The sequence below is a fragment of the Hydra vulgaris genome, chromosome 15 (assembly GCF_038396675.1).
Source record: "Hydra vulgaris chromosome 15, alternate assembly HydraT2T_AEP".
In the NCBI taxonomy this organism is placed as follows: Eukaryota; Metazoa; Cnidaria; class Hydrozoa; order Anthoathecata; family Hydridae; genus Hydra; species Hydra vulgaris.
The window spans coordinates 1,435,001-1,567,500 of NC_088934.1; the positions used below are offsets into that span (position 1 = coordinate 1,435,001).

The window sequence follows — 132,500 nt, forward strand, 5'->3', positions numbered from 1 at the left end:
CCATAGTCATTTTTCATATTGTTGAATTTCATTTGAAAGCTTCATATTTGAATTTCATTTGAAGTTTTCATATTTTTCATATTTACGAATAAAATATTTATCTATGATTATGCCACATTTATCTTGATCAGATCATTTTGGTCCAGACCTCAGTGATTCAAATGCGCAGTACCTGTGTTTTTATAACTTCTAATCATTGTGTCGTTGTTGTCTGATAGATTTATTTTTTTTAGTACTTTTAAAGTTGTTCAATGTACCTAAGTTATAGAAAGTTGTTATTTGCTTTCTTGTTTCAAGCAAAACACTTTCTAAACTTATTTCAAGTGGTTATATACTTCCTAGATGGCAAACATCTAAAATACAAGACTATTAATTGAAAATTTTTTCTTTTGCCAAGAATTCATTACATAATCAATAAGAATGATTTTCTTACTAAATGTCAAGCCTAACTTAATGAATCTACAGATGTTTAATTAGGGGAGCAACTAACAGATTTTTATTCAGTAATTGGGGGGGGGGGCAATTATTGGAAAACTATTCATTTGGGTATCGCCATATTTAATTGTCACCTTTTTTTTCTTGTGTTTTATTTAACTAACTTTATTATTTTTTAATTAATGATTTTTTTTTTAAGTTTAACTAATTGGCAATTTTTCTCATGAACAAAAACAAAACAACTAAAATGCCCTTCTTATAGTTTTTTTTTAATTGCTTACAAAAAATATTTATTTCATCAAATTTGTACTTGTCCAAACTTTATTGTACCACTGTAAGGTCATAGGTTTTAATAATACTTTTATCTCCTTAATAGATTTTAATAATAGTTTTATCTCCTTGTTCAATAACAATAATAGATATTGTGTCTGTGTATGAAAAAATCTCAAAAGCAATCAAAAAAAGAGAAAGAGAATGATAGTTCAAAGTAAAGGTTGAATCAGAGTTCAGTGCTTTGCCCTTTTCTGTTTATTATTGCTTTTGTAGTTTAGTGTTGTTTTACCAAGGGAGAATATCCTATACTAAGATTTCAGTGTTGAAATGGTAGAGTGGAAGTAAAAGAGAGAAAGATAAACATGAATTAGATAAAAGTTTTAAAAAAGTGAGCAAGACAAAAAAGGTTATTTTGGAATGTGGGATTTAGCATGCATGAAAAAGCTGCAGTTAAGGAAAGAAGATGCTTAAGATTGTATATTGGAGACACAACATTATGAGAAACTTCCAATCTATGCAAGCATACAGTGTCTAGATGTGATGTTTCTTTTATATATTTCTACTAAAAGCATAACAAATCTTATTTAAGTTAAGTTTTTAAGTGTTTAAAAAAATGCAAAAAAAAAATTTTGTATTTTTTTTTTTTTTTAATAAATACAAAAAATTGTCTGATTAAATATTTAGTTTTTAAATCCTTTAAAACTAAATATTTTGTGAGTTAGTGGTTATTTTTTTAGATGTAAACGAGTGCACAGATAGTCGAGCATGTCATGTTAAAGCTAACTGTTATAACTTATTAGGATCATATATTTGTAAGTGCAACCCAGGATGGGTTGGTAATGGACATACTTGCAAAGGTAATTGATTTAATTTAATTTGTTATATCTTTATAAATTATATTATTTATAATTTTATGTAAATTTCTTATTATGTAAAGTTCCTGGATGTTGTTATATGAGGTTTAAAATTTTTTTATAACAGTTGCATTCTGCATACCTCCATCACCTCTGGAAAATGGGCTCCATTCCAACATCAAGACTGAGTATGCTGTAGGGGAGTATTTATTTTTCAAATGTTCCCCAAATTATCTATTAATTGGTTCAGATTCTACTGTGTGTCAAGAAAATGGTCAATGGAAAAGTATATTTCCCATTTGTGTAGGTAAAATCAATGAATTTTCAATATAAATAAAAAAAATCAATAACAATGAGTTAAAATCAAAAAAATCTAGCAAAAATTAGTTGTAATGTTATATTTTTGTTACATATATTTTATTAATTAATAAATTGATTTACAAATTAAAGTAATTATTTTAAATAATTAAAATACTTAATTATCAAAAATTAATTTAACAAAACTTTTAATTTTCTTAAACTTCAACAAGATTAAGTCATCAATAGTATTTTTGTAGCTAAATTAAAAAACATGACTTGTAAAGAGTTTTTTTAAAACAAAAGAAACATGGCATGTATAAACTTTTTTTTAAATTAAAATAAGCATGACATGTATTGACTTTTTTACAAACTAACAGAATCTTCAGTGATGTATAATGAAATACTGATGTCATAATTGGGCTGCAAAGAGCTTTAATACCTATATTTACTGACTAAATAGACCAAACATAAAGGAGTGTTGCTGCATTGAAATAAGGTTTTGGGTTGGAGCAGCAATCATTTTTAAATAGCTAAATATTTTTTGGTTAATTTGTCTAAAATAACAAATTAGTGTACAGTGGTGACAAATTAATGGGCACTAATTTTAATGGACAGTGATGACAAGTTATCTCCTAATGATGGTACAGCTCTAAAACTCAGTTTAATATTTCTGAGGCTGGGTGGCTGGTAGTAAGGTTTCCCGAACTCTATGGTAGCTCTCAGAGTGGCTGATTCCATCAACAGCTGCAAAATATCAGAGTTTACCAGTGCCATGTTGCGCATGGATGGTGTCCCTGGTAATGCTTTTGGTTTGCATTGTCGAGGAACCCTATGTTATGATTAAGGGTTAATTAACAGGACTGAGAAAATTGCATAACATAGCTCATTGCTTAGGAGGAACTTAAATTATGCCAAAAGTAAATCAAAATATTAAAATAATAAACCATCCCCACCACCTAACTGTTCTAATACAACTTTTATTAATAATCGTGGTCTGCGAAGCAACCTTCCATCAATTGAATCTTACCTGTTGCAAAATTTACCAGACTTGCTTGCTCTTAGTGAGACTAATTTAAATTCTGCTATTCCTTCTTCTGATCTCAGCATTGATGGGTACTATCCTTTGATTCGCAAAGACTCCAATAGTCACATGCTTGGCTTAGGGGTATACATATGCATCAATTCACCTATTTGTCATGAAATAAGGTTCGAATCCTTTGACCATTCCTTTATGTGCTTCCGCTTAGCACCTCTTCACTCTATCACCTTTCTTTTTGTTCTTTATTGTTCTCCTTCTCAGTTCACTAAATCTCGTATCTTATCTCAGAAGTTAGGCTCTAGAGGCTTTTGGAAAATCTTTAACAGTATTATTAACAAAGGAAGGTCTAACATTCCATCTCTCATTCATGGGTCTGATCTTATTACCTCTCCCAAGGGTAAAGTTCTTTGCCAAACTATTTACAAAGAACTTTTCTTCTAATTGGACTCTTGAATCTTATGGCCATTCTCCTCCTTCCATTCCAATTAAACAGGTTAACCCATTGCTAGACATTCAAATCACTCCAGCTTCTGTTGCTAAAGTCATACCTCGATTAAACTCTTCTATGGCTTGTGGTCCAGACAACATTCCTGTCAAAGTCGTACAAAGTTGTTTTCCAGAACTCTCTTCAATTTTCTCCAAACTATTTAATAAGTACTTGGCTGTATCTTGTTTTCCTGCCTGCTGAAAAAATGGCATCTGTCACTCTGATTTTCAAAAACTCCGGTGAACATTCTGACCCCTCCAATTATTGTCCAATCAGTCTCCTTTCTGTTATAAGCAAAATCTTTGAATCTTTGATAAAAAAATTTCTCACATTACATCACACGAACCTTAAAGAACAAGGCCACTGCGCGGAGAAACAAGTTGAGCGCGGTACTACCAAGGATGTGGTGGGGATCAAACTCGGAACTTCTTGCTTATGAGGCAAGCCCTCTACCACTACACCACTACCGCATATAAGTCAAATATAGTTTTTACTTTTATTCCGCTTTTTTTTTCTCATTTATTTATTTTTTTATTTTTTTTGCAGACTTTGTTCTGCACAAATAATTTATGATAACAGTAACTAATATTAAAAAAATTGCATTTGAGTTTCAGCTAGACAAATTGGACAATGTTTTTTTTCAGTGTGCACTCAAGCAAAGCATGTTTTATATGACCATGAAAACGGTCATATAAAACATTGGCTCAAGCACATGCTTTAAAAGCTAAAAACTTTAAGCTAAAAGCTTTCTAATACATTTGTATTGGAATTTATTATTGCAGATGAAAATTCCTGTAACATTTTGGCTGGTGAAAGTTGACTTTTTTAAATTGTGCTTATTTTTTGCTATATATATATATATATATATATATATATATATATATATATATATATATATATATTTGTGTGTATATATATATATATATATATATATATATATATATATATATATATATATATATATTTGTGTATATATATATATATATATATATATATATATATATATTTATAATATATATATATAAAATACATAATATATATATATATAATATATATTTTATATATAATATATATATTATATATATATATATAATATATATATCATGTATATTAATATATATATAGAGTATATATATTTTATGTATATATATATATATATATTTATATTTATATATATAGTGTAAATTTTGTTATATTGATTAGAATATTTAACTTCCTTTTTTAAAGAAAAATCAACATGTGTTGATAAAAGTTATGCATGCAAAAGTTCTACATCATATCTTTCTCAAGTTTCAAACACAACATGTTCCTGTAAATATGTAGAAAAAGGTACTATTTTTATTTTTAGCTATTTTTTTCAAAAATACTTTAACTTTACATTACATTTAAATTTACTTTATATATTTTTTACAATTTACAACAATAAAGTTTTTTACTGTTGTAAATTGTATAATATATTTTTGAAAAATTATTTTTTAAATTATTTTTGACAGATGTCCAACTTTGATTGCAAAAATATTTTTAGGTCCATTTTTGATGGGCTCAAAAACGCTTATTTTTGATAAGGTTTGTTCAATTTTAAAGATAAAAATTTGAAACTTTTTTATATATAATAATCGATAAAAGAGCACAAAAATGCGCTGCAAATGATATAATGGAAGAATGGTGCTAGTTTGTTTAATGATTTATATTAAATTAACAGTCATTGATAAACACAGCATTAAAATCTAGTTTAATAGTACTGAAGCTGTCTGGTAGTAAGGTTTTCTTAACTCTGTGGTAGCTCTCAGATTGATTTATTAAAAGTTGTAAAGAATCAGAGTATCAACAGTGCAAAGTTGGGCATTGATGGTGTCATTGTTAGTTCTTTTGGTGGGCATTGTTGAAGCCACATAATAACTCATTTATCATGAAATTGGATTGATTAGTGGGAGTTAGATAATTGCAGCTTATTTTTAGGTATGCCAAGTATTTTCTATGTTTGAGTCAAGTTCTTTTTAATAATTTAGTTCAAATCTTTTAAATAAGATTAAATCTTTGTATCTTTTGATTGACAGGTGTTATCTTTTGGTTTGCTCCAATAGCTACATATAGCTACATATTTAACTCCAATAGCTACATATTTGAGCTTACTTATTCGTTCCTTTTTTTTCTTTATTGTACTTCATTTTCCTAAAAATGCTTTTGGAAGTTATCTATGATCCAATAAACTGAGTCTTTTCTATTTATTCATTTATTTTTATATGTAAATATTATTATAGCTACTTTATTGTTCATCTCATTCAATAGTTCTAGCACTGAATGGCTTGGCTCTAGCAACATAAATAATCTCACTTAATAACTTTGTTGCTTGTTTTCCATACAATTTAAATTTAATTTTGTGACTCAATATTCAGACTCACTTATCTTCACTCCTTCATTTGCTTTTTGTTTCAGATCTGCTCATTTCTCCTTGTTTTTTTAGGTGGCTCAGACCATGCTACTATTTTTAAGCATAATCATTCACCAGAACTTGTGTTATGCTTAATATGTGTCAAAATAGGTACGGTTTAACACTAAAGTTAACCAAGGTTACTAAATCTTGTATTTTATCTTACTAGTTCTAGAAGAAGAAGGTTCTACTCATTTGTAAAATTCTTTTACAGTTTGTTTTTACAGTTTATTTTTTACAACTTGTTTTTATACTTTAACAAAGACAACTCTATCACTCATTAATGGATCTGACCTTATTTCTTTTAAGGATAATTCAAAACTGTTTCAAAGAGTTATTTTTTGTAGTAAATTTCTTAAATCTAATACACACTTTTGCTGACATACCATAAAAACTGGTTAATCTGCTAAACATTCAAATCACCTTAAGTTTGGTTTCTAAACTTATTTATTGCTAAACTCTTCTACGGTTTGTGGTTCTGGCAACATTCCTATTACCAGCAGTTTGTGGTTTAATCACCATTTATCACTAACCATTATAGTCTTACAAAGAAAGTTTTGAAAAACTCCCCTCAATCCTTACCAACTCCCTTCAATACTTTTTAACTCCCTTCAACAGTTTTCAAACTATTTAACAAGTGCTTAACTAAGTTTTGTTACCCTGTCTGCTGGATAATGGTAACTATGTTAACGTAGGAATACATTATTGTATCAGTAATGTAGGAGCAATAATTAATTATAATTATTTAATTAAAATATAAAAAATAATTAATTAGTAATAATTAGTGACCTTTTGAAATTATATGAACTAAATAAAGAAATTGTTGGTATTGTATTTAATACTACAGCTTCAAGCACTTGTACATTAAAAGGGACCAGATTAAGACCTATATATCTTTCCTGCAGATATCATATAATTGTTTCTAATATATTTACTGGTTTGTGAACCAGGTTTATTCACTATTAAATAAGCTTCATAATGAAAGACTTTTTTTGTAAACATTAAAAGAAAAGAAAGTTCTTCATTCAAAAGAAAAATTTGTCAAGACAATATTGAACTACCTGAGTCTGCTTTTTCATTTCATCAAAAAGTGGTTAAAATCAGACAACCAACAACTGTTTTTTATTCAAGATTTATGTCTCAGTCAATCAATTTTTAAAAATGTAAATACCAAATAGTTTTGCAATCACTTAAGCTTCTGCTTAAACGGTGGCATGCTTGGATATTTTATACTGTTATGCAAAGTAATAGTATGAGTTAACAGATCTGTCCATTTTAATAAGCTATAAGTTTTTTACACACCGTATGAAATAATAAAGCACTAAAAAAATTTTGCAACTTTAAATAGGGACACATTTGCCTTGAGAACTTTTTCAGCTAAAACATGATTTAAAAAAATTTTCAAAATTTTTAAATAAAAAAAATTTTAATAGAGATTTTAGGAAAAGAATTGACATGTTAAAAAAAGTTTTTTTTCTGTAAACTTTTTTTTAATTAATTTGATTATAGTGCTAAGAAAGGTACATACTAAACAATAAAGTGCTTGAGAAAGGTACAGACTAAACAATATAGTGCTTGAAAAAGGTACAGATTAAACAATATCATACTTGAAAAAGGTACAGACTAAATAATATAGTGCTTAAGAAAGGTACAGACTAAATAATATAGTGTTTGAGAAAGGTATAGGTTACTTACTATAAGGATTAAGGTATTGTTTAGTTACTTGCAATAAAAAAATTTAGTATTTAGATTTAGTAATCATTTATTCATATGTAATAATAATAAGTTAAGTTGAATATATATAGTTTTCATGTTTTCATAAATAGTAACAATATTATAATATGTATCAAGGGTAGTACCAAGTTTAAAGATTTAATTTATTAGAATATATATTTAGATTTTTTGTTTTAGGTAATTCTACCTATCAGACAGATCCTCCTGAACGAGCTGAAACATCAAATGCTACTTTAGTTGCTGTGACAACAGGTTCAATCGCTCTTTTTACAATGATACTTATTGCAATTGCTTTTGTTCTTTTAAAATGGAGAAAGCGAGAAAGACGACTTCGAGATATAAGTTTGAAATCAAACACAAGGTTTGGTTATATTTGTTATGACATTTTTTTTCACAATGTCATAGGGCTTGATTTTTTTACATTTGAGTGGAAACAAATTTGAACTGTTTTGACTTTGATTTTAGATATTTAAGTTAAAATTTTGAACTTTAGACTTTTGTTGTTGTTGTTGTTGTTGTTGATGTTGTTTTTGGTATTTAACAGGGTTTATACATAAAAACCGACAAAAAAAACTCCGAAATTCCATTTAAAAAAAACAGTTTTTTTATGGAATTTTCAGTTGAATAGTTTTCGAATTTTCGTTGAAAATATACTTTTAAATAAAGGAAAAATACTTTATTTAATTTTCATGAAATCAGAAAAAATCAATATCAAAGTTAAAGTATAAAAAATGGATTACACATAACTTAGACGGAACAACAAAAGCTTTCAAAAGCAAAAGTTTTTAATTACGAACAATACTTATACTTATTTCACTTATTGAATTTTTTTCTAAAGAAATACGAGTTTAAAAACATAAAATGTCCACTGAACGGTGGCTATAGCCAGGGCCGGATTTACACCCTCGGGGGCCGAATCAATTTTCAGAGCCCTCACAAATAATTTGTGAATTTACTTTAAAAACAGTTGCATAGTTTAGAACTGTTCATTATTAGCTTTTTTATCTACAGTTCTCTAGTTAAGTGTTACGGCTTTTATATACGTTTATTTTAGAATTTATTTTGTGCGGAATTAATCTCCAAGCAAATTATAGTGCGGTGATGATTGTGCAAATAAACTTTACAAGACAATAATTGTCCGAAGGGGAGTTGTTGTCATAGCAATCATTACAATCATGAATGTAATATGTTTAAAAAAATCTAAAATCCCTAGCAAATTGAAACATTTTTTAAACCCATTTTCAACCCCCAAAATCGTAAGGCCTCTGGTTGCGTCCTTGTTGACCTTTAGGTAAATCCGGCCCTTATTGCAGCCTTTAATTTTAAAAAAAATTGATTAAATAATATTAAATTTAAAAAGTTTAAATTTAAAAAATTTATGCATATTAAATATTATTTTTAGTGTGTATGCAGACATAGAGGAATTTAGATTAAATTTAAAAATGAATAGGAAAAAGGAGTTTCGTCGTTCATCTTGTTTTTCAACAAATACAAATGCTGTAGTAAGTTGGGACAGCAAACCTAATTTACCTCCCAGAATATCGGTATGCAAATCTGTATCTGGCACAAAAAGTAATTCTCAATTTAGTTCTTCAATATCAAAGTTTCGACGGCATAGCGACTTTCCTTTGTCGGAATCTTTTTTATTACCGCCTAATCAGTTTTTATCTGCTATCTCGCAAGAAAAAATAAAAAGATCTTTCCCTTCAAAGCAGTATAATGGCTTTAGCCCAACCCAAGATGATGTGGCTTCTGGCCTCACGGAAGTAGATTATTATTTTGCTTTATCTCCCTTATCATGTTTTCAAATTATCATTAGTAAAGTTTATTGTTTGTTTAGAAACGAGCAACGAAAGCGTCAGCGTCTTTGTGTTCTCAAAAAGCGGCAGTACCTTTGTGCTCAAAAAACGCAACGGCATCTTTGTACTCTGAAAATAATACTCCACAGAATCATAAACAAAATGATGGATCTTTGAGCGAATATACAGAAAACCCTTATATTGATATGAATACTGATCAATTTTCAATTCGAAGCGAAAATGATGAATCAGAAAACTCTTTACTGACTGATCATTACGGTCAGATTCCTAAAAACACGCTAAGAATAAGTTTAAGGCACCGCAGTTTTACAGTGGGAAACACTGATAAAATTGCAGCTGATGTGAGTGAAAAAGATGTAAACAAACTGAACAAAAGTTCAAGCTATAATTCTCTCCAGTCTAATGCTTATTTAAACTCTGAGCAAGCAAATATTTGTTTTAACTCTTCTCAACAACCTATTATTGGTTCATTTCAACACGACGATTCCTGTGATGAAAAAAAAGGCGACCAAGTTCTTATCATAAACAACTGGGAAGACATAGCTGAAACTGATTTTTCTTTACAACTTAAGTTACCATCCGCTATGAAAAAAAATAATAAAGACTGGAGAATGACGATGGAGGAATTTTCTTCAAGGTTTTTTCGTTATAAAATTAGGTGCAAACTAAGCAGCGGGCGCAAGCGCAGTGAAACAAACCCATTATAATAGCGGGCGTAAGCGCAGTGAAACAAATTCATAATAAGCTTCATTGTATATATCATTTGTGTGCAGTGAAACGAACTATTATAAGCTTCATTATATAATTTCTGTAACAGTCAATTTTGTACATCTATTTTTATAACTGTTTCTACGATTAATTTTTATAAATTTTTATTTTCTAGTGATTTATTAATATAAAAAATGCAAAAAAAATTCGATCTTCCATAACTTTTGATCTTCGATTGTAACAAAATCTTTTATTCCCTTTTGTATGCGCATGATTTTTTCATCGTCGTAATTTTATTATGGTTTGATCATATTGTCATTGTTTTATTTGTCATGATTTTATTATGACATAATTTTGTTATGATCATGATTTTGTTATGACATGGTTTTATAATGACATGATTTTATTAGATTTTATGACTTTTTTCGAATATAATTTTGTTGTTACTTCCGCATGCAAGTTGACACTTTGTTCAACTTTTAAAACTACTGTTAATGTTAGTCAAAGCGCTCTTGGTTTATTTAATTTAATTAAGAGGGGTAGGAGAAATTTTTATTGCAGTTTAACAGACTAAGAGTAACCAAAGTCCTGGTAACAAGGTTGGTACCGTAGTTTTAGCCAGCACACTTATGCTCCTAAAAACTAGTGCGGGTTGTGATTGTACTGTCCTTAGTAAATTTATAACATTTTGTTTTACATTTGTTTTATTTCAATATTTTGTTTTTGTAAATTTACGTTACTATTTAAATTTTATAAAAAATAACTTATAAGTAAAAAGATTGCTTTAACATTATTTCGCGATATTTTATAAAGCCTCAATAACAAGCAAGTTGTAATTTTTTTTTAAACTTATATTAATGAGTCTCTAGTTACTGTTTTTATTCATTTATTCACGATAAATAAAGTGAAAGGAATCTTCTTTTATAGCAAAATAATTGACATCAAATACAGAATAATAATTTTTTTTTGGAATTATAATATCTAAACTTCTGTTTAGATATAATTCAATTTTACACTATTTGTTGTTGTAATACCTGTTAAATATTGTAATTCATAAAGAGGAATACCGTTAATTTTTTTTTGCTAGCATATTATAAATTAATCAAATCAAAATAATTTTTTAGCACTTTTTTTCTAATAGATGATTTTGAAAAATTTTTCTATGGGGTCCTATGTTTTTAATTAAAATCTCACAAAAGTATGGAAGTTTTCTTAATTTAAGTTTGAGACAACTTCGATCATTTTAACGGTTAAAAAGCATTAGGAAAAAATTTGTTGAACAAGCTTTTGCTGGTATGAATTAAATAGGATGTTTTTAAACCATGAAAAAAATCAATGTTTTTAAACCATATAAAGCAAAAACTTAAATTAAGAAAAACTTTTTGTTAAGTTAAATCTTGAATTTATATCTTCAGCTTAGTATCAGTGAAAAAAGTTACAAACATTTAATTTAAACAAGGCCGTTGCTGTTATCGGGGGTGGAGGGTGTATAGTTTCCCCACCAAAACCTTATTCAAAAATTAGTCGGTAAGTTCGGAATTTTTGTCGGTAAGTTGTTAATCGGCAAAAAAAAAAAAAAAAAACAGATACGTCGCTCACTCCTCCTCCCACTGTAAGGTCTTTTTAGGACGGCCATGTATATAGAAGTATAGAATTTTGATCCAATAGAATTAAAAAAGAAAAATAAGTTGATAATCTAACCAGTTGTAAGAACAAAAAGTTATTTTTTTTTAAAAAAAAAAACAGATTATAATAAGATCAAAAGGCCTTTATGTACTTTTAAAGGAACATTTTGATATTTTTTGACCATGAAAAATGTTTAAATCCAATAAACAAATTTCCAACTCCTCGTTAATCTTCAGTAAAACCTTCATGTTGTTTTTTTTACAGTAAAACCTTCATGTTGTTTATTTTTACAGTAAAACCTTCATGTTGTTTATTTTTACAGTAAAACCTTCATGTTTATTTTTACAGTAAAACCTTCATGTTGTTTATTTTTACAGTAAAACCTTCATGTTGTTTATTTTTACAGTAAAACCTTCATGTTGTTTTTTCAAACTCTTTTAATTATTAAATATTTTAATTATTATTTTAATTATTAAAGTGTAGTTTTAATCATATATCAGCAGCAATCAAGCATGAATCTTAACTAACCTCTAAGTTAAATTTCACAAGAGTAACAGGAAAATTCACCAAAAAAATTGAAACAACTTATACCTAATATCAACAATTATATTGACAAGTAAACTTAACAACAAGATTTATACTAAGATATTTATGTGTTTCACTGACTGTATATTGTTTAACCACTTTTGACTAAATATAAAAATTAATTCGATTTTATTTAATCATTTAAAAAGGTACTCGATGATAAAACTTCGTAGTCTTCTTCGAGTCTCCTTTACAACAACATGTTGATATTTGAAGAAACAATAGCTTTTATTTTTTTTAAAAAAACATTGTTAGTTTTTACGATAAGAAACATTTATTAATTGATCGTTATACTTTGTTTAGCATGTTAAATTACTCTTATGTTATGTTATATATTTTAAACGTTGCATTACATTATGTCATAGAGTTGTAACGAAATGAAGTGTTAATAAATTAAAGTAGTGAAAAAAAAATAGCAACCTCATTTTCAATAAATGTCTCAAATGGGACGACTGAATAAGCGCAAGTTTCATAAGTGCGAACTGGCATAAGTGCGAATTGTCATAAATGCGAACTGGTATAAGTGCAAAGCAATTACAAAAACTGGCACAAGTGCAAACTGGCATAAGTGCGCCGAACAAATTTACAAACATTGGCATAAGTGCAAACTGGCATAATTGAAAAGCAGTTACAGAAACTGGCGTAAGTGCGAACTGGCATGAGTGCAAATAATAAGTGTGCCAAACAAATTTACAAACATTGGCATAAGTGCGAAGCAGTTGCAAAATCTGGCATAAGTGCGAATCGGCATAAATGTGAACTGACATAAGTGCGCCATATAAATTTGTAAACACTGGCATAAGTGCGAACTGGCATAAGTGCGAATTGGCATAAGTGCGAACTGGCATAAGTGCGAATTGGCATAAGCGCGAAATACTAATTTGTATTTATGCCAGTTTGCACTTATGCCAATGTTTGCAAATTTGTTCGGCGCACTTATGCCAATTCGCACTTATGCCAGTTCGCACTTGTGCAAGTTTTTGCAAATGCTTCGTACTTATGTCAATTCGCATTTATGCCAACGTTTGCAAAATCTTTTGCCAATTCTCACATATGTCAGTTCGCACTAATGCCAGTTTTTTCAACGCTTCGCACTTATGCCAGTTCGCTCATAGACATCCCTAATGAATTTTAATTTATTATTAAGAGATATCGTCTTGCGCAATAGAATTTGAACTCTTATGCGCTGGACAATTTAATTTTTTTAACTGGTTAAGGCACTTCAAGAAGAAAAGCAATCTTGTCACGGGACACCGCGGAAGAGCAATTATTACGCTCATAAATTAGCTAAAATAATCCCAATTTTTAAGTGTAATAATCATTTGGACATTACAAACTATAGACCTATATCATTACTTTCTGTATTTTCAAAACTTTTCTAAACGCGTAATTTATAATAAAATCTTTGGATTTTTTAACTTAAAAAACTAATTTTGCTTAAAAAATTTCGGATTTCAGAAAAATATTTGACTGAGCAACTGGATTAAAGATAGAAAGCAATATGTGTGTATGCACAATCCGGAATATTAAATGTCGTATGCAGGGCAAACTAATAATCACTTAACATTGAGAGAATAATACTATGTACCATAAAAAAAATTCTTAAGTTTCCCGAACTTTTTATAAAACTATTTGAACAGTCAGTATAAAATTGTTAGAAATTTTTATTGATAAAAATTTATTCCGCCTTCCATAAAAAAAAATATATTCAGTCAAAGATTACAAAAATCATTGGCGTGATGTATCGATTTTGCTCATATGATAAGGGGTAGTACGTGCGTTCGGCTCGGAAAGGAAGAAGGGGTCTGCAAATGGCGTATATGAGATAGGGGGCAGTAGATCAATTATAAAAGTATGGAGACACTAAATTTAAAAAAATGTCACAAAATGCTGGGTTCGTAGATTAAAAGAGTAGGTACTTTTAGGGAGGTAGAGGGTACTCAAAAAAGCGTATGGTAAAATGCGAGCGTGGGGGTCGGCAAAAAAAAAGCGTATGTACTTTATGGACGACTCCTAATATGCAGATTCTTAAGTTGATTGTTTTGGCTTAAATTACTGTTACATCAACTATGCCAATATATCATGGACAAGTATGCCAAAAACAAAACTAGAAAAGTTTATAGACAACAAAAATACGCTTGCAGAATTTCTCTAAACATAAACGTAAACACGGAAAACCTTTTATTGAATGATATGAAAATTATGGATATGTTTGAAACAAGTATATATCAGCATCTAATTTTTTATGTATAGATTTTACAACAACAATTTTCATCAATTTTCTTTTCTAAAATATTTGAAGAAATTTTTACGGTTTTATAGAAAACTAACTAAGCAGCAAATTATAGAACGGTTTTATAGAAAAACTAACCAAGCAGCAAATCAAACTTAAATCAAAACCATGGATCACAAATGGCATACTTAGATCTTTTTTCCATTATAAACAGACTCTACAAAGAAAATATGAAAAATGAACTGTCTTCAAAATTTTATATAAACAGTATCAACAACCTTTTAAAACTCTTAAAATATTTTATTACATAACCTTTCTTAGTAAAATCCTAAAAAATATTCAGAATACTTAAAAATGAATAAAAGAAATTATTAAATTTAAACTTTCCAACTATAGTTCAGCTCTTAAACATAATTTGAAAGAAAGTATTATCACAGGTCCGATTGATTTTCGAGTATATTTAACAACTTTACTTTCCAAAACAAACTGCAAAACAAAACCACACCTTCAATATCCAAGTTTACTGACTCAAATTTCCAAATGCTAATTTATTTTTTATTGATCTTGTCACTAAGAATGAAATCTCTAATTTCATTAAAACCACTCTTAGAACTGGAAAAAGCTTTGGTTTTAATAGCCTTTCTACATTCCTTCTTAAAATTATTTCAGATATTATTTATAAGCCGCTTAGTACTATTATGAATAAGTCATTCCAAAATGGTTCATTCCCAGATGTTTTCAAAGTTGCTAAAGTTATACCAATATTTAAAAGGATAAATTTAAATTCCTTTACAAACATCAGTATGGGTTTCATTATAATCATTTCAAAACCCACTCACTTACTGAAATCACTGAGTCAATTAGAAAAATTATTGATGATAAAAACTTGGCATGTGGTTCTTTGTCGATCTAGTAAAAGCTTTCGATACAGTAGATAACACTATTCTACTCCAAAAATTAGAATATTATGGAATCAGAGTAACTCTTCTTAAACGGTTTTCTTCCTACCTTTACAACAGATCGCAGTTTATTGACTCAAAATCTACTTAAAATAATCTCCCTCAAGGACAAAAAAATGTCCTTCAAGGCTCGTGTTTGGACCTCTCCTTTTTTCTTCTTTATTTTAATGACCTTCATAACTCCATTATGTTTGCAATCACTTAGCATTTCGCTGATGATACTAACTTACTCATTATTGACAAATCTTTAATGCATTAACTGCGATCTTGCTAATCTAGTTCAGTGGCTTTGTTCACATAAGCTTTCTCTCAACTGTAGCAAAACTGAACTGGTTATATTCAAATCCAAAAAATCAAAAATCAATGAAAACTTAAATTATAGATTAAATGGGCAAAAAATTAATCCTGTAAACTTAATCAAATATCTTGTAATTAAAATTGACTCCAACCTTTCGTTTGTATTTCGTTTGAATATGAATCGGTGAATGTTAAAAGGGCGGAAGTCCAATAAAGGTTTGAAGATTATCTAGCAAACAGGTCACAATGTATTATTTATAAAAAAACTGAAAAAGAAAAACACATAACTTGTGGTGTGCCCCAAGGTTCAATCTTAGGACCATTATTATTTTTATTGTATATAAATGATTTGTACTTAGCATCAAATATTTTAAATGTTATATTGTTTGCAGACGACTGCAATCTTTTTTATTCCGACAAAAACATAAAAGTTCTCTTTAATATATTTAATGAAGAACTATTAAAAATAAACGAGTGGTTTACAAGTAATAGGCTTTCGTTAAATGTAGAAAAAACTAAATTTATCTTATTCTCCAAACCTAGTAAAGGTGATGATGTTCCTCTAAAATTACCTAATCTTATAATCAATAAAACATTTATTAAAAGGGAACCAATCGTTAATTTTTTAGGAGTAATACTAGATGAAAATTTGTCATGGAAACCACATATAAAATACATAGAAAATAAAATCTCAATAAATATTTCCATATTATATAAAACTAAACCATATCTTAACACTGCTTCCTTAAAAAAAATATACTTTTCATTTATTCATAGTTTTATCTCGTACTGTAATATTGTATGGGGTAGTACTAATTATAGTAAATTAAAAAAACTTTATAGTAAGCAAAAACACGCATGCAGGATTGTATTTGGTGCACACAGAACTTTTCATTGCGAACCTCTTTTAAGGAAGCTTGGTGCCCTAAGTATCTATAAACTTAATATACACCAGGTTCTACAATTCATGTTTAAAATAAAACGTGGGCTTTCTCCTATTGTGTTTCAGTCTTACTTTAGTGAAATCTCGCACAAGTATCCTACTAAATTTTCAATTAACAACTTCATTGTACCAAAAACTAATTTAAAACTAGGTTCTTACCAAATTCAATATCGTGGACCGTTTCTGTGGAAACATTTTTTAAAATTTATTACAAAAAAAAATAATATTCAAAACATCTCTTTGGAACAATTCAGGAAAGAATCTAAGAGTCTCTTATTGCAAAATGACCTTGATTTAAAATATCTCTTTTAAAATAAATAATATAAATTATCTAAAAAATAGTTATTGACACTACTTCTCTTTTGTTGCTGTTTTATTTATATTTAACTTTTGTTAATTTTTGATATATTGCATTATATTTCAACACTTATATTTATATTGTAACTAACGTGTAAAATGCTTATTATGTACTTTGCTACTTTTCTTTTTTTATATATAAGCTGACGATTTTTTTTCAATGTAAATGGGGCTCGATGATAAGACAGTTTATGTCTTCTGCTTGCTCCAGCTCTCTTATTTATTAACACGATTTATTTCATTGTAAATTTTAATATACGGCAAATATATATTAAAAAAAAAAAAAAAAGTAAACTTTCGGGAAACCAAAAAAACTGCATTTTTCCCCATAATAAATTTTTGTTAATGGTTAAACAACTTTTTTTTTGAAGAGGGTAATGTTTTTTACCTTCAAAAAAAAAATTATTAAAACCATTAAAAGAAATATACTACGGGAGAAAATGCAGTTTTTTTAGTTTCCCGAAAGTTTACATTATTGGACTTCCACCCTTTTAACATTTACCTATTTACATAAAGACTTAGCCGCGAAATTAGGTTAATCAAGTTGAATGTTGGCTAAAGTTCTCCATGATGACAATTTGAAAACACTCTTAACAACCATGCCATTTTTGGCTCTCATATACGATATCCTAGTCAAAAATGGGACATAAAAATGGGATAATCCCAACAGCAAGCTGCTGTCATTAATTACTATTATAATAATATCCATTTTAATCGATAAAATTTTTCATGGTTTCCGTTAGTTGCCAGATTTTGTGATATGTTTGTATAGAAACGTTTTTTTCGGTATGCTTTAACTAATGTATTGTTATCCCATAATGCAGGGTAAGTATTAAAATTTTTCCTGAGATGTTTACAGAAACTTTGTATGATCTATTTTTTTCAGTTTTTTTATTTAATATAACAGTTAAAGGGGTTATTCTTATTTCGGTTTCTAGTCTTTCTCTTTCTTTCTAATTTTTAAAAAGGTCTTCATTAATTTGATTGCTTGCCCCTCCAACAAAAATGTCAAATTTGTGAATTATTTTTTCGCCTGCAATTACTTTTTTTTCAGAAATTTTTGTTCTGAAAATGGGCTTTGACATTCTTTGTTTTTTTACTAATGGATGAAATTATGTTTTGTGATTAGATTTACTATTTCGACTGTGTTTTGTGATTAGATTTACTATTTCGACGTAAAACTGTTCTCTTTATTGTTTGTGTTTGATGTAGTTTGTTATCGAATTTGGTTTTTTCTTTAATATTTGTGGTCAATTTGCCGTCAATTTATGATTGAGTGAGTTTGAGCTGCCATTGCGGTTTGTATTAAGCGTGTAATAAAGACTTATCATGCGTTTTTTGAGTTAGGCTTTTTGTAGCAGCTGTGTTGATAATTCTATTTTACTGTAACCGTCGACTTTTAATTTCGATATTTGACACGACTTCAAGAGACTTATATCCAAATCTGAATGTTCGTTTTCTATCTTAAGTTTTTCACTAAGTTTATTTTGGAAAACTATTTTTTCATTCAATAGTATGCAGGGCCTTGTCTGGTCGTTTGGCCGGCTGCGTGCTAGTATGAATGGCCATCAGGTAATTTTTAATTATTTTCAGTTTTGAGAAACTTCGCTCTCCTGAAGCAATGGAAACTGGAATTGTTAGAAAAAGTTTTTGGAATTGTTAGAAAAACTCGTGGGAATGTTTGGAAAAGATGTCTTCAAGTTGTATTTATATAAAAAATTTAGGAGTTCTTCGGGCTGTTTTTTGTATTTTACAATTATTTTCAAAGAAACTGTTTCTTCATACAATTTCGCGCCATTGACATCACAGGATTTCACCATCTTTAAATTTATGATGAAGATCGAAACAACTTTTTTTTATTTCTTCATCTTCTATATCAATAAATTTGTAGAGAAATCCAAAACATTTTTCGAAATTTGACAAAATTTCAAAACGGGTGGTAAGAGATGAAATAGCTGTATCTAGTATAGACGATGTTTCGTCTGACTTTTTTTTTTCCCGTGAACTTTGGGAAGTCCCAAAGTTGACTTCCCAAAGTTCACGGGAAAAAAAAAGTCAGACGAAACATCGTCTATATCTAGAATTACATTATAAAAATTAATTTGAAAATTTTCTTTAAGAGTAAATTTATATGTCTTCTTCTCCTTCATATCTTCTTCTTATATCTTCTTCTCCTTCATATCTTAATATATCTTCTTCTCCTTCATAGCTAAATTGAATATCTTCTTCCTTCATAGCTAAATAGAATATCTTCTTCTCCTTCATAGCTAAATTGTTTTCGGCAACGTACACTAATTTCAGCAGGGAAATCCGGTTCTGTTTCAACTACTTTACAAATTTCATTAGAAATATTCAAATAATTTTCGAAACATCATTTCTAATGCTTTTAAAAAACTTCAAAACTTCCATAATTTATTGAGTGAATTAATTTTAGAAACGCTTAAGTTAAATGCACTTGGTAACTTTTCAAATTTATTTATGTTTTCGTTGTTTAATATGTGTTGTTATTCTTTTTATTTTTTGATCCTTCGACTTTGATTTTGTTATTTGAAGATTAATATTTAAAAATACTACTAATAATAAAAATTAATTCATCACTTTCTAATATTAAAAATTAAATTTTTCCGTGCTTTTAGAAAAATATGTTTAAGTAAATAGCGCTTCTTGTTATTTTTTAATAATAGATGTTTTATTTATTTCTTTACCAGTTTTACGTTTGTTTATCTTATATTGTTAAAGTGCTTATTTTTAAATAAAAATTTATATTTACGGATTTTATCAAGGGGCTCGGTGATAAGACATATTAGTCTTCTTCTCGCCCGTGTGGTTCTTTTAAGCGATTGATTTTTGTACGTGTTTTATATCGTCCGCCATTATATCACCAAATTTTTCTATCATTTTAATTGCTTTTAAAAAATTTTCATTATATTTTTCGTACAATTTGCTGGAAGAACCTTTAAAAGCTAAACACTGTCCTGCTAGAAATTGTACCACAGATATCATGCGTGTGACAATTTGACACCATCGTTTTTTTTCGGCATTATAATATCGTTGCATATTATTATCAATTTTAGTTGCTTTTTTAAAATTTGATTCCAATTCTTTTCAATGAGTGCAGTTTTCGATGTACATCGATGTTTTTTTGTGACGAAATAAGTTTTCAGATGTGTGTTGCCAATCATTGAACCCTTCATTAACTAATTTTATTTCTTATTTGCCAAAAAGTTTACAGCAGAAACGTTTAAATTTTTCACCATTTGGCATTTTTCCATGAAATAAACCTTTGAAAAAGATCTTCCCAATTTATTATATGTGGATAGTATATTTTAAATAGGACCTTTTTCGATTAAAATATCCACTATTTATTAGTCAGCGTTAAAGGCCAAAGGCCAGCAAGCTGAATCATTTTGTTCCAGACACACAGCAGAATATGCTTCATCAATTTTAGTAATATTGTTGATATTTGCCACTGCAATATTGTCACTAGCAATTGTATTTTCAGGAAAAAAAACACTACTTGGATTTGATATGATACTGCAAGCATTTCTCGAGATATCGTCGATATTTGTAACTGTATTATCTCCTATTTTATCGTTACTAATAACATTGTCATTTGTATTTTCTGCTAATAATTTATTTTCATTTTTATCAGAAGAAATTTCACAAATTTGTTTGGCTACTACAAGCACTTTTCGTCCCTGATGGTTTTGCTTTTTCCAAATATTTTGTTAGTGAACCAAAGATTTTTTTAGATTTTATTTTGTTTTTCTTTTAGCTTTCTTTTATACTTTGCTCCAGACTCTTTTCGTTTTTCTTTCATCATTCTAAGGATTTTGACTAAAATGTTTAAAAATAATAATACAGTACAATCTCTCTAATTCGAATCTCCTTAATTCAAAAACCTCCATAATTCGATTAAATGCAAAGTCACCGTGAAATGCGCTTTAGAAACTCTTACGTTTAACTTTCTATAATTCGAATCTCTATAAATTGAAAACCTCCAAAATTTGAATGGATTTTTTTGACTCGTCAGTAAGATTTTCTCTGTACATCGCATGTTTTTAACTTCTGACGTGTAAAAACAACATAAAACCGTCAAAATCTTTTTTCAAATATCGAATGTTGTGAGTTTTTGAAAAACGATTAGTGTAAATTATCTTCTACTGTTTAAATAAAAATCATGGCATCAAAGAGAGATTAAGAAAACAATTTAAAGCGGAAATAATTTTTTTTTTGATATTCCAACAAACGCTCTTTCAACCTGAAAAAAAAAAATTAAAATTAAAATTATGACGCTTTTTGTCGTAGAAATTTGACTAAACGGGTAAAGGTTGATTCGTATTACCTAATTAACAAAGTTTAATTGTTCAAACGAATGAGAGCTGATAATGTACCAATTAGTGGCTTGCTGGTAAAATAAAAAGCTTTAGAGTTATGCTTCAAAAACTTTTAAGCTTCGGAAGGATGGCTAGACAAATTTAAGAAAAAGCAAACTAATTTGGAGATAATTTGACAAAGGCTCATAAAGATATAAATCGTGTCTTTGACATAAATTTACTAGCTCATAAAAGACAATCTACAATTACTGACTTTTTTTTTCAAATTTAAAAGTTTAAAACACATAATGTATATTGCTTTTAGGCTTTAGAATTACTATTTGTTTGTTTGTTTGATTTCTATTCGTTACTTTGAAAAGAATATTTGAAAAAAGTCAACTTTCTATAATTCGAAAATTTCTCTAATTCAAACTTTTATTTTTGCCCATAAAATTCGAATTAGAGAGATTGTACTGTATAAATATATACAGTACAATCTCTCTAATTCGAATCTCCTTAATTCGAAAACCTCCATAATTCGATTAAATACTAAGTCGCCGCGAAATGCGTTTAAGAAAAATCAACTTTCTATAATTCGAAAATCTCTCTAATTCGAACTTTTATTTTTCCCCATAAAATTCGAATTAGAGAGATTCTACTGTATATATAAAGATATAAAAATTTTTTTTCAAAAACTAGCAATTAGTAAGTAATTCACTTATTTTATTAATTTTTTAGTTTATTTCTGATTAAATATTGAAAAATAAAATGTATATAATACTGAAAATACTGAAAAATAAAATGTATGTAAAAAATTGTTTTTACTAAAACATAAAGAATTTAATAAATATATTTGATTATTAGTACTTAATTTTTAATGATGCACACTACACACAAAATATACAGAAATGATCATGGGAAGAAAAATTAAAGAAATAGTATAGTATTAGCATTGAATTTACACATATAAATTCAATGGTATTAGTTTGTGTAAGACATCGACTGCAACTGGCTCCCATAGATAGGCGCCGGCGCCGCGCCGGCAGCATTCTTAGTGGCATGTGTGCAAAAATAAAATAAACAGTTTGATTAACGTAAAGAAAAAAATTAATATCAGCAAGAAATTGGTGATACTGACGTAACGCATAAAAAAACATTCCTGTATATGAAGAAAAGTACAACAAAATTTATAACAATATAAATTTTTATTTCGCAGTTTTATACTAAATTTTTACATTTTACGGCACTGAATGTGGAGTATATGTAATGTAATCTAATAGTTTTTGGCCGCCTTTTAATTCGGCCGCGTGCGTCCGTGCACACAATGAACGTTGGTCTGACACGGCCCTGATAGTATGAGTTCTTCTTTTACTTCTTTATTTTCTTTTTGAATTCCTTTGAAATATGTAACAACTTCATTACTGATTTAGTTAGAAATTTATCATTGGGCAGATGTTCCCTTTTTTTATTGAGATAATTACGTTAACAAATTCTTTGTGAAACTGTTTTTCACATGTGATTGAGAGTATGTTTTTTTATACTAATTTGAGCAGCCGTGGCGCAGTGGTTAGAGTTCTGGCTTAGAACCCAGAGTTCCGCGGTACGCCAGCTCTAGCCCAACAAGCGACATTGGTACGGAAGGAGGCGTGAACTTCTTGTTAAATGCTCTCCCGTGGTGCTCTGTGATAACACTTCTGGGAGCACTTAAAATAACTAGAAAAAGAAAACAAAAAAAAAACGTGGAGCAACGAGTTTATAAAATATTTTTTTTACTATTTTTATCTAAACTTACATTTATCAACAAATTTCAAATATCATGCTATAATCTCTTATTTTTCAAAAACTATAACCATATAAAGTTTTAACCCCCCTCAATTTGAGGGGGCTGGACATTGTTAGGTCATAAAAACTGAACACTAAGAGATTATTGCACAAAACTTGGAGTTTATTGATGAATACGAATTTAAATAAAAATAGTAAAGAAAATATTTTATAAACTTGTTGCTCCCGTTAAGGACTGGGTGGGCCCAAAAATTAAGGGTTTTTTGTTTTCAAGCTCCAATCACCCCAATTCTTTGCAAAACATTCTTTTTTGATATAAGCATAAATATACAAAAGTTTGGAGTTTGCGAAATGCCTGTAAGTGTCAAAATCCAGTGTACACCACTGTACATTCACATATTACCCGTTCATGCTTACATTTTTGAGTTTTTTTCAGAGAATCATTACAAAAAATATTTTTGAAGTTTCTAAACCGCCGTGGCGCACTGGTTAGAGCGCTTGCTTTAGATACAGGAAATCTGGGGTTCGAAATGAGCTCTGGGCATATTTTGCGTCATTGGTAATAAAGGAGGTGTAAACTTCCTAGTTAAATGCTCTCCCGCGATGCTCTGTGACAAGACCGTTGGGTCTTCTTGGGGCACCTAAAATAAATATTTAATAAATAAAAATCTTTAAACTCAGTTATAATTTATGAAATTGCAATAATATTTACGATTTACGACAGAATAATTCTTGATTCTGAATCGTGCTGAAAAAATCAGAAAAGCTCTTGAATAGAAATTCAACTGAAATTCAACTGAAATAAGCAACTTTACGCAAGTAATAAAATTTAAAATATTCTCTAAAACCTCGCACATCATGTATGGAAATTTGCGGTAAAAAATCCCGTACCTTTTTTGATGAAAAAATCCCGTACCTTTTTTGATGAAAAAATCCCGTACCTTTTTTGATGAAAAAATCCCGTACCTTTTTTGATGAAAAAATCCCGTACCTTTTTTGATGAAAAAATCCCGTACCTTTTTTGATGAAAAAATCCCGTACCTTTTTTGATGAAAAAATCCCGTACCTTTTTTGATGAAAAAATCCCGTACCTTTTTTGATGAAAAAATCCCGTACCTTTTTTGATGAAAAAATCCCGTACCTTTTTTGATGAAAAAATCCCGTACCTTTTTTGATGAAAAAATCCCGTACCTTTTTTGATGAAAAAATCCCGTACCTTTTTTGATGAAAAAATCCCGTACCTTTTTTGATGAAAAAATCCCGTACCTTTTTTGATGAAAAAATCCCGTACCTTTTTTGATGAAAAAATCCCGTACCTTTTTTGATGAAAAAATCCCGTACCTTTTTTGATGAAAAAATCCCGTACCTTTTTTGATGAAAAAATCCCGTACCTTTTTTGATGAAAAAATCCCGTACCTTTTTTTGATGAAAAAATCCCGTACCTTTTTTGATGAAAAATCCCGTACCTTTTTTGATGAAAAAATCCCGTACCTTTTTTTGATGAAAAAATCCCGTACCTTTTTTGATGAAAAAATCCCGTACCTTTTTTTGATGAAAAAATCCCGTACCTTTTTTTGATGAAAAAATCCCGTACCTTTTTTTGATGAAAAAATCCCGTACCTTTTTTGATGAAAAAATCCCGTACCTTTTTTGATGAAAAAATCCCGTACCTTTTTTGATGAAAAAATCCCGTACCTTTTTTGATGAAAAAATCCCGTACCTTTTTTGATGAAATCCCGAACCTTTTTTGATGAAAAGATGATGAAAAAATCCCGTACCTTTTTTGATGAAAAAATCCCGTACCTTTTTTGATGAAAAAATCCCGTACCTTTTTTGATGAAAAAATCCCGTACCTTTTTTTGATGAAAAAATCCCGTACCTTTTTTGATGAAAAATCCCGTACCTTTTTTGATGAAAAAATCCCGTACCTTTTTTGATGAAAAAATCCCGTACCTTTTTTTGATGAAAAAATCCCGTACCTTTTTTGATGAAAAAATCCCGTACCTTTTTTTGATGAAAAAATCCCGTACCTTTTTTTGATGAAAAAATCCCGTACCTTTTTTTGATGAAAAAATCCCGTACCTTTTTAGATGAAAAAAGAAGAGTTAAAATTAATAAAGAATCGAAACTTTAGAAAAATGGAATGGAACCATCACATGCAATCTACTGATGAACTTTGATTGATTTACCAAAAATATGTGATTATGCTAACTTTTATGTTTGGCTAGAAAGTTCTTTGATCTCAAAATAAAGAAACAAAAAGATAAATCTTATCCGTACTTAAAGGAAGCAATTAAAAGCTGAGAGGAAAACTTAATCTTTTTTGAAAATGACTACAAGTGGTACGTACGTGTGTGTGAGTATGTGTGGTACGTACGTGTGCGTGACTACAATGAATCATCAGAAAACTACAGGAATTCGGATTTCGTTAAAGAAATCGATGAAATAAGGATTTTAAAAAAAAAAGCAAATCGTACTGTTGGTATCGTAGGCGACGGAAAGTATGATGTTAAATTTTAGAAAACTAATTTTTTTTCAAAAGCACAAAAGTTTTGTAATGGCCATGAAAGAGCATTTAACTAGGTATTTCAAGCCTCTTTCCTTATCATTGTGCTTAATGGGCTAGAACCGGCTTTGAACCTTGAACATTTTGGTTCTTTTTTTTTTTGTTTTTTTTTTTTTTTGTTCATTTATCCATATTCTCTGGTAAAAGTGTCGTTGGTACATAATATATAAAGAACACGAAGAGGATCATAAGATCCTGTCACCGAGAACCGTTTAACAATACAAAAATTATAAACCAATTATTTCAAAAAAATATAAAATAAAAAGTAAATACCGTTTAAGATAACCTTCATACAAATAAAATAACCTCAATTATAAAACACCGTTTAACTAAACAATAAAAAAATAAAATCAAATAACACTTTTGATAACACTAGGGAACAAAAAAAAAATTTCGGTCTGCTACCTGAGAAAAAATCTGTCCGTCTGACTAATTCTGTCATGTTGATTGCAGTAGTGTAATCAGAATATTTGTATCACGCTAGGTTTTTGAGTTTTATCACTTTTATATTTTTGGTGATAAGGCGTGTTGTTGTTGATAGCTTTTATATCGCTTAATATTGTTGTACACTTGTTTTACTGCGTATTTTACTTTTAAATTTTGTGCCTTTTTTTATTTTAGACTGATCGTGTAGTATTCTCAAAACAATATGAAGAAAGTTAAAAGGGGTTGCTTGAACCATCAAGACTATTTCTGTTATATCTGTGGACATTTTACTCCCCGTGAAAAGCGGAAAAAACTTACAAGAAAAGTGAAAGTTGCCAATCATCACTACTTTGGCGTCAAATTATGTGATCAAGACATAACCTCGGCGCCACATATCTGCTGCAGTGTTGTTATGTGGGGCTCACTCAGTGGCTAAACGGCAAAAGAAATTCTAGCATAATTTAATTTTGTTCTTTTCATATGTATCGCTATTAAGTTTTCATCAAATATTGTTCTACTTTAAAGTTAGGTTTTGATGCTAATTTAATAGCTTTATTTCTGTCTGTTTTCTGTCTGTCAAAATTATTAGTTGCTTTAGCTCTAAGTTTTGTATTTTTTTAAATGTATTTACTTAACCATGGTGATTCTTCAAATTTTATTCCTCTATTAATTTTAGTAATCTTTAATCCTAATCTTTCATATAATTTTAGATTTTCATAATGAATAATATAATTTTTCTTATTATTAAATTAAGGACTAATTTTTCAACTTTATCAATATTTAATCTTTCAGGTGCGAGCGGATAATCATTATGTTCATCATGTAGATATTCAGGATAATCTAAATCGACTTCTAGTACACATGGGATTGATTTCCAGTTTTCTATTTCATTTTCATCCATCCATTTAAAACCATGTGTTGGAAGTGGTTTACTCATTGCCCATCCATATAAGTTATTAGCATCAAGATACTGTATATAAGTTGATGGTTTGCTTTGATCATACGCATCACCCATATACTTATTATTAGAAGTTCCAAATCTATTAGATATCATACTAATTCCACCTCTTAAATCTTTCTTTATCATTAGTAATATATCATAATTACTCAGCAATTCTAATTTTATTTCTGTCATCTTCAATGCAGCATCCCAAGCTAATCCTGGTGCTGTATAGAACCAAGCAGGATTTAATCATAATTTCTAATACAAACATCTCTAAAATTTTCAAATACATCAGGTAGTAAAAGCACATCTAAAACGTTGAATAAATCATGATAATCTCTAAATGGTAAGCAATTAAACTCTTTCCAAACAATTTGTGCATGAGAGTAATTATTATTAATCTTGAAAAGAATGATTCTTTTGGTGGTAATTGTGTCTCATTAAATCTATCAATAGAATTAACCCAATCATATGAGTATATACCTTTTTTTAGCAGTAAATCTAATTTTTTATCAGAATATAATTTTCCTATATTTTAGCACTGGTCTTTTGATAAATTCTTTGATAAAGTATCTATCAGACATAATTTATAGCTATATAAGAAATAAATTTTCGTGTAACTTCAACTTTTTTTACCCCCTTTATTAACAAATTCATCAAATTTAATTTCTTTAGAAAAGCTAATATACTTTTTTTCATTGTTTGGTATACAATTCAACTTTCCTCCTGATAATTTCTTTATAAATAAGTGAGAATTGTAACCAGATAAATTGTGAAACAGTACTGGGATGAATTTTGGAATTTTATAATTTAAATTACAATTTTGATGAGCAGCACCTCTATATTTTCCTGTAATATGGCAGTGGTCACGTACTTTATCATTTTCAAGATCTTTCCCACAAATGTGACATGATATTGCTGCATTAAAATCATGCTAGTTTTCATCAGCAAATATCTTCTTTTTGGAAATTTAATCTTGCTATAAATTTTCTTAATATCTTTTTCTTAGCTATCAACAAAAATTTGCGCAACATCATCAGTTTCATTAGTTGAAGTAAATGTGACTGGACTACTTTGAAAAATACTTTCGTCAAAACTTTTAATATAATAACAGAATGAACTTGGAATATGTTTTTGATATTGTTTAGTATAAGATTCATTCGGATTTGGTTCACAAGTGTCAGTTGGTTTGATAAAACTTTTAAAGTCAGCATATACTACAAAAGCAACTCTCATTGATTTATTTCCACTTGTAAATTGCATTGTCGATTTTGGTGGTGGAAGTTCAATTTGTACTGAATCATGTGTTTCACAATACGGTTTAAAATTAGATAATGATTCTTCAGAATTAAACTCAAGTAAACAATTCCTACAATAATACACTTTATGTTTTCTTTTAGATGTTTGTGAAAATAGCAGTCTGCTTAAACTTTTTATTAAATAATAGTGATTAGTTTCACTATTTGAGATAATATAATATATATTTAATAATAAATCTATTAGATGTTTACGTTCATTATTCTTTGACACACGCAAAATATGAACTTCTGAGTTTTCATAACCAAATACATTAACACATTATTCTCAAATTGTGTGATTTGATTTAATGACACTGGAAATTCTATTTTATCCCAGTTTATATTTTCTGCTTGATTTTTAAGCTCTTCATCTACTATTTCAGGATTGCATTGCAAAATTGCACTGTTGAATTTGGTGGTGGAAGTTCGATACGTACTGAATCATGTGTTTCACAATACGATTTATGATTAGATAATGATTCTTCAGAATTAAAACCTAACAAACAATTTCTACAATAGTGTTTTTTGCAATGTTTATTTGATGTTTGTGATGAAAGTAATCTGCTTAAATCTTTTATTAAACAGTAATGATTAGATCCTTCGGATCCAAAAGAATTCGTTTCTCCATTTGAGATTAATAGTAAATCTATTAAACGTTTGCGATAATTACTCTTTGATACATGCAAAATATGAACTTCTGAATTTTCATAACCATATACATTGACACTGATATCTGTATTGTTCTTCTCAAATTGTGTAATTTGATTTAAGGATACTGGAAATTCTATTTTTTCCCAGTTTATTTTTTCAGCTTGATCTTTAAGCTCTTTATCTACTCTTTCAGAATTTTTATCTTTAATGCTCTTGCAATACACTACTTAAAACATTGATTATCTTTATATTAATTATTGCTTTTTTATTGATTATTGCTTTTTTATCCATCTTTTCAACAGAAACAAACCTCCAACATAAAACCCCCTAACTGTTGAAAAGATGATAATGATTTCAAAATTTTATGCTCAGCACTTTCATATAATTCATTCAAATCTGTTGTTTCTAATACAACTTGATAATTCGTTCTAAATACACTCGTTGTGGTTATAGTTTCTACTGTTAGAATAGAAGTACGCTCCATTACACAAATGAGAGCTATATAAACCTTTGAATTTCTATTTTCATTTATTATTTTAATCGCACTTTTTTTAGCAGCATTTATGAATGATAAAGCATCATAACCTTCTATTCCTTTAGCTGTAAATTGCTTTGTCACATTTTTAATAGATGATTGATTTAATTTAAATTTTATTGCATTTATTTCTTTATTTATTTCTTTATTTATTTCTTCAACTTTATTTTCAGGTTCAAATTTATTTTGAGGTTCAACTTTATTTCTAACTTCCAATTTATTGTATAAATTTTTTAATGAGCTGACTTTTTGATTGACTTTATTCTTAATTGTATCAGGTACGTATGACGCAATCCAATCTGCAATAGAACTAAATTTACTTTTTTCAGCTGATTCTTTTTTTGGCTGTCAATGTGTTCACTGTATTTTTAATTATATTAGGCACATATGACATAAGCCAACCCGTTGTAGATTGCGATGGTCTTTGTTCAATCGGTGTGTTACTAACTGATGTAGATTGAGTTTGTGTATGCTCAACAGGCGTCTGTGCTAACGCGTCTAATAATTCACTTTTTCTCATTCTATAATAAAGTTTAATTTTTCGCTCTTGTGCGATTTGTTTTAGTTCTCTGACATTATTATTTTCCATTTTTATATGACAAGATATTTTTTTTAAATTTTCATTTTATTTAAATAATTTTTTTTTTTTTAATTATCTTGTCATTTTTTTTATTGTTATATCTTTACCATAATTTTTAGATATAACCAAACCCTCCTTATAAACATTATATATGTCTCCACCCTCTAATTCTATAAGAAGGTTCTATAACTCTCTCTATTTTAAACTCACCATTTTTTTCAATTTTAAAATACAACAGTATTTGAAAAAGTTAAATAATCGTTTGATGATTCTATAGTTATATCGCATTCTCTGACATTTTTGTTTTCCATTTTTTTATATAACAAGATTTTATTTATTAGATCTATAGATTCATTCAAATTTAAATTTATTTACTAAGCACATATAAATATTTTTTAAGCATATATTTTATTATAAACATTCTATAAGTCTCCACCCTCTAACTCTCTCAGAATTTTCAGATTTTAATATTTCAATCTTATTTAAATCCATTATCAACTTTTCCATCAAGTAGTTCAAGATATCTCCATCCATGCTTAGTATCTTGTATAGCACTATATAATGATTTATATATTTTAACTTCTCCAGTTTCCATGTTTGTAAATTTGACATTGACTGGTTTTCTTAATTGTTCTTAATCTTTCATGTTTTGGATTTATTCCTTTTTTTGTTTTTCACGATGTATTTAAGGCTTGATTGTTTTTCTCATTTGCTTCTTTCATTGTATGTATTCTAGGTCTACCAACTGGTCTTTTATCATTTACTTCTTTCACTTCATCCATAATTGATTCTTTATCTATCAACCCATTATCTATAGCAATCATTAGCAATGAAGCGATATTGTCAGATTTTTTGAAATGTTATTTTCTTCTAATAGATTTTTTAAACTCTTCTTTGTGTATTTCATTATTTTTAATATATAAAGAAAAAATTTTTTTTATTATTTTGCAAAAAAAATTTAATAAAAAACATTCATTTTATTCCCGTCTGATTGAAATTCTATCATTCTATCAGATATTACAACTGCAATAGCTTCAGTATCTGTTGGAACAGCCGTATTAAATATTGCTTTAATTTGTACATCTATTGTTTATGATTTTAATCTTTCTGATTGTTTACTAACATTAAAAACAAAAAGTGGGTTTAAATTATTATAGTTAAAAGGAGTTATATTGCTGTGTGTGATCAATTCATTCAGTCCATAAAAATTTTTCATTAAACACAGCTGCATCTCTATAAGCTCTTGAAAATTGCTGATTTGGAAATGACAAATTATAATCAACAGCAGGATATCTTTCTTGATTAAGCATAATGTACATATTTTTCAAGTCGCAATGATCAAATATTGAAGCATTAGCATTTTGATCTCCATCCTTACTTGTTTGAAATGCGACAATAATGTTGAAATGCGACAATAATCTTGATTTTTCTGGAGATGTCTTTACACTCAATCTCCAAGAAAATGTATTAGATTGTGCAACAGATATAGTATTACACTTCGAAAACTTACTGGAAGCGTCACTTTTGATTCGATGGATTTATAAAGACTAATCCTTTCTACATCTGATGGAATCACATGTGGTATAAACAATGATGTTTTATTAAGATTAACTTTTCCTGAAGCTGCAGCAGCAAGCTTAAAAATTGCGTCATCATCACTTTTTCTTACAAGAGTTGTTGTATGTTTAAACCCATTAATAACTTTAAACTTTAAGTTAAATGTTCCTTTTGTAGTTGGTTTCTGAATTATGTATGCTTGTCGTAATGCAAACCCTGAGTTATCAGCAAGTACTACTGTTGTTGCAGTATCTTTATACCACAATTGATTTAACCCTTGCGCTAATTGAAAGTCATTTGGGTATTTAAGTATTCCTAACATTGTAGTTGCTTAACCTAAGTGATAAATATTTTCTATGTCTTGGTTTGATAATTGGTATAATATTTGACTGAATAAATGCATAATACCATTATTTGTAAGCGCCACTGCATCTGTATTAGCATAAGCTGTTCCATCTGCAAGTTTAACAAGTTGTCCTTTAAATAAGAGATAAGCTTCAGATGGAAGTGTAAACAAATCTTGTTGCTCAATGTTGATTCTTATTTCTCCAGCTCTATTTAGATTTGTACGAGCCACTGGCTCATATTCTTGGAATTCAAATCTTTCAATTCCATTATCTACAATTGGCATTTCTGTAAAATTTAATACTTCGGAAGTCGTCATTTTGTTTTTTTATATACAATATAAAAAATATTTTTCGATTAACAATTCTTAAAAAACTGATTAAAGTCTAAGCGTTGCTCATTGATTTAACAAGTTAAATCTACGCAAGTCTGCTAAACAAGTCTACGCGTAGCTCATTGAGGTCCTAAGCAAGTCGAAGGCCGCGTCCTTTTTTAACTAGATCTTCTATTCTTATAGCATTTTTATTTAATATTTTTTTTACTGATCTTATTGCAGAACCCGTCATCATTTTATTAATATTTGTTGATATATAATCTGCATTATTTTTTTTAGGTCTTTCAGATCCATTATTAATCAGATCATTAGATCCAACCAAACTTGAAATTATTTCATCAATTTTTTTATTAATAATAAGTTGTGAAACTTTTTTTGAAGATGCTTTATCAATTATTTGTTTTCCTTTTTCAACTGCAGCATTTCTAGCGGCTTCTACCGCTGGCGTTGAAAGTTCTTTTCCGGCTGATTTAGCAGCAGTTATTGCAGTTTTTCCTAAATCAGTAGCAGCCATCTTCTTCAACACAGCTGATGATACTCTTGTTACATTTGACGCTTTTATTGGTTTAAATAAATCTCTTATACTTTCAAATACACCACTTCCTCCAATAGCATGTTTCTTTATATATCTCTTATTATGAACAACTAGCATTTTTTATGATATATAATTATAAATTATTTTGTATTGCTTTATACTGTGAACTATCTACTATACCTTGTCTTAATAATTCATCACAAATTGCAACAGCTTCATTTCTTACTCCAGTGTTACCTGCTTTCCATGCAGCTATGTCAGTACCATCTATTAATTCGAAAGGTATTCAAAACATTAAGGTAAGAAAATCAAACATTTAACAATTCATCATATATTAAATTTGACTGGAATATCATTAAAAATTTGAGTAATATTTAAAAATTTGATTACAGTGTGAGCCATTAACTAGCCAAAATGATCTCAATTGTAATCATTCTGAAGCAAGCAACCAAATGGACGCCGTCATTGAGTCTACAACATGCGCAGTTGAACCAGAAATCTCCGATAATTACTTGGATGGTGGAAGCTGACCTAAAAATACTGTGTCATTAACAGATCTACTGGTCAAAATTGGTGCTATTCAAATAATGGATTTTGACTTTTCTTTCACTAGTCAAGAAGGTAAAAAAACAAAGATTTACTATAAGTCATTATTTTCGGAAGCTACCAAATGGGGAAAAGTATAAACGTGAGTGGCTAGTTTATTCTAAAACAAAAGACGCTGCCTTTTGTTTCTGTTGCAAGCTCTTTTCTAAAAAGATTACTGAGGTTTCTGGTGAAGGTGTATCAAAATCGAAAAACTTAAATAACAGATTGAATGCTCACGTGATAAGTTTAGATCATTTAAATTGTTGAAATGACCTGACATGATCTTATTAAAAGGTTCAGAGGATCATCAACAATTGATGCAGTTCAGCATCAATTGTAGATGATGCTGAACTGCATGAGACAAATGGACGAAACTAAACACTGGTAGTATTTCTTAGAGCAACTTTTTTCTATTATAAAATTTCATGGGTCCCATAATTTAGCTTTGCGAGGGACTTCAGATAAACTTTATGATGACAATAATGGTTGCTTGTTGAAAATATTGGAACTGCTTGCCAAGTTTGATCTTGTGATGAAAGAGCATATCAGGAGAATAAAAAGCAAAGAAATTTACAGCCATTACTTGGGTAAAAATATTCAAAATGAAATTACTCAAATTTTTCTAAAGCAGTCAAAGAAAAAATAGTAGTTGATTTGAAGGCTAGCAAATACAACTCAATTATTGTTGACTGTGCTCCAGATATTTCCCATACTGAACAGATGACAATAATTCTAAGTTTTGTGTCAATACTGCCCACTTCAGATGAAAAGGAAAGCTACGTTGATATAAGAGAGCATTTTTGAAGCTTTATTGACAATATTGATCCTACAGGCGCTGAAATGACTGAAAAAATATTAGAAACTTTGGATTCTCATGGAATTTTTATGCAAGATTTAAGAGGACAAGGGTATAATAATTGATCGAACATGCGAGGCAAACAAAACGGAATTCAAGCCAAGATTCTTCATCTTAATTCACGAGCCTTTTATGTTTCTTGCTCATCTCATTCACTGAATTATGTTGTAAATGATGCTGTTGGAAGCTGTTTAGGCGTAGTAACATTCTTTGACATTGTGCAACATTTGTTTGTATTTTTCTCATCTTCAACTTAGCGATGGAACGTTTTACGTCAATTTGTCAAAGGTTTAACTTTGAAAGTACTTTGTAAAATCAGATGGGCAAGTAGAATTGATGCATAAAAACCATTAAGACATCAACTGAGAGAGATAATACAAGCTTTAGAAAGCTTCTGGAATATCGAATTACCTGTGTCTTCAGTAACAGTAACCAAAAACAAATCTGAGTCCAGAGCACTATTGCAGAAAATTGATTTTAAATTTGTTTGCTTTCTTAACACTTGGTATAATGTGCTGAGTCAGATTGAGTTAACAAGCAAATCTCTTCAAGAAGTCAATTTAAATATTCCTCCGGCTGTTTCATTAATTTCTAACACTTTGGAGTATGTTAAAGATTATAGAACTGATGAACAACTTTAAAAGATGTTAGAAACTGCAAGAAAATTGTCTGTTGAGCTAGATATTGAGCCCGAATTTGAAAAAAAGCGTGGTCGTATCAAAAAAAGAATGTTTGCTTATGTAAGTCAAGAGGAATCAATGACTGAAGAAGATAATTTTAAGATTAACTTCTTCAACATAATTTTAGATCACGCTATTGGATCTTTGCAGGATCGGTTTGAAATGCTTATGCAGCATAATAATCAGTTCAACTTTCTTTTCAGTTTAAATGCCAAGGACATTACTGAAGATAAATTACTAAAAAGATGCATGGATTTAGAAAAATTATTATCTTGCAATGAGTTGAAAGATATTTCTGGAACTGACTTGTTTGAAGAGATGGAATACTTGCGAAATCATTATAAGGGAAACTACTCTCCAAGAAATATTTTAGACTTTATTTGGTCAAAAAATTTGAATGCAGCTTTGGGAAACTTATTTGTCTCTCTCAGAATACTTTTAACTCTACCTGTATCTGTTACAACAGCAGAGAGAAGCTTTTCCAAGATGAAGTTAATAAAAACGTATATTCGCTCAACAATGACGCAGGATAGAATGGATGGTCTGGCAATGTTATCAATAGAACAAGCAATTGCAAAAGAATTGGACTAAGAAGATATGATTAAATAATTTTCTTTTATAAAAGCAAGAAAGGTTAAATTGTAAATAAATATTGAAAGTTCACCACGAATGTCCATATTACGATTTATTTTTTTTATACAAGGGGGCGGGGTGGCGCCATATGAAAAATGGCCACAGGCGCCATATACCCTTGAACCGGCCCTGATTTTATCTCCAAACAAAATATCACGAACTTGACATTTTTTAGAACTCAAAGAACCATCAGTTTATTTTGAAATTATGAACGAATTTTTTAATTCAAATAAAATATCATGGGGTATATCCATTTTAAAAATGTCAAAACTTACTGGTAAATTTACAGGTAAAGTTACCGGTAAATTTTACATTTGCAACACATTAACATTTCACAATATTACTGCTAATTGTGTCCTTTGTTGTTTATCTGTGAGTGACCGAAGTTAGAGTATTTCAAAATTTCACTAATTTTTATAAAAAAAGTAGTTAATTTTCAAAAATAAATAATTTATTTTGTAAATATAATTAATTTGGTGATTCTTAATATCACTAAGATTAAATTTGGTTATTTATTTTAATAATTTGCTTATTTCAGATTTTTATAGTAAGCATTTTTTTAAATTGTTGTTTTGCTAAAGAATTATTCCAGCAGGTTACATATAAACATTATTATTTTTTTATAGATTAATATTTACGAACTAATTACAAATATTATTTGAGAAAAAAAAGTTTGTAAAATTTGAGTTTAGCATGCTTTTTTTTACATTTTTTCTTAAATTACCGAAGTCACACGGTGACCGAACTTTGGCGATTTTACGGTATTAGTATTCTTTTTTTTTAAATGCGAAAAGTTTTACGGTTGGCGAAAGAAACTATCACTCAAATGTCGATCAAAGTCCACTTGTAATTATGCGTAATTCGCTTAAGGTATAATTATGCCAGTTATAAAATTCTAATTGCGCGAATTGAAGAGGCTCTTAAAGAAACACAAAAATCGAAACGATTAAGAATGGATGTGGCAATGAAAAGGTAGTTTAATTTAACAAAACATCAATAGTTAAAAAAAAATACCAAATAGGCTAAATAGTATAATCAAATTGTTTACTAAATATTACAATAATAATATAATAAAATTATAGTTTTGTAAAAAAAAAAATTTTAATGAAAGTTTTGAAACATAATATTATTATTATTACTATTATTATTATTATTATTATTATTATTATTATTATTATTATTATTATTAATACTATGTATTAGAAGTTTCATTTTTTTTAATGATAAGCCTATATATATATATATATATATATATATATATATATATATATATATATATATATATATATATATATATATATATATATATATATATATATATATATATATATATATATATATATATATATATATAAGCTTATCAATAATAAGCCTATATATATAGGCTTATCATTAAAAAAATGAAAGTTCTAATACATAGTATTAATAATAATAGTAATAATAATAATAATAATAATAATAAGCCTATATATATATATATATATATATATATATATATATATATATATATATATATATATATATATATATATATTATATATATATATATATATATATATATATATATATAAATTATATAAATAACTTATTATTTTAGTTCAGATTTATCAGATTATGATGACATAACTGACACGTCGATTGATGAATCAGAAGATTTTATAAATGTGCAAGGTTATTTGATTTATTTTTTGTGATTTATATCAATTTGAATTATGTAAAAATATTAATGTATTTGGTAAAAATGCATGTTTTTAAGTTAATAAAACACAATTGTTAGTTTCAGAAAAAAATACAACATACATTTGCAATTCTATTGAGGAAGCTTCACAGTGTCTTGTTTTAGATAATGAACAAAACAGCATATTAGGTTTACAAGGTTTTTGTTTATTTGTGTTTTGAGCCAATTTGTCGTAGTTATACTGAAATTTTGATTGAATAAAAAGATTTAAACTCTAAAACTCGATCAACATTTAAAATTTTAGATAACATGTGCATTTACATTTGTGATTCAGTGGAAGAAGCTGATCTATGTCTTCAAAATTATGAGATATATAATTCTGTTCGGTATGCTGCCTTTTCAACCCCAAAGAACTTTGGTAATACAGGTATTTGTATCATTATATTTGGTTTGATTTTGAAGTCTTCTAATCATCATTTCTGTTCAACTTAACTGTTTTATACATTGTACACACATGGCTAGTTTTCCTTTTATTTAAATAATGTTGATAGAAATAATGATTTATTCCTTATTTCTATTACAATAAATATAGATACATAACATTCAAAACAGATTTTATAAGTTAAATATTTTTTTAGATATGCATGCTGATAAGCACAAAGTATTGTGGGAAATTTCTTCAGACTTTTATAAAACTCCTTATATTGTTCTGTCAATAAAAAGATTTGACTGTCACCATGGCTTTGATCGAAATTCTAGTAAAAAGCAGAAATATGTAAAAGCAAAAGAAAGTCAGGTAGCAATCTTGACAATCTAGCAGTATTAATATGTTCTAATTATGCATTATTTTTTACTAGATACTTTACCAAAACTTACAACTATGGCCATTTTCAAAATTTATTTGAAAAATGTGTAATAATTTAATAATTACCCTAATGAAACCAAGGTAGACAGTAATAAGCATAAAACAAAAAATAAATCAGAATAAATAGTGGTAGAGTGAAACTTTGACGAACAATTAGTTTAATATGCATGTGCGTTGTTGATGTTTAAAGAAGTATTTGAATTACAGGTATTTGCAATGAGTACAAAATACTAATCAAAAGTATTTTAAGTAAAAACGCTAAATACTTCCAACAAAAGTATTCAAAATACACATACAAATAAAGTACTAAAAATAGTATTTCAAATACTCCCAGTACTGTATTTGACATTATACTACTCTGCCTAATAATATATTTATATACTTTAATATTTTATTTCTTCAGTCATTAATTCCATTCCTTATCAGTATTTTAGTATGTTAGTAATATAGTTAGTTTAATTACTATTATATTTCTTGAATTAGTGTTGTGTTAATTTCTTCATTTAATATTATATTTTTCATTAAAAATATTTGCTGTACATCTTAAACAAAATATTTTATATACCTATGTTATGTTTATTATTCAAGATTATTATGTGTTATATATTATTTTATTAAAATGTCAAGTTGTTTGGCAATCCTAGGAGAGTAATAGCTATGTGCTTCTTATTTGTTTTTAAAACACAACAGAAAGCTAAAGGTTTAATTATTCTATGTTGTGTGCTGCAGAATGACTTTTAGTCAAAGTCATCATGCAGCATGTGTCTGTTAATAACAGTTTATTGTAAACAGAGCTGTGGTCTTAAGACTTAAAATCTGTCCAATTTGAGTTAAAAATTGACAGCTAAATATATAAATCACTCTCTTTTTTTTTTACTTATCTTGACAAACTAAAATAAGACTTGGAACTTGACTTTAGCTACAATGCCAATGTGATTTGACAAGTTACATATTCAACCTCAAAAATCATTTAGAATTAAAAATTTAGTGAATATCAGCCGCAATAGGAAGCTTACTTTGTTTTTGTTTTTTCATATTGCACTATAGGCATATTGCCAGGGGTGGGGAGCTGGAGCCAGAAGTGTCAATAGGAGCCCGAGCCATTAAAAGAAGACCTGCTCCTCTGCTCTTTTTAGCTTAAATTTTTATTTATACAGTTTCTAATTCTATTTATCAATTATTGTTGTAAAATTCTGGAACAGCCTATGTCTATTTGATAATTTATAAATAAATCAATACAACTGATAATGGTATTTACATATAATGAATTTTTTTAATACATAAAAAAATATTTAAAGGAGTCGGAGTTATAGAAAAAAGTTGGCAATCAGAGCTGGAGCCATACATTTCAAAAAACTTAAATCCAGAGTCAGCTATTAGTTTGAATAAACTTGGAGCTGGAGTCATTCATTTTTCTTCCAGCACCCCAAACCTGCATATTACTGTTAATGATGGTGAGACTTAACAAAAAATTAAAGATCAAAAATACAAAGCAAAGTTTTTTGTAAATTCTTTTTTTTTTAATTTTGCTTCCTGGTTTTTATTTTTCCTTTTAAAATATTTTACTGCATCCTCATTGATCTTCGTTGTCTGACAGCCTTCTAGCAAATGTTTGGAAAAGCATTGAATCATAAAAACATTTTGTCTGGACAGTTAAATTGACTCGGATTTGCTTGACTCAAGGCATTGGATGGCACAGGTCTCAGTCAAATGTCTGTTAATAACAGATGTTACTTTAGAATTCAAAAAGAACATAAGGTTCAAAAATGTTAACAATAATATGGAAATAGTAAATATAGTTGTTTCTTTCTACGTAAATTACTTGTTTTTGTAACTTGAATGTTAATGTAAACAAAACAAAAATTATTTTTTATTTCAAGAAGTTAGACCATTGGTACAAATCTGAATACTTCATCATTCAGGATAGTAAAAAATTTGAATGCCCTGCAAAGGTTAATATGAAAGAGGTTGTATACTTTACTAACTTAAAGGTAATAAGTTTTGTCAGCGTTGAAGTTTTTCAAAATCTCTTTAAACTAATTTTTTACTTTAAATTTTTTTCTAGGTTTTTAACCCAAGTAATTATTGCAAGAGGCAAGTGTCTAAAAGTATTCACAGTGCTTTGTCACAACAAAATGTTATGACATATTCTAAAAAAATTAAGGTTGAGATAGACAACTTAATATGTCATAAAAATCATCCTCTTGGAAAGGTAAAATAACACATAGCTTTTATAAAAATTATAGGTATTTTGATAATTGCATTTGCTTTAACAAGTAGTTTTTTTCTATAACTGTTTACTTTAAAAGTTTACATTACTATGGTAGTAGAACACTATATCAGTAAAAAAATTGTTTAGATTGAACTTCTGTCTCAAAAAATAGACCATCGGTTGTCAAGTAAAATTTCTGAGTTTGTTAAACAAGGTATTTCGAATGTTCGTGAGATGAAAAGAATTTTAAAACTAACTGTTAATGAGATGTTTGGAGAAAAAAATCTTCCAACTCCTAACAACCGTAGATTTTACCCAAGAAATGATATTATCCGTGCTCATATAGTTATGGAATGTAAAAAGCTAAGGTAAAAATATAACATCAATTGAGGAGTGGACTTGCAAAACCAAATAATAAACTTTTCATAAATTTTCCAGTAAATCGAATAGCTAAAAATTTAAAAATTAAAAGCTAAACAATAGATATCGTTGAAAGAATGTTTAAGACAAAAATTTAAAAATTGTGCTCTTTTGATCTTATTTTTATTGCATTTAAAAAAAAAACTTTCTATCTGGTTTTGCATGCCAAATATTTTTATATCTGATTTTCATTGGAAATTTATTTCTAACTGGTTTTCAAAAAAGCTTTATAAAGTCAACTTGACTAGTGACGATTTTAATAATCAATATAATTGTGCAAAACGCCCCTCTACCTTAGAAAATAAGTATTTTTAATGTTTGATACTTTTATAGGATTGATAAATCGTAACTGTTTAAATATGGCTTTTGTGATGTTAGTAAATTTTTTTTAAATGATTTTTTCCGTAAATAATGTCCATCATTTTTATATAACGTTTTTAAAACAAAAAGTTGATTAGATAAAAACTTTACCTTATTTTGCATCGACAATAATTTTTTTTTAATCTGGTTTTGCACGGACAGAATAATTTAAGGCAGGTAAAATGTTATTGAAATAGTTGCTTTTAAATAATTCGTTAAGATGTAGGAATGTTAATACTATAAAAAAAATTGCTAAGTCTTTTTTTTTTTAAAGTAAATTATTTGGTATTGCAATTCCACTCCTCAATTATAATCTTATTTTCAAAGAAAAATTTAATAAAAAAAGTTTAATTATGTTTTCTACAATATTAAATTTTCCTCTAAACCTTTATCCACTTAATCATTCCACCTCATTTTTTTTAGTCATCAAGGAATCTTTATTCTCTCAAGGAATTATCCAGATATATCTGCTCTTTCAACTTTTAGTTTTTTTGAATTCCAAAAAGTTTTCTGTGATATCAAGTTAAAATATGTTTTTAAATCTTTTCAGTCAATACCATACAAAAATAACAAAAATTTTATTAAAAGTTGCCCAATATTTACCATATTTTTAAATAGATGACCCAATGATTTCTGTCTTACACTTTCTTTTTCATATATTTCAAGAAAGTATTTATTTTTGTTGTTCCATATAATTCTTCATCTTCTTTCAATTTTTTTAATTCTGAACTTACAAAGATTTCTTCGCATTTCTACCACCTTCATGTTGCAAATAAATATATTGTGTACAAATATACCAATGTTGTTTATATACTTGTTTGTATTAGTCTTTATAATTTACTCATATTTTGTATTAAATTGTATTATTTGTTCAAGTTAGGTCAGGTCAGGTTATCCAGTGTTATGTTACTCTATTTGTAAAAAAGTTTTCTTGTTTAATGCAAACTTTGATTAGTTGAGGCAAATAAAAGTGTCCACAGAGATTATAATTTGTTGTTGAATTTATTAGGGTTTGAGGAAAATGAAAGTTGACTTCATTAATCTGGTGAGTAAATTTGAACTGTTGGATTAGGTCACCTCTTTTCCTGCGATCCTCAAGTGATGTTAGTTTCAGCATTTGTAATCTTTTTTCATATGGTAGATGTTTTATCTCAGATATTGTTTTCGTTACACACCTTTAGATTTTCTCTATCATTGCTATATCTTTTTTTAGGTGATGAGACCAAACCTGTACTGCAAATTCTAGATGTGGGCGAATGTATGCAAAGTACAGTGTTTTCCATAAAACTAGTCTGCAGATACAAAAAGTTTTTTTGAGACAATTAAGCATTTGATTTGCAATTGAGGCTGCTGTTTCAACTTGAGTTTTGACCTTTAAGTCATTGGAAAAAATAATCCCAAGGTCTCATTTGACTATCCTTTCTTTTAATGTACAACAGCTTCTATCTGACTGTTTTATTGTGTATGAGTTTGTTGACTTGTTAATGCATCCCACATGCATAACTCTGCATTTATCAATGTTAAAAGGCATTACCCAGTTGTGTGACCATTCAACCATTTTATCTATGTCAGCTTGAAGAAAGGTGGCATCTTTCAGTCATTTGATGACTCCAATAATTTTACCATCATCAGCATAAAGTTTTATATGGTGTACAATGTTGTCTGGGAAATCATTAATGAATAAGATGAAAAGAAGTGGACCAAGAACCAAGCCCTGTAGCACACCGCTAATTACTGTGACCCACTCAAATATTAATCCGTCTAATAATACACTCTGTAGCCAACCAGTTACCCATTTCTTAATCCATTTTAGCAGTGTTACTAATGCCATACGCTCGCAATTTGTGTAACAAATGCCTGTGTGGGACTTTGTCAAATGCTTTGGCAAGTCTGTATAAATAACATCTACGAGAAACCCTAGGTCAGGCTTGGTCAGGAAGTAGGAGCGATCTATCTGAATTACTGACCACAGAAATAATATTTAGTTGCGAAAAACTGGCCAGATTTTTTAGTTGTTTTGAGAACATATAAGTTTATGTTTAAAAATATTTGTTTTATGGACATACATGGAAACATACTTAATCTTCTGAACACATGGAAACATAACACATACCACATACCATCAACTAAAGTTGATGGTATGTGTTCTGCAATGGATTTTTTGTAGATATTAACAAGTTAAAATTATCATTAACTGTATGACCTTCAAACATGATATGCCAGTTGTTTGAAGCTATTTTGATAGAGATTGCATCATATTCAGCTCGACTCCAGATAAGGTGTGGATGTGAGAGTTTTGGTGCTGTTTCTTTGAAATGAACAGCTAATATACCAGTAATAATACAGTGTGATTGATCTGTTTTTGTAAACCCAAGTGGGTCATTTTCTGAGGCTTTTATGAATCTATCTGGATCATCACTAACAATCAAGTCAAGTGTTGATGATTGTTAAACGAGACTTGAATGACGGTAGGCTGGAAATGTTATCAGCTGTGTTAAGTTATTATCCTCTAAACAAGATTGGAACCTCAATATATATATATATATATATATACATATATATATATATATATATATATATATATATATATATATATAGATATATAGATATATATATATGTAGATATATATATATGTACATTTAAATATATATATATATATATAATTATAACAACATTAGACAAAATTGTTTTATCTAATGTTGTTATAATGATGTGATTCTTCAGTTATGAATTATATGACTCTTCAGTTATGTAATAATTTTTTATTTTTAAGAAAATCTTAACAATAGAACTAGAAAACCGTTTCAACGCAATTTAAAACATTTGTTGTGTCATGCCAAAGTGCTAAAACTACAGAGTAGCGGGCCAGCATTATGCAAACACCAATGAAACATCTCATAAGAGTACTCAACACTAATGAAGATTTTCTGGAAGTCTCAATGACCTAATTTCTGAGATATGAGATTTGGAAACCTAATAATGATGGGTTATGGTGCTACACAAATTTTTTTTGTAATAGTTTCTAGCAATGGTAAGCAGATAAGAAGAAAACCATATAGAAGCGTGAGATTTGACTAGAAATCATTGAGATGAAATAAACGTTTCCATGCTATCTTGTATCCATGAGATAACTTAAGAAGCACATCTGTCAGCAGGAAGGCAAAAAAATTTTACATAAGGGCCTTCGCAAAAAGAATCAAGGACAGAATCCCAGTTACATTTTAAGTTAGTTTTAATATTTTTTCAATTAACGCATTAGTTTTTTTTTAGATTCTCAAACATTGATCAGGAATGCTTAGAAGGCAAAATAAAAGAGTGGAAAAATAGAGATGATTCTCTTAACATCTATTATGAACCAAAAGTGAGTGAATGTCAAGACGAGTTCCTTTTTGTTTACCAAGCAGGCTGGCAAAAGAAACTGCTCAATAAGTATGGAAATGAAATGATCTTTTTAGATGCGACATACAAAACCACTCGGTATTCGTTGCCCTTGTTTTTTTTAGTTGTAAAAACTAATGTTGATTTCCAAATTGTAGCAACATTTGTTTCAGAAAATGAAACCTTTGAATCAATTAAAAAAGCACTGAATGTAATAAAAGATTGGAATATTGATCTGAAACCCTTATATTGTATGACTGATTATTGTAATGAGGAAATACGAGCTGTGGAAACTGTTTTTATTGGTTTGTTCTTTTATATTAACCAATCTTAAACACAAATTGTTGCTGAAATGAATGTCATGCTGATTATAACTTTTTTTTTTTGTTTTTTAATAGGGTGTGAAGTTTTTATATGCGATTTTCATAGAGAACAAGCGTGGGATCGTTGGCTTAAAAAGACAGCAAACGGTTGCTACAGCAGAAAAGATGAAATTTTGAGTATATTGCGAGGTCTTGCTTGGTCAAAAACTTGTGAAGAGGAGGTAAAAGCCACACAAGTGTTAGAGTTTTCAGAATTCTGGAGACTTGAAAGTTTTTCTAAATTAAAACATTATATTGAAACTTATTGGTTGCCAATAAAGAAGGTATTTATTATTAACCATGAGTCAACTCTCTATACTTTTATTTGATAATAGATGTATTTAAAACCTTTACATGGTTTGAGTTTGTAAAATAAAAATGCTGTTTTAATGTAGAGGTGGATCTGCTGCTACAGACAAAATCGTCTACTTATCAGTTGTAACACAAACAATGGTGTCGAGAGGCAAAATGCATCTTTTAAATATTCCTATTTAAAAAGATACAATAGTTCATCATTGACTGGAATGTTGACTTTATTGACAGAGGAATTTTTCACTGATAAACTAGAAAGGTTTGTGTTTTTTTTCCAAACATTTGTTACATATTGAAGACAAGGCAAATAATATTTCTCTATGATAGTATACTTTTTCTGTACTAAAATTTTAACTTCACTTTAAATAAAGAAATTATGTATTTAATTTTGTATAGAATAATGTCTTAAGTGTTGGTTTTATTGTATCCGCAAATTTTAGTTACACTGATTTCAACTTCAAAATGGATGCCCGATACAGAAGATATGCTTGTTGGGTACCAAAATATCTTTACAATCGCCCGCACAGTTTTGTTAAGCATTGTTTAAAGCGAAAGTCCACTGCTGATTGCATGGATTTAAACAAAGTTGTTATGATCAAACCTGGTATTTTTTCACTATCTAGTACCTTTGATACTTCAGTTCAATATTTTATATCATTTGGTGATGAGATTAGTATGCCAAAATGTACCTGCGTTGATTGGCTATCAACAGCTTACTTATGCAAACACTTTTTTGTTGTATTCCGGAAGTATCCTGCATGGTCTTGGAATGCGTTATCTGTTCTTTATAGGAATTCTCCATACTTGAATTTAGACGCCGAAAATTATGAAATAGAGCATGAGAAAACAACTTTTAACTCATTCAAGGCATTGTTGCCTCTAAAACAAGATCAGACTGTTATTGTCGATCAGAAACAGTCATGTAAGTATACCCAACCCATTTATTCTGGTGTAGATGTAAGGGAGATGTTAAATACAGTGAAAAATTTATCATTTGAGTTTGATGAAAACTCAGATGAAATCATGCTACTACACAAAACTCTTTCTTCACTTATTGAAAAGTTAAACAAAGAAAGAGTAAGAGAATCTGGTATTCCTGTTCGTCGGTTAAATGATAAATTGAGTAATTCATTAAAAGAACACATCCAAATACCTATTCGGAAACCAATAAAACTTCCATTTAAACGCGTTGGATCTAGAAAAGACGAGGCTATAGCTGCTTCAAAAATATTTATTACTGAAGAATTTTACTCAGCCGACACTGTTAAATTAGAAATTGTTGAAAAATGCATTAAAAATGATAGATCAATAGAGGAACAGGTAATTTTTCTTTCTGATAATGATGAAGACTTTTTTGAAGCAAATGTAATTTATAAGACTAATCTTTCTGCTGATGATTTGAATGATATTAAAACCAATCAGATGTTATCAGACACTGTGATCCATTCTGTCCAAAGTATGATTAGTGGTGTTAGTGGTTTACAGGATCCAGTTTTGGGTCAAAACTTATCATTTCATGTCGTCAAAGAATCTTTTGTACAGGTGTTGCATGATGGTGATGCACATTGGCTAACAATTAGCACTTTTGGTTGTTCTGATGGTGAGGTGTGCCTGTTGGACAGCATGTTTCATGGTAAAGTCAAAAATCATGTCATCAGGCAAATTTGTGCAATAATGCAGTGTACCAAGGACATTTTAACTGTACGAGTTTTACCTGTACAGCAACAGGCAAATGGTGTAGATTGTGGTTTGTTTGCGCTGGCATTTGTGAAGCACATTGCTTTTACTGGTTTGAATCCATGTTATATTGGATTTGAAGATGTTGATATGCGAAAGCATTTACTTCAAAGTATTTCGGGTAACCACCTAAATGAATTTCCTAAAACTTTAAAAAAAACAATGTTTTGCAAAGAAAAGAAATTTGTATTTAATCTATATTGCATTTGCAGACAAGTTTGGACAGCTTCAGATAAATTTGTAAAAGATAGGTAAGTGAATTATCTATAATGGTATTGTAGGACTTATTGTTTCAGTCATTTCTTATAATTATATTTTTATCTAGTCTAAATTATATGCCTAAATTTAATATTGCTGTGCGTACAAATATAGTTTTAATTAACAATATTTGTACGCAAAGCAATATTAAATTTAGGCATATGGTACAGTGTGAAAAATGTGAATGCTGGTTTCATCGTGCATGTGAAAATATACCAGAATATGTGTTGCTGCATGAAAGTGCTGAATGGTTTTGTTCAAAGTGCTCAATAACTTTATAGTTTTATGTCAATAATTTATTTTCATAATAATTTAATTTTTTTTTTAGAATTTAGCAATTTAGAGTGTTACTATTTTGCAAGTTTACTTAGGTATTAATTTAGTTGTTTAGAGTTAATTTTATTTCTTTTTTAGAGTGAATCTTATTAGTTTTAATGTTTAGAATTAATATTATTTAGTTGGTTAAAGTTATTTAGTTGTCTTGACTTAAGTTTATTTAGCTGATTAGAGTTAATGTTATTTAGATGATTAGAGTTAAAGTTATTTAGTTGCCTAGAGTTAAGGTTGTTTAGTTGTCTAGAGTTAAGGTTATTTAGTTGATTAGAGTTAGAGTTAAGTTTATTTAGTTGACTAGAGTTAAGGTTATTTAATTGATTAGAGTTAAGTTTATTTAGTTAATTAAAGAGATTTTATTTAGTTGTCTAGAGACAAGAATATTTAGTTGATTAGAGTTAATGTTATTTAGTTGATTAGAGTTAATGTTATTTAGTTGCTTAGAGTTGAGGTTGTTTAGTTGTCTAGAGTTAAGTTTATTTAGTTGATTAGAGTTAAGTTTATTTAGTTGACTAGAGTTAAGGTTATTTAGTTGATTAAAGAGATTTTATTTAGTTGTCTAGAGACAAGGATATTTAGTTGATTAGAGTTAATGTTATTTAGTTGTCTAGAGTTAAGGTTATTTAGTTGATTAGAGTTAATTGTATTTAGTTGTCTAGAGTTAAGGTTATTTAGTTAATTAGAGTTAATGTTATTTAGTTGATTAGAGTTAATGTTAATTATGTTGTTGTTTAGAGTTTTTTTACTTTTTATTTATTTTTTAAGCTTTCATCTAATAATTTTTAAACTTTAAACTTGTTTTCTTATTAAGCTTTGGACTTAAAATATACTGTTTAATGTTGTAAAGATATTTTACATTTTTTTATAGAGGTATATAAGGCAAGTGTCACATTTGCAATTTTGATTGGCGTATATGGTTTTTCTAAAGTTATATATGTGAAAAGGTAATTTTGTATTTACTCCCTTTTACATTATTATAAACGTTATTCTATTATTATTAACGTCTTCAAAAACATATATGACACCTTTTGGATCTTTAATCATCCTCTACAACATGACAATAGCCCTCGTAACATAGTTGTACGATGAACGGTATATTATGTAAAAACCGTATGATCCATTAATTAGGCAATGTGAACACACACATCCTAAAGGTTGCTTTTGTTGTGTTTTTTTGTTGTTGTTGTTGTTTTTTATTAGTTTATCATACTATTTAAATAGTGTTATAGCAATTTTTTGTTTATTTTGAATTGTTGTATCATTAAATACCTTTTAATTACCTTTAAATACATTTTCTTTTAAATATTGTTATACCCTGTTTAATTTGATAAGTTTATTTTTAAGGTCATAATTTATTTACTTTTCGATTTTTTAAATAAAGATCTAATATTAGACATTTAAAAATAAAAGGTGTTTTTTATTTAAAAAATACTGATAAAAAAGATATTCTTAAAACCAATTTTGTTTACATGTTTTGAAGGGTGGCTCTTGAAACAAAAATTTTGAGAGCCAGTTGATAATTTTTAGACTGTGCTTACAGACGAAAAATAAGTTCTTGACATTTGTTTGCAAAGTGCAGCCTTCTACTCGGTCTTGTAACGTGGGCCTTGCTATTTTCGGCCTTATTAAAAACTCTGGTTAGAGCCAGATTTACCAATAGACAGACTAGGTAAATCCAGCCCAGGGCTTTTCTAGCCTAGGACCAGACGTTTTAAGGAGTTTGTTAAAAATATTAAATGTTAAAAACGAGAATCATTTTTTTATTATGCAATTTTGCTACCTATAAATGATGCGGGCCCCAAATATTGATTCTACTGAAGGTCTCCGAGAATGTAAATCTGGATTTGATCCTTGGTCATATCAATAGACCAACGCATCAAATTTAGAATTGAACTCACATAAAGCGCTTTCAATATGCTCAACTCTGAGAAAATATAATATATGGTCAGAGTAGGCATCAAACCTTGAAACAAGTATTTTAAAATCTACTCTAGTCATTACATAGCCTACTACATAGTCATTAGGATCATGGTTAGGGTATAGTTTTAAGTGATTCTCGTTTTGCGTACAATGTCTTTTTACTGACTATTTCCATTTTTTTAAAAATAGCTCAAAATCAGTAGCGTAGAGAGAGAAGGGTTTAAAGGGGAAATAGCCCCGGGCGTGAAGGCTTAAAGAAGCCGAAAAAAAACTAAGTAGCAAAAATATATATATATAATATATATATATATATATATATATATATATATATATATATATATATATATATATATATATATATATATATACACTGTGTGACAAAAGTTATCGTACGCTAAGAAAAAAAAAAATATTCAATATAGAAACAATTTTTCTGCTATATTTAATGAAAATTATTTATAATTTTTTTTTTAATATTATTTATTTTGTTAATTTATGAATTTTTTGGAATTTATATTGAAATAACATTAAAATTAGGCTCAAAATTTGAAAAAAGTGCATTAAAGATGATGACAAAAGTTATCGTACACTTGGCGTACACTAATATTTATTTAACTCCAAACCGTTATGTCCACCATTTTTCATACATTTTTGAAAATAAAGTAAACTATAAACACTTTAAGATTATTTTTAATTGTTTTAAATGAATTTTTTGGTTAAAAAAAGTAAAATGAGCTCGAAACGGGTTAAGACCACTGTAGAAATTCGTAAGCTAATAATTAAGCATTGGAATGAAGGAAAATCGTTAAATTGTATTGCAAAAATTGTTGATTCTAAAAAATCCACAGTTTCTTCAATTATTAACAAGTTCAAAAAAACAGGAAAATTAGCTGATTTGCCCCGAAGTGGTCGTCCAAAAAAACTGAATAAGCGTGCTGAACGAAGCTTAGCTTCCACAATCAAGAAAAATCGTTTTGTAAGTGCCAAAACTTTAGCTAGCAAAATAGAAAACGATTTGGGGGTTAAAATTAGTCCAAAAACAGTTATTCGAAGTCTTAAAAGACAAGGAATAGTGAGTCGCGTTCCAAGAAAGGTTCTTTGTATTAGTGATAAAAATTGTAAGCTTCGATTAAACTATGCTAAAACGTACATTGATATGCCAGACTCATTCTGGAATAAAGTCTTATGGACAGATGAGTCTAAATTTAATGTAAAAAGATCTGATGGTAGAATTCGTGTATGGCGTTCATCAAAAAATTGCTTAGAAAATGGAACTAAGGTCCGAACATTTAAACACGGAAATGGATCAGTAATGGTTTGGGGATGTATGTCGGCAGCAGGTGTTAGAAAGTTAGTATTTATCTTATCGATATAGATCGTTATCTTCAAGATAACGATCCCAAGCATAAGGCCAAAGATGTGATGGAATTTATGGAAAAAAAAGGTTGGGACATACAAAATCATCCACCTCAAAGCCCTGATTTGAATGTAATAGAACATTTATGGGATGAAATCGATAGACGAATAGATAGAACAGGTGTAAACACCATTGAACAAGTAAAAGTCCAAATTGTAAAGACGTGGGAATCAATCGATCCGTCTATTACAAAAAAACTCGTTGAATCGATGCCAAGACGTCTTGCTGCTGTTGTAAAAGCTAAAGGACAAAATACACGATACTAAAATATAAGTTTAGTTCCCATAATATTTATCAAAGTGTATTATTTTGAAACCGTACGATAACTTTTGTCACCTTCTTTTTGTTACTTTTCTTGCTTTTTCATCAAGATATTAAAATAAAAATTTTTTCCTGTTCTGTTTTTTCAATTTTTGTTTAAATAATTATAAATCAAATAGTTTTTATTCAGTTTTTAACTTGTTCCTTGCATTTCTTTTATTCTAAATTAAGAGTTAGTAATTTTTTTAAAGTGTACGATAACTTTTGTCACACAGTGTATATATATTGTTAAAAAGGCGCATTTTTTTCATTATTGAAAAAAATTATCCTGACGGGATACTCTGAGAATAGTCCTTTTGGGATAACACAATGAGATACCTTAAAAAGATACCCTGGTGTAGACCTAGAGTGGAACTTCTTTTGGAATACCAGTCTCGGGCGAAAGTTGGAGGCCTTCCTGTGTTCATACTGTACCATAAGACGCGAATCCATATGGTACTCGAGACATTTATGGCACACTTATATTGATAATGTATGTTTACCACCCTAATAATACAGACCACATGATAACTACTTATAAAACAAATAATTCTGCTCCATCACTGATACTGTCTACACATCACACTTACGCTGGACACTAACGACAATTTAGTAGAACCACAATAAATGACTCTTACGTATCTCGACTATTGCTTATTGTTATTGTTTATTTTTACAACATTTTACTTATCATTTTTTTAGCATTCTTCTAGTTTGAGGCTCTTTGTTTTCCACTGGACATCTGTCCTTTTGTACTTTTATCTCACTCTGCTAAACTCTTTTTAACTTATTATTCATCCCTAAGGCGTTCACTGCTTGGTGCAGCTTCACTAAAATGCATTGCATTTCAAAAAAAAAAAGTTATTGTTAAAAAGGCCAATTTTTTTCATTATTGCCCTTGGCGCAAAATTCTTTGCTACGCCACTGCTTAGGCAGGAAATAGGGAACCAACACATTAAATCTTTATCTTATATATCTGGATAAGACCATTTGGTTACTAGAGGTCACTATTATTTGGTTATTAAACTAACCATTAATATATATGACCATTTTTTAGTTTCCTTTTAAAAAATTCTATTCTATTCAAGAAACGCATGTTTCATGTAAAGAATAATAATAACAAAAAGAGTTTCCATTTTCATTTTCATTTTCATTCCATTTCCAATTCTATCAAAGACCGCTTTAAAACAAAGTTCCATCATGGAAATTTCCGTATCGTCCATAGAAAAATCAAATTTTTTCATAGACTATTTACTTTTTTTTTTTTTTAAATAAATAAAAGTTTGAAATATCTATTTTAATAGATTTATCAAAACAATATTTGATGTATTTAACAAAACATTTTTTAACTCATTTATATTGTTGACTTGATAACAAAAAGATTAGTAAAATAGTTTTTGCGGCTTTCCATAAACAAAAGGTTTTATAAACATTTTTAACCAATCGGCATATTTTGCATAATTATAACTTAAGCGAATTACGCATAATTACAAGTGGACTTTGATCGACATCTGAGTGATAGTTTCTTTTGCCAACCAAGTTTTACAAGTTACCACTGTTTGGGGGGTTACTTAAGAACAGTATCGAATAACATTAAATTGAAAGAAAACTCCAAGGAGCTAAGAGGGGCTGAAGGTTTATCGAAACATTTGAAACTTTTAAAAAATCAAAAACAGAATAATCTAAAATTAAATTAAATAGCATTTAAATTCTAAATATTGGGTTATCTTTGAAAAACTTCCAAACAATTTTAATATATTTAGACTGAATTTACAATAGATATTAAATGATACATAAATAATAGTGGTGAATACAATTAGTAGTATAAATAATTAGTTCAACCTACATCAATATCTAATAAAATATGAGTCTAAGCACATATGTCAAATTTAAGAAAAGTCGAAAAATTACGATGCCTAAAAAATATCTTACAATTACTATAGTTTATTATTCTAAAAGGTTATTATTATCAAAGTTTCATTTGTAAAGTTGTAAGAATTCTGAAAGCCTATTACTATACTATACAAATTTTATATCCACTGTTTAAAAATGCTAATTTCACTAGGTAGGTATAGAAAGATATATAGTAACATTGAGTCTACAAACTGAACTAATATATATATATATATATATATATATATATATATATATATATATATATATATATATATATATATATATATATATATATATATATATATATATATATATATATTATATATTACATATATATATTATATATTACATATATATACATATATATATATATATATATATATATATATATATATATATATATATATATATATATATATATATATATATATATATATATATATATATATATATATATATATATATATATATATATATATGTATATATATGTATATATATATATATATATATATATATATATATATATATATACAAGTGTTTGTGTGTGTAAACATATTAATTATTGCCATATATTACCATCATAATTATTGCCGTATTGTAGTTTAATATATATATATATATATATATATATATATATATATATATATATATATATATATATTTATATATATATATATATGTATATATATATATATATATATATATGTATATGTATATATATATAATATATATATATATATATATTATATATATGTATATATATATATATTATATATATGTATATATATATAATATATATATTATATAAATATATATATATATATATATATATATATATATATATATATATATATATATATATATATATATATATATATATATATATATATATATATATATATATATATATATATATATATATATATTCTATAACAGTCATTGAATGTAATATTTTGTAAAATAAAAATAATGTTAATATTAAAAGCTCAAAGTTTTGGATATTCAACTTTTATTCTTATTTTTGTATGAATTAAATAGATAAATGAGCTGTAAAGAAAAACTGATATTTTATTCATTTGAATAAAAGACAATAATAGATGTCTTTTATTCAAATGAATAAAAGACATCTATTGTTTAGTTAAATATTTAAAAGCATCTTAATTTCTACAATATTTTAAATTGTAAATTAAGAAACTGAAATAGCTATTTTCATATATCAAACATAGAATAAATAATATACTTGAAATCAATTCTAGAATGCAAATTAAAAAATGCATGTAACAACATGGATGCTTTTTGTTGCATTTGGAATATATGGCATAGATATATCTTTTTCAATTGATGAAGTCTTTTCAATAGATGGTTTAATAGCTGCATATGGAGATTTCAACTCAGATCAAGCATTAGATATGTTCATTATATCAAGTGATTGTAAGTTGTATAATATATATATTAATATATATATACATATATATATATATATATATATATATATATATATATATATATATATATATATATTTTTTTTTTTTTTGTTTGTTAGTGTGTTAGTGTATTCTACAAATAAAATGCTCAATGTTCTTAAAGAACAGATCAATAACAAATTAGTAAAAACACTTATATAATTTTTGTCTTCAACAAATTATTTCACCATCAGTAGATTCATCAGGAATAATGTCTAAATATCAAAAAACTTAAATTATAGAAAAAATATTTCACAGGAAGTTAGGAATTGTTATAATTAGTTATTTAACCAGGAAGTTGCATCAACTACATTAAAGTTAGTAAAATTAATCATGAAAAGAATGATTTTTTTCATGATTGATTTTATTTTCTTCAAAATTAATATTTTTTTCTTTTAGTTACCAAATATATTTTGACAGCATCGGCTCTTTTGAGTTTTTTTTTTATGTTTAAAAAATTGTGGTTTAAAAAAATTAGATAAGTGTTTTTACTAATTTATATATATATATATATATATATATATATATATATATATATATATATATATATATATATATATATATATATATATATATATATGCATATACACTTATTGTACCAAATCAATATATAAATCCTCTTGTTTGTTTAATAGTGATCATTATAATTTGGGCATTTAAAAATATGTTAGGCATATTAAAATGTTGTTATTCCAAAAATTTTATTGAGAAAAGCATAACAAGTTACAAAACATATTGCACAGTATGCTCTCAGTATAAAAAAATTGACACTTTAACACTAATTTTGAAATGCTATAAAAAAAACCATCCCGATCTTTATGTCATGTAATGTGTTAATTATTAAAAAAAAAAAGTGAAAAAAATGAAATACAAACTGTAAAGAATAACCAAATTAATTATGTTGGCTCAAAAGAGCTATAATAATACTAGCCTATAACAAAATAACAAATTACATAAAGTATATATATAGTGTAATACAAAACATAAATGTATACATAAATCACATTAACACAACATTCACCCTCCTCTTAAAAGTGTTCAGGGGTATTTATAAGTTAAGTTTTTCTGGTGCTTTAGAAATTTGCGAAGATCTATGAGGCATAGTGTTAATTTGTTCTTTAGGATTCACTTTGTTTTCTAGTCCCTTTTTGGAGATTAAAGGAGTTTCATTACTATCATTAGGGGTTGGGTGATAGTTATCGATGGTTGTTACTTCTAAATTGTTGTTGGATGTCTGTATTATAGGAGTTGTTCCAATGGGAGCCAGCTGTTTAGTAGACACTGTTGTCTCATGACCATTAGGAAATCTCACATGAGCATAATGAGGATTTGCTTCAATGAGTTGAACCTCATTCACTGAATCCTCATATTTATTTTGCATCGCATTTCTTCTTATGAGTACAGGTCCCGGGTTGACAAGCCATGAAGGAATTGAGGATTTATTTCTTTGCATATTCTACAATCTTTATATATTTGTTTTACATCTTCAACTGAATAAGGGAGGTTTCTTGATCGAATAAAATGATGGAGGTGAGTAACACCAGGATGGCAAAGTGCAGCATGCAAATCATATAATGATTCTGAACTTATTGCTGCACATCTAATACGAGTAAATGTATCTGGACCACTATTACATTGGCCAGGGCGATAGTGGATATCATAAGAATATGGAGACAAGGCTATTCTCCAACGCATTATTTTATCATTCTTTATTTTACTGCTTGATTTATAATCATACATAAATGCCACAGATCGTTGGTCAGTGATAAGAATAAAATGTCGACCCAAAAGAAAATGGCGCCAATGATTTATGGCTTCGACTATCGCTTGAGCTTCTTTCTCCACTGATGAATAGTATTGTTCACTCCCTTGAAGGGTTCGTGAATGGAAGGCAACAGGCCTTCCATCTTGGTTAAGCGTGGCGGATATGGCAAAATCAGAAGCATCAGTCTCTACAGTAAAAGGTATATTCTCATCAATGGTTTGCATAGAAGATTGAACAAGCTCATTTTTTAATGTTTCAAAAGCTGATATTTGCTGCTGATTGAGTGGGAATTGGGTAACAGAGTTCAAAGGTCTAATTTTATCTGAAAACTTTCTTATCCATTTTGCATAGTATGAGAACATTCCAATAATACGCTGTAAAGACTTTGCATTATTAGGTGGAGGTAATTTAATGAGAGGAGCAAGTCTCTGAGGATCTGGTTTCAAGGACCCATAAGATATACGGTAACCTAAAAAATCTAAGGTCTCAGTTGAAAATACACACTTCTTGGTCGATCTTTTTTTGATAAAGGTATTTGGTAGTATGCTGAGCGAAGATCGTGAGTACTATAAGTTTTGTATTTGGAAGTTATGCTTACAATCGTTTCAATCTTAGGTAGAAGATATGCGTCCAATTGAGTATACTTATTAATAGTTTCAGAATAATCAACAACCATACGACGTTTAGTCTTTTCATTTACTACTAGGACCTAGGCACGCCAGGGTGAATTACTAGGCTCTATTATTCCTGCTTGGACCAGGCGATGGATATCAGATTTAATAAATTCTTTATCTCTTTGAGAATAATTTCTAGATCTAGTGGCAATCGGTCAACAATCTTTCGTGAGATTAGCAAACAATTCAACAGGTTCAGTTTTCATTGTTGTTAAAGCTGCGAATGTTATGGGTGGTCTTTTCCCACCATATTTAATGGTAATACTTTCATGCAACTTTTGAAAATCTTCGCCAAGAATAATATCTATACATAAGTTATCTAGCACATGCAACTTGACTTTGTTATAGATTTTGTTTTGAAGAGTTATTGAAACATAGCAATATCCATCTGATTTTGCTGATAAAGAAGCTGATGCCATTCCAATTACACTCTGTTCATAAATAACAACTAAATTGAGTAGAGCCACTAGTTTATTATTAATGAAGCTTTTATTTGTACTCCCACTATCAATTAAAGCTTCTGCTTTATACTTATCATTAATAATGATGTTATGACAGACTCTAAAGGGAGAGTTTGCCGAAGCTGATATGGTGGCACAGAAGTAATCATCGTCAATTTTAGGAACGGCAGCAGAAACACTAGATGATCTGCAAAGTTTCTCAAAATGACCAACTTTTTTACATTTGTGACAGATAGCTTCACGAGCAGGACATTTAGTACGTGGATGTCTGGTATTTCCACAAAACCAGCACAGTTGTTTTGATTTTACTATAGCAGCTAAGTGATTATTAGTCATGGATTGATTTTGCAAAGATGATTTGATTTCCTGAATAGAGGCAGAGATAGGTATAGTTGGTTGTGAGTATAAGTTTGAATTTTGTTGGGTGATGTTTAAAGATCTAGCTTGGTCAAAGGCTGATGAAAGGTCTAATGTTTTGTTTTCTAGTAAGCGTTGGCGTATAACATTGGAGAGTAAGCCATTTATAAATGCATCGCGAATTATTTCAGATTTATATTGCTCAGCACTTACAACAGTGAACTTACAGTCCTTAGACAAATTTTTAAGTTCATTTAGGAATTGATCTATTGATTCACTCGGTTTTTGCTTCCGTGTTGATAAAATGTGTCTGGCAAATATTTCATTCTTTGGTTTTAAGTAGATAGACTCGAGAATACTTGTTGCTTGTTCAAAATCATCACACTCTGACATGAATTCATAGACATTAGGTTCAATATATTTTATTAAAAGATTAAGCTTAATGGAGTTATCATCACCTGTACTTACAAAATTGTAAATGTTCTTAACCAGTGGTTGTATGTTTTTTCTGCATCTGTTGAGTTCGGATCTATACCAAGTAGGGTTTCTGAAAAACAGTAGTTTTCAAAAAACAGCTGTTTGCTGTTCCTAATTTTTCAAAAAACAGCTGTTAACAGCTGTTTTACTGTTTTTTAAAAAAATACAAAGAAAATAGTAAATTTATGTACTTTTTATTTAAATACTATATTGTATGACTTTTCTTACATGATTTGTTATAAAAATATTTAAGAAACACAAGTGCATTTAGTGATTTGTCCGATAATTGTGATCGAATTTTTGTACAGTAATTTGCGCATACTGAAAAAACACACTCAACGTCAGTCGATGTTGGTTTAATTGAAAGTAATGCATTGTAAAGCATTTGTAGATGCTCTGTTCGTTTGCCTGTATTTTTGAAAAGGACAAATTCACTTTTTAACCATTTGAATTTATCTTGCCCCAATATTTTTGATGACTTTTCTTTTTGAAGAAGCATGTTAAGTTCATCTTGAAGCGATAAACTTTATTGCTCGGCATCGTTAGACTCTGTGACTGTCATTTCATCATCATTTTCCTCGTTATTGATTCCAAAGAGGCGAGATGCAAGTTTTCCAGCAAAAATCAATGTGTTTTTTGACGGTGTCGTGGAAGGATCGTTCAAGCTTCACAAGAGATTCATTATATCGCTTGTCCAGCGCTCATCAATTCGGCGTTTTAAGTTCTCGTACAATGTTTTACTTATTTCGTTGTTCATCATTGAAAGCTTTTTTAACATAAATTCGATGATTGTATCAGCAGTCTCTAATGTTGCGTCTTCTCGACTTAAATTCTCCACTGCAAGTTTTACAGGATCTAAAGCTCTGAGCAAATTTTTAAGCGCACCAAAATCCAAGGAATCGATTAGATGAAGTGAGTTAAAGTCAAATAATGTTGCTCGAATACAATTTTCTGTTTGCATAAGTGACTCAAGCATTGTTGGAATTGAGTTCCATCTAGTTTTAACGTCGAGATGAAGTTCTTTCTCATGCCCTAACTCATTTTTGACGTGAATTTGAAACGCATGGTTTTTGACAGATGATTTTTTTAAAAATTTAACAAGTTCTCGTGATTTCTTAAGAAGGTCCTTGTAATCAGTTTCGACATCATAAAAATTTTCCTCGAGGAATTGAAGGTCACCATTCTCGTCAAATTCATCTGTTTCTGATACATCATCGCTATCAATGTATTCCAAATCATCGACTAGATTATTTTTCTTATAGAGTGTATCGCAAACGGCAAGATGAATTCCGTGATTTAGACAAAATTGCCCCTCTATCTCAGCATGACGAATAAATTTTTTGTTTACAGAGGCACCATCCAAAGTAGCAGCAACAATATCGGTTTTCATTGATAAACCAAAACTTAAAAAATGCTTTTTCATAATTTCTATCATATCCATAGCTGAGCATGAGCCTAATATGCGAACAAGTCCTGTCTTAAAAGTCAGCTTATTAACATTATTGTGAAGATTCACTCCGAAGTATCGCCGTCCTCGTATGCTTGTCCACTCGTCAACCGAGAAGCTAAACTTTGCATTCTTCTGCAGCAATTCTTTGATATTGCCGATCATTTTTTGTTTCTTATCATCATAATCATCGTGAATTAATTTCATGACGTCGCTCTCGTTTCTTGGCAACTTAAAATCGTCTCGTGATATGGATAAACGGATATATTTGCTGTTTGTGATGGCATGTATTGAAATATTGTCAGTGGCCAAGTCACTTACTATCTCCTTAAGTGTCATTTTTTTAGAAAAAATATCAGGGATCATCATTGTTCTCTTTTCAGTTACAGCTTGTTGACTGGATTCAGCTGTATCAGGTGGTTTATCAAACGTAATACCATGTGAAATCAAGTGCCTCTTTAATGTGGTCGTTGAATTACCAGAACACTTGATAACTTTGTTGCAACGTTTGCATTGACCTTCGAGATCTTTTGTTTTTGCATTCTTGCATTTAATTGCAAAATCCCAAACAGAAGACATAGCTGAAATCTAAATAAGTATTAAATAGTGCAAGATATTTAAACTTAATTCGTAATATAGCTTACTTTTTGTTAAATAATTATTTGTTATAATAAGTTATTATTTTAACTTAAATTGTGACAAAATCACTTTCTTCAAAGCGAAGGGAAAAGCCCCGCGATTTTTTTTAAAAAAAGTAGTTACTTGTATGGAAATTTTTTTTTTTCAAATCACTTTAACTTTAGAAAAGTAAAATGTAATCGCGGTAACATATCAAAATTAAAAAAAAACACAGTAAAAAACAGTTACAAAAAAACAGCTGTTCTTAGTTTTTGGCGAAAAAACAGCTGTTTTACTGTTACTGTTAAACAGCTGGCAGAAACCCTAATACCAAGTCTATCAGGTTTCATGAATCGCTCCATCTTTCTTTTATTTCATAATAATATTAGCTCTTTTGATTGTAAAGAATAACCAAATTAATTATGTTGGCTCAAAAGAGCTATAATAATACTAGCCTATAACAAAATAACAAAATACATAAAGTATATATATAGTGTAATACAAAACATATATGTATACATAAATCGCATTAACACAACACAAACATTTGTTGTTATTTTGCTTTAAATTTAAACAGTTTTACATTGTGTGATAATATATTTTTTCAATTAGAAACAAAGTGATTGCCAAAAATATACTGTAGAAGCCCGCATGTAAGCTCAATTGTTTCAGAAAATATAAGATTTCAAACTTCATGGGTAACAATTCCATGAAAATGCCCAGAAATGCATGGAAATTTAACATTTTATATTTAAATTTAAGTTGTCAATACAACTTGAATTAAAATATAAATTGTTATTTATATTTTAATTTAAATACTGCCTTAAATACCAAGTTTGAAATTCAAAGCAGTGATGGATCCATATCTACCTTAAATATCAATGGTTTGATGTTCAAGGCAGTTTTGGTTTATGGAACTAGAGATAATAGCTCCTTTGAGCAGCAACCATGATAGTATTTGTAGAAAGATAAAGAGATGCAGCTTTACAAAGATGGGAGAGAGGCTCAAGCTTGGCAGATAAAGCAAGTCCAATTATGTTTACAATGAACACAAGCTTGATCAGTGACAGGATATAAATCAAGGAGTAAAGGTAAGTAATTAGGGTTGACTGGAAAGCGAGTTACAAAGTTGAGTGAGTAAAAGATTGAGAAATACAAAAGTTATGGGTTTTAGTGCCAGCAGGGTTAGTAGTGTTAGAGCCGAGCCATTCGATGTAATGAGCATTAAAGTCACCGATAACAATAATGTTGGCATAGGAGTCATAAGAAAGTGCATGATCGATTTGATCAAAAATTACATCTAAAAGAATGCAGTCTTGAGAAGAAGGAGAACGATAACAAACAAAGACAAAGGTGATTAAGTGAAGTAGTGCTAAGCAAAAGGACATAGTAGAATGGTCAGAGGATTTAAACCTGATTTCTCAACAAATAGGTAAATTGATGTATAAGTATACCCCTAATCATGTGACTATTGGAGTCTTTGCGAGTTGAAGAATAGTGCCCATCAATACTGAAATCTGAAAGAACCGAGTTTATATTAGTCTTTTGAAAGAGCAAGCAAATCTGGTGAATTTCAGCAAGAGGTAAGGTTTAACTTATGGAAAGATATTTCACAAACCAGGAATGTTTGTGAAAGATATATTGAAACTGTTAGATAGTGGGAATGGTTTTTTATGTTTAATATTTTTGGTTACTTTGGGCATGATTTAAGTTTAAAAAGTTTTGGGCATGATTTAAGTTTAAAAAGACTCATTTATAAATAGAGCACAACATCCAAGACAATGAGCTATGCATACACCAAAAGCATTAACAGGAACACCATCATTGCGTAATAAGACACTGTTAATACTCTGATATTTTGCAGCTGCTGATGCAATCATTATTTCTTACTACCAGCTGATCGATATAAATATGGTAACTTACAGGTGAGTAAACACCATGCTAGAGGTTCAGACAGAACACAAACATACATATAGTAACTTATAGGTGAATGAACAGCGCACCAGAGGTTTAGACAGAACACAAACATTTATATATAGTAAATTATAGGTAAGTTAATTCAAGAAATTTATGTTTTATGAAACAATTGACCTTATATGCAGGCTTCTACAGGATATTTTTTTGCAATCACTTTGTTTTTATATGAAAGAATATATATCAGACTAGACCTTAGTGACACAAACCAATTTCAGTTTATTTTTAGTCCAAAAGAGTGCGAGTCAATCTGTTCTATAATTTTTTAGACAGGAGGTTAAGATAACTTCTCTGCTTTATAACTAAGTCAACATACTTCTGAGCAATAATCAACATGTTGATTCTAACAATAAGGTTGATCCTAATGTAGTTAAAGAAATTGGATATAAACTGATGATATTCCATAAACAAAAATTTGGTCTCATTTCCTTAGTCCAGTGTGCATCAAATTTTTGCCATAAGCCTCGGAAAACTTTTTGATAACAGATTGATCATCAAGTCCTAAGTACTCTGAAATGTCATGTGAAAGTTAGAGAAAGTTAGAGAAAGTTTTTGTGATAATATAAAATAAATAAAATTTATATCTTTGTATGTCTGTGCTTAATATTAAATTATTTTGAATTCAAACAAATTTAATTTCCCCAAATTAGTCAGCCATTAACCCATATATTAGCCATACCACATGCCATGTCTTGAAAAATAACTTTTTTTTAAAAATGTCTGCTCCTGCCCTCTAAATGTGTTTTATATGATGAAATAATACTACTATTAAAAATTTTCAAAAACAAACAAACACCAGATTATAAAATATTATAAAAATAAAAAAGTTCTTCAAAAGTACATGATGTTGGGTCTTAAAAGAAGCGAAATTATATAAAATTTTTAAAAATAATTATCATTTTGTAAAAAAACATAAAAAAGAAAAAAACTGAATAAATTATTGTCAAAAAAAATTGATAAAAATATACTTTTTTCATTTCAAGTTAATAATCTGTTATTAAATCTGAGTCTTGATGATGAATGCTGAATCTTCTTGACTCAGTGCATGGATTTTGCTTGTGTCTCTGTTTTTATGACTAGGCAACTCATTCTATTATCTCCTAATGAGGGTACAGCTCTAAAACTCAGTTTTATAGTTCTGAGGCTGCTTGTAGTCAGGTTTCACGAATGCTGTGGTAGCTCTCAGAGAGGCTGATTCCATCATCAGCTGTAAAATATCAGAGTGCTAACAGTGCCATGTTGCGCATGGATGATGTCCCTGTGCGTACTTTTGTTGTGAATTGTCGAGGCCATATTTGGAGCTCTTTGTTACAGCTTAAGGTTTATTAAAAGTAATGAGGCAATTGCTTGGGCTATTAAATAATGTACTGAGTATTATCTGTGCTTTGAGTCAAGTTCTTTAAAAAATTTAAAAATGAATAAATTATATAAATAAATAAATTGTCATCACCAAGTTCTCTAAATCTATCATTCGCTAATATTCATGGTTTTCGTAGTTACTTTTCTTCTGTTGATTCTTATCTCTTGCAAAGTTCACCAGACCTACTTGCTCTTTGTGAGACTAATTTGAGTTTGGCTGTCTCATCTTGGGATTTTAGTGTTAATTTTTATTATCCTTTAATTAGTAAAGACTCCAATAGTCACATGCTTGGCCTTGGCATTTACATTTGTAAGAATTCACCTGTTTGTCAGAAAACAAGGTTTGAAAACTAGATTTGAATCCACAAACTATTCTTTTATGTGCTTTCATTTAGCACTACTTTACCCTATTGCCTATCTCTTCGTTCTATATTGCTCTCCTTCATCTCAAAATTGCGCACTTTTTGATGTCATTTCTGATCAAATTGATTCTGAAGGTAGTAAGGCCCACAACTTTTGCCTTTCTCAATCTCAAACTCAAATAGTCAACTTTTCACTCGCTTTCCAGACAATCTGAATCATATACCTTCTCTACTCAACTTATGTCTTGTTTCTGATCCTAGTCAGTGCTCAGTTTCTTCACATTCACCCTTGCTTCTGATCACAGTTTGATCTCCCTAAAACTATTATCTCAATCTTCTTCATTATCAGAATCCTCTTTCTCATTGTACCTCTGACAACTACCTTAAAGGTGACTGGAGCTCTTTTCATGATTTTCTTTGTGATGGCCCTTGGGTTGAAATCTTTCATCTTCCTGCTGACAAATGTGCTTCTTACATAACATCTTGGATTCAGGCTAGAATGGAATCTTTTATTCCCTCTTAACGATTCCAAGTCAAGCCTCACTCTACTCCATAGTTTTTCTTGCATTGTGCTGCAGTTTCCAATTGAAACCATTACTTCCATATCTACCAGCAAAACAATTCTCCAGAAAACATACATCTATTTACTATTGCTAGAAGCCATTGTAAAAAAGTTTTGCCTAACGCCAATGCCCGGTATTCTTAGGTCACGAAATCTCATATTTTATCTCAAAAATTAGGTTCTCATGACGTCTGGAGAATCTTTAACAGTATCTATAATAAGTGCAAATCTGTTGTTCCACCTCATTTGTATGGTTTAGATTTTGTCAATTCACCTAAAGACAAAATTGAATTGTTTACAAAGAGCTTTTCATCAATATCGTCTCTTGATTCCACTAGTTGCATTCTACCTGATATAGCCGACAAAGAAGTTGATCCATTGCTTGACATTTGTATCACTTTAGGTACAGCTTCTGTACCTAAAGTGATTTCCTGCTTAGAATAGAATTTTAAAATTAACTATATAATAAGTATTAAATATAAAATGAGTATTCAATAACAAACTTAAAAACAAAAGTGCTAAATAATACATGTTTAAATAAGGAAAAGTTGATGAACTCAACATACATTTTTCTGCCAATTTTATGCTAAATGTTTGTTGATTTTTCAAATTTTATTTAGGGACCCAACTTAAAGTTTATGTTTGGAATGTGGTAAAGCAGATGTTTATGGAATTACATTCAGTCGATTACAAAACAAATACTCAGTAATTTTTTATAATAGTAATTATTATTTTGGTATTTATTGGTATATATATATATTATATTTATATTTATATATATTTTGGTAATACTAAAAATAGTAATGGATTTTTATAATTGCTCGTAGTTAGTTTTGATTAATGGGCTTAATGGATTAATTGTACAGGGCTTGTGATGAAGCGAGCGCGATCGCGCTCCGCTCGTAAAACGCGCCCGTAAACGGTATTTTCAAACGTTCTAGGCGCGATAAACAATGCTCGTTCAGCTTATAACGAGCGTATAAAATAACGTTTGTCTAATAGTTCGGGATTATTTTTTTATTTTCATAAAATATTTAAAAAAGATTTTTTATTAAAGATATTCTATTATCAAAGCACTAATATAAAGTATAAAAAGCACTGCGTCGTTCTCTTTTGCACTAATGTAATGAATGAGCAGTTTGAAGTCGTTAATAGTCACTAATTTCAATAATGCAATGTGCACGTGGAAACACAATGTGAATACCAAAATGCGCGAATAAAATAAGAATAGAAAATTAGAAAATCATTATAAGAAAATTGAAACTGCAAAGTATTTTTAATCTTGTGAAAATATCAAGTCTTATTTGATTTATTTTTTGTAATATTCCACACATCGTTTATAATAAAAATAAATATTAATAATAGAGTTATTTTTAAAATTAGTTTTTGTTCATAGGTTTTTTATTAACTATTATTTATTTTTACTCAAATTTAAAACGATTCTTTAGAATGTTCGCAATCACATTCGAAAAGGAAACAAAGTAATGATGTCAGCATTTATTAAATGGAAAGTTATTATTCTTATTTATTATTATTTCAAATTATTCTTGTGTTATTTTTTTAAGATAAAAAAAACGTAATTTAAAAAAGAAATTTTAGAAGAAAATTAAATAATTAATTTGAATAAAAAATATCAAGAAATATAAAAACCATTAACCATTAATTAAGTTTACGGCGTAACATTTTAAAATACATATATCAAAATAACGAAGCAAAACTAAGTCACTAAATTATACTTCAATACTAAATCAATAAGAAGTTGTGTTTTTGTTTGATATTATTTTTTTATAACATAGTTAAAAATAAAATCGCGATCTGACAATATACAAGAAGTTTGGAAGTATAAAAATCTACTTCGTTGAAGTAGTTTCATGAGTGTGATACTAATTCAAACATTTTTTGACGAAAGAATTATGTAACAAATAAAAAAAATAAATAATAAAAAGCATTTTATGATCGCGCTCGCCGACGTTATCTCAAGCGCACATAATCATGCTCGATGAAAACATATTCTAATTTTGTGAGCGCGATATAACACGCTTAACGATTTTCTTTATCACAAGCCCTGGTAGTATTTATATATGAGAATAATACTTATTGTTTGTTGGTAGTTGATTATATATTCTAATTTTTAATTATAAAAAAAAAATTTAATTTTTTATTTTTTTTTATTTTGATTAAGTAGGAGAAAATGAAATCTTTTTTTGAATTTCTTTAAAGTGAGAATGAAGTTATTGTAAGTGTATCAACTGCAGATTTTAATGGGGATGGTTGTTTGGATGTTCTTATATGTTTATCAACTTCTCAACTTAAAAAGGATGGGTTTGTCAATGTTACTATTTATTATGGTGACACTGTATCATTAATTAGCGGTAATTTTTGTTTATTTTTTATAATTTTTAAATCAATTCTGAAAAAATATTATCTTCTCTAAAACTAGTTGGATACTTGTAATAGAGTATTCCTCTTTTTCCTTTTTAAAATGCTTTAACTGTAATAACCAATAAGGAATAATTGATTGAATTTTGATTGCAAGTTAAAGATAGTGTTGCTCACTGTGAATTATTTGAATCTTACTAAATCAGTTTTAATTGAGTTGAAGGTTGATCTTGTGTAATCAGATGTGGAGTTCACAAACCAATAAACACAACCATTAGTTAAATAAAAGTTGTTACTTTTAATTGAATACCAGGTCTGTTCAATCTCTTTATTATGCTGCTGATTTTTTAATTTCCATGTTTGTTAAGCTTTTTTTTCTTACAAGTAATTAGCAACATAGCTCTTATGTTAGTTGCATTTGATAAAGGTTTTAATAGTTTTTAATTGAGTAATAACCCATTTTTCATTTTTTTTTTGATAATGTCTTAAAGCAGCAGTATTTGTGTAAAGAATATTGATTTGTTGAAAGTATGTTTTTCTTTAGATATACAGTAATAGATTATTTGAAAGTAATCATTCTTTTAACAAGATTTATAAATTGGCTGGTAAAGGTCTAACAAACTTGCTTGGCAATACTTATTTGGAGAAAAATGTGTCAGCTGCTACCCATTCTTTGTTATAGTAACATCATACACAACAACTTTCCGCTTATGATTAATGAAAAGTATTGGCTAGGTCCAGGCTTTTATTGAGTTGTAAATAACTATTCTTTCGTAAAGTCAACCTGCTTATTGTGAATATAACTGTATGTATATCTTTTTAATGTCTCAATTATTGGTAGTTTTTTTTGTTGCAAAATACAGATTGTATACTAGTGCATTAGTAGGTTCAAGATTTATGTTACTTTATGACTCTTGAAGTATCATGTTTAACCTGTTTCTCTGTGCACTGACCTTGTTTAGCCTCACTTCATGTTTCAAAGTTTAAGGTTAAGAGTTGCAAATAAAAACAAATAAAAAATTAAGTAACCTTGTCAACTGTAGTGTCGCCAATGGAGGCTGGAGGAGGTAAATAAAATTAAAAAAAGTTTTATGCTGTTTTATGTTCCAGTTCAACTAATAGTATACTATCAACGTATACCAGTAACTTACAGCACTTGGAATAAGGATTCGCATTCGGCAATGCCGACCTAACTGCCTCTTATGTTTTAGTGTATAACCATTTGTGTCAAATTTATTTTGCTTACCTGTTGCCAACCACTAACAGTTTAAGGTTGGCAATTTATTTCCGACCACATTTTTTCTAATTCTGAGGGCTGAACTTACTAGTATACTAGTATGTTGTCTTAAGGTTGTTATTAATAACTGGTATATTAATGCGGTAATGGTGTAGTGGTAATTAACTTACTTCATAAGCAAGAAGTTCCAAGTTTGATCCCTATCATGTCCCTGGTATTACTGCGCTCCAATTATTTTGAGAAGTAATTTGAGAAACCTTGACAAATCATCATCAGAGACAATTCTGACCACAATACAGTAGCCTCCTCCACAGTATTAGCCCTATTGTCTTTAGGGAGGTGAATTATAAAAAAAAATTATCTTAAGATCATTACTAGTAATTGATTTGTTTTAACTTTTGTTGCAAGCCCGACACTAGATACCAGTTGGTTATCTTCCAATTATAAATTGTTATATCTAATTACACAAAGTTTCTTAAGACAAATTTTTTAAGACAAATAGTAAAGAGTTATTATTTTCTTTACACCTGAAGTTGTTAAATTAAACATGTTTGTAAATATGAGAGATTAGATAATTTATATATTATATGAGAGATAAGTAGAGTTTTTTTTCTAGGTTTCTATCTCCATAATTTAGACATGCTTTACAATCTTCCCATTAGTTTGCTTCAGTAATTTTTTATAACATTGCCAATATTAAATCTTGCTTTTTTACATTACTTTCATTAAAAATTGTTATTGTTTAATAGTTATCAAGTTGTGGGTTTTCTTATGAGAAGCACCACTTTACTCTATCACCTTTCTCTTTGTTCTTTATTGTTCTCTTTCTCAGAACTGCACGCTTTTAGATATAATTTCTGATCAAATAGACAATTTGCCCTTTCTCTTTACCCCTCTGCCAATATTGTTGTTATTAATGACTTTAATGCTCATCACATCGAATAGCTTAGCTCTAACACCACTGTTCCTGTTGGCACTAAAGCCCATCATGCATTTCTCAATCTCATACTCAGATTGTTAACGTAGTGACTCATTTTCCAGACAACCCTAATCACTTACCATCACTCCTTGATTTTTGTCTTGGCTCTACTTTGTGTTCAGTTTCTTCTTGTTCATCCTTTAGGACGAAAGACTTATAGCTTCTCATAAGTCTTTCATTTCAACCGCCTTATCAAAGTCATCATCAAAGGCCAACACTCTTCTTCATTTCCATTAATGACATTCCTGACAATTTAATAACTTAACTTAATACTTGTCTTCAAAAAAGTCTTCTCTTTTTGATTGCTTAGAACAGGAAGCCAATCTTAAATCTGATCTCATTTCTGTAATCGATTGAGGCTTGCAATGGCTTGCGAATTTTAGCTCCAACAAAACTCAGTTGTTTACTGCAATCAACTATTACAATACTTTTGACATCCTATATTAATGAATGGCAACCATCTCAGTGAGTCCTCTTTTTTACACCCTCTTGAATTATTGTTCACTGCTGACCTCTCATGGAAACCAAATATACAATCGATTGCAAAGTTAGCATCTGCTAAGGTTGCATCTGCTAAGTTCTTTTCTTGTGCTCAATATTTTTTACTCGTGATTCTATTCTCTGCCTCTACAAATTTCTTATTCGCCCCTGTATTAACTACTGCTGTCAGATTTTGGTTGGTTCTTTTAATTTCTCTTCTAGACAAGATCAAAAATGCATTGTAAACATAGTTGGATCTACTCTATCTGTCGAGCTTGAGCCTCTCTTCCATTAACGTAAAATTGCGTTTCTTTCTCTTTTCTACTAATAATATCATGGTTGCTGCACAAAAGTGCTATCATATCTAGTTCCATCAATTAAAACTTATTCTCCCTTAACTCATCATTCAGCAAAGTCTCATCCTTTTACTGTATCTGCCCGTGCATACTCTGAAAACATTTGTCTTGTTTTTTTCCCTGCACTTCATCCCTTTTGAACTCTCTCCCATCTTCATGTTTTCCTGACTTATACAATCTACAACTTTTTAAGTGCTCTGTCAATTGTTTACTTGCTCTATAGCTCTATTCTTTTTTTTTCCTAGTAACTCCCAACTTGATAGTAATTGTCTTGTTGGGAGTGAATCAAAATAAAAAAATAAAACAGTTTTTTAAATGATAAATGTTAATAACAATTAAAGATGTCTAACTTTATTTTTAAGGTCATTGGAGTGTACGCATGCTTGATCAACCATCAGTTATTGAGTATGTATTTAGGATACTGCTAAATACAAGATAAAGCCCTTTTTTTCTATTCAGTATTCTTCCTATTGTTATACAATGCTTTTACTGTTTTTATATATCCCTTCTATTTAAATCAATTTAAAATTAAATCTTGTATTTTGTTTAATTTATATTTTCATGGATAATATTTGTTAAACCATTTTATCTATAAGTTAAAAAAAAAAAATTATTCAAAATTTCTGTTATTTATGCAACATTTCTTCTGTTTTAGGATGTTTTTTTATTTTGTGTTTCAAAAACACGCTATTATTAATATTACTATCTTATTAAAATGCTGTAAAAATATTTTCTCTTTTATTGAATTCATACTTTTGTAGTTAAAACTTTTTTTAAGCGTTAATGGCGACTTACTTCCTGATTTATTTGGGACAAATTCAAAAGGAGTGAGGTCTTATTGGATATCTGTTCCTGCAGACACAATGTATATAATTAAAAATTATTGTATTGTTTATTTAAATTATTTGTTAACAGTTTTGTTTCATCAATAAATAGTAAGTAATATGTTTAATTAAAAATTTAAAAATACTTATCACCAATGTTTTTATTAGATCATCAGGGTATTTCACAGAAGATTCTCAGTTTTATACTGAAATATCAACAACTCTTGTTATTCCACAATCAAATGCTTTTGTAGATGTAACTGGTGATCAACATGCTGGTAAAATGCTTTCAATTCAAAAAATAATTTGATCAATTATAAACTGTTTGAAGTTCATTGTGTAGTTTGTAGTACACTTTTGTTTTTAGTGCACTATACAGTTTGTAACACACTGTGTATAGTTTACAGTACACTGTGTGTTGCAAAGTACAGTTTGGCACTGTACTTTCTTTAGTTTACTACCCTTTGCAGTACACAGTTTACTGTTTGAAGTACGCATTGTACCATTTTAAGTACACAGTGCACTGTTTGAAGTACACAGTGTACTGTTTGAAGTACACAGTGTACTGTTTGAAGTACACAGTGTACTGTTTGAAGTGCACAGTGTACTGTTTGAAGTGCACAGTGTACTGTTTGAAGTACACAGTGTACTTTTTGGAGTATTCAGTGCATAGTTAGCATTATACTGTGTGCTGTTTGATGTAAGCTGTGCATTTTGTACCAATTTTATTTTTAATTTAGTAAAGTTAATTTTGGCAACATCATTTAACGGTAACAAATGAAAGTTTGTTGTCATTAATTTATTGAAAAGTCAAAAGTTTTTTTTATAAAATATTTCTGTGATAGACTAAAGAATTTTGCTTTAGAAATAGTATTGTTGATTATGTAGTCCAATTTTCTTTTGTGGTTTTAAAATTAAAACTAAATTAAGTGCTGCACTTAACTTAGCTATTACACTATTCATTATGAAGCAATCTGCATATAAAGTTTGACACAGTATTCTATTTATTGTTAACCTCTCAAGTGTCATAATGTTATATTATTTTAATAACTTAGCCACAGCTTCTTAGACATTTTTACATTTTTTTACATTTTTTGGACAAGTTAAGACATTTAAAAAATGTACTGAGTAATCAAATGTTGACTTTTAAATATATTATAGTTTGTTTAAACTAAAATTGAGTTTAAACAAACTATAAACTGTAAAGAAAAATAAAAACTGAAAAAAAGAAAAGGCAAAATCAAACTAAAAAAAATATATTGATCAAAAAAAAAAATTATTCTTTAGTAGAATTGGAACCCTCATCTAATACCAATATAACAATCACACCTTATAAATAACACATATAATCAATCTAAGTGCTGCATCAATGTGGCGATAGAGAAAAGATTATTAACTTTAAACTATTAAGTGAAACGCTTTTAAATTAAATTAATTAAAATCGAACCATTAATTGACATGAAACTCAGAGTTCCATCAAATGTTGTTATTATTCATTTTATATAAATAAATATTGCTCTGTTATTTAAAAGTATTGAGCACTCTTAAACACACAAGAATATTTGTATTATTATTATACCATAATAATAAATTATATTTTTATGTGTGTGTGTACATATATATATAATATATATAATAACAACTTTTGATGGAACTCTAAGTTTCATGCCTTTTAGCAATCATCAGCCGTTATGTATCCACAATGAATATTATCAGACATTGCGGATACACAATGGCTGACGATTGCCGAAAAGCACGAAACTCTGAGTTCCATCAAAAGTTGTTTTTATTCATTTTACATTTTCCACTGCCATTTTCTTTTTCTATATATTTATATCTATTTCTCCTTCTTCAGGAATAAAAATAATAATAATAATAGTAACTATATGTGTATATATGAATATATGTATAAAATGTCTTATTTGTGAAATTTTTCAAGATTTTATTATTTTATAGATTTGGTTGTTAAATCATATTACAATGAAACTAAATCCATAATGGTTGAAATTTGGACCCAAGATAGCGTTAGTTTTTTTTTAATTTAGGGTTTTCTGTTCATACATCGGTGTTCAATGATGAGAAATTCCACATCAAATCACCCAAAATTTAGGAAAGTTTTAAACTGTAGGTCTCATATTTTTTTCACACTTCTTTGGCTGTTACATGTTACAAAGAAAAGTTCACACTAAAAGTTTTGGCCCAAAATGTTTAACTGGTCCCAACATATTTCAATTTTAAATTGGCCTGGTTTCCCAAAATAACCTGGTTTTCATAACATTAAAAAAAATTTTCCTCAATAAAATGAGAATTAACAAAGCCAAAAATTTAAAAATAAACATTTATAATGCATTTTTGATGCAGAATTCAATAAATTTACATTAAATACTGAAATATAAAGGGAACATGCTTAAAAGTTAATAAAACAACTAGTTTATATGACTCAACTTTGGGGCCCAATATCTCAAAATATCCTTATTCAAATTTTGTTGTTGTTGTTGTTGTTGCTGTTGTTGTTGTTGTTGTTGCTGTTAATATATTTAGTTGGTTATAGTTTTACTTGTCACCAAAAATCTGGAAAAACAACAGAAACAAAGAACATTAATTTCAAAGATATATTACTTTTTCAATAAATTATTACAAAAACACTGCCTTATAGAATTCTGAATCTGGTTTATAGAAAAAAAAGTATTATGTTTAAATAAATTATGGAAGTCTTGTATAATTGTATATGAAAATTAATGATTTTAACTATGAAAATTAATGATTTTAACTACACATCCTGCTTTGTTGACCAAATGTAATACTGATAAGTATTTGTTTTATTAAACTTTGGAAATTATATAGTTCATAAAAAGTTCAGTTATAGAACCACATTATTTGGTAAAATTGTATTGGAAGTATAAAAAATTAACAATTTGATATATATAAATTAAAATTAACAATATCTACCAGTGCAAAACATCAGTCTTAAGAAAGAATCTAAAAAGGTTTGAACAATTTCTTCATTAAAAACTTTTTTTTTCCAGAAAAAGTTAGGTACAAACAAATTTATTTGTTTTATAAGACTTTCTTAATACGTTTTGTACCAAGTAGGCCTGTAAATCCGGGCTCGTGTTCGTGAACGGCTCAGTGATTGGCTCGACAAGAGCTCGCTCATGTTCGGCTTGAATGGTAAACGAGCCGGGCTTGAGCAAAAAATTAGGCTCGTTTATTAAACGAGCCGAGCATGAACATCATAGACTCGTTCATATAGGCTCGATTAAAGCTCGAATATATATATATATATATATATATATATATATATATATATATATATATATATATATATATATATATATATATATATATATATATATATATATATGTATATATATATATATATATATATATGTATATATATGTATATATATATTTATTTATATTATAATAATATATATGTAATAAATAAAATTGTGATATTATATATATTAATATATAATAAAAATTATTTACAGACGAGCCTTTAACGAACAATTTTTTTTTACTAAACGAGCTTTAAACTAACAGGTTACAATAATTATTTCGAGTTTTAAACCGGTCGAGCTCGAGCAACATGTTAAACGAGCCGAGCCCAAACAGTATTAATCCTTAACGAGCCGAACTCGAACAAAGAATCTCATGTTCGAAACGAGCTCAAGCCGAGCCTGAACATTCATAATATGTAAACAAGCCAAGCCGAGCCCTGGCAAGCTTGGCTCGTTCGGCTCGATTTACAGGCCTAGTACCAAGTAAATTATTTTATTTAGATATTTTCTATCGGCTAAATGATATCTGAGGTATGCAAAGGTTAATAAGATGTTATAGAAATTTTAAGCAACGAAGAAAAAATAATCATATCTTTATGCTGTAACATTGAATTATCAAACTTACAAATGTGTAGACAAGCTTTATGAAATGCAATCATTATTAGAAAATCTTGTTATATTTACTGAAAATATAAAAAAAAAAGGTTATGTAAGCATTAGAAAGAACATCAATAAACACACAAAAAAAAAACTACTTTTGTGTAATTTAAAAAAACTATATGTATTACAAAAAGAAAACAATCCTGAAATACAAATAAGGTATCCAAAATTTACTTAATTTAAACCAATTGGTGCAAGTGTTACACATTCTATTTATTGATGAAGCTTATAAACATCTACTTTTAAAAACTATTTGCTCAGTAAGAAACAAAGAATGCATGCTTGCACAGTGTTATAATTATCCTGGTGAAGAACCCCAGGACAGACATTACACACAATGTGACCCATGTAACATGTGCACAAAATATTTCAATTTTCTTACCCATACTAAGAACAAAATTTCTCAAACTGTCCAAATTACATTTATTCACTGATAGTTGTGTGGACAGTAAAAAAATGTAAAAGCTTTTACAATCTATGCCATCTAGCGAATGAATTGGGTCTTAAAGCTGAATGAAATCTTTTTTACATGTCCCACGGAAAGTAATTGTGAGATAGGATCAGCAGTATTGTTAAAAGGTTGACAACTCAAGAAAGTTTGAAACAACCAAACCGAAGCCAAATTCCACTGTTTTATTCAAAATATAAACATTGAAAAAATATATCTGTTTGATAAGCTTGCTCTAGTCCCATCAGAAAGTTTATGTTTGAAATACAAAGTGGGAAAAGTATTGTGAACTATTACAAACACAGTCAAAATAACTTACACCTATAATACCTTAAAAAAAAACTTGTATATTTTTCAGTTACTTTTTAAATTACAGTTTATTTATCTTTATTGTATTTGGAAATGTTTTTAAGTAATTACTTAAAAAAGTGATTTTTGAAGTTATAGTTTGTTTATGTTACTGATGTTTTTCCAGTTAGATTTTTGGTGACATGTAAAGTTATAACTAAGAATATTAAAAGCAAAAAAAAAAAAATTGAATGGGGGTATTTTGAGATATTGGGCCTTAAAGTTGAGTCATATAAACTAGTTGTTTTATTAACTTTTAGGCATGTACCCTTCTTATTTAAGTAAATTTATTAAATTTTGTATCAAAAAAGCATTACAAATGTTTACTTTTATATTTTTGCCATTGTTATTCCTTATTTATTAAGCAGTAGTGGCGTAGTGGTAAAGTGCTGGCTTCATAAGCGAGAGGTTCCGAGATCGATCCCCACAACGTCCCTGGCAGTACCGCGCTCAACTTGTTTCTCCGCGCAGCGGCCTTGTTTATCAATGTTCGTGTTTTGGAGTTATAGAGATGAGAGAGGGTTATAACCGCTATTAAGTAGCCTCCTCATCTGTAATGGCCTTCTCGGCCTTGAGGAGGTGAATAAAAAAATAAAAAATAAAAATATTATTTTATCAAGAAAATTGAACCAAATGTTTAAAGTAGTAAGCGATTGCGGCCAGAGCCGGGGCTAGGTTTGATAACACATAGCCATGACCAGGGCCAGGTTTATGATCAGGGCTGCATTAATATTGATAGATCCTGTAAAAATGTTATTTTTAATTAAAATTTAAAAACAATATTTTATAGGATCTATCAATTTTTATGCAGTCCTGGCCGGGTTTATGACTGGGGCTGCATTTATATTGATAGATCCTATAAAAGTATTGTTTTTAATTATAACTCATATCATAAATTTAAATTAAAAATAACATTTTTTATAGGATCTATCAATATTAATGCAGTACTGATCATAAACTCATCCCCGGTCGTAGCTATGTGTTATCAAACCTGGCCCCAGCCATAGCCCCGGTCGCTTACTAGTTTAAAGATGAATAAAAAGGAAGACACGTGATTCAATGGAGTGGGTGATTGATGTGGAATTACACCCTAATATTATGCGATTAAACATTATCAGTGAAGGATGTACTGTGTTTGTCAGTTATGATCAGTGTACGATGCACTGTGTGTTTGTCGGTTATGATCAGTAAATAACTTTTAATAAAGAATTTTTTTTTTATTCACATTTATTTAGAATTCATAAGTTTATAGAATATTTAGAATTATTATAAAGTTATCATATTATATATTAATCATATTAAATATTAATGAGCAACTTAATAATAATGCTCATTTGTGAGTGATTGACATAGCAGCTGTTACATCCAAGTTAATGTTGAAAAAGACTCACAGCACTTTAGTTATAAGAAAATGTAAATGCAAATATCTAACTTATGTAAACTTCAAACTATGTAATGTTAAAATTTATATAAAGTTTTACAGTTTTACTTTTACTTGCATTGTGGCATTATCTCCTTAATTTTATTTATAGCATTTATTTGTCGATTTATAAAGTTATACCCTCTTTTATTTATTTCATAGTGTTAAAATTTATTACTATAGTATGTCTTAGTAGCCGAAGTGATTAGTGGTTAGGAATTAAGAGGCGGGGGTTCAAATCCTGCAGCTTGCTCGTTTAGTTTTTTTTGTTTAATTTTTTTCAATTTTCTAAAATACAAAATAAAATATTTTAAAAATTCTATTGATATAGTATACAAAACATTTATAAAGATATTATTTACTATAACAAATGGGAGAGAATTTTTAAAATAGCTTAAAATTTCTATAAACATATAAATAGCGGAAGAAATTTTTTGCGATATAAATCTGTCGCGATAGAAATACTTATGTTATTAATGCACTTAGGTAATTAGTTAAGTCTGTGAGTTTAACACACATAAAGGAGACAACTTGCTTTCTTTTAGGAAAAAAGATTTTTCAATTAAATTTTTATTTCCTTCAAAATGAACGAGGGTCCTAATAAGCTGCTGATATCTGAAAAAATTTAATAAAAACTTAATAGAGAAAAAAATTAATAAGCCCATCCACATTTTTTTATAGAAGTTTACAATTTTATAATAAAAAGTTATAAAATTAATAAGAAGTTATAATGATATAAGATGTTATAAAATGTTATAATGTTATATATATAAGAAGATGTAATGTTAAACATTAAACTCAAAACAAAGATTTTATAGATTTTTTTTTTGTTTTACTTACTAAAACAAAACACTAAAAATTATTGAAATAAAATGATATGCATAAAGAATATGTATTAAAATGGTCAGTGTGGAAAAGGCTGACCATGACCTGTATTATATGGTCATGGTAAATCCATTATTCCACATATTTTTAACTTTATTTCCACATGTTTTTTATGTTGATTGCAATTAATCAACACGTTTCATGCTGGTATTTTAAATATTATTTAGAAGGGTACTAATATACAATCTTCTAATAAATAGCGGTTTGCGCAATGGCTGCCCAAGTGTTTCAAAATGGCTACCCAAGTGTTTAAAAACTTTTAAAATTAATTGTATTAAACTTTTAGAGTTAATTGTAAAAAAAAAGAAAAGAAAAAAAAGAAAAAGAAAATTGTGCTTCTTGTGTGTCTTCTTATTGTTCTTTAGATAGTTCTATGCTTTGATCTCACTAAATTTTCTTGTTCTTTTTTTACATTAGATTCTCCTCATCATCAAACTTTTGGTAAGTGGTGTATCAAATGAAAATGGTAACCAATGGTAACTAAATGAAATAAAAAACCACCTTTACACTTCTACTCTTACTTGCTCATTCTTAACTATGCATAAACTTTGTTTTATTCATGTCTTTCCTTAGCCCTTTTGATTTCATTTTATCTTTCTAAAACTGAAATCTTAGTATTAGTTCTTCTTCTGTCTTGTAAATCGAGCATAAACTATCTGCATAAAGAAGCTTTAATTGTGAACCAAAAATGAATTCAACTAATAAAAAAAACTTACAAATAAAACAAAAATAAAAAGCAAAAGACTGAGAATTGATCACTCTTCATCTTTTGTTTTAATTCTGATGTGACACTTTCACATAGCGTTGATAATTATGAGCCATTCTTCAACACTTATATTTCTTAAAGCCCACAATGCTATATTTCATACTCTGTCAAAAGCTTTCTTAAAAAAGTAAGAAAAAAAGTGTCTGTTTCATCTATATAAAAAAAAATCCCTAATTTTGGAATATCACCTGACTTAAAAACTGAACATCACCTGACTTAAAAACTGGAACATCACCTGACTTAAAAACTGGAGATTTGGTATTTTTGGTCAAAAACTGGAGATTCGGTACTAAACCATATATTGTTGGGAAACTACTTATTATTACTTTCAAATTTTGCCACATATATTTACCAATAACCCGTTTTTTAATTATTTGTGAATAAAAAACTATTTTGATCATTTTTTAGGCATTAAGCGCAGCAAATAAAAACTTTTTAAAAATTTGTAAATAAAAATGAATATTCAGTGTCAAGCTAACTCAGAACATTTCTTGTCAAATAAAAATGTTCATCTCATAACATGTCTCTATATTTCCTTATGTTAATTTTCTGACCAGATGACATAGCACAAATAATAGTAGGAAAAAAAGTAGGTAATCTTATATTAAAAAAAAGTATTCAAAATGTGATCAGTAAAAAGTTTTCTAACTTTCTCATTGTAAAGAAGATTTCTAGTTAGATTGCACTTTGTAGTCCTAAACCCTTGACCTGATGAACTGGCAAAATTCAACTTGATTTATTGAGTACATTGCTGTTCATAAATATAGGAAGATCTAGATTATTGGGATAACGATTAGCTGAAAAAAATGACTTTTCAAGCTCAAATCCCCCCTCCAAACAATCAGGGAGTGTTAGCTTTTTATCAAGTCATAAAATTTTTTTCAACTTCAGTAAACATCTGCATTAATAGTTCTTAGCATTTTCTTTAGCTGTCTGTATGCTGATTGTTCCAACTGTAAATCACAGCAAATTGCAAAATATTAACTCTGACTGCTGTCAGAGTTAATATTTTGGTAATTTGACACTTCTAGAGGATGAACATATAGATACAAGGAAATCGCAAAATTTCTTCACATCAATAAGTTTAATTACATTTTTTAAATTTTTTACTTTTGAGAGATTTTATTCCAATTTTTCCTCTTCCTTTGTGTGAATTATCTTCTAAATTTTATTCATCATCTGGATTTAGCTTCATCTTGATTTCATCTTCATTAAATGATAGCAAAGAATACATAGGTAAAGGTTAACAAATGATGTGTTCAACATTGAGATCTAATTTCTAGTAAGACAGTTGTCATTATATAAAACTCAGTTTTATTCTTAAGTGCTATCTGAATTAATTGAATAATATTAAATAAAAGTTGTCACAGTTGATTTTAGGGTGATTCTGAATCAGCGGATGAAACAACAGATTCTGACTCTGCGGAAAAATAAAATAGCAGGTTCTTGAGGATGAAAAATTTAATTTTGTTTATAAAAGCAGTATTATCTGAACTAATAGAAAGATTTTCTTAAACAATTATGTTTAAATAATTCAATTTGTTTAAATAATTAAAATTTAATTTTATCTTCACTTTTCACAGCTTTATTAGTGCTATTTTAGGGTTTTTTTAGGTTGCTGAACTGCCTAAATGTACTTGTTGAAACTTGGAGTAATCTTTAATAGTAATCAAGGAGTAATCAAGCTCTTTAATATCTTGCAATCTTTTGAATGCTGTGAAAAATGTTAGAATTAACATTTTTACTTAAAATTATTTTGATAAGGTCTTATTCAGTGTAGATATACTTGAAAAGATCTATCTTGAAGAAATCTACTTGAAGAGATCTACTTAAAGTGATCTACTTAAAGAGATCTTGAAGAGATCCATCTGTGTAGATCTACTTGAAGAGATCCATCTTGAAGAGAAGAGAAAGTAAAATGTTTTTCTGCTAAAAAGTTTTTTTTCTATATTTCTTTGTTCTAAATTGTTCAATGTTCATTTTTGTTTTAAAATGTAATTGAAATTTTTATCAACATTTTTATGACAAAATTAACATCATTAAAAAGTTTGTTGTTTAAGAGCTATTCTAATACCAGTATTTTAAACCTTCTTGGTGTTCAACTTTATACTGTTGAACACTTAACAGAAAACAAATTTTTTTAAGCATTTGCGCTTGTAAACTCTAACTATGTATAAAATCAGCCAAAACCAGTTCTTGTTTATTAATTAGCAGAGTCCAATTGATGGATTTTTTCACTCATCATTAGTTGGCCAGGCAACTCTCGAAAGGTATCAGATTAGAAAAAAAAAAATGCAATCGACTTCTATGAACATCAACTGTTTCCACTGTGCAAGCAGTTTGTCTAACTGAAATGTATATGCAATTATTAACAATAGTCGATCCTATTTTAAATGCATCTGAAGCCACTACTTTTTAAAGTATGCAAAAAACACAAGCATTATTTTAGTTTTTCTGTGCAACTTTGAAAAACTTTTATCTATTAGGTCTTTGCTTAATGGATAAATGAGGTAAAAAAAAAGAGATAAGCAAGATAAGTAAATTTGTTGATGATCTTAATGGGCAGTTATAAATCAGAGTTAAATGAAGTCTTTTCTTATTGTACAACTATCTTCTTAGATTCTTAATTTAAATCAGCAATGTTTACCTTGTCTGAGATGCAATTGGACTTTTGCTTAATGACATCTGAAAGATTTAAGTATTCCTATAAATTTCAAAATAAATAAATAAATTCAGGCTGTCTAAATATTCTTTATTTCTACTGGAAGAATAAATGTGACATTTTCTTTTTGATATTTAAAGCAATTAATCTTCTGTAATCAACAATTAACAGGATATTCTTTCCAATAAAAAAACTTGAAATAAGGGCAAAAGTAACAAAAAAATTCAAGCAATATTCTGATTTTTTGATATAAAGTATAAAAGAAAAACATAAATTATGGTTTCCTTAAATTAGTGATTCAATTTAAGATTTGAGTCGCATATCATGTGCTGCTTCAATTCAAAACTAAAAATTCAAAACTATATTATTTAATAATAATGTTAAGGAAATGAAATAAATGATTTCTTTATTTTTGCAAATAAATTAAACTTTAGTTTTTTTCAGCTTTTTGTTTGAAATGTATCAAATGTTTGTAAGATTTACAATAAAAATTTTCAAAACACTTCATTTTGACATAAATTAAAATAAAGTTATAATACCCTCATAAGACTCTCATAATACATATAGTGATATGAGATCACAAATAAAAATATATTTTTATTTTTATACTCGTCTAATAGTCATGTATCAATGTTTTATGGTTTATTAATTCTTTTTTTAGGGAAAAAAGAACCTTACTTTAAATGATTCTTCGGAATTAGGACTAAAAAATGCTAGTTATGTTGGACAGATGTCATTTGTCGATTACGGTATAAAAATCTACAATGATATTTATTTTACTTTAAAAGAGAAAATTTCTACTAAAAATATAAATGATTCAACTTATAAAAATATAAGTGATTTAACTTATAAACTGTTATATGTTCATTGTGTTATAGATGGTGATAGTATTATTGATTTAGTGCTTCCCGTCTGCTTAACCAAAGATTGCTCTCACTCAGTTTTGTATGCTAGAACAATCAATTTTGCAGACCCGCAAAGCAAGGTATACTAAAAATAAATGATTCATAAAAGATATTAAATAACAGGTGATTCATTAAAAAAATTAGGTAACAGGTGATTCATAAGTTTTGGCAGACATTTTGTCTTAATCTTCAAGTAATTGCAACTAAATTTTTTTAATTTTATTAAAAAATTAGGTTTTTATCTTAATCACACATGAAATAGGACGTTCACACATGAAATAGGACGTTCACACATGAATAGGATGTTCTGAAAGAAAAGCTATCAATAAAAGAATTGTTACTCTTTGAATGCTGTAAATGGTAGTAAAAACATGGCTGTTAAACACTTTAAATACGAAAAAATACCTACCTGAAGGAACAATTGATTTGATAATTAAAAAATATGAACGATCTTCAACAGCTGAAGATTTACCAAGAAGCGGTTGCCCTGTCAAACTAGAGCCTGGCAAAGTTAAGAGACTTGTAAAATCTTTTAAAAACAAAGATGGAAAAAGTCAGAAAACTGAAGCTAAAAAATTTAATATTTTACAAAATACAGTCGATATTTAAATAAAAATGGAATTCAATATAGAAAAAAAATAAAAGCACTGTTAATTAGTGAAAAACATGCAAAAATTATCAGAACCTCAAGAAAGTTAGCAACAAAATGTTGGAAAAACTATAGTTATCAATGGTAAAAAAAGTTTTACCTTATGCAACAGTGATATAGCAGGTAATGATGGTTATTATACCGATTATAAAAGTTCAACTCCTGAAGATATTAAACGCAAAAAAAAAAATTTTAATAAGGTATTAGTCTGGATTGCGATTTCCAAAGATGGTATCTCAGAACCATTTATTAAATAATCACCTTTTTTAATCAATACTTAGCGCTATATTAATAAATGCTCAATTCCATTTATCAATGTATAACAAACACAAATATATTTTTTGGCTAGGCTTGCTTATTACACAAATGAGGTCATTGACTTCATGAAAGCTAATAATGTCAAATTTGTTCCTAATGATTAGAATCCTCCTAATGTTTCTCAAGCTCGTCCAGTTGACAACTTTTGAACTAATGCGTGTTAGAAAGTTTATGAGAGAGGTTTGCAAAAACAAAGCATCAATTGATCAGACATTTAAAAAAAGTTTTGGGAGAATTTGATTTAAATGAGTTACTAAGTCATATGGAGAAGGTAAAATATAAACTTAGTAAAATAACTGCCCTTACAGCATTATATAATAAATATTTTTAATTTACAATAACTAAAGTTTATTTTTATTTAATAATTAATATATACTATTATAAAGCTAGTAAAGTAGCTTAAGTTTAAAGTTTTGCAAAGGCTTATGAATCACCCAATATTTCCAAAATATGCCAGAGTGACGCTTGTTTATGAAATATAACAAAATTTTAATATTGACTAAAAAAAAATTTTTTTTAATGTTTTAATGTTTTAAAAATTTTTATTGGTACATATATATAGTTTTTAAAGACAGTAGAAAAATATGGAAACATAAATGCACACATTTTTTTTGTCAGTTTTTCAGTTTATATTCTTTAAAATTTTATTCTTATTGTCATTCCTGTGTTCATTTTTTTTTTTTTTTTTTTTTACTATCCCTAATAAATTTTTTTATTTTGTATTTTTATTTTGATAGTGGTCAGTTGTTATTGACAATACTTTTGGTGATTGGCAGTTTCCTTTACATAAAATGAATGGCTCAGACAATATTCCTTTGACACTTGTTATAGGTATAATGATAAATAGAATATTTAATGAGATTAATTGATAATAACATTTTTAAAAATATTTAAAGAGATATAGATAAATGTTAAATAAAACAAAAATTAGTTTATTATAATTAAATTATTATTATTTTTTTTTTTTTGTATCTTTGAAATTAATTTTTTATTCATAAAATTATTTTTTTATTAATAAATTTTTTTTTATTATTTAAAAAAATAAAAGTTTAATGTCAATGTTTTCACATTGGTGTTGTTTGAGTGGGGCTGAGTGGGTTTTTATAAAATCATTTTCATATTTAATTATGACATTAGAGAAAACATGAAACAATTTTTTACATTCAAATGCCCTTCCTGGCACTAAAATCTTTTGGAAATTAGAACTGGATATTTTGCAGATCAGGATTATTTTATTGTGATACTACCACTAAGAAGATTACTATCGAAGGTTAATCTCTTATCCTTAACCACAATTAAGTTGGGCATTTTATATCAGATATTTCCATCTTCTAGAATTTGCCTTCATCATGGCTAAGAAGCTCTTGTAATATCAAGTTTCAATATTTGCAAATATTTTAGATGTTTATTTTGGTTATTTCTTATTCTTTTCTGTAAAATTATCACTGGCTTTCTCTCTTCTCTCTGCTAGTGCATTTTGTTTTTTCTCTGTGAAGCGACCCACAGTAATCACTCTTTTTTTTTTTCAATACCCCACTGTTCCTAGTTTAGTTTCTCCATAGTTTTTATATTAAAATCACTTTACAGCTTATTGCTAATTTTTCACACAAAAAGTTAAGATGGTTGTGCAAGAGGTAGACTTAAAGGATACGACCTTGTGGAAGAGGTAAACTTAAAGACTTGAAGTTTTGAATTTATGTTTCATAATAGCTACAATAAGTTTGTAGTTATGTTGCTTTCATGTTGTTCAAAAACAAAATCACGTTGTTCAAAAACTTTTTAAAATGATATTTAAGCTTTCTTTTAATGTTCAATCCTCCTTTTTTTTAATCATTGCTTTGCAACTCGAATCAAATATCATTTTATGAATATCAGATCTTGCAAAAATTTAGCTTTTGATAAATTTTATAAATATTTAAAATAATCACCATCTTTATACTATTTGGAGAACATTGAGCTTGTCATTACTTGATTGGCCGATATCTAAATCGCTAAATTGGTCATTAGACCTATCTATGTACCAAGATGGACTATGTACTAGCAAACGGAAGTCCTTGTTGTACACACAGGCATATATATATATATATATATATATATATATATATATATATATATATATATATATATATATATATATATATATATATATATATATATATATATATATTTATATATATATATATATAGTATATTTATAGTTCTTTTTAACACTATAATATAAAAAAAATTGTTAGAAGTGTTTTTACAATCATAATTGATTATACTGTGTGAATTTAAAGCATAGATTTTATACTGCAATACTGCTATATGCTAGAGATTAACTGGAAGAATTTGAGAAGAAACCAGAAGAAAACAAACAGCTGTGCTATTAGAACTACTGACCAAATAACAGTTAATTTAGTATAATATAAAACTATATACAAAATATAACTAATACATAATATAATAACTAATATACATAATATAATAACATAACTAATATATAGTATATAACCTTATAACATTTAAATTTATTGGCTTAATAACATTTGAATAAATAAAATATGTTTTATATGTTTTGAATGTTGAGAAATTGGTTGATCAGCTGATACGACTTTTTATTACTATTTTTTGAATTAGTTCACCAAAAAATACAGGAATAAACTGTTTTACAGGTGACTATTGGATGTTATTATTTTACAGGTGATTATTGGATGTTATTTTTTTACAGGTGATTATTTATTGGACGGAATGATAGATATAGTTACAATTCTTCAGTTCAAAGAAAAGTAATTATTTATTTTTATTCTTTCTTTGATTATTTTTTTAGTTGTTATTTAAAATATCCACAATTATTTTTAATCAGTAAAAAGTTATTTGCTGCAAATCTAATAAATATACCGTGCTCAGACTCAAAATCAACAGGTTGCGAAGGTAAAAGAACATTCTCAGTTCAAAATACCATGGTATGTTTTTTATTGTGAGTTTCAGTTTTTATTTTTAGTTTTTATAAGTTTTGTTTCTTTATTTTGGAGGTTGTATGCTCCTTCATTGTGAATTTCTTGTTTTTGGGAAAAACTTTAGAATTCAATCAGCGATCCTATCTCAATAAGTTTAATGGATGTATATGAAAATGGAGTTCTTGATTTTTTGGTTACATGTCGTACTGGTGTTGATTATGTGACAAAAATTTTAAGAAACGAATTTGTTGTAGATGCTGCTTTTCTGAAAGTTGCTGGTAGGTTGTATTAATGTCATAGTTAAAATAAAACATAATGTAGAATTTTTATTCTCTATACATGTCATACAACTCAATGTATGTTAAATTTTTTTTTTTTTTGACAACTTACCCTAAGGCTTAAATACTTGCAGCTGGATGAGCTTAGGTTCTGATATTTTCAAAAGTATGTCATATACACACACATATACATATATATATATATATATATATATATATATATATATATATATATATATATATATATATATAATATACACACACACAGTGATGACTCAATGTGTAAAAATGAAAAAAATTTGATAGTTGATTCTCTATTTTTATATATATATATATATATATATATATATATATATATATATATATATATATATATATATATATATATATATATATATATATATATATATATATATATATATATATACATATATGTAAATTATGTTAGTGTATTTTACAAATAGAGTGCTCAATGTTCTTAAAGAACAGAGCAATAATTAATTAGTAAAAAACACTTATCTAACTTTTATCTTCGACTTGAAGTTTCACCATTGCTGGATCATCAGGAAGAGTTCTCTCACCATTGCTGGATCATCAGGAAGAGAACTCTTCCTGATGATCCAGCAATGGTCAAACTTCCAGTCGAAGATAAAAGTTAGATAAGTGTTTTTTACTAATTATATATATATATATATATATATATATATATATATATATATATATATATATATATATATATATATATATATATATATATATATATATATATATATATAAATTAGTAAAAACTATGTTTCACCATCAGTAGGTTCGTCAGGAAAAAATAATCAGTAGGTTTATCAGGAAGATTCTTCCTGATGAACCTACTGATGGTGAATATTTTTTTTGATGTGAATAATTTTTGTTTTCTTCAACATAGTGTTGAAGAAAACAAAAATTAGATAAGTGTTTTTACTAATTTATTATTGCTCTATGGCTGATAGATAGATAGGTAGATAGATAGATAGATATTAGGGTGGTCTTTAGTTGTATGGAAATATTTTGAAATGTTGCACCTCCTAACCTCTTAATCAACCAAAAAAAGAACTGTCTAAAATTTCAACTCAATCAGACAATGGCTTAGTAATACTTAAATTTCTTTAAGTTGGAACATAATATGCATAGTAGTGCCATTTATAAATAGTATATTCTTGTCTATATTGACCGTGTTCTTATTTACTACACAAAAAATATTTTTCTTCCTTTTGCTTTTTTAATAAGAATCTCTTGGCTTGATTATTTTCTACCTTTGCTTCTTTATCTTTGTCAAGTGAAACTTGAGCTATATTTGTTTTAACCAATGGTTACATCAAACCGATGGTGGAACATTAACTGATGGTTTTATCCAACCAATTTTGGAACATTATTTAACTAAATAAGGCGAAAGCAACAGTTTTGGGAACTGATTACTAAAGGTTATCAGAAAGAATTTACAGTGGGAGTCCTGAAGACAATGCCGATGTGTTGTACTCAAGAAAAATTGGAAGCAATGCCGACTGCAAAATGTTGGGATACATGTTCCATGTTTTTTAGTGGAACATGCCACATGGTTTTTGCAATTTTTTTCAACATCACAAATGGTTTGTTCAATTTTTTTCTCAAACCTCTGTTTTTTAAAATTAAAAAACAGAGTTTTGAGAACCTCTGTTTTTTAATTTTACTTTAATTTTTAATTTTATTTTAATTTTATTTTTTTTTAATGTACAATTTTAGCTATTACAATTTCATATAACATTCTTTTTAAATTTATTTGCCATAAAGACCAGGGTTCCCAAATCAACATTTATAAATGAACAAATCTCCCTCTCTACCCTCTGCCCCCCCCCCCCCAAACACATATTCAGAGCTATTTTTTTAAAAGAAATAATTGTCATTTTGCAATAATTGAGACTTGATGTGAATAATTAGTAAAAGTTATTATGAGGCCCTCTCTCGTTTAGACAAGGCTCAAAACTTTATTGTAGTTTTTATTGGACCTGCTCTAGCCATCATCACTTGTTTCATCAACTCAATCTTGCATGACTTATCATTCAGCAAAGTTGTATCTTCTATTTCTTAAAAAATTTATGATCTAAATAAATCTTTTAAGAAATACATTGTGTATATACATATATTTATATATTGTTTTATTTTGACAATGACTTTGTTTTTTATTTATTTATTTAGACTTAATGATCATTTGCACTATATAACTTATATGCTATATTTTATTTTAGAACTTAAATGATTTAATATGAATTTATAATATATGATAATATATGTTAATAGATGATATATGTTTTTAAATTAGTTGTCGGTGGTATTTGCTACACTGATTGCAAGTGCAACAAAGGATCAACAGTATGTTTTAAATTTTAAATTTAAATAATAAAAAGTTTTTTAATATTAGAGTAGTCCTTTATTGTTATTTTACATTTGGAGTTTTTTTATCATGCTGTTTTACACTATGGGTATATTTAGAATCATGTTTTACACAATATTTAGAATCATGTTTTACACAATATTTAGAATCATGGAGCACATCAAGTTGGAGCTATGACTAACATAAGAACTACAAATACTGATGGTCATCTAATGGTTATTAAAGGTAAAATCTTCAATAAAAGAAATTTAAAGAAGTTTAAAGGGGATTCAAATATTTTTAAATCATTCAACTTTTTGTGCAGCTGTTCAACTGGCCCAATCTGGATATTTTTCTCTCCAGCTTCCGTATATTATCTTTGGATTAGGAAAGTCTCCTAACTTTGTAGATGAAATTAAAATTGGAATTCCAAAAGGAGATAACCAATATGTAAGTTTAAATTTTTTAAGTTTAACAAAAACATTTGTTAAAATGTTTAAGGTTTTTTTTTACAAATTTCAGCAAAGTTCTGATCAGAGAATATATTAAAAGATGAGCTTTTTAAACACAGTTTTTAAACTAAAAAGCCTTTTTTTTATATCCAAATAAAAAATAAATACAAAGAATATATTTCTTTATATTTATTTTTATATTTTTTTCTTTGGAATGCATCTTGTACATCTTTTATCTTGTTAAAATCACTTTTCTTATCTTTCCTTGAAATCACAGCGTCTAATAGAGCATTAAAAAAATATTTGAAATATTTTACAGTAATATTAATTCCTTATTTATTCAGAGTTTTTGAAGTTTAATGTTTTTTTTTAATGTTTAATGTCTTCTGAGACCAAGACTTTAACAGAGATTAGGGATTTATTTCAGAAGACTTCTATGTATACTGATGTATATACGACCAATGTGAGTCTTACCCCTTTGTAAAAATAAAAGAATAAAGATATTTTCTCTTCAAATGTTTGGTAATACCTTTAAAATCAATCAAAAGCCGATTGTTGTAAGAATCTGCGACTTGAAACAAAAAGTCTTGTTCACTTTTTAGTAAGACAAGTCTGAGTTACACAAATGTTTTTCTTCTCAAATTTCTTGAGACAATCAAAAGCAGCTGTATAGAATAATAATATAATAAAAAAAATACCCAAACTTTTCCTGATATTTTTTCTAAAATGCTAGTATTGAAACATTACAAATGTTTTGAAACATTACAAATGTTGTCAAATTTTTGAAAATAAATTATTTTACTTTTTTATTTATTTTTAATTCACATAATCAGTTTGTAGTTGTAAAGTAATATTAATTGTAATAAAGATAATAATAATAATTATTATTATTATTATTATTATTATTATTATTATTATTATTATTATTATTATTATTATTATTATTATTATTATGAATATAAAGTAATAATAGTAAAAATATATAATATAGTAAAGTCATTAGTAGCATATATAATAGCTAAAATTAAGTTGTTAGCAGCATAAAATAATACAATAATATAATGCTGTTGCATCATAGGTCAAATTTAGATACAAAATGTAAAAGTTAAATCTAAAAATAAATTGCGGTGGATCTTGTCAGAATTTTTGTCAGAAAAAAAACATTAGAAACATAGAAATAAAATGTTGAAATGAAAACTTGAATAAAACAGTGAAGAGTAACTTAATGTCTTATTCATGAATAAAGTTAAATTTTTTGATTTAATTTTGAAGTTTGGATTATAAAGTAACAGATCAAAGTTAGATAAAAAAGGGAGGAAGTAAACTAAGGTGGCAAGTAAATTGGGGTGTGAAATTTTGTAATTTTGTAATTGCAAGTACTACAAACACTTTGTAAATTGAAAAAAAAAAGTAAACAACAGACCTTCACAATAAAATACTTGATCTTCACAACAAAACACCTGAACTTCACAAGAAAGGGATAATTTTAGGGGTAAGCAGAAAAATTATGTTGACCAGCCTCAAACCCCTTCTTTATCTATTAGGCTAGCATAAATGTAAGCTTGTGTTACATTGTTCCCTGCCTAGGATAATGAATGCTGAATCTTCTTTACTCAACTCATAGATTTTTGGTTGTGCCTCCTTGATAATGGCTATGCAAATCTACCTGTTTTCTCCTAAAGATGGTACAGCTCTAAAATGCAGTTTAATGGTTCTGAGGCTGGCTGGTAGTAAGGTTTCCCAAACTTTGTGGTAGCTCTAAGAGAGGCTGATTCTATCAAGAGCTGCGTATCTGAGTATTAACAGTGCCATGTTGCGCATGGATGGTCATTGTCAAGGCCACATAAAGAGCCCTAAGTTACGACTTTAGGTTAATTAGCAGTACTGAGACAAATGCATAGCTCTATGCATGGGGTACAGTGCTCTATCTATGAATGAGTCAAGTTCTCTTTAAACTTAAATCATGCCCAACCTAACTGATTTAATATATCTTTTACAATTATTCGTAGTCTGCAAAGCAACCTTCCATCAGTTGTGTCTTACCTCTTGCAAAATTCACCAGACTTGCTTGCTCTTAGTTGAACTAATTTAAGTTCCGCTATTCCCTCTTCAGACCTCAGTATTGATGGGTACTATCCTTTGGTTCGCAAAGACTCCAATAGTCACATGCTTGGTTTGGGAATATAAATGCGTATCAATTACCTATTTGTCGTGAAATCAGGTTTGAATCTTTTGACCATTCTTTTATGCGCTTCCGCTTAATACCTCTTTACTCTATCACCTTTCTCTTTGTTCTTTATTGTTCTCCTTCTTCCTAAAACTGCACTCTTAGATGTGATTTCTAATCAAATTGACCATGCCCTCTCTCTTTCCCCCTCTGCCAATATTGTACTAGAAGTTCCAAGTTTGATCCTTACCATGTCCCTGGTTAATAGCTGATCTTATTTCTCTATGCAACAGTCATCTTGTTTGTCTGCCTTGTCTGTTGAAGCTTATGTTTCTAAGTTAAAAGGTTGAAAGATTGTTGTAAAAATCTAAAAAAAAGTCGTAGCTTTTTTGACTGTAGTAGTGGTCTTGTCGAAGTAGTGGCCCAGCAGTCTTGTGGAGTAAAAAATACAGCAAAGAATAGAGTGGAGTAAAGAATATAGTAACATTAGAAATACTGGAAAGTTGTTTTCTTTGATAACATCTATTTAGATATCTTTGTTTTTTATGTCATTTAAAATTTTTTTAAGACATTTTTCAAAACTCAAATTTTTATATTATGTTTTGGTTAAGGAGAAAATTAAAAAGTTTAATGTTATGTTATATAGCATTGCTTTTGTTACAGTCTTTTGGCAAAGTTTTGTATTTGTAATTCTTTTTTAATTTTACAGGGTTCGTCTATATACAACATATATTTTGACTCACAAGTTCAGTTTGTGACACAACATTTAAGTTTTGTCACACAACTGAATGAATTCCAAACAAATATTCTATTAAAACCAAAGAAAAAAAAATGGTATGGAAAAAAAATTTTATTTACTTTAAGAAAAAGTATAAGTAAGAATGAATCTCAAGAATCATGAGTCACAATATGTAAAATGCCAAAAATTAGCAAATAAAAAAATTAGCAGAATCTAATCCATATTAGGTCTTAAAATGTTTCAAAAACATAACTTTACTATCATACATAGATTTAGTTGTGGTATTGATATTGTAAGTAATTGTGGTATTGATAATGCAAGTAATTGTGGTATTGATATTGAAAGTAATTGTGGTATTGATATTGCAAGTATTTGTGGTATTGATATTGCAAGTAGTTGTGGTATTGATATTGCAAGTAGTTGTGGTATTGATATTGCAAGTAATTGTGGTATTGATATTGCAAGTAATTGTGGTATTGATATAGCAAGTAATTGTGGTATTGATATTGAAAGTAGTTGTGGTATTGATATTGCAAGTAATTGTGGTATTGATATTGCAAGTAGTTGTGTTATTGGTATTGCCATAGATTTCAGGATACAGACCTTTAGCATTTTTTTAAAAAAAATTATATCCATCCAAATAAATATTGTAGCCTTGAATAAAAATTTATTCTTAAATTGTCATGAGTTCCTAATTTTATATAATTACAATTATTCTTTTAACTTATATTTTAATTATGATGTTTAGCCTTTATATAATAACCCATTAAAACTAATGAAATAAAATCATTGGAGTTATATTTTGACTATTATTGATATTATAGATTGAAATGAACAAGATAAAAACATTTTGAGAATGAAGTAATAAAATTGGCAGATTTATTTCAAAAATCTAAAAAAAAAGTTAATTTATAAATTTCAAAAAATATTTTAATTAGTTAAAAATAATTAGAAATATTTTATAAATAATAATGTAAATAATTGACTTTAAAATGTTTTACACAAGAGACATATTACATGACAATTCCATATAAAACTTGTTAAATGTTCTTTTATTATTGCAAGAAGCCAATGTAAAAAGGTCTTGTCTGGTGTTAAGCTCTGTTATTCTCAGTTTACTAAAACTTGTATCTTATCTCAGATATTAGGTTTTAGAGACTTTTGGAAAGTCTTCAACAGTGTCATTAACTAAAGTCTAACATTTAATCTCTAATTCATGGGTCTGAATAAGGCAGAGTTATTTGAAAATAACTTTTCCTCTAACTTGACTCTTGAATCTAATGGCCATATTCTTCTTGTCATACCAGTTAAATAAATTAACCCTTTCTTAAACATCCAAATCTCTCTGGCTTCCTATGCTAAAGTTAATTCTCAATTAAAGACTTGCAGTTTGTGCTTCAGACAAGACTTCCATTATAGTCTTAGAAAAATGTTTTTCAGAACTCTATTTTGCTAAGCTATTAACATGTGCTATTAAGTAGTTCCAGCTATCAAGTGGTTCCAGCTATTAAGTGGTTCCAGCTATTAAGTGGTTCCAGCTATTAAGTGGTTCCAGCTATTAAGTGGTTCCAATTTTTAAAAACTTTAGAAAACACTTTGACCTCTCTAACTATACTATGATTAGTCTTCACTCTTTTATTAGTTTCTTTATATAAAATTTTTGAGATTAATAATATTGTTTTAACTGCAGTATTAAAGTTATTTTTGAAGGCCTACACTCTTCTTTATTTCAAGTAACTTTAAGGGTACCACAAGGTTCTATCTTTGCTCCTGTATTTTTTCTTATCTACAATATCGATCTTCGTGAAATTTTACATCTTAAGTGGCACTATTTGCTGACGACTCAACTTTATACTTTTGTCTTGACAAAAAGTCTTCACTTTTTGACTGTAACAGCCTAAGGCTTGCAGTGGCTTATGGATTTTAAGTCTGGAAAATGAAACTCATTTATTTACTGCAAAAAAGTATTGCAATTTTGTTGACATTTCTATAATGATGAATAGCAACCCTCTTACTCTCAGACAAAGTCTAAAAGCACATTATAAATGTAATTAGACCTGCTTTATCTGCCAAGCTTGAGCCACTCTCCCATTGTTGTAAGGTTGCATTGCTTTATTTTTTCTACAAATACTATCATGGCCAATGTTCAAACAAGCTATCTCTATTACAATAAACCAAAATTCATTCTTGCTTGGCATCTAATTCAACAAGTTGCATCCTTTTACTGTATCTGTCCCTTCATGCTATAAAAACTTTTATTAATCCAGTTTTTTCCTTGCACATCAAAAAACCTTATAACTCTTAAACATCTTTGTGTTTTCCTTTTTTATACAACCTACAACTTTTAAAGTTTTCAGTTAACAATTTTGTAGCTTTTTAACCCTACCCTTCATTTTAAAGTAATTCATAACTTAATAGTGGTTGCTTGCAACTTTTTTGGAAGTAAATTAGAGTTTAAAAGTATATAAATATATGCCAGTATTTGATAAATAGTAAATGTAAGTATAAAATTATAATATATAAAGTATTATAAATTTTTTTCAAACCTGGCTAGAGCCAGGTTTGCAAAAAGTATCATTTTTAGCCAGGGCTGGGGATCTGATCACTTAATATGGTCACTTATTAAAAAAGGTAAAACCTTTTACTTAATTTATGATAGATTAAAAGAATAAACCAATTTATTTAATGTGTCTGACCAATTGTCACTGTGATTAGAAACATATTATATGATAGATGTGATAAGAATGGCTCAAAACATATTATTGTGCATATTTTGTTGAAAATACTTTTTAGTTTATTTTACAGGCTTCAAAATAAAAGTGTTTTAAATAATGTTAACCGAACAAAACTAACATTTTAAATGTTTTACAGGTAGACAGAGTTCATGAATGGGTTGCTATTATACCAAATGCTCAAGTTATTGTTATTCCTTATCCAAAAGATTCTCCGTCAGAGTATGCTTGTTTATAAATATTTTTATCTTTTTACAATTTATTTTTTTTGATTAAATGCTTAAGATGAAATAAAAATATTTTGAATCCAAAATTGCTCTAAAACTTCTGTAAAATTACAATAAAGCTTCTGTAAAACTGCTATAAAACTGTTTTCCTGCTACTGTTTCAGTAAAAAAGCAAGAAGAATCAATTAACAAGTCAATGAAGGCAAAATTAGTTCATGTTAGACTTTTTCAAAATTAAAAAGAGGTTTTGTGACTGTCAAGGCTTCTGTTAGGCTTGTTAACAGTAAAAAAGAGAGTTTATATTTTGTAAAATTGTCAGGTCAGGTGTATGGTCATCATGATCCACCCTGGTAACATGTAATCCAGTACAACCTGTTCCATGTCCTGCTGCCTTGTTGCCTAAGTTATAGTTTTTTTTTGTCTTCTTATATAGTTAGCGGTGTCTAGAGATGCAAAAAAAAGTTTTTTTAATCTGTTTTTTTTTTTTGCACAAAAAAAAAAAAGTTGTTTTTTTTTTTTTGATTTTTCAAATGCTGTACTTGTTCATGGAAGCAATAAAATTTGACTAGTAGTATTGGAGCATATGAACAACAATATGAATAACACAACGATAAGATCAAAAATACATATTACAAACTAACAAAATTGAATCTTCAAAAACAACCTAGTGGCTGTCTGTTAATTATGTCCAATTTTTGGCAATTTTTACTTCCCTCCTCCCCCTTGTCAAAAATTTATCATTCCATTTATACTTCCAGAACCCCCTTCCCCTCCTATAAAATCATGTCAACTTTTGACTACACTTCTTTTCTCCCCCCTCCCCCATCCATCATCAAGAAAATTAAACAGAAGAAAACCTCCCTTTTTAATTTTTTTTAATAATTTAATTTATTTTAAAAAGTAACATTGTTGGTGTCAACTTTTCTTGACCTCCCCCCTTCCCCTTGTCAAAAATTTTCAACTTTTCTCCCCTATTTTGTTGACATAGTAAATGGACATATCCTAACTATGTTTAAAATTAAATACAGTTGTGTTATAAAAGAGAAAACTTTACAAAACATAATTTTGCTTATATTTTGCAGTGTTTTTTTTTAACATTATTGAGTAAATGGTTTTAGCTAATATATAGGGTAATATATGTTATATTTAATAGAATGTATATTTCAATGTATATACATGTATATTTCAAGGTTTATTGGAGATGGAACTGTTTCAAGGTTCATTAATATCTAAAATTTAAAGAATACTAAAAACATAAAAAACATGTTAGGTGTACTCGATTTTTTGTTGTTTTTTTTGTAAAAAAAAAGGTTGCTTTTTTTTTTTTTAAAAAAACACAAAAAAAAGAGTTGCAACTAAAAAAAAGTTTTTTTTTAGTTGCAACTTTATCAATGTCTTGTTTACTGTGTTTGCTCATCTGTAATTTATTATATATGTGTGTTTGTATTCTGTCTGAACCTCGGGTGCAGTGTTTGTTCACCCGTATATGTATGTTTATTTTGTTTGTTTATGTATGTTTGTGTTCTGCTGATCTCCGATGCAGCGTAAGCTCAGTAACCAAGTAGTGACTCTAACTGTAAAACCTACGCTCATCATAATCTCTAGTATTTTGTTAGATATGTTTTTCCTAATGCATTTCCAAAATATCCCCATCGATGTTTTAAAGTACTGCTTACAGGAAGTAACTTCTTTTAACTACTCCAGAACAGGTCAGGTTCAGAATCATCACGATCACCCTACTACTGTTATCATGTAACCCAGTACTATCTGCCCCATGCCCTACTGCCTTGTAAGGTTTGCTTTTTTTTGGTTAAGGTTAGAAGAAATAAACTGCAGCTTAAATTTCCCCTGCCTTGGGGCTTTTGGTTGAGTAAAGGCTAGAGATGTGGTCTTATTAAAAATACTTATCTTGGATAGATGTTAACTGCATCCAGCTAAGCTTCCCCTGCCTTGGGGCTCTTGGTTAATTAATGGCTATAGATGGTGACTTTATAAGAAGCCAACACTCTCCGATTGCTTGGAGGGGGCATTTGAGCTTGAAAAAGATCTCGCTTCTGCTACAGCATGGGGCTCACAGTGGTTGGTGAACATTAATTTAGATAAAACTCAATTTTTTTCAGCCAATCGTTACCACAATAATTTAGATTTTCCTATATTTATGAATAGTAATATGCTCGATGAGTCATCTACTCTTCATTTTCTAGGATTAACTCTTACTTTCAATCTTCCTTGGAAAGCGTATATCAAAGTCATTGCAAAATTAGCATTTGTTAAGTTTGCATCTCTTTATCATGCTCAATACTTTCTTACTCCAGATTCTATTCTTTATCTCTATAAATCTCAAATCCGTCCTTGTATGGAATGCTGTTGGAAGCAAAGATGTTAAAAAAAAAAAAATGCATCCAGGTACTGACTTATAGAAGGCCTCCTAGACAAAGACTTTAGGGGTAATCAGAATAATTCTGTTAACCAGCCTCGAATCCCTTTTTCATCTATTAGGCTGGCATAAATGTAAATCTGTGTTATGTTGTTTCCTGCCTAGGATGATGAATGCTGTATCTTCTTGACTCAAATCATAGATTTTTGCTTGTGCCTTGATAGTGGCTGTGCAACTCTTTCTGTTATCTCCTAATGAGGGTGCAGCTCTAAAACTCAGTTTAATGGTTCTGAGGCCGCCTGGTAGAAAGGTTTCTTGAACTCCGTAGTAGCTCTCAAAGTGGCTTTTTCTATTAACAGCTGTATATCTTAATAGATACATCTTAATAGATGTTAACTGCGTCTGAGTACTGAATTGCATGACAGCTTTTTTGCTGACTTTCGGAAAAAGGGTGGTCCATAAAGTACGTATGCTTTTATTTCGACCCTCTGCATTTTGAACCTACCTACCCAACATTTTATGACATTTTTTTAAATTTAGTGTCCTTACTTTTATAATTGACCCGCTGCTCCCCATCTCATATATGCCATTTGCAGACCCCCTCTCCCACATTTGAGCGTACTTCATTTACGATCGCTAAGCAAAAAATTTAAATTACTTTCATGTATAGGATGATAACTTTTGGGTTTTCTTAAATCTACCAATAGGTTTATGCTTGACCCTTTTTTAGTATAAACCTTTTCTGTTATCTCATAAAGAGGGCACAGCTCTAAACCTCAGTTTAATGGCTTTGAATCAGGAACAACACCTAGTCAAGTTGGCAGTAAGATTTCCAAAACTCTGTAGTGACTCTTGGAGAGGTGTGATTCCATTGGATGATTCCATCAACAACTATAAAAGATCAGAGTATTAAGAGTGCCATGTTGTGCATAGATGGTGTCCCTGTTCTTTTTTATGTGCATTGTTGAGGTCACATAAGGAGCCCTAAGTTACAATTTTAGGTTAATTAGCAAGACTTAGACAACTGCATTGCTTATTACTGTGCTCTTTCTTTAAGTGAGTCAGGTTCCCTTTTTAAATCATACCTAATACTTAATACCCAATACTTTTAAATCATACCCATACTTAAATCATACCCAAAGTAACCAAAAATAATAGACATAAAAAAACATCCACCTTACTGCTACAATATATCTTTGACAAATACTCTTGATCTTCGAAGTAAATTCATTTGTAAAATGAAGTTACTTGCAAAAATTACCAGACTTGCTTGCTCTTTGTGAGACTAATTTATATTTTGCTGTTTCTTTTTCAGGTCTCAGTATTAATGGGTACTGTTGTTTAATTTGCAAAGACTCCAGTTGTCACATGCTAGACTTCAGGGTATACTTATGCATCAATTTGTTTCTCCGTGCATTGGCCTTGTTTGATAAATTTCGTTTTTCGTAGTTATAGAGTTAAGAGAGAGTTAAAACCACAATTTAAGTAGCCTCCTCTACTGTAGTGGTCTTTATGGCCTTGGGAAGGTAAAGTAACAAAAAAAAAATCTCCTTATTTTTCAAGAAATCAGGTTTGAATCCTCTGACCATTCTTTTATGTGCATCTGCTTAGCACCACTTCACTCTATCACCTTTCTCTATGTTCTTTATCGCTCTCCTTCTTCTTAAGAATGCACTCTTTTAGAGTAAAATTGTAATTACTGATCAAATTAACTGTTCCCTTTCTTTTTACCCCTCTGCAAATATTGCTGTTATTGGTGACTTTAATGCTCATCACACTGAAACACCATTGATCCTGCTGGCACTAAAGTCCATAACTTCTGCATTTCTCATTCTCTTACTCAGATAGTTAATTTCATGACTCGTTTTCTAGACAACCTTAATCACTCTTTAATTTGTGACTTGTCTCTGATCCTAGCTTTTTTTCAGTTTCTCCTCATACTCCTTTAGGTGATTCTGACCATGCAATGATCTCTATAAATCTTTCATTTCATCTTGTACTTCTACTCCAGACTTACCATTGCACTACTTACTAGTACCCTAAAGGTGACTGGGATTCTTTTTAAAATTTTCTTCATGATGGTGCTTGGGCTGATGTCATTTTAATCTCCACTGATAAATACGCCTCTTACGTAATACCCTGGATCCAAGCAGGTATTGAAGCTTTTATTTTTTCTTGTCGGCTCCTCTCCCAAGGATAAAACAGTACTATTTGCAAAGAACTTTTCTTCTAATTTAACTTTTGAATTATTTAGCCATACTCTTCTTGCCATTCCAGTTAAACAGGTTAACTCATTGTTAAACATTTGAATCACTCCAGCTTCCACTGTCAAAGTCATATCTCAATTAAATTCTTCTATGTCTTGTGGTCCAGACAACATTCCTATGATAGTCTTTCAAGTGTCCTCCAGAACTCTCTCTCTAAACTATTAAGTGCTTGAATGAATCCTATTTTCCTCCTAGCTAGAAAATGGCAATTGTGGCAAAAGTGCTTGACTGAATCTTATTTTCCTCCTAGCTGGATAATGGCAAAATGGCAATGGAAAAATTGGAACCTGTGGTTCCAATTTTTAAAAACACCTGGAGAACATGATGTTCCCTCCAACTATTCTCTGAAATTTTCTTGAGTCAAATAACTTACTGTCAAATGGTTTTTGATCCTCTTGCTCTATGACTAACTTGCTTGCTAACTGCTGTAACTGAAAGATTTTATTGTGCATTAGATGGAGGTGGCAAAGCAGGCGCTATTGCTGTTGACATATCTAAAGCTTTCAATAAAGTTTTGCATGCTGGTCTTCTCCATAAGCTTGTTTCATATGGTATATTTGGAGATTATCAAATTATTTTTTTCTAACCACTATATTAAAGTCATCTTGGAAGGCCAACATTCTTCATTTTCAGTAACTTCTGGGATACCTCAAGGTTCTGTCCTGGGTCCTGTTTTGTTTCTTATCTACATTAATGACTTTCTAATAACCTTACTCTATTTGCGACCAAACGTTATTCTTCTATCTTGACTAAAAGCCTTCTCTTTTCAAACGCTTAGAACAGGCAGCCGATAATGAATCTGATCTCATTTCTGTAACAGATTGGGGCTGCAGTAGCCTGTGAATTTTAATTCCAACAAAACTCAGTGATGCTCTTCCTCTTGTAGACAAGGTCTAAAAATGCATTGTAAATGTATTAGTACCTGCTCTATCTGCCAAGCTTGAGCCTTTCTCTTTCGCCAGTAAGAAATAATGTAAGTTCTGCCTTGCAATCTTTTTTTTTACTTTTTCTATTTGCCATCACACATGACAGATTTGTTTTGATTGTTTAGTATCATACCATTCATGGCTATGATCATACCATTCATGGCATAATTTCCTACCAACAATTCTCTCAGACATAACATCATCTAAGTCATCAAGTTGCTTTGTAGTCTGATTGAATTAGTCGGATCGAATTTCTGTAGTCTCATTGAAAACTTTTCTTCACGTCAACAATCATTATAATATACAACTTCTATATAGATTATTTAAAAAAGGATTTAATATACTAAATATAAAATGTAAATAATTTTCTAATTTAATAAAGTTATTGTTAATATTATCATTAATAAAAATAATATTATAACTGCTAAATCTAATAAGTTTAATAACTTGTTTTTATATCAAACAACATTACAATTGTAAATTATAATTATGTTGTTTCATACTATAATGTAATTTTGATTTAATACTAATAATAATATTATTATATTATTATTAATAATAATATAATAATATTATCAATATTATTAGTAATATTATTAATGATAATATTAATAGTAATAGTGAATAACTCTTTGATTTATTAATTACAATGTTAGATAATATTAAATACAATTATAATATTAAAATTTATAATATTATTAACATGATAATATTAGGAGTTGAGTAAACAACATTGTCTTTAGTCTAAACTAGTCAATGATTGACTAATTTAGACTAATGATATTCTCAATATACGCACCCTCTCCATTCCTTATTGCAGACTTCGGAAAAAGAGATTTTACGTATCAAAAGTGCGTCACTTTGTAGGGTACCTGCGTCAGAATATTTATTTCTGAAATTTGCCAGGTGCTCAGATAATGTGTACAAAGAAATATTTTAATAGTTTTAAAAAAACTTTAACTTTTCTTCGACATTAATTTCACACGAGAACAACATAGTCTCCCATTAACATTTAACTATTTTTTTGTAATTTACTTAATTAAACTATTTTGAATACTTTATAAATATATGTTTTTACACTTATCGTGAAAAAAAATACTGTCCAACACTTTTGTTTAATTGCATATTTCATTTTAAATCTTTATTTAAAAAGAAAAACGTTTTTGTTACAAAATGTATCTTTTTGTCTTCATTAAGACCTCATTTATGAAAAAAACTTTAGGAATTGTAAATCTCGATATTTTAGTTTTAACTAGATTATGATTCAATAAGTTTTTAAACTGATTTGTTTATTACAAGCAAGTTCGTGTCATCAGCAAGTTGGTGTCATCAGCAAAGTTGGTGTCATCAGCAAAGTTGGTGTCATCAGCAAGTTGGTGTCATCAGCAAAGTTGGTGTCATCAGCAAGTTGGTGTCATCAGCAAAGTTGGTGTCATCAGCAAGTTGGTGTCATCAGCAAGTTGGTGTCATCAGCAAGTTGGTGTCATCAGCAAGTTGGTGTCATCAGCAAGTTGGTGTCATCAGCAAGTTGGTGTCATCAGCAAAGTTGGTGTCATCAGCAAGTTGGTGTCATCAGCAAAGTTGGTGTCATCAGCAAGTTGGTGTCATCAGCAAAGTTGGTGTCATCAGCAAGTTGGTGTCATCAGCAAGTTGGTGTCATCAGCAAGTTGGTGTCATCAGCAAAGTAAAAAGCAGTAGGGAAAAAAAAAAGTGAAACAAAAAAAAAAGTGTTTTTTATGTCATTTTTGTTTCACTTTTGTGGGTCATTGATAAAATGAAGAAATATCGGGTAGTAATAAATAATATTGGTAAATAATAAAATATCTAACTTTTTATGGAACACTTAAAGATTGTTTTAAAGATATTAGATATTCATCAGATGTACAAAAATAGAAGATCTCTAGCATTCTAGTTTATTTTATTATTCTAGTTGCAATTTATTAAGAAAGATAATGTGCTTAACAAATGCTTTCTTAAGTCAACAAATACTCTACACTAAAAAAGGTTTTTTGTTTATGATTTCTCTATTATTTCTGTTAGCAAGTTGTCAAGTATTTGGTATGAAAACCATATTGGTATTTACTAAAACATTTTATTTTTTTCAAAAGGTTTTGGAATCCAGAAAATTGCTTTCTCAGACATTCTACTTCAAAAAGAACAATCGGTTGAAAATTGGAGTTTTCCAGAAGAGAACCCATTTTGTGTATAGTAATTACTTTGGCTACTTTAAACGCTTCTGGAAAAATACTACTTTTAAAAGAATTATTCATACATAGTAATAGAGTTTTGGAGATAATGTGATGATTTCAAGAATTTATGCTGTTATTGTAGTACCTTTTATGAGATTGAATACCTCATTTTTATTCAATGAATCAGTATTAAAAAAAAGAACGATTAATTGGGCATTACAAGAAAGTTACCAAGATTTAGTAGAAGCAATTTTTTTAAGTAGTTAAAAATAATAATGTTGCTAAAGTTAAACTTTATTTTCAAAATAAAACTTGATTTAAAAAATAAAATAAAAAGTAATGTTTATTAAAGCGTTTTTTTCCAAGTTAAAAATAATTAATAATATAAAATGCTAAAAGAGGTTTTGTTTTATGAATCTAGTTTAAAAAGAAACAAAAAACAGTCCGATATAAATCAAATTCTGTTTATTGTGGTTTTCATGCTCTACATTAGATCAATCCCTTTATATTGGGAAACAATAAACATTTGCACATCAGGACTCCTAACTCAACCTGTATAGTTTTAAGGACAGGTTTATATAAAGTACTGATATCATTCAACGATCAATAAAAAATTTTTTAAATATCTGTGTCTTGTATATTTAATAGAGCGTACTTATTTATTTATGATTTAAATGCAGAGTTATCTACAGTTATGATAGTTAGCTGTGTATTTTCATTTTTTGTGTATGTACATTTTCAATTATATTAAAAATGTCAATATTATTGTATCATCGTGTGTAAAGTGTAGAATACCCCAGAAGACTTCCTCAAGTTGTCAAGTGGTTTTCAAGTTGGTTTTTTAAAATATTTACTAATTTTTACTTGATAAAGTGTATCAATCACTGGCTTCCAACAAATATTTTGGCTTCCAACTGGTTTCAATCACATTTTCACATGGAAATGTTGTGAAATTAAAAGCAGCCTGTTTTTTCATTTCATGAAGAAAATAACATCAATGACCACATGTCTAATTATTCTAAACATTATCTCAGGTAGACACTGTTGCATTTAGGGCAAAACGGATTTTTTCTCAAGCTACTTCTACCAGATGAATTCTTTGTCATGCACTCTGCATATACCTAATTAGGCAAAACTTGATTTAGATAAACTTACTTTTCCTTGTGAACAAAGAAATTTTCTCCGTTGATGGTGAACTCGCGCAATCTTAACTTTAAACTAAATATCGTAAAAAAAAAAATGCACAATGTTGAATTTTGAAGAAATGTTAAAAAAAATAATGAATAAACAAATATGCAGTTTTTAAAATAATAAGTTTTGATTTAAAATTTTTGAAAATTAAGGAAAACTCGAATAATATGAGTTTATATTATTTTATTTATTAAACTCTTTTGATATTGTTAAGATTTCTTTATTGATAGATGGATGACTAAATTACTTGTTGGAAAAAGTAAAATGTTCGTGCAAACAGGGGGAGTGTTATTAGGTACATGTCTTCTCATAGCAGGAATTATTATAATCTTACATGTGAAAGAAAAGGTTAGTTTTTAATTGTCTGTTTCAACTTGTTAATTTATTTATTTTTTATTTACTTGTCATTTACTTTTACTTCAAAATTGATTTTAAAACAAGCAAGCTTTATTTTAGATCTTGGAGTTGTAAATTAAAAACATAAGTAAATTGAAAACTCTTAAAATAAATCATCATTTTATGTGTCACATAAGTTACACAAGCATTATTTTTATCTCATCATTCAATTTTTATTTTTGCAAACAAAAAATGGTTCTATTTTCACGTTTTTCGAATTTTTTTTACAAGTTTTTTCTTGTTATTGTAAAAGTTGGTATTACCATTTCAGACTATTTCTTTTATAATATTTTTATAACTTTTAGATTTTATATTAAGTTAATAATTTTTTTTCCAAATTCTAATTAAATAGTTGTCAATTTAATTTTCTTTTTCTTTCTAGAAAGAAGATGAAAAAGAAAAAAGAAAAGAAGCGCATAAATTTCATTTTGATGCTTTGTAGTTTAATGAAAATTGTATGTAAATCCAGTCATCCCTTTCATCCTGTCATCCCTTTTATCTCGTCATTCTTTTCATCCTGTTATTAAGAAAATCAAATAGCTGAAAAAGAAAATCAGAAAATTCAAATTTTTTTTGAGAATTTCATGTTAAAAAAAAATTAATTTTTTTTTTTTTTTTTTTTTTTTTCTTTTGTATATTGTTTATTTATACTTTTTTTTATTCTTTTTCAACTTTTACTTTTTCAAATATTTAAAATTTTGTTTTGCGCATTGAATATTCACATTGTAACTAATCTTACTAATTGTCTTGATGCCTATTTAATTTATGCTAATTTTATTTAATTATGATATTATTGTATAAATATGTCAGTAATAATTTAATTATATATATTCATAAGTAGTATTTAATTAAATTTTATATTTATATTTTCAAGAACTATATTCTCAATGGTTTTTGAATTTAATGAAAATAAAAAACTACTTAAATATTGTTTTTTATATTTGATTGGTTCCCCGGTTTCTTGAAAAGACATTCAAAGCTTTCTATTCGCTCTCTTCAAGCAACAAGTTTAGATCGGTGCACAAGTTTTAATCAACATAATGTTAGTTTATTTTTGACAACTTAAGCAATGTTTTGACAAGATTAAAATTAACTGCTTCAGACATTTGGAACATCGACAAGACTGGAATCACAACAGTGCAGCGGCCTGATATGTTGTTGCACGCAGAAGCTTTCATCAGATAGATCGAGTAACCTCAGAATAAAGAAGAGCATTGGTGACTATGGCTTTGGCGGTTAGTGCGATTGGCAATAGCATACCTCCATATTTTATCTTTCCCAGAATTATTTTTAAATCTCACATTATTTGTGATAGACCAATAGGATGTAATGGATCAGCTCATTCTTCATGGTGGATGACGGAGACAAATTTTCTTAAATATATCAAATATTTTTTTATCCATGCATGTTGTTTCAACGATTACCCTTGCGTGGTATTGATTGTCAACCACAGCTCTCATCTTGATGCAGCAGTACCTGATTTTTGTAAAGAAAATGGTATCACTCTTATATTTTATCCAGCACACTGCAGCCATAAGTTACAACTATTAGATAAAAGTGTTTTTATGGTCCTTTTAAAAAATTTGTGAACTCAGCCTGTGATGCATGGGTCACTGTAAACAAACGACCTATGGCTATCTATAACGTACCTGGTATAGTAAGAACAACACATTTTAATGCTATAACTCCAAGGAACATAATTAGTAGTTTCCAAGCAGCAGGTATTTATCCATTTAACAGATATATTTTTTCAGAAAGTGATTTTTTGCCATCATATTTAACAGGGAGACCATACCCTTGCATTGAAGTGTCATCTGTGGATTTTAGCATCAAAAATACCTAGCGCCTATGTTTCAGCTGTGGGTTATGAACAAAAAAATCTCAAAAAATTTAATTCAAACGAATCGACATCTAAGAAAGGGATTTTTCTATATTTCGACAACACACCAGGTGCTACTCCAAACCCTTCACTTACACCATCTCCTGAAGAAGTGAGGTATTTTGAAAAAGTTCAGCCTAGAAAAATCACTATAAATAAGCCCAAAAATTGTAAACCAATCGTGAATCGCTTTAAACCGTTCTCCAAAGCCTTCTAGGTGCTGTTTGAATACAGTGTTTAAGCTGTCACTGGTGGGCATATGCAAGTTGTGTAGAAAAAGATGTCAAAGGGTTAGACTTACTTTCTTTATTATTAGATTATTATTCATGAACGTTTATACAGGATAGGTTTATCAGTTAAAAAGATAACTGCTTCTAACAAACATCATGATGAAAGTACAACAGTAAAATGTAACAATTTAAAGATAAAAATATTAAAAACTATTAATAAAAGATTAATATAGAACAAAATATGAAAACTGAAATGTTAAAAGTAAGAATAAAGTTTTGAAGCTTTTTAGAAATCATTAGTCTTTTAATACTTTTAAATGTTTCCGCAAATTGTTAATAACTTCTGCTCCTGTGTAATAACAACTGTTTTAGGCATATTTTAATCTAACCTTTTGTAATTTGACATTAGTATTATTATTTTGTGTAGCCATTGATGATTAACTCGTGAAAAGTAATTTCTAAAGTCGATCCAAATATTTCCAGATAAACATTCATGAACTAGAGTTCACGCCCTTTTTTTCATCATTAAAAAATTGATTTAAGTTGGATATCTTTTCATTAAGTTTGCGTTGCTTTTGCTGCCATGAGCTGTGCTTTCTAATGCTCTATGGATTCTAGCTTTCTGAGAATTCTAGCTTTTTAATTTTCTTTTTAGTTAGATAAAGTACAGTAAGTTAACAGTAGTAATATTACTGATGAGAAAACAATTAAAGATGTTTTCGAAGTTTATGTGGTATATAATTAGAAATTTTTGTACTATTGCTAAATAGAATGTTATATTTTGTTTTACTTTCTTTTTTTTCTTTTTTTTTTTTTTTTCATACTTCATTGTTATAAAGTTGTTTTTGATCAATGAATCTTTTCCCACGCCAAATTCTGCCTTGAGTTGTATGTGGACTAACCTGCTCCAACCCTTGGGACAAACCTACCGCAATAACGAGGTAAGTTAAACTACCGGACATGTCCTGGCAAAACACAGTTCTAAGCGTATTGAAAACCTGTTATGAAGTTTTTTTTTTTTTTTTTTTTTGGATAGTGTAGGGACTAGTGAACCTTTTTCCAACAACAAAAAAATTAAAACTCAAAAAGCTAAAGGTTACACACGAAGGAAAAAAAAGCAAGCCAACGTGCCCCGGTCTCCCCTACTGCCAAACCCCATTGAGCATAAACACGTTAAAGAAGCTGTTCAAAATTTTCTTTGATGTATCAAAAATCTTTAAAACGGCCCTACAAACTAATATATGGTCCGATAAAGATGATTTTTTTTGTGCAAAGAGGATTGAGCTACTACCAGCCTTCACTAAGATTCCCACCTTGCTAAAAAAATAAACTCAAATAAACCAAAATGCCTCGATCTCCCCTTAACATCTATTTATAGATGGCTATGCATTTCACATTTTGCGTTTAAAAGATTATCTGAATCAAGCAACATAATTTTATTCCGGTAGCCGGTTCACACAAGTCATTTTTTGCAACCACTAGATGTTGAAGTTTTAAAACTGTAAAAACAGAATGAAAGCGAATAGTAACAGTTTACTTGGTTAGAAATTTTAACGCGGTGCATATTGACCCAGATAACCTAAAAATGGCAAAAAGTCTGGGGAAAAAAGTGAAAGCTTTACCGTTTTTAGACTTAAAATGGTAAAGTAAACTACTTTTTGATTTTTTTGATTTAAAATCAACTTTAAATAGTCTCATAGATATTATTGTGTAATTTTAAAGAGATATATGTGTAAAAAGTTAAATTTATCACCATAAAATTATGAAAATTTAAGGTATGGTTATTTTGTAAGCAACCTTATTTTCCACCTCCATACAAAATTTTATTTTTGTTAAAGTAATGAGTGTTTAGATATTTAAAATTTATTTTCTTTTTTTTCTTTAGATTTAAAAAATAAGTTCTTTTTAATTTTCCTTTTAAAAATAAAAGCTTTTTTACACAAGTTTAAACATAAGTGCCAGTTAAAAAAAAGTTCCACGTTCAATTTTAGTGAAACAAAACCACTAAATTATAGCCAAATAAACCCTGCAGTATTTGTTGCAGCCTCCTGCTTCGTAAGGAGGTATTTTAAATAGATTCATGTATAGTTTTGTCAAATGTAACACACGCCCCTCCCTTTTCGATTTAAAAACAGCTTTCGGACGTTTGTGTAGTAATATACCATCTTGTATTTACTTTTTATTTTGAAAATTAAAGAATCTTCTTACGTCTTATCAAAATAATATTTGTTAATAAAGAATTTAGGCTTTAAAAGTAAAATGAAAATGTTTAATCTATTTTAAAAAATTTGCGAATCAAATAACGAAGCACTTCCTGAAATACTTATCGAATTTATCAAAGTTCCGAAATAATTCCTAAAGATAAACTAGCTGTACTTAATAGAATTGTACAAATTTTTATTTTGAAAGTGAAAAATAAGCTTAAAAAGTATTGTAGAAACTATGAAAAGTTTTTAAAGTACGAAAATAATTGGCTAAGAAAAAATCTTATTGATTGTAGTGTCTTTTTATCCTAGACCAGAAAAACCAATTAAGGAATGGGGAGATCTTTGCGAAAGAAGTAAAAAAGCAAAGATTGCAGATTTAGCGAATGAACACCATGTAGCTCTATCCCTTGCTGCATCAAAGAAATTTGGCGGCCGTGGCGCAGTGGTTAGAGCGCTTGCTTTAGAAGCAGGTTCGAAACGAGCTTTGGACATATTTTTGCGTCACGGTAAGGAAGGAGGCTTGAACTTCCTGGTAAAATACACTTCCACGGTGCTCTGTGACAAGACCGCTAGGTTTTCTTGGGGCATCTAAATAACAACAACAACAAAAAAGGAGTGCTAAAGCAGCAGAAGAAAAAGATTCAGTTTATATCTTTAAAAGAACTTCTAAATGTATTGATGTTGCTCAGATAAGAAAGAAGTATCGATTCCTTGACTCAAGAAATTATGAAACTAGAGGAGACTCTTGCTCTGAAAACGCAAACTAGTTTAAGTGATTTTCATTAAGGTGTTTACTTAAAATTAGTACTTGTACTATATATAAAAATTCCATGAAATGTAAAATCTATTTCAGAATATATTTGATTTGATTTGTGAGCAGGCGATGCTTTAAGTCATCAGAAAATTGATTCGATAAGTAGATGTATTGAACTTTGTCAAATTTATTAATATCACCAAATACAGTGAAAAGCAAATATTAATCAACAAAATATCATATAAATTTTTTTGATTTTTAAATTTTTCTACATATCGAAATTAGTTGGCGCTAGTTCGCTAGTTTACATCTCTACCCTCCCCCCCCTCCCCTCCCCCCCTATTTTTATGGTGCTACTCGAAATTATCCCTTCCAATTAAAAAGACAACTAAAACAATTTTTAAAAAATCGAAAAAGTTTTTTTCTAAATTACTAGAGTTTAAAGTTTCATTAGCTGTATATCATAATTCCATTCATTCTTATAATACTCCATTCATTTAATATGAAGTTTAAAAAAAAGTTGTTTGTCTTTTCGTTGCGCCATTTTTAATTTTTAAAAATAGTATATTTTTAAATTAACATAAACGTAAATAATTGCGTCAACGTATAAAGATTAAGCGTTTAAGTACATTCTCGATGTCATTTCTTTTTGTTTACGAAGCAAAAGGTTCCAAGCATAGTCCAGAAGAATTTCAATGCGTTTGAACTTTCATCTCTTTTAGACTTCCATGTTTAAACTTAATTCACATTTTAAGATGTACGTACATCGACTGACAAATAGGGATTGGCGTAAATAAATGTACTTAGATCGACTGACAAATCTGGATTTGCGCAATTAAATGTAGCGGGTTTTTTTTTTTAAAGGTATAGAACTTTGAAATGGAATAAAACAAGGTGTTTTTTTAAAAATGACATGTAATAGACTTTATTTAAAAGATAATGTTTTGGCATTATAATTTAATATGATTTTTGGCATATGACCGCCACGTCTGATTCGAACGTAATCTAATCTGGAGATCCAATTTTCAATCACTTTTTCCAACATTTGTGGCCATACATCGGCAATAACGCGGCGAATGTTGTCCTCCAAGTGGTCGATCCTTTCGGGCTTATCGGCGTAGACCAGCAACTTCACATGTCTCCACAGAAAAGAGTCATGCGGCGTTAAGTCGCATGATCTTGGAGGCCAATTCATGGGCCCTGATCTTGAAATTACGCGATTACCAAACGTTTCCTTCAGTAAATCGATAGTGGCACAAGCTGTGTGACATATTGCGCCGTCTTGTTAAAACCTCAGCTCCTGCACATTATGGTTGTTCAATTGAGGAACGAAAAAGTCAGTAATCATGGCTCTATAGCGGTCACCATTTACTGTTACGTTTCTGGCCAACATCGTTCATGTAGACATATGGACCAATGATTCCACTAGCCCATAAAGCACACCAAACAGTTAGTTTTTTGGATGTAACGGTGTCTCAAGATGCACTTAAGGATTGCCTTCGCTTCAAATACGGCAGTTCTGTTTATTGACGTAGCCATTTAAACAAAAGTGAGCTTCATCGCTAAACAAAATTTTCTTATGAAAATCGGGATTGACGGCAATCTTGTTTTGGGCCCATTCACCAAATGTATGCCTTGCTAGGTAATCGCATCGCTTCAATTCTTGCACGAGTTAGACTTTTTAAGCACGCAAACCAAGATCTTTAGGACTTGGAACTGTATCTTCCACAAAGTGGATGGATACAGTTCCAATTCCTGTGTACGATGCCAGATAGACTGATTCGGGTCTTCCTCTACACTACACTCTACAGCAGGAATGGCTTCTTCAGTACGTACTGTACGATGTCTCTATGGGTGCGTATTATCATGTTGAGTAAAAGTGGTGCGAAAACGGTCCACAGTTAATCGAATTAATTGCTCTGATGGACGATTATGTTGACCGTAAAATGGACGTAGTGCTCGATACGTATTTCGAACAGAACTATTGTTTTCAAAATAAATTTGCACAATTTGGAAGCGTTGTTCAGGCATCAGTCTATTCATGTTGAAATGCCCAACCAAACTAAACACAAATCACTTGACAGCTGACAAAATGGCCGCCAGTTAAAACAGTGTTGTTAACTTCAAGTTCTATACCTGTAAAAAAAGCACCCAAATTTTTTAAAATTAAGGAATTTTTAAGGAATAAATCGACTGACAAATATGGAATGGCGCAATTTAGTGTACATGGTTTGGGTCAGGGATAGGGTCAGGGTCAGAGATCAATAAGAAATGCGTTTTGCATTAAAGTGTCGATAGAAACCAGGCTTTTCTAAGTTGTTATTAAAGAGGAATTTAAACATTTTTTATTTTTCTTTAAAAGTTAAAGTGTTTTTTTGTTTTTATTTCAATAAGTGACTAAAGGGGCTCTATGAAAAGGTTGTGATGATAAACGTATCATCCTTACCTTCTTTGAGTCCCTGACTGATTATAACAGTATATATATATTATAAATTAAAAAGATTAAAAACGTTTTTTATAAAGGTTTTTTATGTTTACGATGTTATTTATTTTATATGAAAAATTGTAATATTGTTTAATCAGCGAAATAAAAGTTAAATAACAATAACCGAGTATGAAAAAGATGACGAATATTAGCGTTTTTAATGTGATTTTATATCTTTTTATATGATTCTGAATCAGTATAATGTATTCTATCATAATCAATCATAAAAATAAGGGGGGGGGGGGGGGTAAGAAAGGAATTTAATCATACCGAGTAAGAAAAAAATAGCGAACATTAGCATTTTTTAGTGTAATTTTTTCAACTTCATCACCAAATTAGAGCACTTTCTGTTGATTTTTGGACATATGTTTTATCAGCATAAAGTTCTCTATCATAATTAGTAATAAAAATAAGCGGGTAGAGATGTGAATTAGAGCCAATTAGTTTCAAGGCTAAGTCATGCTTAATTTAATTTAAAATTCTGAAATAAAAACTTATTTACACTTTTTTATGCTCATTCAGCAATAAATGCAAAAAAAATCAATACCGGTTTTTACATCCGTTTAAAACAAACATGACATCCATTTAAAACATTCAAGACATTCATTTAAAACATCGTGCCAATCAATCGTGATTTTCAATTAAAACAATCGTGATTTTCAATTAAAACATTTAACGCATGCGCAATCTCAACATCCTATATTATAATATAAAATAAAATGTTTATTTTCCAATTGAATCGATGTATACAAAAACGTTCTAAGTCATAAAAACTATTTTTTCGGGGAAAGAGAAAAAACTTATTAAACCCAAAATTATTACTTTAATAAATTCAAAAAAAATTCTGGGTGCTTTTTGACATCTTTAAATATTAGATTTGTTAAAATATATATCAAAATTTGTGATATATATATGTGTTATACATAGTTAAAGTTGTCTGACTTAGAACCTTTTTGTTTACATTTGTTAAGGATAATAACAAAAAGCTTGTCTTTTATATATTTATTCATTTTTTGTACAAAAAACTATTAAAAATCAAAGTTCAAACTATTACACATGTTAAATCACACAATGTATAAAAGGACCGATTACAAAGCCTTTGTCGGACACCTCACTGGATATCGCGTTCCTCTTCCCCGCCATTCGTCTCGTCGGTTGTTGGCCAACTCATGAGTTCATCATAAAAACCACTGAACTCATCCAGAACATATTGCATTAGCTTCCTAATATCCTGCAGCTTCACTCTTTTTATTGGAACATTACCCAATGGGCAGCATACATTTTGCGGAAACTCGACGATGCGATCGACGACTTGAGAATCTTGTAAGTTTGGACCATCAGCCCATCAATGAGTGGCCTACAGACAATTGGAACGATATGGAACGTGTTGGATTAGTTTTGTCTAAGACGTTTATATGAAAACATGTTGCATGGTATGCTATGATAGGCCTAAGCAAATTATTAAAAGGCTAATTGGGTATCGAAATTGCAATACATATCTCACATGCAATCAGTTCCAACAGTAGTAGCAGGTACAGTTCTTCCTTTGTAGTCAATGTACTCTTTACCTTTCACTCTAGCTTCTTTAACAACATTCCTTTTCCACATAGCTTCATTTTTAACCTTTCTTCCACTGCTAGTACTAGGTTCTTCATCCATTATAAGTCTTTTTCATTAAAACAACGAGATGAATTGTAATAATTACAATTCATAACGCAATTTAATTATTAAATTGCGTGGGAGAAACCCTGTAAGACGGATTTGACTGACGTAGTTTCCTTGTGGAAATATAAGTATAGTCTAAACAGTTTTTTTATGAGCATATTTGAGGTGTTTTTTAAAGTATAAGTTGAACGAGGAATTTTCGTAGAGGCAGTTTTTTTAATGAATAAAAAAGATCTGAAATCGAAACATTGTGTTCACTGCGAGAAAACTACATGAATAATAAAATAAGCCCAAATAACCTCAAACTCGTTACCAAAACAAAACAAAAATTGGATTAAAAACATCTGAAAGCTACCAGCAGAACACATCTGGTTTTCTCAGTGCTGCAAACAAAAACCTTCTAAGTCACTGACCTAGAACCTTTTAGTTTACAAACAATATTTCAGCTCTCTATTTAACGTGTACGGAGAGGTCTGATTTAGAATGTTTTACTATACAATGGTGGAACTGTCTTCAAAGAACGAATTTTCATCAAAAAGTCAAATATTAATTAAAATGACTTAGAACGTTTTTGTATACATTGATTCAATTACAGTCGAGGTATGCCACCTGAAATAAAACACGCTTCAAAAAAGCGTGTCTTAGGTCAGAAAAATTAAAAAAAAAACATTTTATTTTAAATTAAAAAAATTTTTAAATAATTTTCAAAAATTAAAAAAATAAAAATACATATTAAAATAAAACCTTTTTTTTTGAATAATATAGAATGTTGAGATTGCGCATGCGTTAAATGTTTTAATTGAAAATCACGATTGTTTTAATTGATTGGCACGATGTTTTAAATGAATGTCATGGTTGGTTTAAATGGATGTCATGTTTGTTTTAAATGGATGTAAAAACAGGTAAAAAGGACAACTACATTTCCTCAGCTTCTTTATGACATTACAAGCTAAAACTTAAAACATTGATAGATTATAGTGTAATAAACAAAGCTTTACTAGAAAAACTAAGAATAATTATTATTTTTAAAATGGCAGCTCTTTTAATTTTAAATGATATTATCGATCCAAAAACCTTACCTAAAATATAAATATATTGAAATGGAAACAAGTTTAAAGTTAGTTCTAGTAAGGTACTGCACTTCTATTTATAAAGAAACAACCCTAAAAATTTGAAGTTAATTGCACATTTGGTTAAAAAGATATGAATGATTTGCTGTTTGCAGTCTGTCAAAAAGTACAATTGAGAAATCGAGCTTCAAAGTTTAAAAACAATATATTAATTAAAAATCTTCTGAAATATAAGCGTCTACTCCTTTTTCTTTCTTCTTATCAATGTAGCCTTTCCTGATACACCTTCTTTTCTTTAAGCTATTTTTCGATTAGGATTTGAGTTTTTATTCGTTTTCTTTATCCTCGATATGTTTTTCTTACATGATCCTTGGATAATAAAACTTCCACTTGAAATGTGTAAATTCACACTAGAACTCCTTCTCTCCTTTTAACTAACATAATTATTAGATTTACAACTTTGGTTTTAAAGTAGCCTAATATTTATACAGACCTAAATATAAAAATAACTCTTTAAAATTTAGTTCTTAGATAAGTATATTAATAACACATTTGGTTGCTATGGAGGAAATTTCTTAACTCATAATCAATAAAATTTTAATTTTTAACTATTTTTGTTATTAAAACCATATCATATGAGATATGGTTAAAAAGCCAGCTTTGTTTTATACAAAGTTAGCTTTTAAACTAAAAATACATTTTTTAAACGAAAATTGCTTTTTTCAAACGAAAAACGAAAAAGTTTTTACTATATAACTACGAAAATGACTGTAAAATACAAAAATTTTATGGTTTAATATTTGAAATAGAAGCAATTCCCCCAAATAATCGCCCAACTAGATTATCAACAAATTTTCATTGATAACATTATTACAACTGATGTCTTGAATAACATACAAAAAGGTATATTAAAAGCAAGTATATCTTATCATTTCCCAATATTTCTATCAAATACAAGAATTAAGACCAAAGTTTATGATAAAATAAGTAAACGCTTATATAATATGAACAATATTGGACAGTTTAAGAAACAATTATCACTGCTTCATTGGAAGCATATAAACTTTTAATAAAGACGCAAATAAAATTTATGAAAATTTTTTTTAAACGTTTTATTCTATCTACATTAATAATTTTCCTATCTGTGAAAAAACAATAAATCAAAAAAGTTTAAATGCTCCTTGGATAACTAAAGTTTTCAAAAAATCATCTAAGATCAAACAAAAGCTATATATAAATTACTTAAAAACAAAAAACACTTTTAACTGAAACATAATACAAAGGTTAAAAATATCTGTTTTTAAAATCGTAAAAACTTAAAAAAGAATTACTACTCAAAATTAATAGAAAATGCTGAGAACGATTCTAAACGCACTTGGAAAATATTAAGAGAAATTTGTGGAAAACAAAAAAATTGCTCAGGCTTCCTACCGCAGGTAGGAAGCCTGAGCAATTTATTTTTTGAGATTAGAGTGAATAACAAAGATTTTTTTGAACCTAGATTAATAGCTCATGAGTTCAACAAATTCTTCATTCAAATCGATTTCTAACTGGCAAATAAAATTCCTAGTACCCAAATTTTGTTCAATAACCTTTTAACACCAATGGATGATTGCATTTGCTCCAATAAAATATCTTCTGTACTATCACACTTTCAAAGTGTCATTTAAACCCATTAAAAAAAACAAAGCCGTTTGATGAAATAAATGGAAACATAGTCTTAGAATGTTTTGAACAATTAAAAGATATTCTCTTCAAAGTTTTCAAAGCGTCCATAAAAAAGGAGTTTTTTCTGATCAGTTAAAAATAGTCATGATAATTCCAATCTAAAAAAAAGAAATCAGAACAACCGACACTATCTCTATTGTATAAACATTTTTAAAAAGTCTTAAAAAATATTTACAATTATGTACTTATTTTAAGGAGTAGAATTTTTTATATAAAAATCAGCTTTAAAAGAAATAGTTCTACTGAGCACACAGTCATCCAATTTGTCCATGAAATCTCCAACTCTTTCAAAAATTTACAATTCACATTAGGTATTTTTTTAGATTTATCAAAAGCATTTGATACAGTAAATCATGGCATTTTGATTCATAAACTTAAATATTATAAAGTAAATGACGTAATTTTAAAATGGTTTAAAAGTTATTTAACAAACCGAAAACAATTTTTTTATTTTTATCTGATAACAATACTTATTCTTTACTATACAATATAAATTCATTACTATTATGAATGAAGAACTCAAAAATATTTCTAGCTGGTTCAAATGCGATAAACTTACTCTAAATATTAAAAAAACAAAATGGGTTCTTTTTCATTCGATAACTAAAAAACGTTACTTACTGTTAAACGTTATTTTTATTTTTAATGACCTAACTGAAATAAAAAGATATTGCGTCACAATATATTTAAGTGTAATCCTCGATGAGAACATCACATGCAAGCAACATATTGATTTTGTTGGTACTAAATTTTCTAAAATATTGGAATTCTTTATAAGGCCAGAATCTATATAAACAAAAAAGTTTTATCCTAAATTTTTTATGCATTCATTCATAGCCTTATAAATTATGCAAATATTGTTTGGGCAAGCACAAAAAAAGTTACAATCTCTCTATCGTTGTCAGAAACATGCGACACGTGTAACCCTATGCGGTAGTGGTGTTGTGGTAAAGCGCTCGCTTCATAAGCGAGAGATTCGGAGTTCGATCCCCACCACGTCCCTGGTAGTACCGCGATCAACTTGTTTCTCCGTGCAGCGGCCTTGTTCGTCGAGGTTCGTGTTTCGGAGTTATAGAGTTGAGAGAGGGTTATAACCACTATTAAGTAGCCTCCCCATCTGTAGTGGCCTTCTTGGCCTTGAGGAGGTAAATAACAAAAAAAAAAAAAAAATAGTTTTTGCTGATCGTTTTTCTCATTGTAAACAACTTTTTTCTGAAATACTTAATATTTACGAACTCAATATTTTTAACATTTTATGCTTCATATATATATGTAAAAATGATCTTTCTCCTGCCGTTTTTAACGATCTATTTACCTTGAAACCTACCAATAAATACTCTCTAAAAAATACCAACCTTCTATATGAACCCTTTTGTCGAACAAATTTGAACCAATTTTGAATTGATTTTAATGCACCCCATTTTTGAATAAAATTATTTTGCCTACTTTTAATTTCAATATACCTACTTCTTGGCATCTTTTTAAAATTAAGCTAATCTGATCGTAATCTTTTAGTCTCCCATATTATCAAAATTTGACAATAATATTATATCATGAAATATTAAACTTTATTACCTATAATACAAAGTGATATGTGTATATAAGTTTATTATAATGTGATAAGTGATATATTTGTATATTTTATTTTGTTCTACTAATAGTTACTTTATCACCTAATATTTTGTTTACACTAGTATAAGATTACACTAGTATAAGATTACACTAGCATAAGATTACACTAGTATAAGATTACACTACTATAAGGTTCTAAAAGGGTAGATAAGATCTTACTGATCTTCTTACAAATTTATCTTGTTTTTTCATATGTTTGTAGTATTTGCTTACTTTATAAATTGTATTAATTTTTATCTACTCTCATTATATTGTAAAATACTAACAAGTGTATATTAAAATATTTAAAAAAAAAGAAGCAATCTTAGCAGATGCTAACTTAGCAATCAATTGTATATATGGTTTCCATGAAAAGTCAGTAGTGAAGGATAGTGCAAGAAGAGGTAAAGAAGACAGAGGTTCATTAATATAAGAATATCGACAGTATTGCGATAGCTGTTTGCAGTAATTGAGTTTTGATAGAGTTAAAAAAAAGTCCAAGCCACTGTAAACTCCAATCTGTAACAGAAGTGAGAAATGGTTCAAGATCAGCTGCCTGTTTAAGTGATTGAAAAAAGAAGACTGTTTTTTGTCAAAAAGTTGAATTCGTCAGCAAATAGAGCCAATTTAGATGTAAGGTTGTCAGGAAGATCATTTATGTAGATAAAAAAACAACCCAGGACCAAGGATAGAACATTGAGGTACTCCAGAAGTTAAAGGAAATAAAGAAGAATGTTGCCCTATTGAAAGCTTAAAATATATCAAGAACTATAGTCATTGTCTTGCTGCCCCTATCTAATGCACGATAGAATTTTTCTGTTATAGCAATTAGTTCTTTCAATATATAATAAATAATATAACATTTAATATATAACATAAATAATATATAGTATAATTCTATAACAATTAAAATCTTTAACTTCGCAAGTCAGCCGTAGTACGAAATAATCGAAAAGCAATTTAATTAGCAGAGAAATTATTTGATAGAATGTTAAAAATTTGTTGATCAAAGGCTCAAAGACCATGTTAATAATAGACAGAAGACTGATTGGACAATAGTTGGAGGGATCAGGATGTTCTTCAGAGTTTTTAAAAATTTGAACAAGTACCATTTTCCAGCAGGCAGGAAAACAAGACTCAGTCAAAAGAGTTCTGAAGAATACTTTTGTAAGACTATGGCGGGAATGTTTTATCAATGGCGGTAATGTTGTCTGGACCACAAGAAGAGTTTAATTGAAATATGGCTTTGGCAGTGGAAGCTAAAGTGATTTAAATGTCTTACAATGGGTTAACCTGTTTAACTGGAATATCAGGGAGATTATGGCTATAAGATTCAAGAGTCGAATCAGAAGAAAAGTACTTTGCAAATAGTTTGGCCTTATCCTTGGGAGAGGTAATAGATCAGTCCCATGATTTATAGATGGAATGTTAGACTTACCTTTGTTAATGAAGCTGTTGAAGATTTTACAAAAATCTCTAGAGACTAACTTCTAAGATAAGATTTAGTAAAGTTTCCATACCTGTCTGGATTTAGGAGGTTACGTAGGAAGTACATTTGTGAGGAAAGAGAGAGAAAAGAAATTTGCCTAAAGACTTGTACAAAAAATTTCAAGAAAAAATTTTGGTCAGCCTTAGGGCTGTTTAGTGCCAGCAAGGTCAGTGATGTAAAAGCCAAGTCATTCCGTGTGATGAGTTAAGTCACCAATAATAACAATATTGGCAGAGGAGTAAAGAAGAAGGGCACATGATCAATTTGATTAAAAATTACATCTAAAAGAGTGCAGTTTCGAGAAGAAGGAGAACTATAAAGAACAAAGAAAAGGTTTATGGAGTGAAAAGGTGCTAGCGGAAACATATGAAAGAATGGTCATATGATTTAAACTTGATTTCGTGACAAATAGATGAAAGCGTAAGTATACACCCAAGCAAAGCATATGACTATTGGAATCTTTACGAATCAAAGGATAGTAGCAATCAATGCTGAGATTTGAAGAAGAAACAGCCGAATTTAAAATAGTTTCACAAAGATTAATCAAGTCTGGTGAGTTTTGCAAGAAGTAAGATTCAACTAGTGGAAAGTTACTTTGAAGACCACGAATGTTTGTGAAAAATACATTAAAACAGATAGATGGTAGTAATGGTTTTTATGTCTAATATTATAGATTACTTTAGGCATGGTTTAAGTTAGAGAACTTAACTCATTTATAAATAGAGCACGGCATCCCAAGCAATGAGCTGTGTAACTGTTACAGTTTTGCTAATTTAACCAAAGTTGTAATGTAGGGCTTTTTATGAGGCCTTGACAATGCTCACTAAAGGAACTAACAGCACACTATCCAAAGGCAACATGGGACAGTTAATTATCTAATATTTTACAGCTGTTGATGTAATCTACCTCTCTGAGAGCTATCACAAAGTTCTGGAAACCTTACTACCTGCCGGTCTCAGAACCATTAAACTGGGTTTAATGAGGAAAGGGTGCGAATCTGGTCAACTGAATTATTCTGCTTACCTCTAAAGTCTTTGCTTTAGAGGCCTTCTAAAAGACAGCTAAATGCAATTAATATCTTAGGTATAAAATAATATACCTAAGATGAATACTTTTATCGAGACACTATCTCTAGCCTTTATTCAACCAAGAGCCCCGAAGTAGGAAAATTTAAGTTTATTTTGCCCACCCATTGTCTAAAAAAGCAAACCCTACTAGTACTGTAGGTAAGCAAACCCTGGTAGTACTGGGTTACATGATACCAGTAGCAGGTTGACCCTGATGATCCTGAACCTGACCTGTTCTGAAGTAGTTAAAAGAAGTTAATTCCTCTACTATAAACATTGAGGAAGAAACTTTTGAAATGCATTAGGAAAAATATTAACGATATTAATCTAACAAAATACTGGAAATCATGGAGAGCGTAAGTTTCATTGTTAGGCTCACTTGTTGGTTAGCGAGCTTACACTACACCAGAGATTTAAGTAAAACACAAACATACACATAGTAACTTAAGTTTGAGCAAACACCGCAGAGGTTCAGACTGAACACAAACATACATATTGCATCTTACGGGTGAATGAACACTGCACCAGTGCACTGGTTTGTGTTCTGTCTGAACCACTGTAGTGGTTCAGACAGAACGACTGCAGTGGTTCGACAGACCACAAACATACGTTTAGAAACTTACGGGTGAATGAACACCGGAGCCAGAGTTTCAGACAGAACGCAAACATGTGGATAATTACTGCGCCAGAAGTGTTCATCACCATCCACGCTATGAAATAACTTTTATATATTTGTATTTAGACAATTCCGTTTCAATAACTATGGAAAGATATTGTTGACAATATTTGTGTTCGTAACATATTTTTGAAATATTCGTTGTTATTCGATAAGCGACCCTAAAGTGAAAACCAATTTTTTGTTATAACTTTGTTTAGGGTAAAAAGTGGTAAAATATTGATGATACGTTGTTATTTATATACATTGAACAGTAGATTTACAATGTTTGGAGGATATTGGAGGATGGTTTATTTGATGCATAGTAGTAAAGATTAACAGCAATAAAAAAAAAAAAAAAAAAAAAAAATTGTCTGTGACGGATGCATTAAAACTAAGGATTACACATAAATTAAACTATATCAAAGAGTCTGAACGAAATTCAAACAATATTATTTAAAATAATTATCAGTAAAGTTTATTTAAAACAATAGTAGTTAATTAAGTAGTAAAACTAATTTAAAACAATATTTATCGATGTCGATGATCTTTATCATTATGAGTTAAAACGCTGAAAGTTTGACATAATATGACAAATTTTCAACATGTTATGTTGGCAACTCTGCCCCACTGTATGGTTGGTGATTCTGTAGCAAATTTTTATTGTTGTATATCTTATATAGCTGCTGAGAACATAGTGTCTGTTGTGACAAAAGAAATAAAGGAATGCATATAAATGTTATCAGATGCTATCAGATTTAAAGATTTCAATAAAAAAATTATTAATGAGTTAACAAAGGAAAAGCATCTACAAAAAAAGAGAGAATTACAGTTTTAGTAAGGATTGATAGCAAAACAGAATTGTTTAGCATTTATTCAATTAAGTCTAGTTTAGGGGTTAATGTAAAAGGAAGCTATTGTGAAGTTAATGGATTTTTTTGGATAAAAATATAACTGCTGCTAATTGCATGCAGGCATCATTTAAATAAGCTGGATAGAGTCCATTTCTGGGAGCTTTACCCCACTTGCAAGATCTTCTGGTCTAAAAAATGAACTATTTGAAATACTAAAATAAAGCTGTAACAATAACACTTTTAAGATATATATAAAGTGTAGAATTTGAGTGTTGTAAGGTGTTAAACACATTCTTACATTGTCTTTGTTCATTATAATGTTGTTACGTTATAATGAGCTGAATAGGAAATTGTTGTATTGAATTTAACGAATGTTTCTTCTCTATGTAGTATTCTTTGTTATTAATGTATATAATTAATAACATTAATGTAATAATTAATAACAGCAAAGCAACTACACTCAGCGTTTGATTGTTCAGGTTTATCTTTGTCGAAGTTTTCCTAATTTGAATTTATTTTATGTCTAAAAAAGAGGAATGACAATGTTTTAGTTTGCTATTATTATATTAAACTTCTTTAAAACTAAGCTGGAAGTAAGAAACTAAAAATATTTAAAACACGCTTAAGCTAAGAATCTAAATAGAATAAGTTTAGCTTCCATTTGGTTTTTATTTATTTAGTTTTATAACAATGCGATCAATTTAAAGATATTAGGTAATAGGCAAATAAAAAAAGTAGGGCTTTTATTATATTTTTTTATTAATTTTTGTATTTGCAAATAAAATATAAAAAACTCTTGTATATATTAGAGGGCTCAATAATAAATAAATAGGATTTATTTATATTATTTAATAGAGGATTATATATACATATATATATATATATATATATATATATATATATATATATATATATATATATGTATATATATATATATATATATATATATATATATATATATATATATATATATATATATATATATATATATATATATATATATAATGGCAAGCATGATAAAGAGATGCAACCTTAGCAGATGCTAATTTTGCAAAAGATTGGTTTCCAAGAAAGATCGGAAGTAAGAGTTAATCCTAGAAGTCTAAGGGTAGATGATTATCAAGTACATCACCATATATAAATATAGGAAGATCTAGATTGTTGCAATAAGGATTACAAAAAAAAAATTGAGTTTTGTCTGAGTTAAAATTCACCAGCCACTAAGAGCCCCATACTGTTGCAGAAGTGAGATCCTTTTCAAGCTCAAATGCCCCTCTAAAAAATCAGAGATAGGCTTTTTATGCCAATATAAATGTGAGAAATTCTGGAAGATCGTAAATATAAACTAAAAAAAGGATAATATGAAAGGATAAAAATAGGGTCAAGGATAGAACCTTAAGGAACCCCTGAAGTTACAGGAAGGATTCAATAATTTTAAAAATATTACCTGATACACCATAAGAAGAGAGCTTTTGGAGAAGACCAGCATGCCAAACTTTATTAAAGGTTTTACAAATGTCAAGAGTGATAGCCCTAACCTCTCCACTTCTATCTAATGCATTATAAAACCTATCGGTTATTACTATTAACAAATCAGTAGTAGAATGAGAAGATTAAAGTCCATATTGATGATCAAAAAGTTATTAGATTTAAGATGAGGGATAAATTGTTTATTAATTTAAGACTCAATGGGACGGTAGTTTGACGCTCTCCAGAATTTTTGATAATAGGGATAACAAATACCGCTTCTTAGCAGGCTGGAAAACAAGACTTTGATAAGCACTTGTTAAATAGTTTTGAAAGTATAGGTGACTGCTCTAGAAAACACTTCTGCAAGACTATAACGGGTATGTTGTCTGGACCAAAAGCTGTAAAAGAGTCTAAGCAGGAAATCACTTTAGATACAAAAGCTGGAGTGATATGAATGGCAACCAATGGATAAACCTGTTTGTTGGCTATATCAGGTAGGATGTGATTAGAGTAATCAAGAGATGAGATTGATGAAAAGTTCTTAGCAAACAATTCAGCTTTGTCTTTAGGTGAGGAAACAAGGTCTAAACTGTGCAAGAGAGAAGGAATAACAGATTTGCATCTTAATTCATTCAATTTAAAAATTCTCACCACTAGTTTGTTCATATTTAGAGTACAGTATGTATTTTTAATTTTTATTTTGAGAGTATCAGTCAATACATTATTTCTTTAATATAAATACCTATTTGATAATTAATTAAAATGGATCATATCTCTTTTTTTAAGCATCTTTAAATGGTTAAAAATCTGCCATTGTTATCAAAATTTTTTATTTGTCTTCTCAACATTTTTTTAATTAATAAGTCAAATAGAACTCTCTCAGAAGATTTCGTAAATTGTATATACATTTATGTCTATTCAATTTTTTTTTTTATTGTTATATAGCAATAATAATTGTGATGATAATAATAGTAATGATAATAACAATAATATTAGGAAAAAATTTTTTTTTTATATGTAATATTAAAGTGCCATTAATTGCAGCAATCACAATAGTGATTTCAATTTATTCAGAAGAATTTATTCATTATTTCAGAAGCACTGAACAAGTTAGCTATGAGTTTGAGATGTGTCTACAAAAAGTTTGTTTTATTATTTTTTTTTTTTTTGAATATTTCTAAAGTGGTTGAAGTGTGTTCATAGATAAACCATTCCAAAATTGAGGTGCAGTCATAAAGAAAGATTTTGAGTCCAGGGTAGTTCTGTGTCAATGACATGTAAGTTGACAGCTGTCTGATGATCTTATGTTTGTTTTGAAGTTTGGATAGTCATGCAAGAGATTTGGTTGACAAAGTTTTATATGCACTAACTAATATCTTATAGCTCATTTTTTGATGGATTAGAAACCAAAAGTTTTTCTGGCTTTAAATGGTAAGAAGAATGAGAAACAATGCAAAATAAGCTATTTTGAATGCTTTGGAGTTTTATAAGATTATTTTGGTAATTAACTGATAAAATTTGAGAGGTAATAACAGGGTTCATGGCACTCAGGGAAAACCTGGAAAACCAGGGAAAAGATTTTAAATTCTGAAAAGTCAGGGAATACCTGAAAAATTCAGGGAACTTTTTTTAAAAATCTTTAAAATCAGGGAAAACTCAGGACATGTCTTTTAGTTTTATATATAAATTGAAGTTATTTTGCAATATACAAATTTTGAGTTTTTATTTTAACAGATTGCTATCAATTAATTATGAAGAAGTATCTAATTTCTTTAAAATTCTGATAAAAATATTAGGGGAACATGGATTTAGTTGCAAAAGTATTATATCCTTCAACATTAACAAGGAAAATTTTATACTTTTCACCCAAACTCAGGGAAAAAGTACTTAAAATTGGGTGAAAATCAGGGAAAACTCAGGGAAAATGGATTTTTAAAATTGCCATGAACCCTGAATAATATCACCAACAGTTATGCTTGTGGCTTCTTTTGTGAGACATCGACTTATGTGATGAAGAGTACAAATTTGGTAGTTGCAAGATTTAACAGTATTTTTATGTGCTGGTCCATTGATTTTTTTTAAGCATTTTTAAATGGTTAAAAATTTATGTCAAAATTTATTGTTATTTGGCTTCTTCTCAAAACTTTTTCATTTGGTAAGTCAGATGGAACTGTAATATCTATACAATTCTTTTTATTTAAATCTCATATCTGTACAATTCTTTTTATGGAACTTTTTTTTATTGTAAATTCTTAAAACAATAATAAATGAGTTTATGCTTAAATTTTTTCTTTTTTAAAATTAAAAAATAAATAAAAACTTATTAAAATGAATGTAATAATAAGTTTAATAAGTTTTCTTTTAATTACCTAAAGTAAAGTTATCTGAAGAAAACCTTTTGTTTTGCTTTTTTCTAAAGTAAACAGCATTAATTACTATTTTGTGTTATGTAAAATTCTGGATTAAAGTTAGGAAAACACTTGTGACTTGAATATGATGGTTATTTTTTAAATAAGATTATTAAATATTATGATACTTATTATATGGTAGTTGTTATTTGGTTATTATATGGTAGATCTGATTATGATATGGTAGATAAAGATGCAGTTGCATTAAAATAAACATAATAAAAGATAAAGATCAAAACATGAAGTACCTTTAGGTAAACTTAACCTAATATATATATATATATATATATATATATATATATATATATATATATATATATATATATATATATATATATATATATATATATATTAGGTTAAGTTTACCTAAAGGTACTTCATGTTTTGATCTTTATCTTTTATTAACACCCTTTAAATAATCATAGCACAATGATCAAATAAAAGCAACATTTTTTAAAATTATTATTTTAAGTATTAAAAAAATATGGAAAGGTATGTCTAAGATTTTTGTTATAAAATAAAAATATCCAATAATTTATACATAATTGTTTTATAATGAAGATATCCAAAAAGTTATACATAGTTGTTATATAATGTATCCATAGTTACATAATTCTATTAAGCAATGAGTTATAATGAGTATAATGAATATGAAGCAAACTACGATGATGATTATATGAGATATCCTGGAAGTGATGAAAGTTGTTCTGCATCTAATGAAGACGTGGATAGAGAGGAATGGACTGAGCAACATTTGGTAACAATTGGTGTATATATATATATATATATATATATATATATATATATATATATATATATATATATATATATATAATGTTAGTGTATTCTACAAATAGAGTGCTCAATGTTCTTAGAGAACAGAGCAATAGTAAATTAGTAAAAACACTTATTTAATTTTTAGTTGTCTTCAACAGCATGTTTTACCATTAGTAGGTTCATCAGGCAGCTTCCTGATGAACCTACTGATGGTAAAACATGCTGTTGAAGACAATTAAAAATTAGATAAGTTATTTTACTAACTCATATATATATATATATATATATATATATATATATATATATATATATATATATATATATATATATATATATATATATATATACAATGGTGTACACTCGTGGTTGTTCGTTGGCAAATGCCACCCGAATCTTTTGAAGGGCTACTGAAAATAATGTTTTGATGCAACTGAGTTGCCTGGCCGGGTGACTCAATTGGTTCAAAACTCTTGATTCATTATTCATTAACATATTACTTAACATTCATTAACATATTACTACAACATTCATTAACATATTACTTAAATTTAAATTACTCGTTATTTAAATTAATTTTTTTGCCACATTTGCATTTCTACATTTAGAAATATTTTTGCCGCTGAAGGTAAATTTGTTTTTTTGTTTTCGAAAGACTATTATCAATAAAATACTTTTTATCAACAAAAGCTTTGATAATTACTTTTTAAACTAACGTAATAATAATGCGACATTTTTAAAGTCTGATTGTTGAAGTTTATTTTTAAGAAATAAAGTTATAAAAATTTCTTATGTTAAAACGTTTATTTATCAAAAGCTTTTAATTGAATAATAAACTTTTTTTTAATTAGTTTCGTTAAAACGTTTGTTGAAAACCTTTTGTTTAAATAATATAATAAAAATTTTAATATACACATTTTGTTATAAGCTTTATAATAGTAAACATTACATTGATATATTATTAAAAATAATTTAAATATAATGATACATTTAGATTTTAAAGGATAACTTCAAAAAAACTTTGATTGAAAACTTTTTTATCTTTCGATTATCGTTCATTCAAAGTTTAATTATAAAAAAAAAGTTTTCTCTCTTTAAAAGAGCTAGTGTGCAATAAAAACACGAAAATGTTTAAAAAAAAATGTTTCTTTAAAAGTCCTTAAAGTTCAAATGTTTTTTTAAAAGTCCTTAAAGACTTATTTAAAGTTAAATTACATAAAATGTGACGCAAATAAAATACCAAGACATTTTTTTAGCGCTACTTTATTAATGCATCAATAGTTTTCTTATAATAAATGTAACATATCATAACCGCTGAAGTATAAAAAATAATCATTAATATAAATAATCTTTTTTATAACTTTATATTGATCAAATATGAAAATATAATTTTATTCCAAGTGAAAACATTAAAAAACTCATTTAAGACAAAAAATAATTTTTTTTTTTAATGATAACGGAAGACTCAAAATATTGGTGGGCGACCAAGATTAGCTAAATTATTACTCTCAGTCGCCCGCTGGACGACCAACTTGTTTGAACTGAAATATGTTAAATTTTTAAAAATGGTTATTTCTTAAATTCTAATTGTGGCTTTGCAACTAAAAATGATTTTTTATTTTAAAAAAACTAGTGAGTAACCAATAAAAAATATTATGTTTATTTATTTACTTTATTTATTAAAAGTTTATTATTTTGTTAGCAATTTTATTGTGAAAGCAAATATTATTTTCCAAACACCATTTATTAAAATTATATTGCTGCATATATCATTTATTAAAAAATAATCGCTGTGCTATAACTTGTTTTATATAAAAAAAGTTAAACTTTAAAAGTTAAACATTTTGTGCAAATTTTTGATGAAACACGTTTAAATAAAATTTAATTTTGAGTAAAAAAAAAAACAATTGCGATAAAAATGAGGTAATTTTTTTTAAGAATAAGTAAAACTTAAATATTGAACAACATTTTAAAATAAATTTGATAGTTAAGTTAAACCCAAGTATTAACTCAAGAGTTTTCTGGTGAAATAGTTCACCATTCACCATTAAATAAGATTTCATTTTTTCCTACAAATAATTGTTTTTTTCATCACAGATGATAGTTAGAAGTATATTCCAAAGTTTAGGACCATAGAATGATAATGCTCGATTACCAAAACAATTGCTATATTTTGTTTCCTTTAATTTTAGTGTTCTTTCTGATATTTGGTAATGAATTAAATTGTATAATAAGGTTGGTGCTTCCAGAATAATAGGTTTGTGCATTATTAAAAAGACCTTGAAATATATTCTATCTCTAATTTTCAGCCAATACAATTTCTTGTATTGAGATGAAGGAAGGAATGCTTTTAGAGTTTGATGATCATCTGAGTATCCAAAAGTTTTAACATTGATTATGTTCAAATATTTGTATAGTGGTCTCATATAGATATTAAAGAGTTTTGAACTCAGGACTGTACCTTGTGGTACTCCATATTTTAGATTTTGGTTCGTGGAAGTTACCAGTTTTAACTTTTTGTGTATGGTTAACTAAAAATGATTTGAACCACTTATGAGGTATATTAATTATACCTATTTCACTGGTTAATAGTCCAAGTAGTTTTTGCTGATCAATAGTGTCAAAGGCAGCACTTAGATCAAGTAACATTAGTACTGAAGGTGTATGTTTATCAAAGAGTTCAAATATATATTTGGTAAGCTTAAGTAAAAGTGTTTCGGTTGAGTGATGTTTTTTGTATCCATATTGATGTTCTATATGAAGATTGTTTGTTGTCATGTGGGAATCAAGACGATTGGAAACTACTCTTTCTATTAGCTTGCTAATGAGTACTAAATTAAAGACTGGTCTACAATTTTTGAAGTTTTCAGTATCTGTGGGAGAGTCTAACTTCTTTACTATTGGAAGTAATGTAGCACTTTTTAGACAATCCATGCTGATTGATTCTAGCAATAGGTTAACTATTTCTATCCATATATGTATAAATGTTTGTAAATTATTCTGTAGTAGATATGCTGGAATCGGATTATCAGGAGAATATTTTACTTCAAATGACATGGTGATTTTGTAAATTTCTTCGTATGTTGTTAGATCAAAATTTCTTAAAAACTGACCATTATAATCTAATGTGTTTTTCTTTGTTTGGGATATTTGAAGACAAGACCTGAGTTTTCTGATTTTCTCAGTAAAATGATTATTTAAGTTGTTAGCTAGTTATTGTTTGAATCAGCTGTTGGTACTACATATTCTTGAGTTTTATCAGCTTGTTTACCAATGAGAATAGATTTTTACTTGAAGTATTTTTATTTGATAGGTTATAAAAATATGTTCTTTTTTATATATAAGCTATTATTGTTGTTTTTTTCCTGAGACATCTATATTCTTTTTTTGTCACTTTAATTTTTTATTCTCCTAAACAATTTTTCTGCTTATATTCTCCATCAAGTTGCATATATTCTCCATCAAACCAAAAAGTTTTGACTATTTTTACTCTTTTTATTTTCAAAGGGGCATGTTTGGGCCAATCAAAATTAAGTTGGATTTTTTTTTTTTATCAGGATAAAATTAAATATTTTTATTAAATTAGTTTTAAATTATATCTTTTTTATTTGTGTTAAATTATATTATTTATCTTTCTTCAAGCTTAAAGTGTATAAAATTTTTTCAAGCGAAGAAGTCAATCATCACAATAAAATAAAAACAAAATAAAATTAAAAATATCATGATATAAAATAAAGTTAAAATAAAATTTAACTTTCTTTTAATTGTTGATTTATTTTTTATTGGTAAATAGAAATTTAAGTAAATTTTTTTTTTATTGCAATCAAAAGTTGTATATGTTGTAAATATTCTTGTGCTCGCAATATAAATAAAAGTTTTTATTATTTCTTTTATTTTTATATAATTATATCTTTTATGTTTGTTTTTATGTTTCGTTTAATAACTTTGTTTACAAAAAAAAGTTTATCTTTAACTATAAACAATTTTGTTTTCTGTTGATTTCAATAAAATAATTAGCTTAATAGAGGTTAAGTTTTTGTTATTTTTAATTTTATTTGAGTTTTTTTCATTAGTAAATAGCACTTATATCTAACATAATTTTCATTCAAACTTTTGCAACTTTTTTACATAATAGTCATTCAAAAGTTAATGTTTTTTTATAAGATTACTTTTTTTATCTTACCGCTTATAGCATAATTTTTAAATAAGTTAAAAAATGATAAAAAGTTGCTTTACGGAAATCGCTCTAGACATACGTAAAATTGCTTTATGCGTACATAAATTGTTAGCAGCTTAACACTTCAAAACAAGGCCTGATATATATATATATATATATATATATATATATATATATATATATATTCAAAACACAAAACACGCTTCAAAACAAGGCCTTATATATATATATATTAGGGTGTCCCAAAAAACAACATTTTTGAAAAATATATGCAGAGACCCCCTTAATGTGTTCTATCTAATTCAAAAACACTAGGTTTAAAATTTTTTTGAATAAAAAATATTTTAAGGGGTCCCTCAAGACCCTCGAATTTTTAATGGGTCCCTAATATTTTCAAAAAAAAAATTTTTCAAAAATATGTCAACCTGGTACTCAAATGAAGCGAAATTATATAAAAATTTCAAAAATAATATAGATTTCAAATATAGAATTGTTATTTTTGGTTTTATTACATGAAAAATTACGTTTTTTTAACAAAAAACAAAAAAATGCATTTTTTATGTATTTTTATGACAATTTTGATAAATAAGTTAAAATTTTTCCAAACTAAATATTATTTTTTAAATTTTTATATAATTTTGCTTCATTTGAGTACCAGGTTGACATACTTTTAAAAACTTTTTTTTGAAAATATTAGGGACTCATTAAATATTCAAGGGTCTTGAGGGACCCCTTAAAATATTTTTTACTCAAAAAAATTTTAAATCTAGTGTTTTTGTATTAGATAGAACACATTAAGGGGGTCTCTGCATACATTTTTCAAAAACGTTGTTTTTTGGGATGCCCTAATATATATATATATATATATATATATATATATATATATATATATATATATATATATATATATATATATATATATATATATATATATATATATTAGGGATATGACTTTTTTGCAACCTACTAGGCCTGTATCGTAATTCAATGAACTTTTATGTAAAAAGAACGAATAGATGTTTCATTTTGACATATTTTGAAAAAAGGTCACCCCAAAACCAAAAAATAGAATTTTGAATAGGTACACTTTTGTACAGTAAATGAATATTAAAGGCTGAAGATGTTGTAAGAGTCATACTCCTGTTGTTATTTTATTTATTTATGCAACATGTACTGTGATATAACAAAAAACATTATGTGATATATAATTATACAAGTATTACAAAATTAACAGTATCAAAGCGTCTAGTACAACAATATACATAACTGTCTGTGTCTATAGGCCTACTGTGTTTAGTACATGGGTCACATGATGCTCACGTCTCATAAAGAGTCTAGCGCTTATTACTTAGAATGAATCGAAGTTGCAGTTTGTCTTTCTTTCTGCAGGAAGCATACAGGTCTTGCATCACCTTGATTGCACGTTCAGCTATCTGATTACT

The 132,500-nt window shown here is 28.5% G+C and overlaps 5 protein-coding genes across 8 annotated transcripts in view; all 5 read left to right on the forward strand.

The window, feature by feature from the left end:
- Positions 1–10,511, forward strand: part of LOC136092295 (uncharacterized) — a 51,335-nt gene extending 40,824 nt beyond the window's left edge. Inside the window, exons 11-16 of the mRNA XM_065820173.1 lie at positions 1,446–1,565; positions 1,690–1,869; positions 4,616–4,717; positions 7,731–7,914; positions 8,956–9,319; positions 9,394–10,511. Of these exons, the coding sequence (XP_065676245.1) occupies positions 1,446–1,565; positions 1,690–1,869; positions 4,616–4,717; positions 7,731–7,914; positions 8,956–9,319; positions 9,394–10,080 (1,637 nt within the window). The 3' untranslated portion in view covers positions 10,081–10,511. The remainder of the gene's footprint in view (positions 1–1,445; positions 1,566–1,689; positions 1,870–4,615; positions 4,718–7,730; positions 7,915–8,955; positions 9,320–9,393) is intronic.
- Positions 10,512–36,541: 26,030 nt separating this feature from the next.
- Positions 36,542–38,332, forward strand: LOC136092325 (uncharacterized). Of its 2 annotated transcripts, none has more exons than XM_065820293.1 (5): positions 36,542–36,678; positions 37,304–37,377; positions 37,484–37,582; positions 37,689–37,811; positions 38,023–38,332. In XM_065820293.1, the coding sequence occupies exons 1-5, from the start codon at positions 36,659–36,661 to the stop codon at positions 38,199–38,201; spliced, it is 495 nt and encodes a 164-aa protein (XP_065676365.1). In that variant the 5' UTR covers positions 36,542–36,658; the 3' UTR covers positions 38,202–38,332. The 2 variants fall into 2 exon arrangements, with proteins under 2 accessions (XP_065676365.1, XP_065676366.1); XM_065820294.1 differs by having other exon boundaries at positions 37,484–37,573.
- Positions 38,333–40,247: 1,915 nt separating this feature from the next.
- Positions 40,248–47,570, forward strand: LOC136091665 (uncharacterized). Its single transcript, XM_065819373.1, has 7 exons — positions 40,248–40,461; positions 40,609–40,829; positions 44,513–44,925; positions 45,019–45,266; positions 45,378–45,553; positions 45,735–47,282; positions 47,447–47,570. Exons 1-7 carry the CDS (start codon positions 40,390–40,392, stop codon positions 47,568–47,570), a joined length of 2,802 nt encoding a protein of 933 aa, XP_065675445.1. The 5' UTR covers positions 40,248–40,389.
- Positions 47,571–54,371: 6,801 nt separating this feature from the next.
- Positions 54,372–105,177, forward strand: LOC136072084 (T-cell immunomodulatory protein-like). 2 transcript variants are annotated; one of them, XM_065820295.1, is made up of 19 exons: positions 54,372–54,587; positions 65,296–65,380; positions 66,896–67,047; positions 70,469–70,511; positions 70,885–70,971; positions 71,099–71,208; positions 72,887–72,954; positions 82,065–82,152; positions 82,282–82,388; positions 84,013–84,106; positions 85,986–86,043; positions 86,121–86,220; positions 86,339–86,492; positions 88,822–88,871; positions 89,040–89,118; positions 89,198–89,322; positions 95,102–95,184; positions 104,370–104,487; positions 104,918–105,177. In XM_065820295.1, exons 1-19 carry the CDS (start codon positions 54,428–54,430, stop codon positions 104,975–104,977), a joined length of 1,821 nt encoding a protein of 606 aa, XP_065676367.1. In that variant the 5' UTR covers positions 54,372–54,427; the 3' UTR covers positions 104,978–105,177. The 2 variants fall into 2 exon arrangements, with proteins under 2 accessions (XP_065676367.1, XP_065676368.1); XM_065820296.1 differs by having other exon boundaries at positions 82,306–82,388.
- A 21,488-nt stretch (positions 105,178–126,665) lies between these two features.
- The window catches only part of LOC136072071 (negative elongation factor D-like), a 37,566-nt gene continuing 31,731 nt past the window's right edge, over positions 126,666–132,500 (forward strand). The window contains exon 1 of one of the 2 annotated variants that reach the window (XM_065820206.1): positions 126,666–126,864. In XM_065820206.1, coding sequence (XP_065676278.1) covers positions 126,733–126,864 — 132 coding nt within the window. In that variant the 5' untranslated portion in view covers positions 126,666–126,732. The remainder of the gene's footprint in view (positions 126,865–132,500) is intronic. The other variant, XM_065820207.1, reaches the window with a different exon arrangement.

Coding starts and splice junctions, on each gene's coding strand:
- LOC136072084 (XM_065820295.1), top strand. CDS start 54,428: ATGCATGTAACAACATGGATGCTTTTTGTTGCATTTGGAATATATGGC. Junction 70,972..71,098: donor TCTGTTCCTGCAGACACAAT/GTATATAATTAA, acceptor TGTTTTTATTAG/ATCATCAGGGTATTTCACAG. Junction 82,389..84,012: donor TTGCAGACCCGCAAAGCAAG/GTATACTAAAAA, acceptor TTATTTTGATAG/TGGTCAGTTGTTATTGACAA.
- LOC136091665 (XM_065819373.1), top strand. CDS start 40,390: ATGACATATTCTAAAAAAATTAAGGTTGAGATAGACAACTTAATATGT. Junction 40,462..40,608: donor AAAATCATCCTCTTGGAAAG/GTAAAATAACAC, acceptor AAAATTGTTTAG/ATTGAACTTCTGTCTCAAAA. Junction 45,554..45,734: donor TTCACTGATAAACTAGAAAG/GTTTGTGTTTTT, acceptor CGCAAATTTTAG/TTACACTGATTTCAACTTCA.
- LOC136092325 (XM_065820293.1), top strand. CDS start 36,659: ATGGATGTGGCAATGAAAAG. Junction 37,378..37,483: donor AGATTTTATAAATGTGCAAG/GTTATTTGATTT, acceptor CACAATTGTTAG/TTTCAGAAAAAAATACAACA. Junction 37,583..37,688: donor CAGCATATTAGGTTTACAAG/GTTTTTGTTTAT, acceptor TTAAAATTTTAG/ATAACATGTGCATTTACATT.